The sequence below is a fragment of the Apteryx mantelli genome, chromosome 2 (genome assembly GCF_036417845.1).
Source record: "Apteryx mantelli isolate bAptMan1 chromosome 2, bAptMan1.hap1, whole genome shotgun sequence".
Classification (NCBI taxonomy): domain Eukaryota; kingdom Metazoa; phylum Chordata; class Aves; order Apterygiformes; family Apterygidae; genus Apteryx; species Apteryx mantelli.
Window position 1 is genome coordinate 138,548,206 of NC_089979.1, and position 122,741 is coordinate 138,670,946.

A 122,741-nucleotide genomic window follows, 5' to 3' on the forward strand; every position below is an offset into this window, starting at 1 on the left:
GCCAAGCTGTCCTTCCTGCCAGCAACAGCTGTACTCACAGCACCATCCTCTAAGTGAACACAACAGCTTTACAAATGCTGCAATACTGCTTTCTAATTGCTACCTGTGGTAAAATAGTTATGATTAATAGTGGATTAAACCCCACTTTCTGCAAAAATAGAAGCTCCAAATCCCTGACAATGTCTAATGTGACACTCTGATGTGACCCAGCTGAAACTTGCCTCCTCCACACTACAGCGTGCTGTGCTGCCACCTGAGCCTTCAGGCAAGGTTTGTGCAGCCATACTTTAGCACAATATGGTCACATGCTGCTATCTAATGTCCAAAACCTAATAAGATGTCTAACTATTAATATTAATAACAGATTTAAGTAAACAATTGGGATTCCCAGCAGAGCACAGTTACATGTTAAGAAGCAGGATAGTATGGACAAATGTCCAGGGGCTCACACATTAGGGATCCTTTCCTAATGCAATTAGTGTGTCAATAGCTTGAGTGCTTTATCAGGTCCTATCTGCATGCCCAGAAGTTGGGAGCAATTTCGTAGCTTTTCTGTAATCTGTCACTCTACTCCAGTGTGTCTGTGTGAGCGGTTACCCAACACAAGAAATTTCATCTGCCCCTGCCTTCAGTGTGCAGGTCATTTTTTTGCAGGCAAGCAGGATTATTTAGCTATTATGTGTGGTAAGATGATTGAAAGCCTAGGAGACCTACTTTTATCAGGTCAGCCCCAGTGTTGCAATGGGGGTACCCTAGGGATTCATATGCAAATAGCCTTAGAAATGACTGCTGGGGATGAAGAGGAGGGGGCAAGGCCCAAATATCCATGAGAATAAAGACAGCATAAGAATTGCACACGTTTAGACTTTGATATTATTCATACCCGTCACCTCTCACTCTTGTGAAAGCAAACCACAATCAGTGATTCAGCAACATTGGCCCTCCATGCACAGGCTCTCCTGCCCAATGCAAATGCAACCAACAATGAGTAATTTCAGTTCAGCTTTGTGCTTATTCTCCTTAGGAGAGAAACTGGCTGCTCCAGTTTAAATGGAGCGTAAATGAAATATTTTCTTCAGTTCAACACTTAGGAGTACAAAAAAAATTCTTAAATTATTCTCCTATCTCTACAGCTACTATTCAAGGCCACAGTGACACAGGGATGAGCGGGCAAAAGATACTATTCAGAAAAGACAGCCACTTAAATAACATTGTTTCAGTCAATTTTCTTTACTTACAACAGACATCCCTTGAAATCTATTGAGGTGTATTGCCAACAAATGTTAAAGCCTCATGATAAACCTTGGCCTCAGATATCTTGGGGGATTTCCTGGCCTTGTAGCTGATTTAATAAATACCTGTGGTGGAAAAAAAAACAAATTTGTTTGCTGCTGAATATCCATAAGGAACATAGGACACTGGAACGGGAAGGGCAACAAAAGCTGAACAGAAGGCAAGGACTGGGGGGCAAACCTAAACTAGGGATAATGTTTACCCTTTTCTGTAGTAGTATTTGATTATCTAACCCACCAAGGGAACACGATATATCAATCATTGGAAGTCTTTAGAAAGAGACATCTAGTGTTAACAAAAACTTTCCTGCCCTACCTCAGCCAGAACTGAGATGGCTGTAGGAAATACCAGCTGGCATTTTTCAGATGATCATAATGGTCTGTTCAATGTTTGCATCTCCAAGCCCTTACTGCATTCCATAAGGAAAGTCTAGTGGAGTTTTGTTTGTATAGCTTTATGTAGGAATCAAAAAGCTGCTAAGGAATTTAGTATCCCTTTAATGTTTGGCAGCCTTTCCCTTCCCCTTCCTGGTTGAACAGCTGTTAGTGCTAAATCAGCTCAAGTACACTGTAGTAAGATTTAGCTTTGGAAAGGATGAAGGAATACCAAGTGAGACGTATGCAATAGGGTTCTGGAAAAGTTAGGATGAAAGTAAATAGCATTTGGATATCTAGAATAGAAGCTGTGTATATGCCCAGAGTATAATTATAATATATCTCCAGTTCACAGCTCAGATCAAACTGCACCAGAACTCCATCTGATTTGTTAGACCCCATATTTATTATGACAGAATTTCATACAGGGAATGTAGAAGGGAACCACAGAAATGGTATACAGAAAAAAAACAAAAAACAAAAACAAAAAACCCCTGCCCACTCTCCCCCTAAAAACAGGTTTGATTAGAAAAAGATAATGACAAAGGCAGATATAATATCAGTCTCTAAACTAGATGACAGCAAATTATTTTTCATGGCCACTGAGAATAGGAAAAAAAGAAATTTGGTTTAATTTGCAATAACTAAGATTTAGCTTGACTACTCGGAAAATTCTGAAGGCACTGAGAGAGGGATGAACCGCTAAATTAGACTAGCTGGGAGACTGGAAAATCTTCCTTGGAGGTTTTTAAGAGCAAACACTAGATAAACATCTCTTAGGGGGAGCTGAGAATACTTGACCTCACCGCAGCACACAGGCATGGATTAGCTGATCTCTGGGTCTCCTCCCAGCCCACAGCTCAAGACATAAGGAGGCAGAGAACAGAAGTCTCATCTGAGGAACAACACAAATGTCTCCTCTTCCTTTGTCATAAAGGGTGCACAATATGCTTCTCTCTGCAATGGAAATATCTTGGCAGTCACCAAACTATGACTATTCCCAGCATCAGAGCTGAGGAAGGGAATGGCCAATTCTATTACCAGTGTCTCTACCAGACATTCCTAAGTAGTTAACCCAAGAAAGAGCTTCTTATTCTAAATTTCAATTCATTGTTCACAAAGGTTTCAGGGAAATTTCAGCAAGGCTTTGAGTAAATGGTCTTAAGTTTTTTATAAGCTCTGAAAAATCAGTGAATTTCAGTCTTTCTCCCCTGTGTGTTAGGGTCAACCCAAAAGAAAATGTTACATTAAGTGACAGAGGAAGTTTTCCTATCGAGTGTGACATTAGAAACAGCAGCATGGTGCAAACAAGGAAATATACCATGGTTATACCAAAAGACAGTCCAGCCACAAGCTTCTGACCATATGGCTCTGAGTTTAGTGTCATCTGGATTTAATTACTGCAACCTATGTTAGAGAATAAAGCAATATGCCCAGGAAGAATTTTAAGTAGGTTTAGCAATCGTGGACACTATGAAAGTGGGTGACAAAGAAATCACCACTGTTTTGCTACACTTCTACAATGGTTCTACAGTGTTTGGCTCCAAGCCTCCCATGAACGTGACCCACAGTACACGGTAATTCCCTGTGCCTGCTGTCACTGCAGCGGCTGGGGGACACCCAAGGAGCAAAAACGCTGGCCTGTGATGGGAGGTGTGTGAGCAAAGGATAAAAAACTTTGACAGCGGCTACCCTGAGACTGGAGCTTAGTCTCTGGGGACATAAAGATGACTCCTGAAAACCTAAATAGGGGATGGAGGGGTATAAATAAATAAATAAAATCACTTTATCTTAGCTTTTTCTCATGAAGTTCATCACATAGGTACAGTCTATAAAATAAATAAAACTCCTTCTACAAAGAAGTACAAAACTTCTCCTACAAATAGCAAGGGAGGAGAAACAGAAATAATTTATATTATTTTGACTGATTCTATAAGAAAGGAAGCGTTCAGGTCTGTTGCTATGCTGAACTAACAATGTTTATACAGAGATCCCTACTTGTGAGTAGAAAAGGTATTAAAGCAAGTCCCTTTCTCTCTCCCTTGCACACTTCATTTTAAAACACACTTCGGCCTATGTATAAAAGTATTCTGTCGACCTCAGTTAGTGTTTGCATAGCATTCACAATAGCTATTCCATTCTCAAAAAACATTTTATATCTCACCGAGACCAGACCATTTAAATTACTCCTCCAAACAGAAGGACTTAAGATCAAACGCGCAAGAAGCTATTCATCACACCTTTCCTTGCACATTTCTTGTTGTTTATGTCAGGATCACCAAGCGCACTCTTTGCCTTTTCTTTTCTTTTTTTTTTTTTTTAATGAGTGCAGTTCCCAGCACTCGACTGAACAATAACACTCCAATGTTGCCGGCTGGTTTCGTGCCTTTTCGCGCTATTCTCATTCTCCCCTGACCTCCTGCCCCGCCGCTCTCAGCTGATGTGCATTTCTTTTGTAATTTCAGCTCCAGGCCACCTCATTCATCCATTTTAGAAGTCAGCCCCTCTGAAAGGGTCTCCCACCTTTCGTGTCTTACTTCAGTTTCAGTTGAACCCTGTGCCCTCCCCACCACAAGCACAAAGTCTTCCTTCTTCCTCCCCCTCGCACTGAACATAGGGGGCATCCCTTGCTGCTCCTGTGTGGCTGCCAGCTTTGTCCTGCCTGTCCTCTCGCTGTTTGCACTGTGGTCGAACATTTTTCCGTCAGGTCTGGAAACACAGCACTGTACAAACGCATCGGAAGAGGCTCTCCTTACGCCAAGGAATGTATCTGCAGATTAATTAACTAGCCCACAGATGAGTGGGTGAAATACCACCAACTTCAGTGGAGTTCATGGCAAGGCTAGATTTATAAACTCATCCCCTTCTGACAGCACCCAGTGCATGGCTATGAGCAACAGGGTCGGAGGGGCTTTTGTCAAAACACCACCAGGGGTTCAGGATGATTGCCATCAACCACAAAAGACTTGTGTTCACAGGTACACAACATTGTCATCCGTAGCATTTCAAAACTGTATGAGTCCAAAAATCACAACAATGTGGTTATGCCTACATTTTCTGGGTGTACATTAAATATACAAACATTTATAGCTTCTTAAAACAAAACAAAACAAAACAAACACGTATTTCCTTGGTTTCTGGTCATCTAAGTACGAGGGTCATATTTTTTTAGGATTCCCTCCATAATGACAAAAATGAGAAACATTTTTTTTTAAAGCTAAGATTCTCAACTGCCAATCTTAGTATTCTAAGAAATATATTAACAGTAGAAATTTTCCACAGCCGAGACAAGTCAATCACCTAAACTTACTGTAATACTAAAATATTTGATTTGTAGCTTTACGTGGAATAACTGCCCCCGGGCCAGACAGCGACTGCCGTGCTGGCGTGCCAGCAACCCTCGAGGTCCATGATTTGTTTACAGGCGGGGAAGCACCAGGAGAGCTATTACGCTCTGACAGGAATGGCTTTACGTCTACGCTGGTCAAAAGGTCATTGGCTCTTCCAGCGTTAAAGTGGAGAGGTCAGTAATCTGGTGCAAAAAGCGTTAAAAACAAATGCCATGAATAATTAATTGATGACAAAATTTATGGCAGGGAATGAAGAATATTGAATATACACCCAAGCTATCCACAGTCTCCATACAAAGGAGGACATGAGTCTCTTAATCAAGACCCCCTTCCACAGAGGCAAGTTTTAGGATGAAGCATTCATAGACCGCATAAGCATCTGCGAAACATGGTAGCTCAAAATAGAGAGGAAAAGCTCTTAGAACCGCTCAGTGCCAGTGCAACTGCGAGGAGAGGGCCTGACTCAAACAGGGGGTTGCCAACATCTGTGTAAAAACTAAAAACGTACACAGATTTGGCAATTCTGGATGGCTTTGTTTACATCCCTACCTCTCGGGAAGCAAATAAAAGATTATCACTTCAGCAAGCAGGATGCCCGGCACCCTTGGAAGAGCCTCGTTATGCAGAGAAGCTCACAAGGCTCAACAGCACAAACAAAAGAAAGTCTCTGTATTACATCACTGCGCCAGCACTGATTAGGAATAAAGACAAAACCATTAAAAAAAAGTCAGGATAACAGTTGGATGGTCTTCTGAGCCTGAACTGCTGCCAGTTACTACATTTTGAATTAACAGTCAAAGTCTCACCCAGTCACCATGCAAACTACACCCGCTTTCACGCTTGGGTCTGATGCGAGACCTCAGCTGCGCAGCCCCTCACGCGCCACGCTTTGCTTTCAGCAGCAGCACGGATGACTGACACCAGCAACGTTGTTGGTAGGGAGAGCTAGCATGGCCAAAAGGCTGCTCCTCATCATTTAAAGCAAATGTTTTTAACGAGGGCAAGGTTTAAACCCCGTTTCAGAAGTAAAGGCCTGCTGCGTCCCTGGCACGGGGAATGGCAGCCAGTGCCTGGCTCCTGCTTTAGTCCCGGCCGCAGTCCTGCGAGAGGCTGCGCGCGAGGCCCCATCCCACCACGCACCCTGCACCCATCGAGGCACATACAGCGCTCCCCTTAAAGCCCCGGCTCCCACACACGGGAAACCCTACCTCAGGCTCAGAAACTGTATTTTAGGTTTAAAACCTAAACTGTATTTTAGGTTGCCCAGTTTTTGAGCTGGGGCGGTGCACTGAAACTGCACTTTCGGGGTTCTCGGTTTTCCAATAGGACAATTACCAAAAAAAAAAAAAAAAAAAAAAGCCAAGCTTTGTGCTAATTATATGTTCACATGACTCAAGAAGCCAAAGCTTGAAGAACAAAACGAAAACAGCCTGTGACTCAGTGCCTGTTCCTCCACACGTTGCGCCGTTTGCGCCGCATTGCAGGCCTGCTGTGGCGCCTAATGTGCGAGCTGACCTTCGTTATCGAGCTGCATGTTAAGCGTTCCTGTCTCTTCACGTTAAGTGCTGAAATATTCTGTTTAGGAACAGTCAGGGAAAAGCTTAGCCCAGTAAAAAGCAATATAAAATGAAAAGGAATAAAATTTGAATGAATTTGTTTGCTAAACAAATGGTGTTTGTGCAGTGCTAGGTTGTTCATTTCTTTAGGCTTCACATTACCTCATTCTTAAAACTAGGAAAACATTATTTTGGTTACCCAAGAACAGCATCTAGCAAGAATGATAACACCTCATGTAGGAGATTAGTAACTCTTTTGACAGGCCACTAACATGAAAACAAGTAATAAATTAGCTGCAAAATGGAGTCACTCTGGATGCAGTGCCTGAGCACAATTGCTTTGTAATTTGTTTTGCTAATATATATGAAATTACTCAGCCTCCCAAACTGAGATGTGAGGTTATTTGTTTGCAACTGACTTCTTATTACCCTGTCTTGATTTTTTTTTTCCTAAAACAGTTTAAGAGCCAAATCCTGAGGTCTTTATTCATTTAAACCTTACTCAAACAAATGTCTCACTGAAGTTATCTGGAAAGCCTGGGCAGGTACAAATGGAGTCCATGGATCATATCTGCATGCTTGTAATGGGAGAAAGTACTGAACAGCTCAGCTTGCACATTTTCATAAAGTCTGTAACTCAATTTCTTTGGACACAAGCAAAAGGAAATTGATTTCTTTGGTCACAGTTCCTGTATATTTTCCCTTGTATTCTTGAGCTGCACAGCAGATTAAAAATGATTATGCTCTGAGCTGCCCACAGCTCCTTAACACGAGGGAATAAACCAATATAAGGCAAACAAACTGAGCACAGCCAAATGAAGTCTACATAAACTTTTCAGTTGGAAACAACAAAGGGGTTTATTGTTTGCATTCATATTTTATTTATAAATTGCAGAGTAAGTATGCCAGTGGGGATTGTTCAGACTAAATTAAAAGCAAACATTGAAGATTATTCACGAGAAGCAAATTTTTATTTGGTAAACCTGAGGTGTGTGATATTCTTTTATTTATCTAATCCAAACCTGAAGTCACATACTACATTAACAGACCTGTTGGAGAAAGAGAGAAAAAGCAGCATTTTCCACTGGTGTTATCTAAGACTGAACACTTTTGACCAGCTGCCCACGTGATTTGTGTATCTGATACAATAGCCCATCTTTCAAATATCAGAGGCCTTTGGTTCATTCCTGGTGAAGCAGCAGCAGACAAGGGCCTTTTCTCAAAGGTCAGAAAAAATACCTTTGAGGACACACCATCTTTTAGTGGAAAGCTGTTCACGCAGGAATCGGAAAGAATGAACCCATGTGTTCAGGCGTGCAGCTGAGCACCCGCACAGCCAGACGCTGCTCAGACCTAATAAGGCCAGCGGGTGCCTGGCTGCGCTGCCAGTGCCAGCACCAGCACCAGCACCAGCACCAGCACCATTGTGGGGCAGGCAAGCTCTTGCGCAGAGAGGCGGAAACCCTGTGCTGCAGCACAGCCCCCTCACGCCCTCCAGCCACGATTTTCCCCTGTACGCTCCTCCCCTTTTTTCAGTACAAAGCAGGCAGGAAAAGGATCAAATATTGGGGCCATATCCCAAAGCCTGCACAGCCGCACTTCCCAGAAGGTGCCACCCGCAGAGGGCTTTGGTCAGGCAGTCAGACCAGCGCTCCTCAGCACCACTAATGAATTAGTAGGATGCTAGCCCAAAACACAGGGCACTTTCTGCAACTGACTTGCCTGAGTAGGACCACAGAGTTAAGGCGACAGTACTGAAAATTTGGTGATTATCAAGCTCTCTTCACGTACCCCCTCTCACAGCACCCACTGTCACTGCAGCAGAGTTTTTGCTGAAAGTAAAAATTCCAGTTTGCAGCTTTCTAAGAGAGAGGGGGAAAAAAAGTAGGATCTAGTTTACAACATTTTTTAAAAATAAACAGCTTCTTATCAGTATTAAATTGAAACCAAGTTTATATGGTGAGGGCTGTTCTGAAAAACTGAATTCTTTATCAAAGGAGAACATTTTTCAGGCGCACCCAAAGAAATTGTAGGCAAAAAAAAAATACCCTGAATACCTCTGCAAATATTGCAGGGACCCAAACTGAAAAACAAAAAACATAGCTCTATGAGGAGAAAGCTGTGAATTAGAAATACCCATAGCTTTTGTAAATTGTAACTAGGTAAGAATATTATTCATTCTCTTCAGGTTTCCAGATAGCAGAAAACTACTAAAACTATGCAAATCATTTTGGAGCTGCCCTTGGTATAAATTTATCCTTGTTGTAGGACTGCTGTGGTTCAGCTTCTAATTCCATTCAGGTCTATTAATAAATTCTCTTCAGAGGCATTGACTTCCTATAGCAAATTAACCAAAAGATACTATGTGTTCACATTTGGCAGCAATAACCAGGCATGCAGTGGGTATGTATATGTGAAATGCATTATACTGAGATCCTACAAAAAATATGAACAGATGAGTTTGGAAATACATAACAGGAACTGTACATTTCTGTGTTGTAGTCAGCTTGAGGCAAAGACACAGAACAATAGGATAAAAAAAGCCCACCTATCATACACTTTTACATACACACTGAATTGATATGTCTGTTCATTTTGCTCATGAAAGCATCCCCCAAATTTGATATTTCAGAAGCCACAATCACTGTCATTCACAAACACCAAGAGGAAAAGAAAAAAATCAACATTTAAGAAAAACCCAGACATATTAGGTAAAAGGTCTCCAGTATAAGAGAATGTGATATCACCAGGTCCAGCTATCTGATATTAATTAAGAAAGCTAGGTCTTAAGGATAATCTCTATATACCTTACCTCACCGACTCATTCTTTCTTTTTTCATGCAAGTGCCTCTCTCTCTGTCTTTACATATATATGTGTGTATGTGTGTCTGTGTATATATACACACATATTACACACATACCTACACACACACACAGAAGAAATTAACATTAAAATCATATTAATTGTGCAGAACTCAGTTGTTTGTAACTTCCCCTAATTTTAGTTTTGTAGTAAGGAGGGCTTTAAACTAGGAAAGATGGGGGAAGGGGAGAGTTATAGTGACAGGGTAGTTGGCAAAAGACTGCTCAAGTCAGGATGCCTCCAGCAGGTGAATGCAGCCAGGGAAGTGCGCATGGGATGTGGCTATGGAGGATCCTCTTGTATCCCTCCTGGGAAACCTGCATGCTCGATCACCTCCCTGAAATGCCTGTACACCAATGCACACAGCTTGGGGAACAAACAGGAAGAACTAGAGATATGTGTGCGGTCGCAGGGCCATGGTCTCATTGCCATTACAGAGACATGGTGGGATAGCTCGCATGACTGGAGTGCTGTCATGCATGGCTATGTGCTTTTTAGGAAAGACAGGCCAGGAAAGCGAGGTGGTGGAGTTGCTCTTTATGTGAGAGAGCAACTGGAATATATGGAGCTGTGCCTAGGGGTGGATGAAGAGCGAGTCGAGAGCTTATGGGTAAGGATCAAAGGGCAGGCTAGCATGGGTGACACTGTGGTGGGTGTTTACTACAGGCCACCTGATCAGGAAGAGGAAGTCGATGAGGCCTTCTACAGACAGCTGGAAGTAGCCTCACGATCCCAGGCCCTGGTTCTCATGGGGGACTTCAACCACCCCGATATCTGCTGGAAAGACAACACAGCTAGGCACAAACAGTCCTGGAGGTTCCTGCAGAGCATTGGTGACAACTTCTTGACACAGGTGGTGGAGGAGCCAACAAGGAGAGGTGTGCTGCTGGACCTCGTACTAACAAACAAAGAAGGACTGGTGGAAGATGTGAAGGTTGGGGGCTGCCTTGGCTGCAGTGACCATGAGATGGTGGAGTTCAGGATCCTGCGAGGAGGCAGCAGGGCACCAAGTAGGATCGCAACCCTGGACTTCAGGAGAGCAAACTTTGGCCTCTTCAGGGACCTACTTGGAGGAATCCCATGGGTGAGGGCCCTAGAAGGAAGGAGTGTTCAAGAGAGCTGGTTAATATTCAAACATCACTTCCTCCAGGCTCAAGAGCGGTGCATCCCTATGAGTAGGAAGTCAAGCAAAAGAGGTAGGAGACCTGCATGGATGAGCAAGGAGCTCCCTGCAAAACTCAACCAGAAGAAGGAAGTCTACAGAAAGTGGAAAGGGGGACAGGCCACTTGGGAGGAATATAGGAATGTTGTCAGAGTATGCAGGGATGCAACGAGGAAGGCTAAGGCCCGTCTGGAATTAAATCTGGCTAGAGATGTCAAGGACAGCAAGAAGGGCTTCTTCAAATACATCAGCAGTAAGAGGAAGACTAGGGAAAATGTGGGGCCTTTGCTGAATGGGGTGGGTGCCCTGGTGACGAAGGATGCAGAGAAGGCAGAGTTACTGAATGCCTTCTTTGCTTCAGTCTTTACTGCTCAGGCCAGCCCTCAGGAACCCCAGATCCTGGAGGCAAGAGAGAAAGTCTGGAGAGAGGAAGACTTTCCCTTGGTGGAGGAGGAGTGGGTTAGAGATCATTTAAGCAAACTTGACACCCACAAATCCATGGGCCCTGATGGGATGCACCCAGGAGTGCTGAGGGAGCTGGCGGATGTCATTGCTAAGCCACTCTCCATCATCTTTGAAAGGTCATGGAGAACAGGAGAGGTGCCCGAGGACTGGAAGAAAGCCAATGTCACCCCAGTCTTCAAAAAGGGCAAGAAGGAGGACCCAGGGAACTACAGGCCAGTCAGCCTCACCTGCATCCCTGGAAAGGTGATGGAGCAGCTCATCCTGGAAGCCATCTCCAAGCATGTGGAGGAAAAGAAGGTGATCAGGAGTAGTCAGCATGGCTTCACAAAGGGGAAATCATGCCTAACCAATCCGATAGCCTTCTATGATGGAATGACTGGCTGGGTAGATGAGGGGAGAGCAGTGGATGTTGTCTACCTTGACTTCAGCAAAGCTTTTGACACTGTCTCCCATAACATCCTCATAGACAAGCTCAGGAAGTGTGGTTTAGATGAGCGGACAGTGAGGTGGATTGAGAACTGGCTGAATGGCAGAGCTCAGAGGGTTGTGAGCAGCGCAGAGTCTAGTTGGAGACCTGTAGCTAGCGGTGTCCCCCAGGGGTCAGTACTGGGTCCAGTCTTGTTCAACTTCTTCATCAATGACCTGGATGAAGGGACAGAGTGCACCCTCAGCAAGTTTGCTGACGATACCAAACTGGGAGGAGTGGCAGATAGGCCAGAGGGCTGTGCTGCCATTCAGAGAGACCTGGACAGGCTGGAGAGGTGGGCGGAGAGGAACCTCATGAAGTTCAAGAGAGGCAAGTGCAGGGTCCTGCACCTAGGGAGGAACAACCCCATGCACCAGTACAGGTTGGGGGCTGACCTGCTGGAAAGCAGCTCTGCGGAGAAGGACCTGGGAGTGCTGGTGGACACCAAGTTAAGCATGAGGCAGCAATGTGCCCTTGTGGCCAAGAAGGCCAATGGTATGCTGGGGTGCATCAGGAAGAGTGTTGCCAGCAGGTCGAGGGAGGTGATTCTCCCCCTCTGCTCAGCCCTGCTGAGGCCACATCTGGAGTACTGCGTCCAGTTCTGGGCTCCCCAGTACAAGAGGGATGTGGCACTACTGGAGCAAGTCCAGCGAAGGGCCACAAAGATGATTAGGGGACTGGAGCATCTCTCTTATGAGGAAAGGCTGAGAGAGCTGGGCCTGTTTAGCCTGGAGAAGAGAAGGCTGAGAGGAGATCTTATCAACGTGTACAAGTATCTGAAGGGAGGGTGTCGAGAGGATGGGACCAGACTCTTTTCAGTGGTGCCGAGTGACAGGACGCGAGGCAACAGGCACAAACTGAAACACAGACACTTCCATCTGAACATGAGGAAACCTTTTTCACTGTGAGGGTGACAGAGCACTGGAACAGGTTGCCCCGAGAGGTGGTGGAGTCTCCTTCTCTGGAGATATTCAAAACGCGCCTGGATGCAATCCTGTGCAATGTGCTCTAGGTGACCCTGCTTGAGCAGGGGGGTTGGACTAGATGATCTCCAGAGGTCCCTTCCAACCTCAGCAATTCTGTGATTCTGTGATTCTATATTAAGGAGGCAGCCAGGTGACCAAAAAGAAAAAAACAAAACAAGAAAACCTTTTGACCTTAAAGCCATCTTTTGAATTGGACAGTGAAGAATGTATTCATTTAGTAAGCAGGTGGGGACTTTGGCTGATGTACGCTTACCCCAAATAGACCATCTCCTGTCATAAGGAACACCTACTCCACAGCTGCATCAAGTGGGAGGCAATGTCCTTAGGAAAGCAAATTGGGCAACAGGGAAAAGTGAAAAAGGGACCAATGAGCACAGCTTTGCATGCAAAACAATCATTTTGCCTCCAGAACTGGAGGGGGTATTACAATATTCCTACATTCTCGCTTAGTTATCTGCCATTAGCTACCATCCATCTTCAAAAACACCTAGGAGAAAGGCAAACAGACATATCCTAATAATAAGCCCTCACCCAAAACAGAAATGCACCTTGGGAGCAAGGGATCAAGTATAAGGAACAACAAATGGTGTGTGGGGTGGAGAGCCTGAGCATCACAGCTTTCCAAAGAGGTAACTTGAGGAGAAATGGGAGAGAGAAGAAAAAGAGAGAAGAAAAAAAAACCCAAAAAACTAATCATTGCATTATTGAACAGCACCAAACAGTTTCTGAAGGCATCAGGGATCATGAGCTCTTCCCAACAGAGATGAGTCCTACTCTGCACCAGTTGGACATTAGATCTCACCACACACTTGTGCACTGATGGAGATATTTGGAGTCTCCTCCCCATTAACAAGCAAGTAACAAAACAAAAGGGTTTAATGGCATCAGGCTGCCTCTGGAAATACGTTGCCTGATCATGTAATGTTACCCTCAACATGTGGCTTTGGGCCACACAGCACAGTCGCTGGGAGAAAAACATGCATCCTTTTCCTCATGCACACCTACTGGGCACTTTACCAAGGTGGCTTACCAGCTCCTTGGGCTCTATTTGTTGCTTCAACTCTTCATCCCAATGAAAGGGAGATAATTTTTATTATATACATAGTTCTACAGAGCACTTTTGTAATGCTGTAACCTCCCCTCTGGGCAGATTTTCCATCACCAGACACCTGTAGCCCATTGTCAGAGCAGAGTCCATTGTCAAGACTGACAGATTTAATATTTCTTTCTTATCCAGTTACTATTTCATTCTTTAAAGGGATCTTTCACAAAAAGATGGAAATCACATTTCTGTTGTACAGTGTACTGTTTACAGTGTACTACGCAACAAGCACTATATGCCTATGTTGGATGAATGACAGTATAATTGACCGTAGTTTCAAATTTGCGATGATAAGTAACAGAGCTGTAACATCATAACAAATATAGAAGAGCAGAGAATGATCTTTTTCAAACTAAATCCTGCTCACAAACAACTAACTGTAAACAGTTGTCCCTTGATGTTTGTTTTTGATCAAAAATTCACTCTACAGATTAGCACCTGTCAATCTCTACAACTTCACTTTTCAAAGATGCAAGATTTTGTCAGGGTCTAAGTTTGGCATCTTTCCTCCTCGCTCTCACCCTCCCCATCTCCACCAGTCAGAAATGGTTTGAACGTCTGCCTGCAGAGCTCCCCTGCTATTAATTGTCGGGAGGACTGGGTACAAGCAGAGTACATATGTAGCCAAATAGGGATTTTTGCTTCATTTTTCTTTGCCTAAGTCTTCCAAAGATGAATCTTGATACTGTGGCAAGCTGAATGAATCTTTTTTATTTAATGTTAATAGATGACAGATCTTTATTTGGTCATAATTGATGCAGTTCTGAAAATAACTTTGACTCTCCATGGGCACTGTCAAGCTAAAACAGTTAAAAATAAATAAATAAAACAATGATAAAGGTCTGGTCCAGCCGTTCTTAAAGTCAATGGAAAGTCCCTTGCTCACTTCAGTCATTTTAAAAATAGTTCCTATTGGGAAGACAGTAAGGAGATTAACCAGAATACAATGAGAGTTTAAGTGTGTGATCTAGGTTCAATTGACTTTGAACACAAGTTTAAACTAGTTTTCTCATAATACTTAACATCAACAAGTTGTCAAAGAACATCTGCCCAGATTTCCCCTTCCACAATGCTGGAGTCCTACCACGATCTTTACAGTAGTGTGAAATGGAAGAAAAAACACAATCCCCTTCTTCCAGCAATGCATTCTCAGACAGGCTTTCCATGCTGCTTACTGCTGTTACCTTGCACAATACATTTCTGGAAGGGAGCCAAGGCTGCAGTCTGATATTGATTTTTATTAAAACAAAAATCTCAAATGGGAAGTAAGTGAAACAAAAATAACATTTTTGTTACTGGTCAGAACTTACAAGAAAAACAATCAGATCAAACTAAGTTTTCTGTTTTTACTTTTTTTTTTAATCAGATCCTAGATAGTCAGAAATTTTCTATTGGAGATGCTGAAGAGCAAAGCAGATAATTAATGGGTATAAGTGTTTTATTTCTGGTATTAAACAAAAAACAAATAAAGCATTTTCCAACTTTGGATCCCTTTATACTATTCATGAACAGAAACTTTTAGCTTCTGAAGTAGATAAGTGTTTGCATTTTAGCAAGCTGAAAATGTAATTTTTAACCTTAAAATTTCCCCCAGAAAAATATTAATGTAGGAAGCTAGGCCTCAGAAGCTTTAGATTCTTGTTGAAAGTCCTTGGACTCAGCTCATTAGGGTGTCCAAGACATCTGCCTAAGGCTGCAAATTTCATCAGACCTTACAAGACACCTGGACCCTTCTAGCTATAGGCAAGGCAGGGATAACCTAGGTGGCTGGTGCTATCTGAATTATCCTATGTTAGGCAAATAAACTGAGGACTTTCTGGCAAAATTAGCTGAAAGAAGCAAAACCAAACAAACAGAAAAAAAATGCAAAAAAAAAAAAAAACCCACAATGCTTTTTCTGCAACAGAGCCTTGCAATTCCTTTCCCTAGTAGTTCCACTACTGGCTGTAGTATTTTCCTAAGTGGGCTGGCTCTTTTCCCTTATATACAGTTTTTGTTCTTTCACAGCTGCTTTAACACTGTTCAAGGATAGTAATTAGGATTTCTATGATTTTCAAGCTATAGCTCAAAAACTAACATGCATCAGATGCAGAGGGTACAGCAGCTACATATGGACTATGCATGGTGAATTATTGGCACCTAAAGATTTTACCTCTGTGACTTTGATAGCCCAGCCATTTTTCTAATACATCCTCTGCTGTTAGAGCTAGCCTGCAGTTTGAGATTGGTGAAAAAATAATGTACATCCTATGCTGAATGTGTGACAAATTAGCTACTAGCACAACTATTTATACAAGGTCATATATGTGCTAGTATACGTGCTAGCATTCAGACTATGAATATTCTAATCTAGCTCAGATTCAATTACTTGGTGACTTCGCAAATTGCTACAGTGCTTATCAGGCATTAATACCTATTCTTGCTTCAACACCTGCATCGTAGCTTATAAAATATCAAGCTGAGCCAGTGAAAGCGAGAGTCATGTAGGGTGGCAAAAGCCCTGCAGGACTATTTGTTAAGGCTTCAATCTCCGTCCCAAAGTCTGGTTTGCTCAACTTTCAGAGCTCCCTCAAACCTCTCTGAAATACCACAGGGGCTTTCCTAATTAACCCTTGGTTATATGATTACATATAATAAGCACCTGAAGGCTGCACTTCTGTTAGTACTGATACCTTCAGGGAGACCCAAATTCCATTCCTTTCTTCCTGAAGCTGCTGACAGATACCAGATAATGACTCCTCTCATCAAGCTCTTCAAGGGTCTGCCAAGGATGAATGGCTACTTTGCAATCCTAACTGGTCTCTCACAAGAGCAGGATGCATCCACAGGGCCAGAGGAGAAAGGAAAAGAGAGGAACTGGAAAGGGCTGTTCATGAGAATTATTTTAGAAAGAAGGCAAAATCCTTCCTTCCTTCCCAGCCCCAAGACCTTTGACTTTACAGTTGGTGGTAAAGTTCTCTCTCCATGAGAAAGAAATGCACAGGAAATAGAGGGTCCTGAAGCTATCTATGCTAATGACTAAAGTCAACTAATTAGACCTGATTGGCAGTTAAAGCTGGGGTACCAACCTTCAAAATGTACTGTCAAAGGGAGGGTGTGGGTGTAGAGGGTTGTTTATTGTGTTTGCAGCCCCTGACTTCCCTCAATAAGATTTTTTTGGCTAGAAGCTTACATGGCTCAGTAGAAAGGCTTTTTGAATGCAACTGAAGACAAGGAGAGAGATTACTAATGATATGTAGAGCAAGATGCCATCCCAAGCCTTAGCAAGTAGTAGTCTCAGTGACTAAAAGGGACCAGCTAGAGAGCCCAGACAATATTTCCAATTAAGTACAATTGAAGTTGATCATTAGGGTGGTAAAATATCAGCCATGCTGGGAACTCAGGGTTATCGTTACGTGAAGACTATTCAGGATTTGTTATTTCTCACTATAGTAGTGCTTTGTTTCTACTGAAGCCCAAGAGGAAAAAATGGATTGTATTCCAGCAGCATGAGCAGCTGGAAGAGGTGGGGAACATTCCTAACAGCAAGATTTTACACCAGTTAAGCACCTTTTATCCAAAGCATCTTACAAAGGTAAATAAAAGTTATCTTCATTTTACAGACAGAGATATGCACACTTGGTATAATTCACTTAGATGTCTCACAGGATATGTTTACACTGTATACTATGGTCATGTGCCAAGCAGATGAAAGTTTTTCAGTTCATGTGCCATGATGAAAAAAAAGCTAAGTGGACATGTTAGGACAGCATCAAGCCCAACTGAAGTGATGGTGAAAGGCTTTCTCTGTTATTTGCACCAAGCATGGCACTACCTCAGCTAACGTGATCACCTGGTTTTAAAGCAAATTGTAGAGGCAGATGTGTGCTCATACCTGTCAGAGGCTGGACAAGAAACTAAGATCTGCAAGCAGGACTCCACTGAAGTTAATGAGAGCTTGGTTATTACCTTGACTAAAGTCAGATTTTACCACAGGGCTCTGACTTTTATTGGTGTTAGTCAAAGCTGCTTTGATGGTACAACACGCAATAGGCAGTTTTCCAGGTGCACAGCCTAGACCACAGAGGGACCCAAGAGTAATTTAGGTGTCAGTGGTCTAGCTTACATATTGGAAGTGTCAAGGTTCACCTTAGGGTCCATCTTCATTTTGTCCAAGGCACCACAGATTCACGTCTGCACTGTCATAGTAGCAAAGCTATTTTAATTTAGACAGCCAGCTGGTGCCAAAATAGGAAAACCCACTCAGAATGCCAAGTGCAGAGCAAATTAATTGAGTAAACATAATGTACTCTAAGAGGAGAGTTTTCCGAGACAAACTCTTAGGTAATTATCAAGGGAGATAGATGTGCTGCTAGTCAGGAAGCCTAGCCCATTATAAAAAAATCCACTAAAAATAATAAAAGCCTATTGTTAAAAGACAGCATACAAAAATAAAGTGAAAACATCAGGTCATGGGGGTGGGAGGAGTGGCTACACCACCTGGTCCCTACTAGGAATGCTATTTCCTAAGCATACACAACTACCCATTCCAATTGAAAGAGACATTCTTTACTGTCCTTTATGTTGATGATTTTCCAATATAGTCTGACTGAAGAATGCAAATTCATTTCTTCCTTTACATCTCCCTTTCTTCATCTTCCCTTTTCCTTCTCCCTTTACATTTTCAGAGCATTTTTGTCGTTGAGTAGGACTGTATCACTAAAATATCCAGTAAAAACAAACAAAAAAAGCAAAAAAACAGTACCAAAACTATTTTTAAAACTGGTCAAAGAGTAGCTCTGCATAAAGTTTTGGGGAAAAGGAACCATCTTTTATGATCAGTGCTTGTCTGAGCCCCAGGGAAGGGCTCAAAGCTGCTAAAATACAATTTATAAATGAGAATATGCAGTGGTTGCAAAAAGAGGCTGGGCTTACAAAAACAGCGTTGGTGGAGAGAGAACTAAGGTGACAAAGCACAAAACTAACACCAGCAAAGCAAATTGACATTGTTGTTAATTGTAAGAACTTTTGGCTAAACTGCTACAGTGTGATAAATATGTCCCAACTCAGATCCACAGTAATTTTTAACCATATTTAGCTTGCCCCAATGAGCAAAAGGAATTTCTGTCTCAATAAAGGTGGGAATTAAGTCATTTGCCTGCAGAATTTTTCATACCTCAGATTGACTGCAGATTACAAAATAAGCCCGCAGTTTTAGAATGCAAAGACAATACACGCTACTACATCTCTGTATCCTTGCCAGCTGGAGTGTTTATGATTCAGAAGGCGACCAAAGCTTTGTGTTTGAGCACTGAATGAGTTTCGGAACATGTGGTATTCTGAGCAGCATGTTTCAGAACAGTTCAGAGATGCCATGGTCCATCATGTCACCCTGAGTCACCTTGACATTTCTGAGATTATGCATCATTGAGATGATAGCCCTGAGGCTATAAACCTTCTTTTTAACACATTATTAATGATAATAGGCTGTTACAGACTGACTGCATAGTCCTAACATATGCTTTTCCTCACAAAAAGTCAAACCAAGACTATTGTGTGCACTTAACACACCAATATCCTGTAGATTTGGACTAGATTTTTCAGGATCACAGAAAACTTGAGCCTTGAATGACTCAGAATTAGCTGGTGCCTGCACAGGAAATTGTAGGTTAGGTCCCAGATCCAGTCCTTTGCTCTATGAACCAGCAAAGGAGGTGGGAACTACAAAGGCTACAATAGCCTCATAAAACACTACATGACTTCATAGCTGTAAGTTTGTTGTTTCACTTAACCCCATGGTTAACCTAAGTTGCTGTTGACAGTTATTAGTGGGAAAAAAAAATCTAGACAATTTACCCATTCTACATCTAGAAGAAAACGTTTGCCTAGATCTCAAATTGTACCCAGAATGGAACAATAATATTAACAAACCAGAAAAGAGACTATCCTGAAGCTCTCATCAATAAGTTAGACACACTTCATCTAGGTAAAATCTGGAAGACTCTCTCCAGAGCTGTGGCTGGTTTCCAGGAGTGGAGATGGCATTTGGGTGTTGAATTTTACATTGTTCATACCAAGAGCAAGCTCTGAACATGTCACCCGATTTTCCCAGCTCCCTTCTATTAGTTTAAAAGATCTCTTTTTCAAGGACTATGTCCAGCCAAGAAGTGTGCGGTCATGTAGGTTACTCTAAAGATTTAGTGACCTGGCTCTATTGCTCCTTGGGGTTGTGCCCACAGCCCACCCCAATCCAAATGACAAAAAGCTTACAAATACCCTCTTCCCCAGCTATAATTAAAACAATAGTATCACTGTTTACTCTTTCAAGACTCTCTTAATCACAGTCACAGTTTTCTCAGCTTGTGTTTGCAAGAAAGAAACCCTTGCAGAACAGCACTATCTAAATTCTTGCTGCTTGCATTGGCTTTGCTTACTTGCAGGCAGTGATATAAGTCATCAAGTTTGATGTGGAGCCTCCTATTCTTTTACCTGCCTAATTACATAAAGGAGGACAGATTTTTTTTTTTTCTGGTTAAAACAGCTACCTGAAATAAAGGTCAGAAATTCCATAGACACCCCTTTTTCTAAAGTGGGCTAGCCCAGCCTACGTGTTGCGAGTAGTAGCGCCTGCCTGAAAGTCTTCCATTATCTCTTGAAAGTCAGCGTTATCTGAACATTAACAGCATTACATGGATATTCATCTAATGCTCTGATAACATTGTTATCTCTCAAGCTCTTGGCTGTAGAAACACACAGCGCTGTGCTCACGCTCAGCTTTGCACATCAAAGGAAAAACGACAATAGTGCAGCTTTGAAAAATGCCTCAAACTGGCCAAAGTACAAAATTCATAAGCAGACAAAGTGTTCTGTTTATCTGGCAGCCGGGTGTGGTCCAGGCATGCTGTAAAGCGCCAGCTGGGAAGGCAGCTCCCATCGGTCAGGAACACCTCTCCGCCACACTGACTCAGCGGAAAGCAGTGGGAAAGGAAATGCGTTCCTAGATAGCCAGAGCTCTCCAAGGCCGCGCTTGCTGTGCGCTGGCGTCCTGGCCAAAGAGGAAAGGGGCTCCACCAGTTGGGGGGGGGGGGTGAAGCATTTAGAAAAGATCAGGGAGGAGAAAAAAAAATAAGTCACTTGCAAGAAAAAACACTGCACAGCATCAATACACTTTGCTCTTTCTTTGAGCTTACACCGACACTCCATCTAGTATAATTCAGGAGCGAATGGAGCCGCACACCTTCCCGCCCCCAGCACTGGCAAGGGCAGGCGGCACCGCTGCAGTAACCCATCGCTGGGACTGCGAACGTGCTCAGCCTTGGTGCTCTGAACTGCCCTGGGACATGCGGCCTGAAGGAAAAAAAAAGTTCATACATATACACTCATACATATATCTGTGTGTGTTCATGTATATATGAAAATACATACATGTGTGTTTTTTTAGACACACACAAACACACACCCATTAGAAAATTGCTTCTGAAGAGCTTCAAGCCACCCCAATCACAGGAATATTACTGCAGTAAGGGTTTTAAAAAGCTGCCCAAGTTCTGGAATACAGGGTCAAAATATTTCCACTCTCTCCCATGTTATTCCAGAAAGTCTTATTTCACTTTCTGGCAAATTTTTAGTTGCTCTCAGGAAGGTGATGTTCAGCTATGCTTTCTTTACACTTAAATATAATATTCTTGATATGTTATATAAGCAGATGCAGAGGCATTGCAGGGGCTGGAAAAACAACATCATCAAATAAGAGAGCAATATAAGCACATTATTTCCTTTTGCCTGCACCTGTTCTGCTCATACAGTACCGCTTAGGTCCAGCTAATCAGCACTCATCAGTAAAACAAGATATCAGGGAGCACCCAGTACCCTAGGGGCATTTATTCTCTTCTCTGAACCAGGAAGCCTTTCAGTGGATATTTTGAAAGGACAAGAGGGCTGCTCACGAGTGTCTTGTAGATCACCAGAACGACTTTGGAGTAACTGTGGAAAAGCAGAAAGGACAAAAGAAATGCTACCTCTCTCAGGAGCTGCTAACCTTTCCATATCTGTCTCATCCTAGATGTTTATGATCTTTTTGTCCCATATCAAAACGAAAGGCTCTGCTAATAAGTATCTAGAGGATCTGGGGAGATTTTTGTAATGCTGTGAATAGCCATAGAGGTTCTCTGGCCAGCAAAAGCAGCACTGTGTTTATACCCTGAGAATGTAGACAGAGAAAATAATGGTTTGTTTTGTTTTTAAGGTGGAATGACTTTAATGAAGAACAGTTTTACTGCTGCTAATTTTTAATACAATTAAATACAACAGTGAGATTTTGCTCAATGGAATTATAACACACACGAAAATCTTTGAAATAGTGCTTGTATAGGGAAGCTCCAGCAAAAATACGTATTACAGATGGGGGTTACAAAGAGTGTAACAAGAGTTTTGTTGTGTTTTTTTGTGGGCTGAGGCACATTACAGTTTGGCAGTACTCTGAACCTTATATTCATACCCAAATCTTGTGGAGCAGGGTTCAGGCTGCATGTTGCACGTATTTGTACTACGGTAAAGCTACTGACTTCAGCTGTCTGCTTCTGCATAATGACCAGCTTCCTCTCCTTTAAACCCCTCTTTGTTATTTTGGTCCATTCACCCGTCCACAACTTCCTGGCACATTTTCAGTTCTCCTCCCCATTCTCTTTTTTGTATTCAGACTAGGCTCTTTCAAGTCCACTCCTAAACCTTCCTGTTCATTTTGTTTCACATTCATATTTGAGGTGGTTAAATTTAACAACAACAACCAGGAGTTATGGGTCAGTTGTTTCCAGGTAGGACTTATTTCATGAAATGAATGACAACAAATTACAGCTCAGCTGACAATACATTTCTCCAGGTGAACTCTGTCATCTTCCTAGAAGGAAGGGAGCATGAGGTACTTTTACTGTGACCCAGCACTTCTGAAGTCTCACATCTCACCATACTCTCAGCTTTGAAATTCACCCTGACTTGCTCTGCAGCTTGCAGCATATTTAAATGCCTATAAAGAATAGTTTCCATAATATTCCAGTACAATGCTCCAGAGGAGGCCTGAAAAACATGTAGTCTGTGGCCAGAAACAGCCCAGAGTGCAGTTTTTCAACCTGCCAGCGCTGAGAGACAGTGTCTGCTCTTCAGTCAAGTGTCTGCATGCCCCATGGGTGGCCAATCCCTCAGACTGTGCCAACCTCCCACCCCTAGCCCCACGCCAGGCACATGCCACATGGTCAGGAGGCACTTGTGATGAGCCACCTGTGTCCCTGCACTTCCACCAGCCAAGCAACACATGCTTATTTTCTATTCCAGCAGAGTACGCTATCATTTGAATAACAAAATAATGCTTCAGATATTCCCCAAATTAGTTAACATTTGGATTCAACTCCTTCAAGCGGTCTGACACCAGAACACATTATTCAGAGGTGTCCCACCAAGACATAGAAGAGATCTAAACAGAAGAGCAAAAGAAAGATATATGCACTTACTATTTTCCAAGATATTGTCCCTGTTAAAAAGAAAACCATAAGCTATACCTTGTTTTTCTTATGTGCATATTCATGGGTATGTACAGTTCTTGAAGGAGATATTGGGGAATTATATACCTGGATTTGCAGGAGCACCTCTAGTTAAGGAACTATGTCAGTCAATCTAATAGTGGTCAGCCTGATTAGCTTTGCTAAGAGACAGGACATATTAGTTGAGGAATAACACCAAACTAATGGAGCTGTGCTGCTTGTTAATTAAGCTAGTGGGGCTTGTACTGTGCCATGTGGACATATCAGCCACTTCAAAGCTAAATAAAAACTCTGAACTTCACTCCGGACTATGGATACACCCCTGCATTTCCACAGAATTCCTGTTTGCTGATTGACAAGGGCAAAGTACATTGAGGTGGAAAATCAAAGCCGTTAAACTCTCTAAAGAAAGGCTTTGGTAACCATTAGGCTTTCCCTCTAGGGTTATAAATTCTAGAGGGCATATTCACACACACACACATATATAGTAAATCACATGCCTGAAAAAATACATATTATATATACACATATATATCTCTAAACTCAGATAGGCACTTTACCTCAATTAATGTGCATTAAATTTTAATCTGCAATGGCTTAAGGGAGTGGGGGGATACAAGAATTTTATTCAAATACATTTCTCACCATTTGGCCAGAAATACAATCAGAGAAGGCCATGTTTGGATTTTGTTAAACTACCAAAGATGCCACTACGAAACTAATAACAAGACAGAACAAAGAAGAGGTAAAAAAGGTCTGTGGCGTCTTCCAAGGCAAAAATCTGATTCAGCTTTGCATAAAGTGAGCATGTTCTGGGAAATGAATTTTCTTTTTAAGTAATGTTTATTCAAGCAGTCCTTGCTTTTGACAGACCACAAGGTCAAACTTTTGCATTATTCCTTCTCTATTGCACTAACAGATAGTTATGCTCTTACATGAGGGCATCTAGTACCCTGCTAGGAATGACAGATACTAGGTCACTACCCTTGACTAAAAGCTACACAGAAGGTGCTAGCTACAATACAGTCTTGGCTGGAACATGCCATAAATTGAAGACAGATACAGCTGGAAACATGCCAGTATTTAATAAAGGTGTTGGTTCAACAGCAGAAAGTACAAAGCTAAACTAACAAGGCTTCCAAATGTCAAGCGAAGCCCTGCAAGTGCAAAGACTACCTAAAGCACTCCAGCTCATATGGCATGGGTAAAGTTCGCATGAACTTTTACAGTAGTCTCATCCATTCCAAGATGGAGTCATGTCATGAAAGCAGATTAATTATAGCAGGACGTGACAAGATAAAAAGGGACAGAAGACAACTGCGTGAGAGTAAAGCAGTTTAAGCCAAAGAACACCCACCTACACATTGGGAAGAGTCCTGTGTAGACAAGAACTCATGGAGCCACACCTCAGATAAAAATCGAGGAAATTATGCCAGTTTAGAACAAGTCTGACTCCATGCATTTATTTTAGGTCCAAACTAACAGTGGTCACTAAATTATGGGTGACCTGTTAGTTACTGCATACAATTTATAGTTTACCATTTTTCAGAGTTAATGTGAAATGGGAAGATTCTCCCGCAGGCCCAGTAGCCATCTGGTGCTATTGCTGTACTTCATGAAAAATTCATTGCCATTTCAGCATAGTAGGTTATTTCAGAGACTGTAGTGATTTATCTTTTATAAGCAGAATATTTTCCTCACTTTCGATGTTTGCAAATTTGCTTCAGCATCACAGTTCAACAGAGTATGTTCTTCCTGGCTTCAGCATGTGGATTCCTAGCAGTCTAGAAGGCAGCAGCAGCTGAAAATCATAATTTTAGTAATAGCTTTAGAAAATGAACATCATAAAGTAGTTTGTTTTCCCAAAGTAAATCAAAGTAAACCCCCCCCACACACACACACACACAAACAAACAAAAAAAATCAATGCCAGGGAAGTATGTCCAGGCAGTAAGAGCCACATTATGGCTCCAGACTCTCATTCAGCCATTCAACTCGGACATAGTTGGCTGTGAAGTAACATGCTGCTTAATTTGATGTTTATTCTAGGTCTGCAAAATTTGGTATTTCCATTGTGTTCTGTTTACAAGAGACTGCACATCCAGAGCATCAGTGTGGGGGAAAAAAAACTAAAACATGTATTTGTAAACTCAAATGAAACAGGGGGCTAAGGGGTTCACAGGCTAAAAATCTCTCTTCATGAGTGCTGATGGAAACATAGGCACTACAATAAGTGACTAGACTCCTAACTAGTCATCAGAAGTTTGGCTACAACACCTACCCTTGTGCAGTCCTGTACCACACTGTTATGAACTGTCTGTGCTGTGGCTTTTGGACTTGGAGCAGCACTTATTAAAGTTTACGTATTTTTTTCAGGCTAGTGTGAATAAGGCTGAAAGAATTCAAATAATATAGTCAGGCAATTCCTTTAATTAGAATGAGACTTCTTGTGAGGGTTGGCAATACTTGAAGAGTGGGAGTAGAATATGTATGTAACAATTCAATATGCAGCAGGCTGCAGTAGGAAGGAGTTGCTAAAACTGAGAAGGATATAGAGTGAATATTCGTAAGTTTTCTCATGAAAACTAAGATCACCTTCAGAGGTCCCTTTTCATACCTGTGAATACCTTAGCATCAGGCCACACAAGACTTTAGTCTCCAGCTCTGCAAATTACCTCATCAGGGATATTCTCATATGTTAGTCAGGGTATATTATTTTTTAACGTCTTAAAAAATGCCTTTATCTAAACAAAATCCAAAGACAGGTATTCTACCTTGTTAGTCAAGCACAGATTATAAAACAATCCTGAACATGATAGCTGATGAGATATCATGGAAGCACGCAGAAGGTGGAAGGAGGAAGGGAAAGAGAAACATTGCCTGGGTGCACAGGATTGGAACTAGGAAGACCAGAGCTCCTCTGGAGCTGAAATGGGCAAGAGGTGCAAGAGGCAACAAGGAGGGCTTCTACCAACATGTTGACAGCAGAGAGACTATTAAAGAAAACACGGATCTACTGCTGAATGGGTTGGGGGACTTAGGGGCAACAGAAGTGGAAAAGGCTGAGATACTTGGAGCCTTTTTCCTTGGCCTTTACTGGCAAAGTTTGCTCTCAGGCCTTTCAGGTTCCTCTGACTAGTAGCAGAGTCTAGGAGACTGAGACCCAGAGTAGAGCAAGACTGAATTAGGGACCATTTAAGCAAACTGAATACCTGTCTGGTCCCATGGACTTGGGTGATGAGTGAGTGTACTGAGAGAGCAGGCCAACATCACAGAGAGGCCACTCTCTGTCACCTTTGAAAGGTCATGGCAACGGGGAGCAAGCCACAAAAAGCTTTAAAAAGGAGGATGTTCTGGGGAAACTGCAGACTTAATCATAGTCCCTGAAAAGATTATAGAGTAAATCTTCAAAGCCATTTTCAAGTACATGAGGGCCAAGAAGGTCACTGCAAGCAGCCAGCACAGAGCTACCAAAAGGAAATAGCCCTTGACCAAACTGATATCCTTCTATAATGAGATGAGTGACTCTGAACAAAGGGAGAGCACTAGATGTCATTTACACTGAGTCTAGCAAAGCTTTCAATGTGGTCTCCTATAGTATCCAAGTTAGCCAAACTGTAGAGGTATGGACCCCATGGGTGGCCTCTAAGAGGGATAGAGAACTGACTGGACCATTAGGCTCAAAGAGTCAGTCATCCAAAGTCCATCTGGCAACCAGCTGCAAGTGGTGTTCCTCACAGGTCAAAATCCTGGGGCTGAGCCCACATTATGAGGAGAGGCTGAGAGAACTGGGTTTGTTCAGCCTGAAGATAAGACTGAGGGGGGAAGTAGTTCCTGTCGTCTGCTTTAATGGCTGGTTATAACGAAGACAGAGACAGATTTTTTTTTTTTTGTCAGAGGTGCACAACGAAAGGATGAGAGTTGAAGGACACAAGTTTCAGCAAGGTAAATTCTTATATCTAAGGAGGTGGGGGGGGGGGAAGGGGAAATCACAATAAGGAATGGTCAAAAGACTAGAACAGGCTGCCCATGGAGGCCATCAAATCTCCATCCTTAGAGATATTTAAAACTTGACTGAGCAAGACTCTGAGCAACCTGGCCATTTACAAAGGTGTCCCTGCTTTGAGCAGGGAGTTAGACCAGATGTCCTGGAAGAGTCATTACCAGTTGAAATCCAGCTATGATTCTTTAATCTTGAGCACCAAGATCCAGGCTATTCTGGTTTAGGGAACAACAACATATTCTCAGGTACAACCACACATGAAAATTCTTTTCCCTAAAGGAGGGAAGAAATAACTTGAAGCAGGATTTTCAGAGGCACTTAGTTCCCCCTACTTTCCATTTATTTTTAAGATGGAAAAGTCTTATCTCTTGGAGATTCTGAGTAGGTTCTACAAACAGGCATAAGAGATTATGAACTGCCAAGTTTAAAGTAAACTATGCAAACTACAGGACAGCTTGAACTTTTAGGTTTTCTGCCTTACAAAAATGTCTACATGGCAAGGCTTTTGTTGCTCTGTGGAGTCAGCTTTGCAGGAGATATCTATGCACATGAGCAAACAATAATAGCAGGAGAAGTAAGATCCCTTCTCCTCACCATTTCAATAAGATCACTTCAAGACAGTTTCAGCACCATTTAAGAGAAAGTCACACAGTCAAAGAAGTCCTCATCTTTTTAATAAGCAAACACACTTTTATTCCAGTTGACCTCTGCTTGGTTGTGGGTAGGAGAGCAGATGTCTCCATCTTCCCCTGCCTGCTTTCCAAGCAGTTCTTTCCTACTTAAGGCAGAAAGAGACCATGGCTCTCTTCACCTATCACAGTCTTCACACAATAACTTTATTACCAACTGCCAGTGGCATAAGGCAGGTGACGGTTTTAGTTAGTCATTGCTTTAAGCTTCTGATAAATCATTTCCCATGGGACAGAGTGGAGCCATTGCACCTGCATGAATTCTCACAGCCTAGTAAAACCTCGTTCCAACGTCAGCAGCATTCACGTACAGAAGCAGAATCATCCCCTACTTTCTTCCAGTACATCCTCTGGAACTGTCTTACTCATTCCAGTCTCCAAGGGACAAAAATTTTCTCAGCAAGAACTATGACTAAAGAGGCTTCAGCATGTTTTTCTAATGCATTTTAAAACTTTCACTATAGTGTGCAAAACAGTATGCCCATTGGAAGTATGTCCTGTTTAGACAGCAGCACTAAAGAGCCCAGAAAATATGGGTATGCCCACGTTTTATTTCATTACCTGTGAGCTACAGCTGTGCCCCAGTTCTGAAAGATACTGAACTTACACTAGGCCACATAGTACATGGACACCTGCTCAGCATTCTCTTAATTTTCTCCTGCTTTCCATCATCCTGTACTTCTCCTGATTCATCTCACTTAGGTTATAAGGCCGAGTAGGAACCTTTTGGTCTGTGCTTACATAGCCCTTTGCACAATGTGTACCAGTCCATAAGTAGGGTCCTAAGCACAGTGATCATACAAATTAAAGCAGTTAGCAGACTTCACAGCCACAGTGCACTGCTTCCAATACAAATTCCAACATACTTTCTTCAGTCATTCTAATTTATTATATAGTAAAACTAATCCAACTGCTCTCTCCCAATTCTAAGAATGAAGTCACCAGCAATTTAACATGAAGTTACAACAACAAAATTATTCCTACACTTTACAACTGACCTCTTCTTTCTGAAAGTTTAAATAAACAGCTGACTTGGAAAAATTAAGCAATTCAGTCAGTGGAGGAGAACAGATTCTAGAGTCAAAATTCTCTTCTAAGGAAAGCTAGTCTTTTAGTCCCTTCACTAACTTAAGAGTCCTTCAGCTCAACTATCTCCATCAGTGTCAGCCATGGCTGTTTGACAGAGGTATTCCCAGTGCTCAGCAGGACTGGTCAATAGCCTAAAGCTCCATCTGTGATAGGCAGCATTTACTTAGGAGACAGCGCACAAGCTTCAGTGTGATTACTTATTTTTCTCAGGTTGAAGTCATGCTGTAGCAGGTCTCAAACACTTTGTGCTGATGCAGAGAGAGGAGATAGGATCTGGTTCTCCTTAGCTTACATGAGCAAGTCTTTCTGTTAAGAGAGAATAAGAATCAGATCCAACACCTATTGAAATCAATGGAAAGTCTCCCATTCATTTCTACTCCCTCTTTTTCCTCTTACAGATTCAGGGCTTGATCCAAACATAAGCAGAATAAGTAAAAGACCATTTTTACTTTTGGTTGCATATGTTAAATTGGTTTAAACAAGTTTTGGATTCTTCAGTTTAACTGATTTTGCTTTCTTAACCAGAGTAAGACAACAATCCGTTTATTAGCTTTTATCGCTTGACTGTGTGTAGGTTTTTTGGACAACTAGCTCATTTTTAAAAAAATTCTTTAAACAGCTCTTCCTCCCACACACTATTTGTTCATAATATAGGGAAGAGTTTGTTGCAAGAAAGTATCTTCCAGTGCAAGAAATTAAAACTCTAGCTTTTAAAGGGACTTAGTTAAATTGAAATTGTTCAGGAAGAGTATATAAACACTCTCTTACTACATTCAATTACATTGTTATTGCAATAACAATAGTACATACTTTTACCTCATGACAGCTAAGAAAAATAAGAGACTGACTGCCAGGCAAGCGCTGAAGCAAAGTTCTCAGATCACATCCAGAAAGAAGTGGTTGCATTAACTGAGGTGGCAGACAGTGTGACTGATATTTCAGTTACTCATTTGGGTTTTCATTAAGCAAAGAATGCTGATTCATATAATCCAGCTGTCAGGTTTAGCCAGCCAAGCTGCTGCAGAATCATTTGCTCAACTGAAAAATGCCTGTCCACACAATGCTGGACATCATTAGCAGTTATTTGCCTCAGGCAGAGCGAGCAGGAGTCCAAGACAACAGTCAGGAGTCTGTTGCACTTGGAGAGGTTAAAAAAAAAAGAGAGAGAGAGAGAGAGAGAGAGAGAGAGAGAGAGACTCAGAACTCAATCCAAGTTAAGCAGCAAAGGAAGAATACAGTTTAATCCATTTATCTGGAGGAAACTGTGACCACAGTTAACTACTTGAACTGCACTATCTAAGGAATAATGTGAAGCCCACAGCCTTCTTAAAAGCCAGCTCCATTGCCTAGTTTCATTCAAACTTCTTACTAATCCCACTTGTCCTTGAAACTTGCACTCTTTGGCCTTTCTAGAGAGGCCTGGGCTATTACAGCTGCCTGAGCCAGTCCTGTGACATTGCTGAAAGGATTTAGTCTGCACAGTGCCCTGGCATGTGCCATAAAGTAGATGGTACATTGCAGGTAGGTGTGCCAAAGCCATCTGGAGAGCATTCCAGCAGGTAATTAATAGAGCTGGTCAACAAATCATGCCTGGACTCCTGCTTCACTGCAAACACAGACAGGGAGGCAAGTAGTCACCGTAGAGCAGTAACATCAAGACAAAGATAGCTCAAGACACCAAATCTTTGAAGGCATCATGGCACATGACAGGTTAAGGATGTTGGAAAAGAAGGAGTTAACTTCTTAGATAGCGGCAAGGAGTTCTCCATACAAGCGAGTGACTCTAACCATGCTAACAAATGCATTGATCCCATATGCCATCACGAGCTATAGAAGAAAGGAGAATCCCACATAAGCATAGTGTCAGTAGCAGAAATGACAATCTTTCCTTTGAAATTCATCTTTTATAACTGTTTATCACCCTTTGTTTCTATGACCAGATTCATATTAGGTGGGGTGAGAAAGACCCACTAAGTTCACAGACATACCCAAGACAGACTAGCCAAACTGGAAGATCTTTCCTTATCTGTAACTTCAAATTATGAGCAAAAAACATTTGTTATGATATAATACTTTAATATCGCTTACCTCACCAGCATAATTAAATTACCACAAACATTTATGTTGTTGTGATCAAGTTTACAGTAAGTCTACACGTAACAGTGTTGCAAAGAAGTCATCCTGTGTCAATGTTTTGCCAGATAAAGTTTCAGAGAGAGAAGCACTAAGCCTAGCACAAGGGAGAAGAAACAAGGATGTAGTTATATCTCTCTGTATCTATTGTTGCATCTGCCTTTTTAATATTTCCCCCACCCCCTCCTAAGGGATGATAGCTGCAGAAAATATTACATAAAAGACAGAGGTATAAAATACTAAGAGATGGAGTGCAACTATAAGACTGACAGCTGGGCACATCAAGAAGACAAGTCTCCCATGAGAAGGAATGAGGGAATTTTCCCAAAGGCAGTACTGATTCCTTACATTTGATCTTATCACCACATCAGAATCTACACCTTGTTTTTTGGCAAGATGACAGATGGAAGGAAACAAGTTAACATTGGTGGGATGGTTTGGCATGGTACAAGAGGCACATATCTTACAACTATAAAGTCAAGAAGCTTAGCAGAACCGCCCTGTTTACCTAATGACGTGACGTAAACCACACAACCATGCAAGTGTAGCCTTTGTTCTTTCCTCTAACTATGCCTGTTTTTCATCAGCGCCCTCCCACTAGTTTGAAGTCTAAAAAAGTAGTCTGTAAACCCTAAAACAGGTACTGCATCTTTTTTAAAGAGGGCTGGGCAGGCACCAAGAGAGCACATAATCATGATAAACCTGAATATAATTGTTGGCAATTAGAGTGTTCCTAGAAATTCTATTTAAATCAGTCTATATGCGTTGTATTACTATTAATACATTTTGCTTTAGGAAGTTGAGTGCTCTGAAGAAAATGGTCATGCTTTACAAAGTATATATGGCTATATCTTTATTATAATAGAGTTGCTAAACAATTAACAGATGGTGTTATACTGTTAAAAGTTTTGAATTCCTTATAATGAATGATGTACATAAAGATGGTGATGCCTTCTATTGATGCACTTAAGACATGCTACTCATACATGTAATATGATTATGGCATCCATTAATCAATTCTATTGAGGATAAATTCCTGATACATAAAGTGTGACAGAAAAAACAATTACATAAAATGATAGTAGACTAAGCAGAACATAGCTCCAGTGAACTGCAAGATATTTGCCTGTACATCACAAGACAGGTAATTAGGATAATAAAGAGAATCATACCAGCTTTTATTATCATACTTTTAGTCTCAGCAGGCTTGCTTTCAGTCATTTCAAGATCTTTTGTCATTTCATTACCCCAAAACAAAACAAAGAAACCAAAGCAACCACAACAAAATTGGTCAGATTTAAAGGCAAGTCACATCCTTCAGCTAAGACCGTTTTCACTTTAGATTATATAGTGCAGCAGAATGTCATGATCTATCTATTTTTGTCTAAAAGTAATAATAATAAACCCTAAACTGAATAAAAGGCTATGGAGAACCAAGTATAAATTATGGTTGTTTTCATTTATATATACTAGAAAATAAAACACACACACACTTGCTATTTTCCACATATAAACTCAGATTTGATCCCTGACGCAGACCAGGAGAAGGGAGGGATGAACTTTCCCCGCCTGCCATCATCCCAGGAGGTGGCAGGATGAGCCCCGAGCCAGGGCTGGGCCAGGGGCAGACGGATGCTGGGTGCTGCAGAGCTTCTCCCTGGCTTGGCACCGCTGGCATAGCTGACAGGGAGGTCAGGGAGCCTGTGGCATCCGACAGGGATGGCATGAGCTCCCAGAGCTGTAGCAACAAGGTGTTAATTTTGAAAGGGGGGGAAGAAGAGGCCAAAACTTCCTTAAGTACACACACGCCTCTTTAAACCCTAATAAATCCCCACACAGGAAGGGCGATGATGTGACGAAAGCAGGAACTTGGCTGCCTGAGTCCCAGGTCATGAAGCCACCAGAGCTGGAAGGTCTCAGCAGTGAGTCACCGGTTCCCAGGGCTAAAGGTGACTGGCAAAACACAAACAGCTGCTCTCATCCACATCACTTCCTTGCACTGCGGGGACAGCACCTGACCTGTACAAGGCACCTTGCAGAAAATGGCACCCTTAAAGCTGGCTATTTGGCCTCTCCAGAAGCCACGGTGCAATAACCTTTCCAAACACAAATACTCCCTTACCTGGCAAGCAGCAGGTGCTGCTTCACCAAAAGGAAGACCAAGGAAACAACAAGGGCGATGTGCCAGGGGAGATCAGTAGCATCCTCTTCCCTAGGGTTATTAGGAAATCTAATTGCTAATCTAAGAGTTAGACTGACAGTAGCCAATTCAGCCACTACTGAGTTAAAATTATATATCTCAAGAGAGGCTTCAGCTCCCCTCCTTCCAAAAGGCAAATAAGCTCTAGTTTTAAAGGACCATTTCAGTCAAGCAAATTATGGCTTGCTTCAAACATTGCATTCAAAATGTAATGCAACTGCAAGTAAAAGTGAAGTTTGTCTCATTATTATCATGGCAAGCTCTAAAACAAGTCCAGAGTTGTCTAGCTGAAAACCAAGTTGAGGAGGCTGAATTGAGAAGCTGTCACCTGCCAGCGGACAATGTCACCTGAAGAGACAAATGTTAAGTCTGAAGACAAAGAGTTTTGCGTCAGAATTGAAGAAGCCACATAGTTTAAACACTTAAGTCAGTGAATGAGTATATTGAACAACCCCACCCTATAATTGAGGAAACAAAGGTAAAAACAAGTCATCTAGCAATTACCTCAGCAAGCATGACATTCCTAAGGTAAAGCTTATTTTTTCTACAACATTATGGGGAGATTTTCCCTCCTGATGGGAAGGGCAAGAGGAGGGAGAGGAAGAAGCAAAGGTGCCATTAAACCGAAGGTCTGGCTTTTTTATAGACGGTATGAAGAAAGAGTCAAGCAGGTCAAGGTACTCTAATACCTTCCTTAGGACAGAAGATTTCTTGCCCTTGGCCACCGTGTCGTCTCCAGGCTTTATTTGCCAGCCTTCAAAGCTGGGCCAAAATTTCTCATTGTTCTTTCTTTGCAAGCAAGAAAAAGATATTTCTATTCTTCGAGTGTCATCACTTCTTGTATTTAATCTCACACTTTCTGATACCCTAGAAAGTATCAAATGTAATAAGGGTTTTCACCTTCTGATTTCATTCTCTTTGCTGTCCAGACAACTATCTGGCTTAAAACATTATAACCTGGAAAATTCCCAGTAGTTCTGCAGAAACAAGCTTGGTAGTTAGATCAATAAAATCAATCAGAGACCAAAACACCATTAAAAAAAAGATAACAATTACATACTGACAAAATTTAGAGGTTTTTTTTTTAAAAGAAGTTACACTCCTTGCTTTCAGATTGAAAAAAAAAAAATGTTGCCAGTACATTGTACAATGATGTAAAAAAGTGAGAGAGCATAAGACAATATCAAAACAGTAAATGCAAGAAACTCTTTTTGTAGTTTTAAAACAGACATTGTTAAGAGCTGCACCTCAGTTCTTACTTTGGTTTCTCCTACAGTAATTTCAGTTACGTATTTCGGTCATGGCAACCAGCAAGACCAACCAAGCCTATCTGGAAATCATTTCAAGTCTGTAATATTTTGTTACATTTCAAAACAAAAAAATTAAACATGTTGTTATTACTTAGCAAACATCAAGGCTTTCATGATCCAAAAGTCTTCGTCAGCAACTAGTTTAAGGTAGTTAAACTAGTGCTAGTTTAAGGTGTTGCCACCACTCTGCCCCATCTTTTGAATGCCTGCACGGCACCCTCCAGTTGTGCTGGCACACGAGTTTAGACAGCTGCACTGTGAACTGATAAGCTGGAAGATAACCCGGAAATTTTACTGAAGGCAGATCAGTCCACTGCAAGGTCCCCAGTACAGCTGCACAAACAATTGTGCTGGCACAACTGCAGGATGCACGGCAGCACTTCTACTGAATACTTTGCACCACAAAGCTACAGCTTAAGAATCTAACCGAGTTCAGAGCTTCTTAAAAAACCTTCTGCCTTATCTTATGAATATGTAAGAGTCCCAAATTTCACTTTAAAAAAAAGCCCAACTTTAACATTGGAGAAGAGCTTGAAAGAAAAAAAATAAACAGATGGGGCATAATCCAGAAAAGTTGAAGACTCCAATGTACTGTTAAAGATCATATAAATTATTGATAAGGAAGCGGTGAGACTGGAAACGATGTTCTTCAAAGCCAGTAAACTTTGGCTAAAGGAAAGTCTCGATATAGACAGCATTACCCAGGAGAAGCAGCACTCCATGTTGAGAAAACGCTCAGGGAAGAAGCAGTCAGGTTTGTGCTGCCCAGACCCCAGCGCTCTTTGGGCAGGCAGCAGGGTCTAGGCAGCCGCTGCAGAGCCGTGTCCCACTCCTGTCCCGAGGATCCCGCGGCGACACTGCACCAGCTGCGCCCGTAGGAAGGGGGCAGCACCTCGGGGATGGCGCACAGCCGCAGGCCCCTAGTGCGGCACAGGCTCGGGCCCCGTCCACCGCCGGTTCTCCCCAGAGGTCATGCTCTGCTCCCCACCAATTCCCAGCAAACACAGGGGCTGAGCCCTGCTCGATACCTCCATCCAAACACTTCCAAAAGCAAGAACTCCTCACTTGGCTTTACAAACGCATGCACAGAGCAAAACCTGCACAGAGCAGACCTCCCCAGCCGCGCTCACGGGCCAGGGTTAGCCCAGCCACACAGGACACCCCCTGTCCCAGCCGATTACAGCCCCTCGCTCGTATCAGCCCCACGACAGACCACGAAGGGCAGGCTGTGTCGGCTCCCCGCCACCGCTCATCTGTGAGGAACGACTGCTCTGCGGGAGCAGGGTACTTTAAACTGCATTTTCCTTCGCAAAAAAGAGCTGTATGGGACTGTGAGCAGTGAGGCTGTGCGCTGAGTACACTGGCATGGGCATGGTCAGGCAACCCGAACCCTCGCTGCGGGAAAAAGGAAACCAGAAGAGGCAGCTGATGGAGATGTCACAGGGATGCCCTAGCACAGAGCTGCCCATCCAACTCAACCCAACCCAGCTGGGGCTTCCTAATGGTCCCCTGCATCTGCTCTGTGCCTTTCCCCAGCTGAGGCCCTCTGTAACCCAGAGCCTCTCCAAATACCTAGCAGCCTGATATTCACCAGTGAAAATGTCTTGTGTGTCTCCTATTTAGATATCCACTGCCAAACTCATCATGAGATACGTTGTTTTGCAAGACTGGCACAAACTTCAGCACACAGGAAGTTAAGCACCAGCACCTCTCCCTACCAGGGATGACCCTCCCCTCCACTAGTCCTTCAGGAACACCAAAATATTGCACCAGCCAACTCTTACAGTTATGCAATGGCCTGTGTCAAAGTCACTTTAATCACTTTCCCGGGAGAGATTTTACAAGAAGCGCAGCCCGTTCCAGAGTCCTCAGAGGTCAGACCAAGCCGCTGGCAGCTCAGACAGAAAAGGACCATGCGGATGACATTTCTCTGCAGGCCCCAAGACAGCAGCACTGACAGCTCCCAGCTCCTGTAGGGTTTAGCTCGAGATGACCCTGATGACTGACCGATGAAACGCAGCAAATGGCTCTTCAGACGCAGTAACACAGTCATTAATCTCCCTGTCAAAATATTTCTTAAGATACCTTGTTTTCACATTCCCTACAAAAGAGGAGCGCTCTGCAGCGTTCTGTCCGAGTTCTTTTAAAGGTGAGAAAGAGAACATTCAGCAGCCAATTTGGGTTCAGAATTATTTAATTTGGGTCAGGATTTAAAGAAACCTTTCAGAATCATGGTACAGGACAAAGATGTAAACATGCTGGAGTCTGAGACCATAGCGAAAGGACAGGAATTGGGGGGAAATCCACAAACTAAACCCTTGTTAGGACTGAACTGCTGTTGGCACTTTGAGATCCTTTCATTGTGCAGAAACTCCGCTGGCTTTTGTGTACTGCCATCGAGCTGGGCAAGTCAGATTCCCCTGGACAAGGGCCAGAGCTAGAGCATGGCTAAAGGAGGGTGCTCAGCTGCCGGCAACACAAACCCTGGCTTTGTGACAAGAGTAACCTAACACCTAAACAGACGCCACGTGTTGAGTAAGAGCAGCTCTCCTCTGCTTGCTGCCTACTTCACCAGTCCCGTTCCAGAGGGCATTAGGAGCTTTAGTGCTGCAGGCCACTGAACTGAAGGGCTTGGTGGGAGAAGTACCACTGCAGTCCCCTTTGCAAGAAGAAGAAGAGAGAAATATATATAAAGTATTATTCACAGACAAAACCTGGAGTCACTTGTTTACTGAACTTTGTTTATCTGAGGGCAGTTATTAAACCCAAATAAACAGATCTAATATGAGGAGATTTTCTACAATTCAGTTTAACTTGCCACCTACCAACTAATGTTTACAACCACATTCAATAGCTTCCTTTTTTGATGAGAATAGCTTCTAATTTAAGAAACTTTGCATGAGAATGCCTTGGGGTTTTTTTAATCTTTGTTCTCACATTTCTACATCTTAATTCATAATAATATCACAGCATGCTCTGAACCAATGGCCCAATGAACAATGCCACTACTAGCATCAGAAGTGAGTCAGATACTTGCTGGGTTTCTGTCACAAGAGCATGAAAACCCCTAGTCTCCCTGCCTGGAACAGCCAACTGCTAAACATAGCCAACTTGCTCCTCTTGTTCTCTGCAGCAGCATACCCCTATTGCATCCTCCTCATCCTCAGGAGGACTGAAAACCAGCTGAACTCCAGGCAAATTCAGCACTAGTAAGCGGTTGTATTACTTTATACATTATTAATTCACTGCCACAGGCTTGAGGAGCAATAGGCAAACACTTTTTGCATGCACCCACAGTGGAAGAGAGAAAGCAAGCTATCAGGGACAATGTAGCTTTTCAGCCAGAATGCCTTAAGTGCCTTTGTGACTGTGGGTTAATCCATACAATACACAGTCAACAGGATGTTTAGGGAAGGAGATAATACATATACATATATTTTCTCACCAGAGATAACTGATAGTAAGTTGTTGCACCTGGTCTCACATCACAGAGAACAGCCCTTCATGAGGTACACCCTTACTTTGCTTTCATGTGGTGATATGGTGATTCAGGTCTCTCAGTATATCTGCACACCAGCTTCCTTCTTAAGCAAATAATCTCAACAACAAAAAGAATAAGTTAACACTTTTAAGGCTAGACTGAAGAAGTACACAACATGCCCAGCTATTTCATTCACTAGACACCAAGGCTTATAGCACCATATCCGAGATCTTTAGTTCCTAAGCCTCTTCCTTCCTGTACTACTCCTCCCAGCATTTTAGTTCAGTCTCCTAAGGAAATAAGTTATATGTAATTTCAGCACAGTGCATGTAATAGCTTTGGAACCATTAGCCAGCAAAAAGTTGCTGCTAGATAAATAAGAAACTGTTAAATTCTTACACTTTTCACAAACATAGGGATAAGGGAGACCCTTTTTCATACCCCCATCACGAGTTCAAAAGCTATCACTTACTCATACCTCATTAGAAAGAAGGGAAAGGAAAGCTGGAAAGAAGGGGTCAGTTTATAATTTCCCTACCTATGAAGCTGCTTGCTTACATCTTGTCTTCCCTCTCAGATTGCCCCAAAATACCAGCTCCCTAAGCTGACATAGCAGTTAGCTACTAAACTTGCTTTTGACTACTCTTTTTCATTCTCTAACAATTTCAGATTGATTACTCAGAGCCTTTCTGTAGTCACATGAGAGCGACTGCAACTCCTCACATGTGTGAAAGCAGGCACAGGTGTTGTTAGACTCGATGACAATATCAAGGAAGAGGTGGGGATTTACTTGGATTTTCAAAAAAGTAACAAAAACTTTATTATGTGAAAGATCTACAGGTGACAGTTTTGTTGCACAATCCTAGAGCCTCATCTCACTTCCACTGAATTCAATGAAAAAGCTACCTTTGCATATATCAGAAGTTTGACTGACTCATACACTGTGAGAGGAAGTAATTTGGTTTACTGATTTTTCTAGTGAAACTATCTGAACTGTTCAATGTGATGTTCACTGTAAATAAAAGCTTCCACTTCAGTTTTTGTTAATATATATTATCTAACATATCAGTCCTTATATTTTCTTTCTGTGAAAAGTATGATCATTTTATAGCACCCAGAAGCACTGTGGTCAATTTTCTAAGGGAAAAAAAAACCTGTAACCAGGTTCTCAGCTGTTATGGATTGATGAATATTTCAAATGGCAGACACCTGCATACCCCAGCAGAGTAGCTGGCATGGTTTGGGGCTATCATTTAGGATATAAATATAGACAGCTGGTGTAAAAGGCAGGTGTCTGTATTTGAGCTAATCAGCTTGTGCAGTCTGCATAGCTGATAGAAAAACAAGCCTCTTTGGAGGGGTATTTATCTGACCTACCTTAGACACCACTCCTGAACTAAGATGAATCATGCCCTAGACAAACACATTTCTCTCCACAGACTGTAAAAGGAGCTGGAGATGTCTAAATTAGACAAGAACACCTAATTTTTAGAAGGCTAATATTAGGTAAAATTAATCCTGATTGTTGTGCCCATGTTATACTATAAACCCACAGCACTAGTCCTGGGAAGGCATTATAGACATGGTAAACTTTCCTTAGGGACACAAATAACAAAAGGAAGTTAGACGGGTTGAAAAGGTACTCTAAATTTCACCCCAAGTAATCAAAGTGAGAGAGGATTTTCCAGCATAAAATACATAATTTTGGCCCTCCTAATGAAAGTGGGAGTAAACCATCTGAAAAGGAGGTCAAGGAAAAAACTATGTGGGGTTTATGCTCTATACAAAATGGGCTGGGCAAAGTAAGGGTGGAAGAGCACATCCAGTCTTTGAGCAGAAAGACATTTCCTGGTATGGATGTGTAAGAGCTGCTTTGTGCAGTCACGTAAGCACAGCTAAAATGAATACAAAGGGAGGATAAAACATTGCAGATTCAAACAGGAGGATGCTATGCCACCTGTGCAGGGGCTTAAGTGACTACGCAAGCAAAAAGACAGAAGTGATTTAGGTCAAACTAAAGCAATCTTTAATGCAGGGTTCCTTTGCTACTTCTACTTTAAGAAAAAATGTTCCTCTATGCAAGAGGAAAAGATACTATGCATATGCAAGCTGTATGTTTAGTGACCCCCAGTATAACCTCAGGGTTGTATAGACGGTGCTGAGCAAACATGAAGAGATTCAGCAATTATACTTGGGTTGCAGTCTTCCCCATATTTTTTTGTTTATAAAACAGCCTCGAACTTTTGTAAGCATTGGCTTTTCCACAAGACAGAGGAATTGCTGTATTTTGGTTTACTTTGCACATCATCACTGCTAAGAAAATGTACTTAGCTTCACAGGATTTGAAGATACATATTAAAGAGGCTAAGGAAAGAAATGGCTACATTTAAGCTCTCTCTATGTCCAGCCTACAGCTGTTACTCCATACGAATATCTCTACTGAAACTGATGTGAGAACTTCTGTGGGTGAGATCTGCATGTTTGTGTGATGTGCAGATGCCTGAACTGATAACACGAACAACTGCAACTTTTAAAGTTAGAAGAAATTTTCAAAGGTTTCCATTTGGAACCATGCGTTCATGCCTTTTCGTTTCAATAAATAAAATTAACGTTGAGATATGAAAGGCATCAAAGCTCAATAAGCTTTTTTTTGTTTATTTACATTCCCCTCAAATACATGTTTTTATTTAATGTGGTAAAAAGCAAAGTTAACACTCTGTGCCAAGTTTCAGGCAAGTGTGAAATTTCAAGGTTTATTAGGTTATTAAGCTTCTGAAATAAGAATTTATATTTGTAAGAGAAGTGCTGACACAACCTGAACTCTGAGCAGGGGTAATGCCACCAGAACTGCATGTTCATATGCAGTGTGAAAAGCCCAGATTAGTTTAGCCTAATAAAATGAAGGATTTAAAACAGAGCAAATTATTTCGAACAATCATATTTCTCCTGCTGTCATATTTGCAATCACATTTCGGTTTAAATGATGTGCAAACGTGAATCTATTTATATATTCTCAAGTTACACCCACAAAACAGGATCCTACAGAAATTCTTGCAAACAATGTTTGCAGGAATATTACAGAAGTAGAAGCGTGTGTAGGTGTACGTGAATAGATAGATTAGGCATATGCTTGACATATAATAGTCCATAATGCTGAAAATAATAAATTGTTGTGAATATGTAGCAGTGGAAAGTGCATTTTATATGGATTATCTGCCCTAGTTCCTGGTCTTATTTTTGGAAAGCAATCAGCTCTTCGTGAGAACTCAGAACCATGCTGAGCCACCCTGGGGCTTTTTGTGGCCCAGCCCTTCACTTTGCATTATCATCTGCTAGCAGCCACATCCTGTGCAGACTGATTCATTACAGCCAAGAAAGAGAGAACAGGAGACCCTCTGAATCCTAAGGTTTGAAACTACTCTAAGATACTTCTCTCATCGTACTATATAAAGCTCACTTTCAAAGAAATTACCAGCCATTTTTGTCAGTGACTGTTCTGAATAAAAACCTATTTTAAGATATGTTATTTTAATCCAGATCTTTGCAAATCACCATTACTTGAACACTTCCATATTCCTGGTCTGGAAGACCATATATTCATCCCAATTTAATGCAGTCACAAAACTGAATAATTTTGACTACTGTTGCTTAATAGCTATGGTCAAATGTGAACAAAAATCAGGTTTTAAGTGATCAACTTCATGAATATTTATTCACTGGCGATTATGAAATACATTATTATTATCAACTATAGTAATATTTGTTTTCTGTGAAGCTGCAGCTCATGGAGTCAGTAATACAGTATGCTGAACTTGTATTTTTAAACTCTCAAAGGTATTACTTTTAAAATGGTATGCTTTCCTGATGCCTGACTTTTGAACACAAACATAAGCCAATCCAAAATCAAAATTACTATTACACTGTTTCTATTGTTTTCTATTACACTGTATTTCTGTAATATCTTGGTATCTCACAGCACTTTTAAACATGAATTTAAATGTAAGAGCTGCTATGAGAGTCTAGCTCTACACACAGATAAAGTCTCTTCAGGGATGAAATGACCAGAGCTAGTCAGCGGCTGGGCTGGGAGGACCAGTTTTAAACCTTGGACTTCCGGCCTTCAGCATTAACTCCAGTACTTTAAAAGTAAATTATGTAGCTTGATGTATTTGTTTGTTTTACAGCTGCAGTTTACAGGCGAATCTTTGCAGAGAATCTTTTCATAAAGTCTCCTGTCTTGATTACAGCAATAGCAGGACATAAACTAACTTTGCGCACAAGCAAGTTATGTGACACAGTGGCAGAAATACAGTCGCTGAACTATACCGGTTCCTACCAATACTACCAAAGCAGGAGGTGAAGGAAGTGTATTCATGTGGTAATAGGAGACCTGTCAAAAAGAATCAGTGTGGGCACGATCTGACAGTCCCATTTATCTCCAGTGTAACATGGCTGATTACAGCTGAATTACAGTGACTTTAAATGTAAAAGTCAAATTCCTAAGCTAATTAAAATGAAGCGGGTAAGTATTTCTAAAGTTTTTACAACTCAGCTCCTATATGAAATACAGTATAATCAAGAAAATATTGAATGTATCTCTCTGACTCAAATGAAAATTCAAAAGGTGGAGTTTAATGGAAATTGTGCTACTAATAATTCATAGGTTGTCATTTTACTTTATCACTTATGATATAAGAGAAACCCAATAGGAATGAACTGTGTTTGCAGAGGCATTGTTATATCAACCTATGTTTCCTAAGGAATCCAAAGTTTCCCTGAGAACCCAGAATGACCCACAGATGCACTTCAGATGGACATCTAAAAAATGTGCATCACCAATATGTAAGTTCAATATTATCATTTGCAGCTGTGGAGACCTTACAAAGAGCATCTGCAAACCACTGAAGGCATTTTAGAGATCATCAAGAAACCAGTGTTTAAAAAAAAAAAAACAAAACAAAAAACAGCAGCAGCCCACATCTGTGATAGCATCCAATAATAAGACCAGCAGAGTTCAGCTAATTTTGGAAGCAGGATACTTTTATAAAATTTCCCTCCTATAAGTAGTTGTCTTCCATGTTAAGCCAGTTTTGCAAAAAGACTGTTTCTAGCTAAACAGGTCACTGTAGCAAGGGTTAAAACTCTTTCCCAACCTGATGAACTTTCCTTATTCTTACAACATCCATCTCAACAATATTCTAACATCAAAACCTGTTAAAGCTCTGGGGGCAAATGACATTGAAGCAGGAAAGGGATGAAAACATTATGCTCCAAAAGAAAATGTTATTATTTATCATGCATAAAATTATTACAGAAGGCAAGCATCCTGGTTACAGGGTGAGTGGCACCTTTAGACTGTGCATGGTGTCCAAAGTACGAGGCTTTGCCCCTTTACCTCGCCTGACCTACAATTCTGCGATTCTGCTATTTTTAGAAAAGCCCTTGAAATACAGCAGCTCGTGTGCTAGCCAGGAGGCTTCAGCATATTTAACAAGGCTCAACACCCCTCCTAACCTTCTCTTTGTCAAGGTAATCAGAGATTAATACAGTGATTAGATGGCTTTCTTAAATGAGGTATTGTTTTATTTCAGCAATAGGAAAACTACAGTGCATAAAAGAATGAAGATTTAAAGCCAATTAGAAAACCTAAAAGCATATCTATTTCCCTTAGGGCTCAATACGTCTCAAAAAGCTAGGAAAGTCCAGCAGTTTCAAATCCTCCCCCCTCCCCCCACAGCCCCAGCAACTGTCCTCTGCCTCCTTCTTTCTTTTTCCAGCCTGTAGTATCCTGTCATCCTCAGCTTGTAGGTTTGGTAGAACAGCTGCGTAAATATAGCTGGAACTAAGAAACTGTAATCCTCACAGTTAATGGCTCAGGATCATCATCTCTTACCTTCCTGATCTGTTCACAAGTAGGTGTTTTGTCTGGAAGCACTGTCTAGCCTTCCTCTAGCTGTTTTTTCTTCTTAGATTTTGATTTTGCCTTTGAATAAAGTCAATGTATGAAAATAGGGCAAACATGCTATGAACTAGGTCACATGCAGCACAGACAGATCGCAGGGCAGCTTTCCCTGATTGCTGCACAGGTGCCTCAGATCCTGCACAGCAAGAACCAATGAAACAGGAGGCTGACACCAAACTCAGGAGTCTTTAATTTGCTTCTTGGGATTTTTTTTGTTCCTTTTCTCAGCTAAGCCTTTGAAAATGCATTTTTGATTCTTTAAAGCTAGTTTAAGATGACTAACATTTTAAAGAAGTGCCAGTTAACAGCTGTATGTTTCCCCTTCAATTTGTTCTCTGATCACTGCATGAAACCATGCGACAACTCTCCACACTGCATTACCAGCAATTTTAGGCTATATATTTACCCTCAGTTTAAAAAGACACGCAAGAGTTTACCCACACAGTTCTGAGTATTGTACTGCTACTAAAAATAACCACAGCCTGCAAAGCATTGTGAAAGGGGCAGGCCTTCACCTACACATATCAGTCAGTAATCAAAAAAAACGGGGGGGGGGGGGCTTTCCTCATCTCCCAGACTAAACAAAATAGGAGGCTAGGCCCATACACAGCTCCCTAGACATCCCTTCCAGCAGCAACAGGGTTTGGTTGTTTTTTTTTTTTTGGGGGGGGGGGCCTCAGGGAGATAAGGCTATTGGGATGGCTGTAAACCGTGACCCTCCCAAAAGATGAGTCACAGGACAGTAAAGTGAAAATACCAATCCAAAAAGCACTGATTCATTCCTAGATTTCTCTCCCAAAATAACTTAGTTAAGTAACACAGCCTTCTGAGCACACGTTTACAAATCTTCTTTGACAGCAATCTGCCTGCAGCTGAAGTAGGATGGCATGTTAGGGTTGATGCAGGTTATCCAGATTGCCTACATTTTCCACGCTCTGCTTTACCAAGCCCTTCTTTGTAGCATCAGTGCAGTACCTAAATCCTTCTCAGAGGCCAAGACTTGCATTGTTTTTCAACAAAAATTTTCAGCTACACACTAGCTAACCTTCTGCTATCTGTAAACAAATTATCCAAGACCCTGATAAATCACTTTAGAAACCCAGAGCTGCCTTCACACAGGCCTGCTCACACCCACAGGACTCGGCTGCTCTCAGCTCCTCACCAGCGCTGCGATCCTGGCACCCAGTGCTGCAAGAGTTTATTATCTGGAAGCGCTGCGTAATGCGGTACAGTAAGTGCCTAGCTAGGTCAGGTCTGGGAGCAGCTGTGTTTTATCTGGGTTACTCCCAACTGCTTTATCCTGGGCAACAGAAAGCTGGCTGGCTGGAGGTACAGCTTTCCACACAGAAAGTATCAGCTGTGTCTCAAAAAAACATGAAAGCTTGAAGAGAGAAAGGTTTCACCTCTCACCTTGCTGAAATCTAATATTTAAAATTTTCAAATGTAAACACACATTCAGTGCAACATGTAACATAAAACTGATGTCAAGAACTCGAGCAAGTCTCACAGTTCTACAGTGCTGCTTGCTAGCTGAAGTGGTCATAAATTAAAACACAGCCATGCAGCTAGAGAAAACAGATCAGATCCTGAGGGCTAGCTAACTTTAAGTGATTGTATATAACAGAGGCAATGCCATACTTGCTTTCGTAAGATAACTCTAAGATGACAATGATAAGGCTACAAGAACTTGTGGTTTGTTCATTTTTCACACTGCTGCACTGTTTTAAAATGCAATTCTACACCTTCTTAAAGTAGGAGCAGTTTAAGACACTTAACTTATGAAATGGCTAGTATCTTGAAGATCAGAGTATCATTTGTAGTACATTTTAGTAAAATTTATTTTAAAACTTAAATTGTGCAACTCCAGCATTGTAACAAAACTACATCTGCTTATTCAGCTCCTCTAAAGATATTCTTACGCATACTAGCATTTATTTAGGCTAGATCTGTCAATTCAGCCTATGGAAAAGAGTGATCACAGGTTGACAGAACTATGCCAGCAGAAACTCAAACAGCTAAGATATGAAACACTATTGCAAGTACCATTTTGTTTGTACTTGGCCACTTTGTCATATTAATTAAAAACAAACAAACAAAGCAAAACAAAGAAAACCCCACAGATTTGCAGATGTGGCTACAGCCACAGCCACATCTGATTATTTTACTCAAAACAGTTACTGTAACATCTAATACTGACAAAGGTATAGGTTTGAATGCAGAATCACATCCCTGTCTGAAATTTTCTACTTCCAAGTCAATATTAAACATCACACAATAGCAACTGTGCCATTTTAGAAATACAGTTCTCCACCTTCTTCCACTTCTTCCTCCAAAGAGGAGTGCTGGACTACAGACCAGTCATGTCTTTGTATCAGGTAAATTTTTATGCATACAAGAGTTCTGGGAGACTGCCACCAGTTAAACACTAGCATGTTTAATATGCAGAACAGAATATGCTTGACCTTTCCAGGCAATATGCCTTTTCAACTATTTCTAACAGAAGCCTAATGAATACTTGAAATGAAGCAGATCTTACTTAGCATCCTATAGTTTGTTTACCAGGCAGAAAAGCCAGCCTGTCACATCAACTTCCTTAGCCTGGCAGTACTACGCATGCAACAGGAAGAAAAATGTTAGACATTATATCGATTATGTCCTAGATTCATAGGGCTAAGCATTACTAATATATATCCCTTTCACAAGGCTGCTAGTAGTCTACATTTTGATGTGCCATCAGTTACATGAACAGAACTAAGTATCAGGTTTTAGGTTTAAACCTCTCTATGTTGTTTAAATCTTCTTTAAACCTAACAGTTTTGATTTGTAGGTTTCTAAATGAGATTTGTTTTGCCTATGTTAAAGACCTAAAACTAATCAGAATCTTTGATCTGATCTCTTGCCACATTCTACTCCCTGCCATAAGAACCGACGAGGAAATTCACCCAAGGCTTATGTACATGTGAATCCCTCAGCCAGCTTAAGAAATGTGAGCCTACAGATGCTAAATTAAGTACCACCTGCATGTACACATGATAAATGCCCAACATTTTGTCTATTAAATGTTACACATAACTCAAAATACATTCAGCTGCATAAAAGATTTTTCAAATGGTGCAAAGATGGTAGTCTCTAAGTCAGAAGTTTCTAGTGCACAGCATCACTTCAGAAAGCAGTCACTGTTGTTAATCATTTCTTCTGTGAACATACACACATGCCATTCACTTAGTTTTTAATGAGATACCTGCAATTTATAACACTGTCACATTTAAGAGTTTTGTTTTCAATAAAAATAGTTTTACTGTTATTAGCATCAATATGCGCAGAGGCTGATGAGAACACACCACTGCACTACAAGGAGTCAGACACCTTCTCTCTGCAAGACTTGTTTTGAATTGTTTATTGAGGTTTAAGAAGTCATCCACATTTCTATAAATATAGACATTACTTGAGTAAGTGACTTACAATGTCACCAGTGCAGGTACATATATAACCAACATACAAAAGCTCCACTGGAAGCTACTTCAGTTTATTCAAAAAGGACCAAGATGTCATAAAAAGAAGAAAAAAAAAACCACAGCTGCTACTTTCAGTTATTGAAGACACTAAAGTGCATTTTTGGTTGCCTCCTGGAAAAACAGCTGCTGGTTAAAAAAATTTTTTTTTAAACATATCTAAGTTACATTGATTGACATTCAGGTTTGCAGCTGTCATCCTCATGATACATGGCAGCAGGTAAGAAAAATGTATTACTTTGCTGGCTGAGTAAGAGGAGGAAATAGGTTTTGCCTTTTTTTTTTTAATCTGGTATTTCCAACAAAAGTCTAAAGAGAATCTAACATTCTGATGAATTTTTACAGCACCACCAAAATTAGTCTTAAAAATCCGGGCTCTGTTTTAGCCCTTTTAATTGCTAGCCAGTATCTAAAGAGTCACTTGAAGCTCTGTACCAGTAAGAAAAAACTATTCTCCCTTTTCTGTCAAGCACTATCCTGCCCAGTTAACACTGTTTGCACACTCTGTAAACAAGAACAGCTTAAAGCATAATTAAAGCAGAACACAGGCCCACCTTTAAAATCTTCTTCCCCGCTTCCCACCCCCATAGTGTCAAAACTTTTGAGTGTATAAAGCATTAATACATTCTTAACCACAAAATACTTTAAAAGTCACAATTAAAAAAAAAAGCATACGTTGAAAGTGACAGAGCAATACCACTTTAATAAAATGGGTATTTGGGGAGATACAAAATGTGCTCTGCTAAGTTTAACTCCATCTTTACTTCATTATGATTTAGTTTTATTGCCAAAAATGTCACCAACAGAGCTTAAGATGCTGCACTGTTTACAACCACAACAGCCAAAGTTGTTCTTTATAACTCCCTTACTGCAATTAATTTACTCTGAAATTGATAGCATGAGGACGTAATACTCATCATTCAAAAATAAATTAAGAACTTTGAGTAAATTTCTTAGTGATATACAAGTAGTTTAAGCCTGACTAGCACTGTATAATGATGAATGGCTACTTCTAAAAGATAAAAACCTTACATACCAAAAACATGCTATATGTTGGGAAACCACTTTTCCATGCTCCAGCATGTTGTTTATATTTTACTTGTCAAACAAGTCTTTATCAGCTGAAGAATCCACAGCACTCAAGTTTCAAGTATTTGAACTGAACATGATTCTATTTCAAGTGCCAAATTAAAAAACTACACATGTAGCCAAGCTTTCATAGAAATCCCCAAATAAGATAAAAAACAGCCTCTTGAAATAATGGGTTACTAGCTCCATACATGTTTTTAAAGCTGTATAATGTTCACCTAAACACTCCACTTACGAGCATTAGAAGTTTAAAAACACAGAACACCTTCGATGCAAATTGCTTGCAGAGGGTACCCTCAAACATATGAATACAACACTAAGCAAAAAAACCCTCGTTTTATTTGGCTATTTAGACATCCATGTCACATTTACCCACCCATTCATTTCCTGATAGTATTACATTATCTATTAGGGCTTCTGAAATAATGCAGAGCCTTAAAACTCAGAAGAGACTATTAAAAGAAAAAAGTTCCATAACTGCACAGCCTCCCACAGGGCAAGGTTGTGCAACCGATTGTTTAACATAACTAAGCTTAATGGCATCCAAACAAGCAAGCCTGGGTTTGAAAGCTGTCTTATGTCAAATTTTGACCATGTAACTACTCTAAAAGAGAAAGATCAAAACAGAACTCATCTCTTCTTTTTCTGCTGTCTCAACATTTTCCTTCGCTTAATTATCATATCATGTAATTTTTCCAGTCCCTCTTTGAGTCCATCTCCAATGATTGCACAGGTAGGCTGCAAATGCCACGGAGTAGAAGAACTCAGCTCACTCATTGCTAACATTTTCTCGATTTCGGTGAGAGAGAGAGAGTTTCTCAAGTCCTGCTTGTTAGCCACTATAAGCACAGGCACTCCTTGATTTTCCGATATCCTAGTAATTTTATGAAGTTCTGTTTTGGCTTCCTCCATCCTCTCAACGTCGACAGAGTCCACCACAAACACGATGCCGTCCGTGCACCTCGTGTACGACTTCCAGAGGGGCCTCAGCTTCTCCTGGCCGCCCACATCCCAGAAATGGAAAGTGACCGTCTTAGAGTTACCCAGCGTCACCTTGATTTTCTCCGTATTAAATCCTTTAGTGGGGACAGTGTTGACAAACTCGTTGAACTGCAGCCTGTAGAGCACGGTTGTCTTCCCAGCCGAGTCAAGCCCCAAGATCACGATGTGGAAGCACTGGAAGGAAGGCAGGCTGGATAGGATTGGCGTCTGGTCCGAGAGTCCATTCCCCATTGCCAGACGGGAGGGTGACAGCAGGCTGCCACAAGCAGAGGCAGGATCCCCGCAGCGACAGCCGCGGCCACGCCACACTCAGCCCCTGCGGCGACAAAAGCAGCGTTAGCCCCCGGCTGACCCGGCCACACGGAGCCGCCGCCGCGACAGGGCCGAGCACGGAGGCCGCGGGCCGCCACCCGCCCTGCGCCCTCCCCCGCGGGCGCTGCCGCCACTGCGGCTCGCCGGGCAACTGCGCCGCGAGCCACCGCCCCACGAGCCGCCGCCGCCGCCTACCGCTTCGCTTCGCTGCGCCGCCGGCCCGTCCCTCAGCACGGGGCGGCGAGAGCAGCCCGCGCCCCCATGCCCGCGCGCCGCCGCCGCGACTCCCCCGCATCTGGCGGCGCTGTGCCGCCCGGCCCGCGCCTAGCCCCGCTCGCCCCGCCCCGCGCCCCGCCCCGCGCCCCGCCGCGGGCGGAGTCGCTGCCTTACACGGCCCCCCGCCGGGAGCGGCCTCGCCCTTGGTGCGCCCCAGCTGCTGGGCGGGCCACGTCGGGGGCAGCCTCACACCCTCGCGGGGTGGGCGGTGGCGCTCCCGCCGGCCCTAGCGCTCCGCCCCTTCGCCTGAGGCGCGCGCACTCATTGGATCCATCGGCTGCCGCTCAAATGAGCGTCCCGCCCCCGGCTGCTGGGGAAGGAGGGCAGTTGCGCCTCTCCCGCACGCAGCACCTGCACCGTTGGCGAGGGGGCGCTCCTCGGCCTCCTCGCTGACCCCCTCCGAGGGACCGCGGACGCCCTTCTCTACCCTTCCCCGCCCCAAGCCGCCCCGGGAACGCCTCCCCGAGCGGGCCGCGCCGCCGCGCCACAGCCCCACCGCCCCCCGGGCGGGCAGCGGGCGCCGCCTCAGCTTCTCCACTCGCCGAGCCGTTGCGTCATCGCCCCCCTCCCGCTTGCCTCTCCCATTGGCGGCGCGCGCCCTTCTGTCGCCTAGCAACGCGCTTCGAACGCAGCTCGCGGGCCCGCTTCCCCCGGCGGTGACCCTGCTGGCCTGCGCATGTGACCTGCCATGCCCTTCCCCACGCACCGGCTGCTCGAGTGCGCCGGCGGAGCTGCGGCCCCGCCCGGCCCCGTGGCGCGGGCGGGCCACGTGACGAGCCGCGCCCCCCGCCCCGCCCCGCCGTTGGGCGGGCGCGCGGCTGCGGAGCCGCCGAGAGGGGGGAGGCGCGGCCCTGGGGAGGCCCGGGGGGGGGGGAGGTTACGCTGCCTGGGTTCAGGACGGCTGCCAGCGCCTCCGTAAAATACCTTCCAGCTCCTGGCGTAGCACGGCAACTCACCTAGTCTGCGGGAATCCGTCCTGCCTCAGTGGCTTTGGAGAAGCCTGGTAGCAGCCTTATTCCCCCTTCTGGGATCTCTGCAGACACTCATCTGGGCCGTGAAGCTCAGTTATGTTAAACAGTCAGTTGCACAATTTAAAGGGGCAGGAAATCCTTTGAAAGGGATGAGCAGGCTTTCTTGCTGCCTTTGTGTAAATGAGAGTGAGTGGTGCTAGGCCCCCAGGCCCACAACATGTACTAATCCTGCTCTCCTTGCCTTTCGTGTGTCCCTGTAAAACGGGGAGCCAAAGGGACCAGGAAGAGGTAGGAATAGCTGAGTGGATGTAGATCATCCTCTTACATGCATATACTTAAAAGTATGAGTACTACCCAAGTCTGAATGCACACAAAAGTCACCTAGGCTAGTTACTAGACTGAGTTTTCACAGCAGAAGAATATGTTAAGTAATTCTGCATTTCAATCTGTAAGCCCGATTCGAGCAATGAAATCTTCCAAAGTCAGAACTAATTATTGGTTTCTAATAAGCCATTTTAGTACATTACTGTTTTTTTTATAGCATATGGAGCATTAGACAAGGCCCAGAGCTGTATTTTGTTTCAGATATTCTTGCTATTCTGTTTCTTTCCATCACTCTATTTGCTTAATGTTTTTGCCACTGTGGTCTTTACACAACTGTGACAATGTGGATGACTGCTTATGCCTATGTTGGATGTATGCAGGCTCAATGTAAAGTGTCTATAGCATAGAGAAGGATCAGATCCACTGGCCTAAGAGCAGGGCATGCCAGTAAAGTCTTCAGTATATGACCCTTAATTAGAGACAAATTTCAAGAAGTCATTGATAAAAGCATATGCTTAACTACTAACTAAAGCTATTGTGCTACTGAAATCTACTGTTCTAAGTGTGTGCTTTCCCTAATTTGTACCATAATTAGTGCAAAGAAGAGAATCCATAGATTCTCCTCACAGCTAAATCTTTGACCTTTGTGGTTCCAGCAGAAGTGGAACAGTTTCATTTTCAATATTAACCTTGCATTTTTTTCTAGAGCACTTTTAAACTTCTTGATGTGACTGCTGAAAAGCAATGTTTTTTTTAAAAAATCTGTCAATTATATTTTTATTTTTTTCCCTTTGGAAGCATTGTACTTTATATTTTAAGTCACAAAGAATTATATAATATAGAAGTAGTTTAATAGTAAAAAGGTATTGTATAGCAACAGAAATTCCATAGTATGTTGTAGGCAAGGTTTCATGTTATTAAAGCGTTAAGACACCTATTATGGTCCTGCTAAAAATAGCAAAATTCTCGTTTACTTAGATCTGAGATTAATATTTCACTGCTTTTATCTTTGTTGCTTATTTACATCCTGATCTTGCAGATGATTCTGTTTGGAAGAAGTGGTCTGTTTGTGTAGGAAGATGGTGTTACATCTATGGAAAAAATGGGGTAAATTACTGCCTCTAATGCTGGCTAGTAGGGTTTCTCATTTGGCACTCTTTTACATTATCTTCACATAGCTTAAGGAAAAGCAAAGCATTCAGTGCAATAGAGAAGTATTTGTAGTGACAGCTGGGCCTTAATTATTTCAGGGAAGGTCTTCAGTAATTTAAAATTGGTGGAAACCAGATAGAAATACCTTGTTAAGGAATGTTACTACAGATAATAAATTTATTCATAAAACTCAACAAGCTGAAATAAATCAAACTGACCTTTATCTCCACCTACCAAATTATGCTATTCCTTATATTTAAGGAAAAAAATAAGCCTATTAGATATTATAGTCTTCCAAATTTTTATGTCTGATTGTTACAAAGATCTCTTCACACTTTAATACAGCTTTATAATAACATCTATTTTAAAATTAATTCCACAAGGAGGATATGGGCCAGCTACTGTCTTATTGGAGGTATTTTAATTTTTAATCATAAAACACAGAAAGATTGCCTTTTGTCTATTGCTCTGGTGAAAAACAAGCAATACATAAGAACAAATTTTGATGCCCTTGAAAAGGGAGAGATACAGAGCTGCTGATTTTCTAGAGTATAGCATATCAGACACCCTGGGTGGAGAAGGAACATCTTGTAGATTATGTGTTTCTTTGGAAGAAGAGTTTTATGATATTGAGGGGATCATTAAAGAATTAAGACTAGAGAGAAATGAATATCTTCAGCAAAACGAGAATATCAGTTTCTATAAACGTATACATGAAAATGATCCACACTTTATCTAGAAAATAACTGGAGAAGTACATTGTTACATTTCTCTTTCTGTCCCTACACTTAATTTATCTCATCTACCTGCTGTAACTTGCTGTAACCTGAATTGTGAATTCTCTGGGGCAGGAACTGTTTTCCATTGCAAGTTTTCTTAGTATTTAGCACCTTGATCTTAATTAATGCCTGTAGGCATTACTGCAAAACAACTATTAAACGACAATCCAAGCTGATCAACTCCTCCCATATACTTCATGCATATACTTCAAGCTGAATGTGCAGACTGGGCAGGTGTTCCAGGTGTTATGAATGGACTAATACTATCTAAATTAGTGGGAGGGTAAGAAAGTTGACACATTCAACCCCTAATAATTGAAGGTAAGGGTGAAGCAAGGCTTAGATTATCCTTTAGAAGCCTTGAATGAAGGTGTATGGCTAAAAGTATACTTACTGCCTTTTCAAGTATGTAGCTAACTGGGAAAGGAGACTTATTTAGATGACAGGTGAATGTAATTGCAAAGTACAGCAGGTACATGTATGAGGAAACTGAATGGCAAGGGCTGTAGCCATGTGAAGACTTTGTAATGCAAAATAAGGAGATGTTTAATTTCTGTGTTGAGGTTATGTCGCGTACTGACACTTCTCTTACTTCCTATCTAACTTGTCTAAAGCTCTGAGTTCTTTCCTACTAAGCATTGCTTAACTCAGGAAAACGATTGCAACTTCATCTTCTCTGGGCTTAAAAACTTTTTCCTTCTATGATACCCATTTACCAAGGTTTGTGTACGCAGAAAATGTAGTCTGGGACAAACCTTTGTGTTTAAAGAAAAAGAAGCTGTGCCTGCATGACATGTTACTTTTTCATTGTGTTAAAAGTGGACTTTTATTTCTGTTTGGTCTGGGGATAATTTTGGATCAGGACAGGTTTAGGAGGTCTAGGCCTCCAAAGCTGCAGCCAGCCATTGTATGAAAGTTAAACAGTCCTTAGTATGCATCTGGAACGTGGAACTGATAGTGGGGAGAGAGAGCTTGAAAATGGTGCCAAGAAAGAATAAGTATAGAATGGAAAGAGAAGACTTGGAAATTTTAGTATTACCACCCAGCAGAGAGTTAGCTCATCTTCTGATACATATCCCATCACGTGCTTCAGGAGCCAGCTATCTCACAATGCCTAGATAACAACAAAAAATTCAAAGGGTCATCAAATGTCCACTTGCAAGGCTGCATGTGTACATCAGAAGAAATCTTTCATGTGGAATTAGTCATGGAAATTAAAAGCTAGCAGTTTATATGAGTTTAACTGTATAAAGACATTAAATCAGAACTTCCAGTTAATGCTGCTTATTTCGAGATAAATTCAGTTCAATGATATGACTTTGTTATACAAGCACATCTAGTGGTGCAGCAGATGATAAATTCTTTCCGAAGCAAAGATAGTGGGCTTGAAAGTCCTTGGTCAGATAAGCACAATATTCCTTTTGTTTTGGCTGAATACCAGTATTCTATAGAACAGGCTAATGACATTTATTATCCAGTTCAATAGCTAATAACCATAGCAGTTTAATACACCGTATGTTGTGAGTAACATGCAAATAGAATGAAAAATGGAACACAAGACAAACAGCCCAAATCCCATGTACCACAGATGCAGAGGGATACAGCCAGAATTACAGAATAGTAAAGGATGGAAGCAAATATTAGCAAATGCAGATGGAGGGAACGGAAGAAATCAGCTGCATCACAGAGCTGAATTAATTAAAAAAAGAAAAAAAGAATGAAGTCAGGAGGAGAATGAAATTGTAATAATGACAATGTACTGCCAGCTACCTGTGGCTGGCATGTAGTGATGGGATTCAGACACATTCTTGTTTGTGGAAGATGCACGGAAGTGATCTCACAGCACCAATTCTTACTGCTGCATGGGGTAACTGAGCAGATTACTCAATGTGCAGAGAAAAGAAAACTGATTGCATTTCAGTATAATGATATGGCAGACTTAGGCTAGGGTACAAGATAATATTTTAGAATTGCGGCTTTGTTGAATATATTCAAAGACTGGAATTATTTCTGATCCATTATACCCTAATCTAAGATTATAACTAAAAAGTATTGCTAGGAGATGAAGTCATTTGCTTTGAAAAGAAGATCACATTCTTATCTAAAAAACTATAGCACAGTTTTACCATGGATTTTGAGAAAAAATAGAAAATAAGCTGTAACGATGAAATTGCTGACAAATCGCAACACATGAAATTTTGCTCTTAAGACTGACTCTTAAATTGACATACAAAATGTTTTGCATAAAGAAGCCTTTTATCATCTTCGCTGTGTCTGCTGAATTCTTTTATGATAACTTACATGCTGCATGAATTATTTTCCTTTGATTATTAAAAAGTAGTTAGTGGTAGAAAATCTAATTTATTTCCTCACAATAAATAACAAAGGTTAGAGCAGCAGGAGATGGAATTGCTGTGTGTTACAGTTAAAGTTACTTCTCTGATGACACTAGTTAATTAAACCTGTTCTCATTTCATAGATATCTGCACATGAAGTCTAACATTTACATTTTATTGCTTCCATTTTCATGCAAAACACTTATGCTGACTAACAAACAAAATGCCTTGTTCTTTAGTAATGACAGTCACACAGAGTTGCATCTTGAACGTTGCTGAGGTCTGTTAGCTGAAAAAAAATTATGATACTAACTCGTAACTTTTCTTAGTCATAGTGAACAGGTGTGTTGTCTCAGGTGACTGAAATTGTGATATCCACCTTCCAAGTTCTGCAGACTTTAGTTGCTTTGTCTTTTAACAGGATGGCTGTAATGGCAGAGACTCCGGGTTTGCAGAGCATAGAGAACAATCTGAGCACTTACTGTATGTGTGGATATGTGTGTATAGTACACGTTCTTCCTGAGATCAGATGGAATACATCACAACAGCTAATTTCCCCTGGCAGCATTTATGTGTTAAGGGCTAGTATTGCAAAACTCTGTACCGTATTGATTTTTCACTTAATAGCAGCACACAAGCAATAAATGTTAAGCATAGATCCTGTGCTCACATAATACAATGATTAAAATTTCAAAATCCAAATTCAGAAATGTAATTGTATATGGGGCAGTTTTTAAGAGCGTAAGAAAGCATTAATTGTTGCAGGTTTTCCTGGTTTCCAATCTCCTTGCCCCTACTTCATTAAGCAGCTGGCTCTAAAAAACAATAAAGATATTTATTTAATAAATGAAAAATACCTCCCACCTTAATCCTTCAGTATGTGAAGTTAGACTTCCACAACAAGAAAAAATTCAAAAAGCTGTTCTATGTGTGATATTATATATGAGCTTTACAACTTTGGCTTGCGTATTTTCTTTGACAGTTTTCTACTGATAGAAGATAATCTGTGCTTATATTCACCACAACAATTTCCCCCCCTCTAAGTTTGTGCCACAATTCTTGTGTGTGGTTTTTTTTTTTGGGGGGGGGGGCAGTATTTTACTGTCTTGAGTCAAACGTGCTTTTGCTGGGAACCCTAGGCTACTCAGTGCTCCCATTCTAAAATCTTGTCAGTTATGGCACTGGATCCAAGAGCTTTATTTCTTCCCAGTATTTGTTTCCTCAGAAAAGCCATGAGCACTTTGAGGCTTGTCTGTGTGCCAGAGTTACTCTAAAGTACTTTAAAATTCTATCAAGTTGAGATTTCAGTATAAGCTACAATCTCTTTACAATGCTTCTTTTGAAGAAGGTTACACAATTTTTACATATAGCACTTTTCTTTAATACAGTAGAAGCAGTTTGCAGGCTGATTAAAAGTACTACAGTTTCAAATACAAGGGCAGTATCTGTTTTGTTCTGTAACCACACAGCTGAAAGTGTTTTTCCCAGTCCAAAATAATAATGGGAATATCAATAGTAAATCAGATACTGCTGTTTGCTTTGTGATATTACCAGCACAGAGTAATAATGAAGAAAACTAAATGGGAAAGTGCAATTAAATTTTGCTTTTCTAAAGAACTTTCTCAATAATCTGTAAGTATTTAACCTTTATAAAGGTGGTGAGATTTGCTGGAATTATAATAGGTGGGAGAAACAAATAGACTTGGGACATCAGAACTAAGGAGGTTTCTTTTCCTAGGACTTTATATCTCAGTTGATTGACCGTAGTGGGAAAAGAGATGCAGATGAGATGAGGCATTTTGAGACTGTAATACTAATAAGGGCTTTTGATCCTCTAGATTCTCTAGTGTCTAATATACAGTACAAGAACAGGGCACTTGTAGCTGCTCTTTCCTTGGCTCAACCATGAAGTTTCACAGAGAAACGTAGAAATTTGTCTTTAAGACCTCTAACCCTCTGCTAAGTTCAGTTTAGCCAACAGTTTTAAGAAATTATTATCTGGGGCCGGATATACAAACACACACATCCTATTTAGTATTCTATAATCTTATTTCTGTGGAAAGTCAAGCCAAAAAGAAACATAAAGTCTTATGCTATGGGTATGTTTCACTAACTGCTAGTTGGTGGGTGGATGAAACATTCATTTAAACCAGTTATTCCATAATAATCCATCCACTTACAAAAGTTATTCACTTAAAAGCTATGCTTTGCCTTTCAGGCACTGCATATATCCAAAAGGAAATCCAAAGATAGGAAGAAGTGTATAGCACTTGGTTCACAAAGTAAGACTTAGCATATAGGTGATGTAATGTTTACATAAAAAGTATAGTGCACTGAAACATGCTATGGGAGAATACATCACATCAAAGATCACCAAAAAACCCCACTCCATCTCTGTTAGTTTGCAATGACCCACCAGTGCCTGCAGCTGGTAGGGGCAGGAACATGCGTCTGTATCTTGTGTGCATAGCTAGCTCTTGAGTGAGTTCTAACCCTTTTGGCAACAGCTGAATGAAGATGCCCGTCCAATATACAGTGTCAACTATAAAAATGAGCAGGCTGTTAGTCTGTAATAACTTTGTGTAAATCAAGTTAAGTGCACACTTTGAAGAGGAAATTCAGTTGCTCATCTCTCCTTAAAAAAGGCATAGCAGCAATAGAAAAGGATTACATGTGCTTTAAAAAATCTCAAGTCTTTGCTTCGGTGTATGTAATGTTGTAGGTAATGTAGTGATAATGTCACAACTTCTTGAGCATGGTATTAAGAGACAACAGCTAATGTAAATCACTGCTGAGGCAGTGAAACAGAGCACAAATGATTTATTTTATGTTCTCCAACTACTGTTCTGTGATTTACCAGTGGTCCTAATAATACTTCCTGGACATCTGTAGAACAAATACACAGTATATGGAGTGTAGTTAAGCTCAAGCTCTCTGAGAGCATCTTTTTCTTAGGTGATGGTCCACAGTTTAAGACAGACAGACCTACTGGCACCCTGGATGATACACTATTTTTAGTTTGGTTTTTGTTTTATTTTAAGGAGGCAACAGTTTATTATGAACTTTAGTCAGATAACTGAACTCTAGCGTAGTTGTAATTTCTTTAATGAGGTGATTAATGGTTAACAGTGTTCCTGAAGATAATCAGCACAATATATGCATTAGCAGATTAATTAACTCAGTGTTTTGTGAACCATGGTTAAACTGATACAGTCAATTGAGTGTCTGTTTACAGTTCACTAGTCTCATCCTCCACAGTGCTTTCCTCACTTCCTACCAAGTTGTGAGGCGTAGGATTTTTCAAAAACTGCATCACCGGACAGATCTGCAACTGGACAGATCTGCATCTGTCTCTTAGTCAGTAGGCATCTGAAGCATGCAGGGGAAAATACTTCATCTGGTACAGTGAAATATCTCAAAACACAAATTTTTGGACAGAATGAGATATGGCCCAATTCATTGCTATTCCAAGCAAGGGTAAACTTCTTACTGACTTTTCAGTTGTGGGTTTACTGAGGACTAGGAGTTGTAAGCCAAGACTTCTTTGCCTTTTCCCTAACATAGCAGTAGCAATGCAGGTCTACAGTTTTTCCAGGTGTACAGCAGTTGCATCCAGCCTCTGAACAAGTCTGGATTTTGACCAGCATGATAAATTCTTTTTTGGACCAAAGGTGTTAAAAATCGGCTTTACAGGAGGGAGAGGAGAGAGCAAATACTCCCTTGCTTTGATTCCTGGTGTTAAAAGTGCACTTCAGTCAGCAGAAAATGAACCAGAGCTAAATGTTCTAGACTGGATTTCCCTCAAGTCTAAACAAAGTTGTTTGGCTGCAGGTGATAAGAACTACTGTACAAAGTTTCAGTGCAACCAAAGGAGTTTTGTTTTTTTTTCCCTAGGGTCATTGAGAGTTTCACCAACTAGCCTAAACTGCTGCAGGAAGGTTTCAGTCTCTTACATGGACACAAAGTGGGCATACAATACTTTTGTAAGTACTGGATATTTGTTGCAGTGTCTAGAACTTCAGGCATATATGTAATTATTCTTCTCAGTTGCAATACGTAGAGTTCATAAGATCTAGTGAGAAATCAGAGCCTATTATTCTGTGTGCTATGTAAACATAGCAAAAGGGAAAACAGCCCTTATCATAGGGAGTTCACAAGCTTTTACTTTGGTTAGTTAAAAAAGAAGGAAGAAACAAACAAAAGAAAAGAGGAGGATAAAAGGACAAGGTTTCAGGGAAGACCAACAGTGCATGGGTGGGGAGCTGTAATTTCAGCTCATTGCTCAGCTATACTCTAGAACTGTTAAGTCTTATCAGCCCACCATCTGTTCTTTTTAAGATAAGGGTAAATCTCAGGATTACTTCAATGAATGCAAGATTGAGCCTGCTGTTTGCTAAAGTTTACAAGCTGAATCGAAGATTGACTTGAAAGCTGATCATCAATGTGCTAGGCAGAAACCCTTCTGTTGCACTGCTAGGTTTCAATTCTTGGATAGAAACAACAGCAAACTCACTTTGAGGAATATAGCATAGCTGTCTGTGCAAAACCATTTTTTCTTTCATCTCACAGAGAATATGATTCAAACAAACCATATTATATACATTCCAGTTTCATAATACTGAAAAAGACTGTAAGTCTTTCAGAGAATCTGGCAACTAACAGCTGTTGCCACTGAAGTTGTAAACTCTAGTTATGTAAAAACCTGCCAAAAATTAATTTTTAAATACATACATTTTTATGCCTTATGTTGACATCTCAGCTTTTTTATCAGAATATGGGGTTCTCCTCTTTTGGCTCTGATGGGCACATGTAGTGATCCATATTATTAAGCACAACTTGTATTTCTAACAGAGTTTAAAAAAAGAAAGGCAAATATACAAATCTAGGCAGGAATATTCTGGTTGGCTGAAGTTTTAATCATGTCATTTAACTCCAGTGGATGTATATAATGCTGCAACAGCCAGTAATTCTGTATTCTGCAAGGGTGAGCTCCACAGTTGCCTTCTCATCTTTGAAGTTCTTCTACACTTCTGTCAGGATAGGACACACAAGAACGATTAAGGAAGATTCCAGGTAGAATTGTAGGAAGCAGAAGAGGCAGCAGGATGCTATAAAGATAAGGTGTTTTTTGTTTTTTGTTTTTTTCAATTTACTTATTCTTTTCAAGACCTCACTACTATGGAATTTGCTAGGATATAAAAGGAAAAAAAAGTCAGTAATACATCTCTATGTAAGGAGAAAAATAAGCATGGACATACTATAAGCAGAAACGGACTATTTAGGGAATTCTTCATATAAGGTCTTTGGATCTCAAATGGTGAGTAATACTATACATACACAGAACATGAGCTCATACAACCCCAATCTGGATCTTCAAAGGAAGCATCAGAGAGCTTCAAAGAGGACAGTGGTTGCATCCCACCCTCCTATTTCAATGATGGAAGGCCTCTGAAACCGTAGGTCGCTCTGCTAAAGCTTAGTGCTAAGTCTTAGAGAGCTTACCTGCTGAGTTTGACTTCAGAGCCTAGCCCTTCTGTTTAGGAATACTGACATCTGCACGGTCTTTCATTTCAGCACAAATCTACATAGAGGCTTTTAGGGGAGCAACACTGCTCTCCCTTCAAATCACTGATCTTTGAGTCTTTGCTGAGGACTGATTGAGGGCCCAGCAGACCAACACATAAAGTGTACAACTTTCTGAGTTCTATGTCTGATAAAACAGAGTTCAGATAAAACAATAACTATTTGCAATGACCCTGCATTCCCTAACTCCAGGCTTTTACTGTTATTAAACTATACCATTCTTCCTTTTATGTGAAACCAAAAGCAGTAGCCAGAAGACTTTTCAACAGTGGAGAAACCATTAAAATGCAAAACCCAAAGCTTCAAAATGAACAAGATATTCAGCAATTATCTTAAGACTTCCTTCTGTTGACAGCAGACAGCGTTCCTTGTGGTTCATGTATTTTGCAGTAGATCTCTGAATTGAAACCGTATCAGTGGATGTCTGTTACCCAGTATAATTCAATAGCAGCAGAACAAAGATCCAATAAACTATCCATAGTCACAGTCCTTGAGTAGCCCAGAAAACACCACACTCACTTGCCAGAAACAGAGTGAGCAGTAGTGCAGAGAGGCCTTTTGACTTTAACAACAGTATCAGGAAAATTTGAGGGCAGAGAAGATCAGAAAAGCTGACAAACTAAAAGCAACTATTCTCACTCTCTATGGTCAAAGCAAAGAGGAGCCTGAGGATTTCACTATTGGTTTGTAAACACAGCTGAACCTTGTCTTCCCCAACACTTGTTATCCCCAGAGCAGCTGCTCCTGAACTGGAGAAAAAATCATATGGATCTAGTACAGATGCAATTATGATTATTGAGTGATCTGACAAAGCAACCCTGAACTATGCTCTGCAGATTTTATTTTCGCTGGCACTGTGTTGGGTCATGAAATCTTTACTACTCTGCCAAGGTGGCTCCAGGCCTTTCTTTGCTGCCCCTGATGCTACCATCAGTGGAGCTGCACCAGTGTTTGAGTAGTGCAGATAAGTCTTCAGGGAGCTGCTAGCATCATAGCTGCCCTGTTACTAACCTTGCTCTGAGCAAGTCTACACAGCATGGCACTGATAACTGTGACAGCTGTCTGGATTATGATCAGTATGCATGGAACGGTAGCATCAAGAAGTCAGGCACTAGGTCAGGCATTGTACACACATACAGTAAATGACAGTGCAGCTTAAATAAGCAGAGAAAGGATGTAAAAAATCTTCACTTACTGGGTGGAGGATGGAAGCACAGAAGTTCAGCAATTTACCTCAGGTTACAGAAGGCTGCACAGACCACAAAAAATGCAGATTACCAGAATCCTTGTCTGCTGCTTTAAATGCAGGAAATTTTTCTATTATCTTTCCTCACACAATCTTAAAAAAGATCACCTGGGGCTTTGGATACATTAAAAGCTCATGATTGTGCCTTTCAAGTTCAACAACTGATTTAAAAAAAAGAAAGCATTAAAAGAGAATTGGCTGCACATATTTCAGCTTATAGAAAGATCCCTTTATCCTCAAGCAGTAAGGAGAACTGCACATTGTGCAGGACAGCACTTGGAGCAAGAAGGGAGTGTATAGGTAGGATATTTAGGTAGCAGATGCTGGAGTATGTCTGTGAATGCTAGGACAGGACAGAGTCTGGCATCAGAAGGTGTGTGAGATATCTATTGTTGACTGGGAATATCTAGGAAGAACATAGGGGATTGTTGGAATGGGCTTCTTACTTGTTGTCTTTGCTGATAAAACATTCATTGCTACTCTTATCTCCTTCTCCCTGATACAACAACTAACTTCTCCCTAAAGTCCAATAGGAGACCACCTAATTAGTGGAAGGAAGGACAGACAGTAATCTTTGGCACCAACAAAGAACTACAGCCTTACTCATACTTCATCTGATTAAATGCAGAATCAGCCATGCTGCTATGCTTGTTACAAGAAATTGAGGACATTCTGCACCACCTCTGTACAAATCTAAGCCCAGAGGGAAACGTGTATTAGGTTCCTCCTAGGAATCAGGATTGTTGCTATAACTGCTTCTAGTGTAGTAAGGACATCAGACAACATAAAGCATGGTTGATTGGTAGGTAAGTGATGTTAGAATCACCTGACCACATTCAGCCTTGATGTTAATATTTTAAGCACCTGTGAAATCCTTTAAAGAGTGACATGGAGAGTTACTTTCTTTTAGCATTGATCAAGATATTTTGTTCATTACTGTTAAAGCAAATGGCCCTGTCTCTGGGCTTTGCTGTTGGATGCTGTTCAGGTTCTTCCAGCCTCACTGCTTGGTTTCCCAATACATTTATTCCTAAAGGAACATTATGCACACCTTCACAGGCCCTGCTTACCCCAGTTAATTTTCTGAAGCATCTGCCTGTTTTATATAATTGAGAACATTGTTCAGTTATGAGCTCTCAGTGATCTTCTCAACATTAGTAATCAATGTGCCAGGAAAATATATTGTAACACCAAAATGTCCAGGCCAGGAGACCACAAAAACTTCTCTGTCCTTTGTAAGGGAACTAAAAACAGGCTTTCACAATGTTGCAGAGTATGCTGACACAACCCCATAAAGACCACAGCACTAACAGTGTTCTGGAACACAGTTAAAACATTTATGTACAAGGAAGGCAAATTTTGTTGTGATATGGTTAAGGAGCTAATGTAATTGTTATTTTTAAAAAATAAATAATTATGTATTCATATTTATATGTCAAAGAATACCATCAGATAATTACAGTTTTTTCAGTGACTCTGTGGAGCGCACTAGCTGAGTGATTGAAAAGTTCTTCATTCTGCTCCTTCCAGCAGGCAAAGGATATCTCTTCTAGTCTCACAAATAAAAGCAAGACTCATCCTTTAAAACAAACATATACCAATTTCCTGCTATTTTATAAAATAATCATTCCTATAGCCAATCATTTTTGTAAACAGAAAATTATAAAGCCAAAGAGTTTGACAACAATGTTAGTTTTTCTTAAAGATGAAATTATATGCTAACAAGCACCCAGTTCTTTGATATTCACACATATTTGTAACATTAAGTTGTTCAGAAGAGTTAAGTCTCTATTGGCTAAAATGGCACCACAGTAAAATATTAAGTGCATTGTCCATCTAAAAAGGAAGGCATCTGCTGTTTTTTTTAGCAGGTTTTGCTAGACATCAGTGGAAGCACTGACTAACAATATGCCAGAAATAGGTGGAGGTAGGAAGATAAGGTCTACATATAAAATACACTTTTGTAATTTTATTTTAAATGAAATGACATCCAAATACAGCAATTATATTAGCAGAGTTAAAAAAAAAATGTTTACAAATGCTAACAAACTTCCAGAATTAATCTATTAGAGTCTCAATTCTTTTTTTCAATGATTTTGATTATAAGCTCAGGCTAAATTCACCTTTTGCATTGCTCAGATTCAAAATCACAATTAATCAGTTTAACAAAATACAAAAATGTCTAAAATTTCATTTTCCAAATTAACTTAGAAGTACCAAAAAAAATTAAAATGCCTTAATTAAAAAGCCACATTAACATGATTGACAGCTGTACAAATTGTTTTCTAAAACAAGCATTATGGGATAAGTGTTCAAAGCAATGTTAAAGATTCAAAGCAGAATTTTTCCCACTGCCCTTAAGGAGACTTGTGTGGCTAAACTACAATAAAAAAATACTTTGAAAGTCTACTCTTAGATTCACCAGAATAAAAATAATCCAAAATAAATGTGTCTGAGAGAAAGAGAGGGCAATATTCTATGGTGCGTACTCAGATTCCAGATTCCCAGGATGTGGAATGCTACTGAAACAGAAAGGGGTTGAGGTTCTTGATATATGTCCAAGACCTGTATAGAAAATGAGTAGAAACACATCCTGTACCTGACAATGTGAGCAATTATACACTGGAAAAGAACTGAGCACTGCCGAGTAAGGCAACCAAGACAAAGTATAGCTTCATTGCAATCCAGGGAAGGCAGAGTAAGTATTTTAAGAGGTGTTACTTCTGCTACCCTTTAAAAGCAGTAGTGGATTAGTATATGTTTAAAAGCCGCGGTTAAGAGGCCTGGAACTGGAGGCTCGTTCACACTGAGAAATCTAAAGAATCTAAAGATCTAAAGAAAACCGTTACTGCAGTCCCTCGCAAAAGCCTTTGTTGACATCATATTCTTGCAATCATACAGTCCTAAGCTCAAAATGCATCTACTTACTAGACCAAGTATAGCAAACAAACATGACAAACATAGCTTTGTCAAAATACCCACCCCATATTTGCCCCCTGCAAGACAAAGCTCTCACTCTGGATCAAGCATCCTTTGAAATTTTATGTAAGTGAGCGTGAATATTTTGGCGTATTAAGTCCTGCCCTTGCAGCAAATGTAGAACTAGTACTTTATTGGGCCAAATTCTGTGCAAAAGTATGCTGACCTTAATCTGAAGTAATTTCTTTGGCATTGGTTCGGATTTTTAAATGAAGGCATGCTTTGTTCCAATTTAGCACATAAAAATTAAAATGAACTGATCTACAGTATTTGTTTGAAGAAGTCATAAATTAACCAAAGTATTGGTAGTGCTTTGCATATTTACTACACGAAAAGGCCCACCCACCCCATTTGACAGGTTTATCATTAGCATTTAGCCTTCCCAGTACGGAGAATTTCCAGGTTATTCATAGAAATATATCAAAGCTGGAGAAAGAGTAACAACAGATGCATCATAGTGTTGCATAAACTTATGCTTAAAAATACTAGAAACTAGCTGTGCTCTGATCATTCTTTGGCTTGAAGCTGAGGCATTCTTGGATAGATCAATTTTTCCATTTATTCGAATCCCAGGCCAGGAACCAGCCTGTGAACGTAGGGGGTTCATATCCTTGCTTCACAGTAACAATGGGGGTCCCCTTATCTCTTCCAGAAGGATCTGTTTCAATATAGCGCTTGGCTAAAGAGAAAGAGGAAATAAAACATGTAAAATATTAGTTCATTCCTTTGGTATAAAACATACATCAAAAGCCTAGTAAATGAACCCAGGGCTATTATAATAAAGTATTCAATTAAATTATTTCAGAGGCGATGAAATGACCAAGTAATTGCTGATTTCTCCCAGCTGCCAGTGAAAGAATTTTCACAAGATTAAAACAGAGTGATCATTACTCTAATCATTTCCTTCCCACAGACCAGTGCTTTGGCTCTGGAGCAGGAGAAGGCATTTGCTGGTGCTGTGCAAATGCACAAGCTTTGTTCCCATTTCTCCTATGTGAGACCCTCACAGCTGCATTCAGTATCGTTTCCCTCAACATCGCAATGTGATGTCAGCACATATCAGAAAAGGGACTGGGTAACCTTAGTTGTACTGGGGAAATGTCTGCAAGCGTTTTTAGCAGGAACTTTGTCATGACAATTCAGCTTTGTGCAATCACACCTGAGCTGACACATGATTTTTTCAAAGAGGTGCATTCCAAATAAGTTGTCTTGGTTTGTTCTGGGATAGAAATTTCTTCTTCCAAATTTAGCTAAGTAAAGGGTAGCAATGTAAGGACTTGAAGATTTGTCAGCATTCCTTTGACTATAAACATTAGTGTAGGGTACAACTCAGTAAATATCTCCATTTGAAATTCCTGCTCTTTTTCAGTGAAGGTTCTTTTCATGGAGCTCTCCTATATACTCTCTAAAAAGCCCTGCAGCCTAGTAATGCTATGTAGATTAATTTTACTCTTCATAAACTTGCAGATAAGAAACATAGAATGAGTTTTAAATCACATTTAAAGGAGAAAATAATATTCTGTAGGGTTAAATCCTAATAAGCTCAATAACCCCTTTAAACAGCACTGTAAACATAATTATTTTTTTCTATATCATCTTTTTCATTCATTTAAGTACTATTGATGCTACTTCACTCAGAATTATGTCAAATTGATTTTCTTACCAGATTTAACAGATTCCTGTCGCTCAGTTTCATTAGCATCTTTCCCAATCCAGACGAAAACCTACAAATAAATTGTCATAAGGATTTTATGTACAGCAGGTAAAATCCAAAATAGTTGATTCCATTAGGAGAAAGAACATGCACTATGAAAAGAGATACACAGCTGTCATATACCACCTTTATTTCTTTTCCCTTGCTCTAGTTCTATACTCAGAAATCTCACTCCTCTCTTGACACTGGAAGGCCTGACTTTAAGCATTCTGATGAAAGGAACTCTAGTTACCTTTTCCATGGATGTCTTTTACAAATTGGCAAGCAAATTACTCTTTAGGTGCAGGTAAAAATGCAGAAAAGGAGCTGTCCCTGGTTTGAATTCTGCGTAGACATTAACACTTGTGCACTGTGGCAGGTGCTACCCAGGGTAACTGCTACATTCCCCACTGAACAACCCAACATCCAGAGTCTAAATCAGCAATCCCCACATTTTTTTCTTTCAAGAATCCTTTTGGAAATCAGCAACGTTTCCGGGGCTCCTTTCATCCTGAGCCAGAATGTCCCAACCACTTCTGCACATCTCTTAATATGACCTTCCCCCTTCTCTCTTTCGCACATGGACTTGGACATTCCTTTTCATTTCCAGAAATCTCAGCCTTTTTTCCTTAGGCTAAAGAAGACAAGCAAAACATGGGAGCCATGGCCTTCTCCCCCTTTCACTCCAACAGGTGGAGAAATGGGAAAAGGATTATACTGTTAGGAACAGACATACTCTCCACACTCCCAGTAAGTCTCCTGTCATCTGAAAAGCTCTCAACATTTTCAATTTTCAGTGAACCTGGGAAAATGATGGAGACGATTTCTGTCATCCTCCACTCGGGTCTTCTGAAGAAATCACAGTAAGGGTCCAGTATTTGGCCCCTCCTCTGGTAAGTTTTTTTCCTAGATGCTGCTACATTGATTTTATGGCTTCTGAATAGCATTTGCAAAATAACTTTCTTTTTGAAAATTAATAAATTTTACTGATAAAGTCAGAACATTATTGTGAGCTTCTCAGAACACTGATGGGGCTTATACTCTTGCAGCCTTCTTTGGTTTTAACGGGAAGTGCCTGCTGTGATCTCACATTATGGTTGGAAATTCAATCGTGTATGTTCGCACTAGCACATCATATAGCACAAGAGAAAATATAGCTCCCTCTGATATAATTTAAAGAAAACAAGACCTCTTCCATTCTCACAAACATGACTTTTTCCTGCCGTCTTACATTTTAGGTGACTGTTAAGAATAAATTCTTCTTATTACCACAAAAAGCAATGGTAAAGTACAGAGCTTACCTGCTCCCAAGCATCCAGCAACATGACATCATCTTCAGCCAAATCATCCTGAGTGAATTCTCCTGGGACTTCCTCAATCTAAAAGGGATGTCACATTTTTTTTTTTATAATCTGTCAAGATATTCTGATTTTGGAAAGAGCAAAGATTTTTTTTAAAGGGTTAAGTCTAGAAAGTGCCATGCAATTCTTTTTGCTCCTATAGGGTCAAGCCCCAAATTGATTTGATGAATGTGTGAAGAATATTACACTGAGAGGAAACAAATCACCTAACTGCATGTCCTATAAAATCAGCTCTCAGTTTGTCAGAGTTGATGGGATATCCTCAGGAGAGGCATAGGTTTATATTGTAATTGTGACTGTTGTAAATTGGGACTAAGGGCTGCCCGAAGGGACAGGGAAATTTCCATAGAGTGACTTGCACCAAACTAAATCAATCTTAAAGCTGGTATATTCATGCAACTTAGATTCATTAATAAGGAAAAGAAACTGCTTATATTTGCAGTGGATGAGCTCAGGGGTGAAATACGTATCCAAGCAAACCTTCCATTGACTTGAAAATGGGACATTCTACTTGACTAAGCCATTGAGGATTGGTCCCCAAAGGAAAGGCAAATTGCTAACTTATTCCAGTCATTTACAGTTAAGTAGAAAAGCAGTTTAATCTTCTTCTGTATCAGCAAGAGAGATAATAATTTAGCTAGTGGTCAGCCTGCTACCTTTAAAGTGGATTCAAGGGTTGGGCTATGCTTGGTCATACGGGAGCGCTAAAGGGCCTGTAAGCAGATGGTACAAAAGATGTGTTCCTTTCCCCACTCCCCTGGCCTTGTTATGGTGGCCAGAAGCTCAGAGTGATCTGACCTGCCTATTCTTCAGCTGAGCCCTAACTGTGATGGTTCTGTTACTAGGGAGATCCTACAGGAGACAGGGGATTTCACAGAATTTGGAGGGAATTTGAAACAAAAACCAAACAGTCCATAACTCCCAGCAGACTATTACAGAGAAGCTGGTTCCTATTATTGTATTTTACGGGAGTGTTTTAGAAGCTTGCTAGAGGAATACACTTTTCTACTACTCTCATAAGATTTTAAAGTCCTTATTAAAGGATCCTGTTTGTTTTATCCTTCTCCAAATGAATAGGCTGTTCCTTAAGGAAACTGCAGAGATCGTAGCCAGCTATGTTCCTTACCTAAGGACTAGGGCATCCTTGCCAAACAGTGTCACAGTCCTGCCTTTCCAAGCGCAGTAAGCAATTAAGCCTGATTCACTCAGGCAGCTCTGAGTATTTCTGCTAAGGAAATAAGTCTTCCTACCTCCTTGATCACAGGCCAATACCTTGGAGGCATAATTACTGGCCTTAAATCTCTATGGAAAATTTCAGGCTGCTAGGGATTTCTGGCGAGGTCTCAGGAGACATTTCTTTTCCTCACTACCACTATCGAATATGTAGGGAGCAAGGCATTGACCTGCACTTTCTCAGGGAAATGATAGTCTGGCAATGCTCTGCAAGAATGCAATTGTTTTTGACTGGGAAAGGGCCTTGTCTTTTTGCATCTGCAAGCCTCTAGTCCCATGCTGGAACAGACTTTCCCTGCTAACATTTCCAGTATCTATTCTTCTGTCTGTTCTTTACACTTGGATTGCTTCAGAGTACCAAACCTTAACTATCTAGCTCTTGCCAAGCACTGCTAACTACACAAAGAAAAGCCAGATCCCCAAAATCATTTAATGTCTGTTGATTCCCAAGCTGAAATATACTGGAAACTGTATAATTAAACAGAAGGGAAAGTATCCATTATGTATACTTACAATAAATCTGCCAGTCTTATTAGAACAGCCATACAGACGAGGTGGATGATCTTCAGTCTTTGTCAAGAGTTGTGATGAAGTCTGATATGTTTTTTTACCTCCAAGTGTTTTCCAGAATTCCTCTGAAATACACAATACATAATTTATTCAGCAGTGGCTTTCACATTTTATGTTTTAGCTTGTTAGACACTATTCCAAGAATCCCGCAAACAAGGACTTCTTTGCTGTCTCAAAGATGAGTGCATTTTCTTACAGTTCTTCCTGCAGTTTGTCAATAACAATACAGATATTACATGTGGACCTAGAGCAATGCTTGCTCCCCTTCTAGTCTCTCAGCATTGAAAAAAAGACCACATTCCACTGCAGTTCCTGCTACAGCCCTACAGACTTCCAGGGGATTGCACTGTTTGTGCATCAGCCAGTTCTGGACAGATCTTCACAGTAAAATCTCAGGTTAGATTTTCAAAGGGAAAGAGTGAGCATATAGTTCTGCCTACAAAGTACAAGACTGTAAAAAAACATTTAAGCCTCATTTCCATAGAGCACTGTGTATTCTCAGCTGCCTGTTAGCAAGCACGTGGCCTCATACTAACCCGGTTCCTGGCCTTCAATAATCTTAGCAGCCTGGCATTTAAGAACACTGGCAATGTATTGAGCATCTTGTTCCTCTTCTTTGTTTGCTCCTTTTCCTACCCAGGTGTAGCCAGAGTTGTTTGGCAGTTTCAGAACAAAGACATCATTGGAGTTCAGTGACATTGCATCAACATCAACCTAGATCAAGAATGAGATTATTTTATTCTTCATATTTTCAGATAATGTGATCTATATTTTGCATGCTTATATAAAATATGTAGATAGATATTAATTGGCCGTGCTTTTTTTGCAGCTTGTCCCTAGATTTATACTGTTATGAAGTAGAAATTTAACCAGGGAACTGACTGGAAGGAAAAAACTTGGGACTATCTGGAAGTAGGAATGACTGTCCCATAAGGGTCGCTGATTTTTTGTCCATTCATTGTCAGCTGATTATCCACTAAGCATTTTCTAACAGTTTTCTCTGGAACATGTAGATTGGCTGTAGTCAGCTATGGCATATTCACTTTGACTTTATTAGATAGGCTAGTCATACAGAGCAGTTGATTTGACATGGAATTCTGTGTTCCTACCAGATGTTGACTACCTGAAAGGATTAATTGGAGGGGAAGAAGGTTTAGGGGCAGCTATACCATTATCCAAGGGAATATTTGTCCTTACCTCCACAATTCTGGTAGTGGATGTCAGGTTCCTGCGGATTTGGAAGAGTCGTGTTGGGGGAGCAGGTTTCTGACCTTCCTTCTTTGATGTCCCATCCTTGTAGATAATGAGTGGTTTATTTTTGAACAAGCTCAATAAATGTGCAGGCTCTTTGCCTTGGCTGACTCGGATCTGCATATGCGTGAAGAAATGCAATTCAAGAAACAAAAAGGACTGTGGAAATTATTTTTGGTCTTCACTGAATAGCATAGGGAGTGTTAGCCAATAATAGTAAGTATGTTAGCAAGAATTAGAAGTGGCAAAATGAGAAAATTTAAGAATACAGTTCCAGAGACATTAAAGTTATAGCATTTCTGAGATTTTTTGTCAATCATGCTAACACAAAGACATCATTCAGACTTGTAACATAATGTTTCGCTGATTAAAATGGCTGCTATCTGCTGTAATAAGAAAATTCTTCTTTTTCAAAAGAACTGTCATTTCATGGAGTTTTATAGAGTCACTTAATTCCCCTGAAAAACTAGTTTGGAAGTTCAGGAGCTCAGTATTTAAGCAGGAGAGAATGGTTATTCATCACATTCATTATTTTTGTGTGTATTTATCTGCAAGAGGATGAAAAAGATGAGCATAAATCTATCTTGCAGTGTATAACACGGATGACAAAAATGAACTTCCGTTACAGATACAAAAGACATTAATGCAATTTCAAAGAACATTGAACTATGAAGAATTGCTATTTTCAGGTTAATTTACTATAAAAGTTGTATATATCTATTTATTTTTCCCTTATAACAGTATCCTCTATTTTTTCATTCTGAAGAAAACAAAAAGGTGGCAGCTAAAGGCTAAATTGTATACAGTCTTTTTCTATTCAACTTCCACTTGCTATATACAAAGAAAAGTGACTTACATTGTGCATGAGATGAAGGAAAAACGAAGAAGGACAGAAGGGAAAAACTGAGGAAAAAAGGGAAAGGAAGGAAATGGGAAACTGCCTACCAGGAATGCCAGGGAAAGTACCCCTGCAGGAAGAAAGCATGTATTCCTTTGAGGTGTCCTACTCACTCTGCTTTACGTGCAAAACACGTAGGTTAGCTGGCAGCATCTGGCCACTAACAGGTCTGCTGAACTAAGCCAGAGACTGCAGAGCCTCTGGGTGTGAGTGTAATCTCCCACGTGTACCAAAGAGCTCTCGCTCCCACCCAGCTCCCCAGCAACTTGGATTCCTTTGGCCCCACTGCACCAGCCAAGACTGAGGGCTGAGACTCCTGGCCTTCTCTTAGCTCCTCCTAAGTGTTGCTCCCAGAAGGAAATGGAAAAAAGGGGAAAGAGGCATGTTGCTTATCCACTAAAAGAGGGCTTGATGATCCCGACCCCAGCCCAGTGTCACTACCCAGCAGCAGTTGAAAAGCCTCACACTACTCAGCAGTGCCTTCTGGCAGGATGAGAGCCAAGGCAAGGCCGCTCCAGCTCGGGAGCCTGACACATCGGCTCTCAGAGGTGCTGGCAAGAGTGCATGTGTTGCACTGGAAAGCTGTGCAGCTGAGGATGACTGGGAAATATGATGTTTGTGCTGGGCAGCAAAAGCTGCATATGCTGATAAAATCACCTGATAATCACCCTAGAACATGTACACTTGTACATGCCAAATTGAAGCAGGATTTTACAAATGCAAAAGAAAAAAAAATCTAATACAGGGAAGAAAATACTGAGAGGAACATCTTTCTGCAAAACAAATATTGAAACTTTTTTATAGTAATTTGTACTGTAGTGCCATCTAGTGATTAAATAAATTAGTATATTTTAAACCATTTAAAGAAGGGTAATCCAGATGTTAAGTACAGGTAATACATTCTAAGTATTCATGTATAGGCATATAAATTCACATAATATGCATATATACATATATATATACATATATATATATGTATTTGTTTAACTTCATTTCAGATTAAAAGAATATTTTTAAGTATGTCCATTGCAGTGAGATGGATCTCCTTCAGGTTTAATAAAACATTTTAAGTGTATTATTATTACAGCTGTTAGTAGTAATATTATTATTACTGTAGTGTTAGTATTGGCCTTAGGTATGAGGCAGGACCATATTGTGCTCAACTCTGTCCAAATATAGAAAATTTTTTAGGAATGGACATACACAAGTCCATAGGCCCTGGTAGGATGCACCCACAACTGCTGAGGCAGCTGGCTGATGGCATTGAGAGGCCACTCTCAATTATCTTTGAAAGGTTGCGGTGGTCAGGAGAGGTTCCTGAGGACTGGAAGAGAGAATATGTCACCCCTATCTTCAAGAAGAGCAAGAAGGAGGATCCAGGGAACTACAGGCTGGTCAGCCTCACCTCAATCCCTGGGAAGGTAATGGAGCAAGTAATCCTGGAAACCATTTCCAAACACATGGGGGATGAGAAAGTCATTGGCAGTAGTCAGCGTGGATTTATGGAGGTGAAATTGTGCTTAAGCAATCTGATAGCCTTATATGATAAGATGACTAGCTTAGGGGATGAGGGGAGAGATGTAGATGTTGTTTACCTTGGCTTTAGTAATGCTTTTGACACTGTCTCTCATAACAACCTCATAGACAAGCTGATGAAGTACAGGCTAGATAGTGATCAGTGAGATGGACAGAAAACTGGCTGAACTGCTGGGCTCAAAGGGAGGTGATCAGCAACACAAAGTCCAGCTGGACACCTGTCACTTGTGGTGTCCCCCAGGAGTTGATACTGGGTCCAGGACTGTTTAGCATCTTCATTAATACCTGGGTGATGGGACAGAATGCACCCTCAGCAAGTTTGAAAATGATACAAAACTGGGAGGAGTGGCAGATATACCAGATGGTTGCTGTACTGCTATTCAGAGAGACCTCAATAGGCTGGAGAAATGGGCAGAGAGGAACCTCATGAAGTTCATCAAAAGGAAGTTCAGAGTCCTGCACTTGGGGAGGAACAACCCCAAGCACCAGTAAAGGCCAACCAGCTGGAGAGCAGCTTTGCAGCAAAGGACCTGGGGGTCCTGGTGGACAAGTTGAACATGGGTCAGCCGTGCACCCCTGTGGCACAGAAGGCCAATGGTATCCTGGACTGCATTAGGAAGAATGTTGCTAGGAGGGCAAGGGAAGTGATACTTCCCATCTCCTCAGCACTGGTGAGGACACATCTGCAGTGGGTCCAGGTCTGGCCTCCCAGTACAAGAAAGACATGGATTGGCTGGAGCAAATCCAGCAAAGGTCCACAAAGATGATGAAGGGACTGGAGCATCTCTCATATGAGGAAAGGCTGAGAGAGCTGGGACTGTTCAGCCTGGAGAAGAGAAGGCTCAGGGGGAATCTTATCAATGGGAATAAATATCTGATGGGGGAGAATAAAGAAGACAGAGCCAGACTCTTCTCATTGGTGCCCAGTGACAGAATGAGAGGCAATGGGCACAAATTGAAACACAGGAAGTTCCATCTGAACATAAGAAAACACTTTCACTGAGAGAGTGGTTGAACACAGAAACAGGTTGCCCAGAGAGGTTGTGGAATCTCCATCTTTGGAAATATTCAAAACCCAACTGGACACGGTCCTGGGCAATGTGCTCTAGGTGACCCTGCTTGAGTAGGGGGGGTTGGACCAGATCTCCAGAGGTCCCTTCAAACCCCAACTATTCTGTGATTTGGTGAATATTTCACAAAATAATTATCTGGAAGTATTCTACTCCTTCCTTAATATAATTTCAATAATCAATAACTGATTAATAGTTACAAGATGGTCTGCCATCTAAATTAAGTGTATCTTGGTGGATGGGGAAAGCCATTACTTTGATAATTAAGGAATAAGAAGCAAAGAATTCTTTCCTACTGCCTATAAAATCTCCTCTCCCTAGTCATCTTCCAGCTCTAGCCCTTCTGTGAAAAGAAAAGACCTCCCACCTCTCCACCTACCCATCAATCCTTGTTAGTGATCAAAAGAGAGCACACATCATAGTCACACTAGGACTAGCTATGCCTTGGATCTCTTATCTAGTCACACATTTTAGATGCCAATGTCATGTCTTTCCTTGTGCACCATGTTTCTGAAAGTAAGGATATGTGTCCTGCTTTCTTGGAGGTGAACGGGCTATGGGATGGGAAAACACAAGGGACAGAACAGACCCTAAGGCACAATTCTGGTGGGTTCTCCTTTTCTGGCATGTCATGTGGCTTTCATTTCTCTCCATTTTGCTATCTAAAAGTCAGGCTTGCCGAGGCTAATCATTTCCGCTTCTTACATAATCAAAAGGGGTAGAGACAGAGGAGCTCATACAGGGCTATTCCCCCATCAGACACCTGGTTTAGAGTGAATTGCTCTCAGGAGGTTCTTATCCTTCAGTCTCCACTAATTATATGCAGCCTCTGTAAAGTTAGGAAGGACTAAAACCCCAATTTATAGACAGTAGAAAGAAAAGAAAGGCAGTTTTAGAACGTGAAATATCTGTGTTCTTTTAGACAGCTGCATTCAAATAGGATGATTCACGTGGGAAATCTCTGTTGACAAAAGAAGCCCATGGTGCTTAGCTTGATACACGCTTCTGTAGACATCTGGATTTGGCCAGTTACCCAAATAGTCTGCACACATGCAACATATGACCATGCTTCAGGGGTAAGGAAAAAGGAAAAATTCCTTGACTTTATAAAGGATTTTTTTTCTGACATAAAACAACCTCTACTGTGGCAAGTGGGAAGACTAAGAGGCATAGAAGACAAACCCTTTCACAAAGGGCTATGAACAAGTTTTTATTAATTTGATCAAAACTGGGACAAGTCTTCCAAAGAGAAAAGGCTAGCAAGTTAGGCAAATCCTAAAATGTACCTTGAAGTTAGTCTGCATTAATATGTGAGAAAAATAATGGTGAAGATTATTAATAATAATAGCTAAGGAAAATATAGAATTGCCTGGTTAAGGTTGTAGATATATACAGGGTGCTTTGGAAAGTAATTTTTGGTTTTCAAAGATTACTGCCTACAAGTAAGAAAGGCATTTTAAGGTAAATATGAGGAGAATACAGTACTAGCTGTATGAAGAAAAGACAATAGCTGCAGAAAATAAATTATTTTTTTTCCAAGTGAAGTCCAATAACAGGCAGTTTGGTTTTACCTCATAAATGGGTGGGAAGATTGTGCGAACACAAGTTTGTGTGCTTTTTCTTTTAACAAAGCAGATACATCCATTTTCTGCAATTAAGCTAAGTGGTGTGGCGTGCTTAAAGACTGGATACCATTTTCTAAGAAAATTTAATAGTATGGGCACCTGCACAAGGTGAGCTAGGAGGTAAATTTACAGTGCTCCATGTTAACTTCCATGCCATTAATCTGTGGTAATATGTGAGTAATTTCAGGTAGTTTGCTCACTGATGAAAGAAAGTTAAATGTCTTACTGCATGGCAAATGCATGCGCAGGAATTGCCATGAGCAGCTGATACTCCCAATATTCAAAAACTACCTCCTCCTTTCAATTCCCATTACTTTTGCATCTATATCATATCCTATATTTGTTGAACTTCATCCAAAAGATACTAACCTGCACGGCCTGACCATTCAATAACTGATCAAGCTGAACAGTCAGAAACGCAGATGCAGTCAGTTCATCTTTTGTAGTCTGAGCTCCTTGCCTGAGATTGACAAGGAAAAAAACAATGTTTAAAAACAGTTTCAGAATGATCCAGGGCTTATAGAGAAAAAAAAAACAACAAAAAGCCCACATAGTAAATCTAATCTTGCATTTACACATGATTCTGTTGTTTTCTATGGGACATAAAATCAGCATAGAATAATATCCACATGCTGGAGATCTGTGCAAAGGAGACCAAACATACCATGTGTAGATGATCTGCCCTTTAGGGTAAGTATAGAGGATAATGTAGCAGTCACCCCCATAGAACTGCCCATATGTCTCAGGCTCCACAGGAACTCTGCCGGCATCTTCCACACGCCAGATCTAGAAAAACAAAGAAATCACTAGAAAATGCTGAGACTCTTAAAGAAGCAATTTACTGTGTTGTCCCTTGAACAACATTTGGTTTTGTTCTGAAATGTTATGGAATAAAACCATACTTCATGAAGTAGGTGGATACACCCTACACCCTCTGACTGAATGTGATCATTAACAAGCCACTGCAGAACACTTTTCTTTGTCTTGATGTTTTCATGCCACATGACCATCTCATAATGCCACATTCAACTTCCTTTCTTAATATCTTAAGATGATATTATGACATGAATGGCACAACATTATGATTCATCATAGAACTTTCATATCATATGGGAAAGGTACACCACTGACAGATAACACACCAATCTGCAGATTTCTTCCTATCTGATGCAGTACAGCCCAGTTCAGTTACCATCTGCTCTCCAAAAACACACTGCTAAAATTATATAAAAAGAATGCTCCAGATCTCAGCTGCTGTGGTCAAGTCTAGGTACCAGCTGAAACATCAAGTTAGAGTCCCAGAGGGTATGCCAATGTATGTAGGTATTGGTCCCTCCTCTCACTTCTGCCCTCCCAACATGCAGACCGATCTGTCCTGAGCAGGCTGTGCTGGTGCAATGCCAGTCTGACCCGTGTAGTCCAAAGACATTGCTGCAATGGGATAGTGATAGATTTAGAACTGTGCAGTCATGGATGGAATCACATGCTACATGTGATGCTACACATCTTTTTCCCTCCAAATCCAGGCTAGCTGAGAGACCCACTAGAGACAGAGTTCCTCTAGAAAGCAGATATGATAGATACATGAGGGACAGAAAGATCCAAAATGAGTTTCTAGCTCCAGGGGCAAGTTTTACCATTCCAGATTTCAACCTGATGTGAGGTAGAAGCGTTCCTTTAAAGTATTTCTTTAAAATGTGTTACTTAAAAGGGGAATTATTTCTGATCTTTGATTTGTACTGATGACTTACACCATCATTCATGAGCATCAGAACATTTCACAAAATAACATGACCCAGCAGACAAAGAGATTCCCTTTCCTCTTAAAAGTAGCTTTTTTGATGGTAGGAGTAACAGCACACAACAGTTTAAATTGCAAAACAGAAGAAATTACAGGTGGATTACAATTTAATACAATACAAAAATTACCTCTACTTTCCCTGAACCATCATCTACCATATTATGTTTGGCAGCCATCTGCGGAGACTCATGTAACTTGGTAGCATCAAATTCAATCTGCTCAATTTTAGCCACTTTCTCTGTGACATAAACTTTTCCAAAGCCATCACTTTGATCTTTATCCTTCCAGTCTTTGAAAAACTGTTTGAAGATTGGTGTTTCACCTCCTTCTGGAAGCACTTGAATCTGAAATGAAAGAAGACACATGAAATAGAAGGAAAACAAAACTGACAGTTGCTTGAACTAAAATGTCAAAGAATGGAGTGTTCTGGATGGTTGATGGTTTATTTTGTAAGTTGTTTGTAATTCAGAGAGCCTGTCAAATGACATAATTTTTGCAGTCAGTTTACGTCACCTGTAGGTTAAAGCACGGCAGGCCTGTCTATCTGGAAATAGCCAAAGAGGCTGTACTTTGCGTGAAGCAAGTAACACATTGACTACTCAACAGAGAGAAATACATCATTTGGTATCTCTGTCTACTGGCCATTTTTCTGCTTCTAAGCTACTTAGAAATAAAGCCTTTAATTGGCTGGGCCTGGATTATTACAAAAACTTCCTGTTCTTGCAAGGAGCAATGAGACAGTACAACTATCTGGTCACAGAGACTTGCAGCTACGTAGCAGTATCCTGTCCAGGCACAGTCTAATCTGGGTCTGTCTCTTTCCAAAGCATAACACACAACCTACTTCTTCCAGAGAAGGTCTCTGAAAAGAAGATTAGTGATACCAGATACATCTTTGGCACAAGAGACCATGCTAGGAGAGAGCTATGATCTGCTTAGCTGGGGGATTCTATGTATGGGATGGTTCATGGATTTGGTAATATGAAAAGTGAAGTTTTTGAACTGATTTGGGAGCAAGAGACAGAGAGTCTTAATTTAAATGAATGAAAAATAATGTGTATGTTATTGATTTGTCCAACCATTTGATCTTTTCTACACTTTCCCAGTCTTTGAACTACCTGAACAAACCAAACTTTTCTGAATTATGTGTTAGTGAAACATTGCTTCTTATAAATTCTTAAAAATATTTTCACTGATTTAAAAACAAAGCCTTTAACAGAGCTTATTCTTTCCTGGTATCATCTCATAAATAGAACACACCTGTGTGTTGGTAGGATAATTCATCTGCTGTATGAATTCTTCAGCATTCTTCATGGCTGCCTTTCTCTCCTGTGGGTTAGCATCTTTGCCTGGTTAAAACAGAAGGATAACAATATGGTGGGAAAGGGGAGTAAGACCACTGATTCTGCAAAAGAAAGTGTAGAGGGAAAATCTCGGAATGCACAAGATATCCTTGAGCCACGTTCTCTTCCACATTGCTCTTGTCTCAATCTTGCACTAACACAAATGCTGGTCAGCATGAGTAATAAGATTCACACAAGGTCAAAACTTTGTGGCTGAAACACAGCATCTTACATTTAACACAGTTAAAAAGAAGAAAAAAGGATCATTTCTTTTTTGTTTAATGTGTGTGTTTCTATCAAAAAAACACTTCTTATGATATCTGCTTGGCTTAAGCTATGCATCCAGCAAGAACACCCAGGCAACCTTCTCTGAAACTTTCCTTGTTGGACTGCAATGTGTTAAATAAAGCTGCTCTCCACAACTGCCTTCCCTTCATCAGGCAGCACCACTGTTCCACAGTCTAAGATGAAACTCCTATATAATCCAGCCATGCTATACAATTCATCACCACCTTCCCCCGTTCATTGCTCCTTCTTCAGTCAAAGATATTAGACATCTCTGAAAGTCTCTGTGGCATGATTTTGTGTATCAGTTCTGTGTCCCAGCTGGCTGCCAATGACTATACTCCAGAGACCTCTTAGTCTAATAAGATTCTCTAATAAGCTATTCATCATAGTCAGTTTTGAATAAGACTATTAGCAAAGTAATTCACACTCCTCAGCTTAGTGGTCTGAAGATTTCCAGCAGAGATGGTAACTGCAGCTTCCCAGTGCAAGGTGAGACTCACAGGCTAATTCCACACTTTATTGTTATCAACAGCAGCAAAGCGAGGATACACAGAGGAGCATGTGTGGCCATATTCAGAGGGCCTGATTTGTATATAAATGCCTGGTCTTGTTGGCTTGATTCTTCTAGAAGCTATCAGGTGGGCACTGGAAAGCAGGAGGCAAGGCCTTAGGAAGAACTTAGGCCATCTGAGCACAGTGCCCAAAGAATGCTCTTTTTTAAAGGAGACTTCCCTAACTGCAAATGAAATATTCAGGCAAAATGCTTACAGTGCTTCCTGGATAGACTTCAAAAGCTTGGCAACTGCACTGATTAATTATTTGCTATAGCACATGGTAAAAAGAAATGCAAATGCCACAGAATAGTTAATAAACAGCCTCAGTCAGAGAAGAGGACATACTCTGCACTGGATGCAAAGGTAACCCTGTACCACACCATCTTCAAGGAGTCCAGACCTAATTCCTCAGTAGCAGTCTTCTCCTGGGAAATGTTCAGCCAAAGCAACTGCAAACACTCCCACAAGCACTGAGGATAGCACAGAGAAATGTTTGCAAGAAAAAAAGAAGCATCAAAGTATTTATAAGCTTACACTTTCAGTTAAAGCATGAGACACTGAGATTGTATTAACCACTCACCTTTAAATTTCACACCTCTCCCGAAGAGCAAATGGAAATATAATATCTACCCATTATCAAGCCTTCAATTTCTATATTTTTTTCCCAGAAGATAGAAATTTCATGGTGATATATAAAACTTGTAGGATTCTTTATGGTTGCTTCATAATTGTCACTCAGTTAAGCATTTAAGCACCCAAAATTACAGATGCCCCCAAAATACTCAGGATACTTAGACAGTACCCAGTCTTGAGGCTCTTACTCACAAGAGCAATCCCTGTCCACTGACTACATCAAGGAAGACTTGTTCAAGTAAGAAATTGTGTGCAGGCTACTGTGTCCAGCCAGTATTAAATTCTTGCTAGTGTTCAGTGGGCATGGTGTGGACTTTAGACCTGTGTTCCTCGTACATCTGCAACAGAAGTCATCTCTTACCTTTCCACACAAAGATCTTTCTTGCAGCGCCATGGTCCAAAATGAAGCACTCTTCAGACAAAAGCATAGACATGGAGAAGGGGTTTTCCTCTGCTATCACGGACACCTTCATGGATCCACTTGCATCTGACACCTAAAAAAGCAACAACTTCAGATTGAGATCAACTCTGCCTTTTACAAGCAAATTAATTTCCCCTCCCCAAATTACTACAGAAATCAGTAACTATTCCTATACAAATGACTGTATAAAATTTGTATGTTGCTGTAAAGTAATGACAGCTAATAACTTTTTTTTTTTCATTTTACATCCAGTAGAGGGAGATGTGGTGTTAATTTTAGTGATTTTCTTGGATCTCTGTCTCACAACTTTTTAAAATAAATAAGTCTTTTTTCAACTTTCAATTCAACTGCTTGTTCAGTGAACACCTCACAGTTAAAAATCCGTATTTTCCTAGATCCACCCTATATACTTTACTGAACTGGTGGAGCCCATAGGCATTATCTTCTACAAAGCAACCCTAACTGAAGCCAAAAGTATATTTACATGCAGAACAAGACCATTTAAAATCATGATAAAATTGTCCTACACTGACTTTTGCAACTGAAATATCTATATTTACAAGCTATAGTTCTGTAATAGGAAACTGTCATATGAGACCTATTGCACAATCTGCTTTCTGACCTCCACCACAACTCCCAGTTTGTTCTCACAGTTGTAAGTTCATGTAGACCTTTATAAACTTCACTTCAAACTTCAAAATTCACTCCTATATGGCTTCAGGGGCAAGCAAAAGAAGTTCTTTACTATTGTGGCTTTCACTTTTCTAGCAGTCTTCATTTCCTTTCATAATTAAATTTTCATATTAATTTTAAATGTGTCTTTTTATCTTATATTGTATATTATGGAAACACAAGATGGAAATTACGACTGCATATTGCAAATAAAAATAAACGCCTACTTTGAAGACTTGCTATAAGCCTCTCTCCTGACTTTGACACTCACTGTTATATTGCAGCACATAAAGAATTTTGTTAATAGAATTCTGTTAGCAGGATCTGTGAACTTAAAGGAATTTACTAGATATCCACAAAATTTTCTGAGATTTCTTGTGATCCAAAATTCACTGCAAGCACTTTACAATAGATTTCTAAATTATTGTCTTATTACAACTGCCCTGACCATACATGCAAAACTTCTTCTTTTCTTTCTTTCTTTCTTTTTTTTTCCTCAAAATAAGACAAACCCCCTGCTATAAAAGGTAAGAAATACGTGCCAGATTTTTTGGCAAGAATGGAATGATGAATGGGAACTACACACAGCACATAGACAACAGGGACTAAAAATGGCCTTGTAGCATGAACGGCCTCATATATGTCTCTTGTAAACCACAGCCACAGGCATGGGCAGGGTCAGGATCGCTGAACCAGGCAGCAGGGAAGGTGGCAGCACCCTGCAGCTGTCTGCAGGATGCAGAACCTGCACAGGAGGTGGTTCACCCTCTCTCACACTTCACGGCAGCCTCGACCTACTATATAGATGGCACCCGAAAGGTCCCAGGCAGAAGGATCCAGGAACGCTCAGTGCTGTCAGGGTGTTGCCACACTGACTAAACTCTTTTTCTCTGCATGTGATTATAGGAAATCGACAGTCAGTGAAAGATCCTTTTGTATCATGCAATGCAACCACTTTGCATGAGCAAAAGCACAAAATGCTGAAGATGAGGGTCCAAAACTCAATGCTGATGAGAGCCTTTAAAAAGTACTCTTCATGCAATCTTCAGAAGAAAATAATCCTTTTTTGGGGGGGAGCAAGGGAAAGGATTTTCTAGCTTTTCATTAAAATATTCCCCTTCTTCTAAATACATTTTTACTCCTTTTCTCAAGTGGGAGAATATGAAAGAAAGGGTGACTGCGACAGAAAAAGAAAACACAGAGACAGAAATAGTTTGTTGCTTCAGCTTTGTGGCTTCTTATTAAAAACATCAATGAAATGGAATGTCTATACATTTCAATTTAAAAACAGGTCTTTTTGTGAAAAAGGATCAACTACAAAAACCTGGGTCTGCCTTGGCACTGGTAATGAATAAAATGCTTTAGACTCATGGTTATCTGTTAAACTAAGTCACAGACTATTTGTTGAATAATGTATGTTGCATGAATATCACAATACTCAATAATTTATTTAAATTGTTATTGCTGTCATTTTTCCAGCTTAAAGAGATATGTAGATACTTTGACCATATTTGAAAAGAATAAGCTATTCTCACACCCTTTCTAATAGAATACCAATAATTTTTAACTACTTCCCTATCTCTATTACTTAAAGAAAGAGAAATAGTTGTATAGACTTACATATAATTAATGTAATGTATTATTAGCTAGAAGAATGAATTATGTGCCCCTTCTAAGCAAGAACAGTATCCCTAGCATGATATGAGGACAAATCATAATTTCACTGAATCTAATCATAAAACTCTTACTGATTTAAACGGAATAAAAATTGTATCCATTTTGTTAATAGGCAATTTTATTACATTGGCACTGTCCTACTTATTGTCGAGCCATTGCAGGTGAGGAAGGAGGAAAAGGCCACTGCAAAAGACAGGAGCATGCATTCAAATTCTTCTGGATTTTTGTTAGAAAAATATTACATAACCGTTCATCTCTCAAATTCTGCTAAGAATAACTAAATCACATATGACTACTAAAACCCTCATTTTTAAAACCAAGAAGACAGGAAATGTAGTTTCATGCTAGCATATTTAGCTTGTTTCCTGAGTAAATGGGACAGTAACCAGCCAGCTAGTCCAGTTGCTATTAAACAGAAGGATTTTTTTGTTTTACTTTAACTGAGCTGTCTTGATTGATGTCTTTGAGACTCTTGTCTACTGGCTGCAAATCAATTAACACAACCGGAGTTTTATAACTGAAGCCAGAACTCCATATGCAAGGACCCTATATGAATGATTACTGAGTGCACCTAACTCAGGGAAAAAAACCCAAACTACTTACCATATACAGTTTAGCACTTCTCCTGTTCATAATATCAGCTGTCTCATCATCATCATCACCACACTCAGGAAGCTCTGGCTTGTTTCCTAAAACCTGTAAAACAAGAGAATAATAAATTCAATGCAAAGAGAGTCTACGTTCTGTAGTATAAACTCCTAAATATTGTCATGCATCGTTACTCTTAAAATGCTTCAACATACTAAAATTAAAGCAGACAAAGTGAAACAAATGAGTTGAAATTATCTTTAAAAATACTTCAATTGACAATAAAAAATATCAGATTATTAGCTCAAAAATCAAAAAACTTACAGATTTTTAATCTCATTTTAAGGAGGAAAAAATAAGTAAGTTCTTTAAAAGAATTTACGAGGTGGGAAAAACATTTTCTTGCTCCACTACTATCAGTTGTAACACTGTGGTAGTTTTACATCATAGTTTTACACCATGGATAATCTTATAACAACTTTTATTAGAAGAAATTTACAGTAGTTCATCAAAAACATTTAATGGTCAGGTAGTGACTATTAGATCCTGGCTACTCACTATTAATGAAAAGATCTTTTCTTACTGATTCATATATGACCAGACCCAAATGTTACATACACGGTTTCATTGATTGTACTGGGACTATGTCCCAGAGGGGAGGTGGGAGTAATTGATATGTCTGAGTAACTAAATATTAGCCTCAAATACAAGGGAAGTAACAGCTTTCCTATTGACACAGTACGCTTGCATATAGCATGGGGCTGCATGCAAAAACGTTGTAAAGATTTGACAACAGGGAAGCCTAACAACGCATACAATTGCAAATAATTTGTAAGAAAAAATACAACGTAAGTATTTAACATAAATCAGCCATCTATGGAGTATCCTGACCTCGTAAGCCAGTAAAAATACACGGCCTTGGTGAATGTAATTGTTGCAGTTTAATCTGAAATATTTTACCTGTGATTTGTTGAAACCAAAAAAGTACTGCCCTGAATCTTTAAGAAAGATGTTACCAGTAGCTCTTCAATAGCCATCAGTCAGCATTTCATGGATTTACACTACATGGCTGCAGATTTACTAATGTATCGGCCAACCAGGGCTATATTTTCATAGCAGAGTGCCACAACACTGCTGAATGACTAACTAAAAGACCACGGGCATATGTGGCAAATAGTCGCAAGTTTTCTGAAATGCTTCCCCCACTAGGTTTTCACACTAAACAGTAGCCTACATGCAAGCTGCAAGAGCCTCCAAGAAATCGTGTCTGTTGCCTTTGTAACACATGGGTCTGAAAACTGCCAAGTCACAGGCAGTTTCTTTACCTGAACACATACTGAACAGACACTGAATACAGTTTTTATGGCATTGAAATATCAGTGAAGATCAAGAGGGTAAAAGACTCTTATTAATAAACTTCCAAAAGTCTGTAATTACTAATATTTTTTTTTGCTTTATTAGGTATTTTCAACAAAAGCAGAAATCCCCTTCAAACACACAAACTGTGATTCCTGACACAGAAAAAGTCAGAGTTTTACCTTGTCATGTATATAGAATACCTGTGGCTCCACAATTATTTTACAGTTTTGTTGCAAATGTAGCTTAAAGCGATATAAAAAAAACTGCTCTTAACATTTTCTGCTTGTATAGGGGTCTTTGAAAACTATGCTACGGTGAACATTTTTAAACAAGGCTAAATTGTGACTGATGGTGTTTATGAAAACCTATTGACAGAAGCAGCCTCTCTATTCACAGCATGGTCTAAGGGCTCCGCTTTGCTGGCAGTTACCCAAACAGGCTCTGCAATTTAAAATTTTGGTTTTAAAATTGGCGCCAGCACACTTTAGATTGCTGGCCCAGCCCACTGATATCTTAAAACTGTTTTCTGAACTAGATAGAGAATTAGTGTCAGACTTCCTAAGTTTTATCTACACACGGAAATGTCATAGTCCATGTGTGCTAGCACAGATAAAGGTGCCAAAGCCTCCCTTGTGCAAACACAGCTACAGCTGTGAAATGAACTGCCCTGGAAATCGCAGATTCTGGCTTCTGGGCGAGTCCCCCCCCCAGTTTCCTAACTAGCAGCTTGTACAGGGGCTTCTCTGGCCAAATCACTTCAGTGTAAGCAAGCATGGAAGGAGTGTTACTGGAAGGCTCATTTTTAATTCTTCCACAGTTCCTTAGAGGAGCACAAAAAGAAGTGGACAAGGGCCTTGAGGGTATCCCTTCTGCATTCAAAATCAGAGCTGCTTGTAGATCCTAGCATTTTGGTGACCTTTGTTAAGATGGGCCAAGATGTGCTTCTCCTCCTAATAGGTAAAGAAATCCAAGACTTCTGAGGAGGGCCAAACATCCAGCTCAGCTGTTAGAATAAGCCTCGAGCTGAATCGCTAACAGGTACACCTGTGTGTATCAAAAACTGAAGATGACACAAAATCAAAATAACCTAAGACAAGTGAAGACACCAGTCATGGTGTGAAGCAGTGCAGCATGAACTGTATATACTGTATATATGAAGTGACATGGTATGAAATACATACAGTCACTATGCTTTCATATTGCTAGGACCAAATTATGTCATTCCCCAAGTGCCAATTTCAGCCAAATAACATGTCATACAGACTGAAAAATAGGAAAGATCACAGAAATAAAAATTTTGTGCTTACACAGAAGGCAATTTATGCTGAGAAAAAATGTAAGTTCTTCCCTAAAGAAATTTCTTCCCGGAGAAGTCCTCTTTCTGCCTTCTAAGGCAAGCTCAGATGGTTTAGCTATTTCCACACATACCCTCACATATGTTCTGGATTTTATGACAACTAACAATTTTATCAATAAGATTACAAAGTGTATATTGAACTGTTAACTGCTGTGCTGGAACTGGGTTATATAATCGCATAAGCATATGGTTGGCTAAGCTGCGGCTCTACGGATTATATACAGTAGCTGATTCTCATGTGATGTATCAAAAAAAACTAGTCATGGCAGCTGAAGCTATAGTCAATGCTACCTAAGCCTGATTTTTCTGCAGGGTTATGCAATAAAATGACTTAAATCAATGGACAGTTTCAAGGACATTGCATGTCATGATCGTTATCTACATACACCCAGTTTCATAGAAAGCCTGTGGTAGCTAGGTACGTGGGACCTTGCTCTGCAGAGTTCTCCCTACTCAGGCAGCTAGCCAGCCTGCTCTCTTAGGTCTTCATGTCTTTGGGCCATGTGTACTGGCAGCCCTGGGCTGGGCTCTCCTGGGCTGCCTGGAGGGTGCAGGATGCTGAGAAGCAGCACCTTCCAAAAATTCAGACTCACAGATCCAACCTATGCAAAGCTGAGAATGGCTATGATCTCTCCCCAGTACACAAAATGGCTTAGACGCATTTCTTCCCAGACTTCCAACCATGCACGTGACTCCAGACCGTACTTCTTGCAAATATACAGGTGCACACCCGGGTTTTGCAACCCCCTTTTTTTTCTTTTTTCTTACTGCATTAGAAACACATATATCTAAAGTGAAGGTGTCCCTTCATCTTATATGTTATTCACTGGTTAGCTATCAAACCGCCCCTCACCCTCTACTGCTCGATCACAGAATTATGCTTGTCCTCTCCTGACCATTGCTTCCTCTGCGCAGGTTTATGAGAATCTCGAAGAAAAGCTTGAGCAGCTCTGGGCTCAGCTAAGGTCCAAATAAACATTCCTTCAGCTATTCTGCTGTAACCGCCTGTGTGCACAGTCTAGCCCCATGGTATATGTGAGGTTGCTGAACCCCAACCCCTCGAGGGTTAAGCTACTTCACAGTTATTTCAGAATAAAACATGCCCACAGATGGCTACTGCAGAGCTCAGCTTGCTTTATATGGCTATAGCCTAACAGTAGCTGACTGCTGAATGCCAGCATCTGACTGGCGAGTTAACGTGTTTTATCCAAAGCATTCATTAACTCCACGCCTTTTGTCTTGTCTGTGGGGGGTATACCCAAGGATGTTAATCTGTATTAATTTTAAAAGTTGTCTTAATAAGTTCTGTTAAAGCTTTGTGTTGACACTCAGCTTAGTGCAAGGATATCATAAATATAACCAAAAGAACATCAGTTCCTCTACAATAACTGCCTGCATTCACTCTTGCGGTAAATGTGAAGTAGCTTATCTCATCTGCAAAACCATAATCCATTTTCATCTTGCTGTGTGCACGAGCTCTTTTCTGTACATATCTGCACCCTTCCCAGAGAAATGCAAAATACAGAGCCAAAGCTTTTCCTGACAAGTTAAACTCAACTCCCTTTCCCTCAAAAAGAATAGAAGAAATCACAGACAAAAAGTTTCTAATCTGTAGGGATATGATAGTGTAAACAATCATAAATAAACATATCTCAAAAGAAGAAATTTAGCAAATTTCATCTTCATAACCGGAGAAGCCAGCACTGCATCATAAAGTAGTTGACGTTGATATTGATTTAATGGGAGCAAGAAGTTTGGTGAGGCTGGAAGACAGACTAGGAAAACGACACTTGAAGAACATGTCAGGTGAAGGTTAATTAAGGCAATCTGCCATGAGAAAACCAGTTTCATACAGTTTAACTTGTGTATACTAGCATTGTGTTTGCATTTCTTCTTACTATACACAACTTGGGTTAGGCTTCTGGGTCTGAAACTGAACTATTTGTTGTGGCTGTGATCCAAAGTGGTCAAATCTCAAAAAAATTAAAAGTCTTCTCTTTACATACTGAGAGCAAGAGAAAAAAAAAAAAGCAAGTGAGATATTTACACCTCATGTAAATCCCATTCCATATCTTGGGGGCCTCAAATATTTTATTACTTAATACTTTTGGAAAACAATCAGGATTAGTAGTTCAATATTTACCTTCTTGCACCCTCTGACATGAGCAAGTATATCCTGCTACTACCAACTCAGGGTACACATGTATGCTGTGACAGAGAATAAATCCTTAGTGCGGGATAATTAGGTCTGAACTGTAGGCACTGGCTGAACTCATCTGCAGAGAAAGACTTGGATATTTTTTAACATTCAAAGTAGAATAGAATATTACAAAGAATGTCTCCCTGAAATAAATATTGCCTCAAATCTCAATTCTCAAATCTCAAGCCAGTAAAAGGAAAAAATCCAATTAAGAAAGGAAGGGATAAACATGTGGCACTGGCTAGTAGCCACCTGGCCGATCCTGAGTACCGATGTAGACACATTGCCCAGAGCATTGCTGGGCAAAGGGGGCTCTAGGACTTTGCTGTGAAAATGGCTGACCACAGGTTTGTCTCTAATCATTTTTGCTTACTGGTTCTCATGCCCAAGCACAAACACTCCAGAGAATATTCTGGTCCAGGCAAAAACTACTTTTGATGTTGGTCAGATTATGAATAGCTGAATATGCTTATTTCAGTGGTTATTGTAACTTGAAGCTCTTTTCATCAGTCTGAGAAAATATTCATAATCTTAAGGAAAATTACACTTCTATCAGGAAAAAACCCTTTCACTAAACTGCTCCTAGGTAGACAGCAGGATGTCTGCCTGAAATTGCTTATCACAAGCAATTCCAGCAATAACAGATGCCATTACACACTCACCTTTAACAGATAACCTCCCACTGCCTTAACAGAGATTAAGAATAAGATGGAAAAGATCATAATGTATTGAGAATTGGACAAAAATATTTTTAAGTTAACAAACAGTCCTGGCATTTTGTCCGTTTGTTTGGTTTTATCCATGTAATTTATCAAATTAAGGTTTAAACCTGATCTGTATGCATTTGGGATGCTGTAAAATAGTGAAACGCATCAGTTGCTCATGGCACTTTTGATGCATAAATTATAGCCTACATTTTTATCCAGTTTCTGTTGTCTCAGAAATTTCAAATGCAAATCATAATTTTATTCAAAGCTCTGTGCTTAACTTCCTAAAAATAGGGCATTAAGCTTTGGCAGCTTTTCATAAAATATTTGCAGCTTTGCATGTCTGTCCAGGATAATTTGAATATAAAACCTTTACTGGTATGATAATGACACGCTAACATTAATTTTCCACTCTGTAAAACAGGTCTAAGATGTTCATGGGAAAAGCGTCTAGATCAGTCTTGAGAGTACAACTTCGACATTTTTCAGTAGTTTGCCTCACAAGGAATATTTAGCTGCTACAACTCCCAAACCTCCCAGCTCAGTTGTTTTGCAGCCGGGCATTCGCCATGCCACTACGCAGGCTGGCACCTGAGTTGTGGCAGGCCAGACCATGAAAATAGTAGAGGAAAAGAGTAATACAGCAAATCCCCTTTGGGGCATCAGGGAGCAGCAGACGACCGGCAGCCCACGTTCCCACCGGAAAACCTGCGTGTACCAGGGAAGCTGAGCAGCTGGCCAGCAGCAGCAGAGCAGGGGCGAGCAGCCGGGGCTGCAGCAAGGTGCTTCATCACTCAGCCCATGAGACAGGAAGGTGGGAAAGGCTGTTCAGGGCACTGAAATATTGTCCTAGTGTACAACCGTCTGAATTCACAAACTCGGCACTGCCAGTCCCATACAGCTCAATAGATAAGGTACGCCGGGGCATCCTCTCTGATGCGACACCCAGACTCTTGCATCCAAAATAGAGCCCGGATTTGGACCCTAGTATTCAGGAGAGCAAACCAGAGAGTATGTTAATAGGGTTTCTCTAATGACTCCTGCTGAAGCTTTACAAAATTAAATATTTATTAGGACAGAGAGAGCAAGAGAACAAACAAGAATGTTTCTTTCACCCTATTAAATATAAGGCAAGTCCTACTTAAATCTCTCCAAAAATCATTTCCTCCTGCTAATTTAGGTGCCCTCTATTATCTGTTTTCTATATTTTTTCCTGGGTCTCCCCAAACTTTGTGTATTGGAGCCTGGTAGGGAGGGCTATGGTTTACAACACTTAAAAATTAGGTGTTGCAGCACTGATTACCACAGTGTTCAAATCCCTCTTGTGAGTCTACCTATTTTTTCTCTATTCCTCTATTCTTCTATTTTTACAGGTAAAGCCAGGTAGTATCAAATTCAAAGGCAGTTATGTAAGCAAAGAACCTGGCCCTGATAACCTGCTTTGTAGTAAATACAATAATATTTACAAATTTCTGCAGTGTTACACATTCTGTGGTGCTGGAAATAATGAAACAATCCTAAAACCTAACCTAAACATGAGTGCTAGTGCAAAAAAATACAGAATCTCCTTTCAAGGATTATTCATCCCAGAGAGACGCTGGATTCAGAAACGCCGTATCTCCAAGCCTTTTACATTCACATTAGTATTCTAGTATGTAATTATAAGATTATAATTGACTAACATGGTAACCCTGCAAGCGCTACCGCTGCTGAAGAACACACAACAAAGATGAGTGGTTTTCTCACTTAGAAGAATGCAAACGAGACACGTTATAATTTAATTGCAAGTACTTCCAGAAATTCATGACTTCAGAAACCCACTTAAATACCTAGTACATAAGCACCTTTTCTAGCATAAGAAATTACAGGGTTATCAACCACCTATTTAGAATTGTTCATGAATGATTTAGTTCATGCCATGCAGTATGATATGCCTGAACATTTTCTGTAGTAAATTCCTAATGTAGGCACTAAAATTTGTATTTAGAGACTTGATTAAAAGCTTTGGCCTGATTTTCAGATGTTCTTGCCACCTGCAGCTCCTATTCAGTTCACTGTCATTTAGGTACCCAGCTTGAAACAGCCAAGATTGAAAACTGCAGCTTGAAGACCATTACAAGTAACCCACAGCATTACAAAAATGAGCCTCAGTCCTACTAACGAGCCTCTTCTATTCTCAGGCAAAACACCCCCTGATTTTCCATTTAGTCCTGGGGAAAACACTGGGCCAAGTGCTCAGCTGGTACAAATCAGCCAAGCTCTACTGAAATCAATTCAGTTGAGGATCCAAGCCATGTACATTTTGTCTGACTACAGGTTGCAGAATTGAGTCCTTTAAATGGAAATTTTCACCAAAAAGAGACTGCCTTTAATGAAGAAAATATGCTCAATAATTAGAAAGAAAACAGGCCGTGTGGTTCTGACAGCTTACAACTGGCTCCCTGCAGTGCAAGGGGATTTTCTGTGCTTCATATACACATTCATAACCCATCATAAATTTTAATTGAACAGTGTAATGATTAAACTTTCATTACTCAGAGCAGGTAGATGTTGCTGTGAAAGCTGCACAGGCACATGTAGTATTTTTCCCCAGAGTTCATACTTTGAGTTCATATCCTACAGACTCTTAGGCACCGTTCAGAATATGAAGACCCAACTTCTGCTCTTGTTGGCACCTGGATATATCCAAAACAGCGCCAGTGAAGTAAAAAGCGTACTTGTCTTCCTGAGAGGTAAATTTGTCCCACAGTTTCAAAGCAGCCCAAGAATGCTGTCTGTGGTGTTGAGTGGCATTAGTTTTATTTTCCCTGCCTGCTGACTTTCTCAAATTTGTACATTCTCATGAAAAATTAAGTTTACCTCTCACTCCTATATGTGTGTCTGACTTTGCCTAACTGAGTCTTTGCACAGGGCATTAGTACTATTTCCATCCATCACCACCACTCTCTCAAAACATTCATTTTCCTTTATATGTGATTGCTCACGCTGCTCTTGACTTGGACTGAAATTTATTTCTAGAATTTATTTCACAAAATTCCTGTGAGGCTTGCCCATTTTTACAACTGCCTCAGTTTAGATAATTGAAGATACTTTGGCTTACATATTCCTAAAGTCATACATAATTTGACATAGTATGACTTCATTAAGGTATTTGTATGTTGAGCATTTTCTTGCAAGTGAAGAAAGGTCAGGCTGGACTATAGCTCAGGTAATGCATACTGTATGGCCTTTGATTAAAAGCATATACAGGTTACTTGGTTAAGCAGTTTTTAATCCCTAAAAGAAGGGATTCCCTAACCAGCAGCTACCCCTCCTTCTTCTGACTCACCTTCACCCCAGCCCTTTTCCTCCTCTCCTCTGTATACAAAACAAGTAAACCTCTTTGTCACGACCAACTTCATAATAGCAAAGCAAGGGAACACAAAGAAATACTAATATTTTGAGAGCAGGAAGAGCAATTTTTGCTTTTACAGAGTTATAATGGTAGGTATTAGTTTTGCTGGCTTCTGGGAGAGGAACAGATACCAAACAAGTTTGTCATGCACAAGCAGGAATTGCTGAGGCACCTGCTGCTCTTTGAGCCCTTTGCAGTAATCCACGCGACAGCACTGGGGACTGCGGAAACCGGCTCGGCTCGTTCGGTGGAGAAGCATGCCTTTGCAGTGTCAAACTCATGGGTGCAAGTCACAAGCCACAAGTCACAGCAAGCCTTAGTTCCTCCAGCCACCTCGCTGTTCTCTGTGCTGTCCTCAGCAGATAGGTTTCTTTGCCTTGGAGCAAACAATTTTTAGGGGCTTGAATTTAACAATGAAGGAGGGGGTCATCCTCCTCTTCCTGCTCCACTGTCTGTATGCCCAGCCACCTATCTAGTTAAATTAAAGATTACTAGAGCCTTGCATTAAAATGGTATTTGCATTATTTGAGTCTCTAGAGGAATAGCCTTTGTAACAAGCATTCATGATGGGCAGTTTCGGTGCTCTTGAGACTTTTATCCACGTGAGTGACTTGGCACAGTATAGTGGTACCAGTCTCTTTCCAGCTACACAGGAGGAAAGGTGTGCCTGGCTGCAATATGATCAAGCTATTCCCATACCTCTGTGTAACATTTATTCACACCACAGGCAAAAACAATCACTGAACACAACAGCCTTGAGGAATTTTCAGAATAAAGCATTTATCAGGAGCGTTAAAGAAAAGTTTTTCTCCTCCCTCCTTTATCAGGAAGGAGGAAAAGGTTCCTTCTACTGCTCAATATTTAAAGAGAAAATAAACTAGTCAAATATTTATATAACTTTCATAAAGAGAGAGTTTGCACTACATTTGAACATTATTGCAAGGCCATAAGATTTCTAACAAAAACAGGCACACGCCAACTGCAAATGATAGGTCCTGCTTTTTTGTTTAAAGACAGAAGAGTGATTTCAAATATGTGTACTAACATGGTCCTTCATTTTCTTGTGGTTTTATAGTTCAGCAGTCACATTTCTCAGCTTTCAACCATGACGTTAAAAACCTTGTCCAAAAATGAAATAGAAGCCAAAAGCTTCAGCAGTAAAAACCTCAACAATCACATGCTACCAAGAGCTGGAGTTTTTAGGCAATCATTTGTAGAGAAACAGTAAAAGTGTCACCCAAAGAATCGGACAGTTTTGACTGGGAAAAAAAAAAAAAAAGTCATCCTGAAAAGTGTTAGCCAAACACTAGCTACATGATTAAATAGAAGTGACAGGTGCAGGCTTAATATTTAGTTTAGTTAAAACTCAGTTTATCTTACTTTTCATTGGCTCTTATACACTGCAGACACCTCCGCTCTATCACAACCCGAGTGTCACTGATGCCCAAGTTACTTAAAAGCTATCATAGGCAGATCAGTCTATGTAGTCAGAACAGTAATGACAATCTAAAAAACTTTAAGCAGGTCTAATATTTCAGATTGTCCAAATATAGTAAGACAGGCATGCCAAGACTTTCTTTTCCTCTGCTACTTCATCTCTAGAGGTATCATACCACACCAAGGTCTGGTATGCATCTTTTCCTTGGGTGGCTTAGAACTATATTCCTCTGTTTCATGCATTATTACAATCAGCTTCTGTTTGCTGACTGACCAGATACTTCATAAAAAATAGACATATTTGATTTTTTTTTCCCCCTCCAATTTGCCATTCTCATGATGCCAGTTGTACCTGCCCTACTTAGAAGAAAGAGGCACAGTTTGCACTTTCACTTGCCATAAGGTTGACAATAACTTCCCTGGAGGAAGAAAACAGGGTATCTCAGACAAGCACTCATCCCATTCACCATTTCTCAAAATGCTCCTGAGTAGTAAAATCATAGGAAGTTATTTTTTAAGTTCATCTTCCTAGCTTTTATCTTCTCTTCAGAATTAGAGCTGATATTCAAACCACAATTAGAAAATACAATACCCGTGTACCAGACAATGGCTAATAAGTTTAATGCTGGGCTGTTCACATTATCACTTTAAGTCAGTTCTAAGTACTGCTAGCTGTTACTGTACTTGCACTCTCAGACCTCAGGTTACATCAGCAATCTGTTGTGTATACAAATGCTACATTGTGAGATATCTGCTTACTACTGGAAGCAGTCAGAAGGACAAAAATCAGTATCAAAGCAGTATGTCCAAGGAAATAGCCAACAGGGCTAGAAGCTGACCCTAGAGGATTTCAATCCTACGTTGCTTTCTAAACCATTCAATCCTCTTGGTTAAAAGAAAAAAAGAGGAGTTAACTTTAGCCCTAACGTGGTCACTCCAGAGTCACAAAACTGACTCAAGCATTGCTAAGTCCTATTTTTGGATTGGTCTCATGAGGCTAAAAATTTCTCCATTACACAGTTGGAACATTCAGGCCCAAGATTCAGCAAGAATGAGTAACTGTTCAGCTGTTTACATGTGAAAATCAAAATAGAATTGGCATCTGATTAGGTTTATTACAGACGGCTGTGACCGTGGACAGTCACCACAGTTACTGAGCATGAACAGCTGCAATTTGTCCAAGGTAGTCAGTTTATTTTTTAAATTTCCAAGGCAGCAATCCTGTACGGCAGTGCTTATTTAAACCTACCAGTCAGCATCTCATGTAAAATGCAAACAGGGATGTGCAACCAGATAGATAAACACCTTCAATGTATTTGTAAGGAAAATTCCAGCCTCATCTTCACAGTGGAAGAGTTCTAGTTACTCCTGTAGCATCTCAGATGATGTTCTGCACACCTACTGCAGGCCTGAGTGTCCTGGAAACATCGGATTTCCTGAGTGTGAGCACAAGACGGTCACTGTGTGTTCCCAAGTGGCCCCTGGCCATGACAGCAGATGAGAAAAGGGTTGCCACTTGCACACTCTGGCCACTCTCCTTTCCTAGGGCAAGCAAGCCACATCTTGCTGACCTGCCACAGCAATTCACCCAGCCCACAGCATGCTCCAGCCAGCTCCCTTTCCCACGGACAAATTGGGAACAGGTTGCCACCACTTGAACAAGTCCCTGCCAAAAAAGTGGCAGCTGGGAACAGGCAACTGCCCTTGTCAAAATAGCTCATCTCACCCACTGCCAGCTCCCAGCGGGAAAGCCGGCTGTCAGGGAAAGGGAGCACTGCTTCTGCTGCCTCCTACCCCCTCCCATGGGATTAGCAAAAATCCAGCAGGATTTGTTAGAGTAGATAGTTAGTCTCCATGTTGTGCCTCAGTGGTGGGGTATTGGCACAATAGTCTTGCTTTACTAGTTGGGATATTAATGGAGTATGGATAAAAATCAGTATCAGCTTGTTACATTGGTATTTGTGGTATGTTTGTCAACCTCTGCCTGGTGAACACTCTTCTAGCAGTGTTGCACAAGAACTCAAACCACTAATGTGGAAGCAGATGGATTTCTAACTTGTGGGAGGGGGAATCTTTCCTGACATTTATCAGAGGAGATAACTTCAGGAAAGCCTCTTTCTGATTTCAGCTAGATGCCAGATGAGGGGAGAGAAGGGAAAAAGAAAAAAAAAAAAAAACTACTTGAAGTATGTGATTTCTTCTTTGTTAGAAAAAAGATGATTAGAAAAAAGAACTAACTTTTTTCCCCCTAGGAAAGATGGAGATGGCAAAAATCGATTTCTAGTCTGAGTAACCAATAAGTTCAAATGTATGTCAATCTTGGCCCATTTTACCCTTAGCCAAACTATTAGGTTACTAAATTAATCAACAGCACGTGCTTTCTGCTTGCCTTACTTTGACGGCTCTGGCACTGTTCAGCTTTTGTCAGAAACCACAGTGGTTTAAAATGTTTTTTTTTAAATGATATCTGAGGATCTCTCAGTCTCATGACTTCTGGAATGGAAGCCTCACTATCCTGGTTCTTGGGACAAGACCATGCCAAAACTGAAATCTGCTTGCTAGTTTCCTTGTGAGCTTGTGAGAGTCACTTCCCAGATCCATCCGTGCTCTCCACAGATCCTCCACCGCAGTTCCAAAAGATCTGTTTTCCTTTTGGGCATATTATGAGGTCAAGTCACTTGCTTTTGTAAACACTGGCTATAAGCTCTGCCTCACCTTTAGAATTAAGCTAGTTTCTTTTAATAGCGGTGAGAAAAGAAGCAGAATCAAACTGACAATGTTTGACATTTTTGTCAGTCAATGCTGGAAAGCATTGAACAAGAGGCAATAAGTAATGTCTGTGTATTTGATCATTCATCTATAGCATTCAGACGTCAGTAAACCGAAATCTTCCTCCTCACTACACAAACATTCTGTGAATAATTTGCCAGACCAGCTGTTTTTTTGTTGTGCAGATTCATAAGCTCATTTTTGTGGTGTGCCTTTCATGTTTAGTAGTAGTCATGAGCTAAGTCACATGAGCCAAGATGCACAAGGATAAACTAAGCAAAAACACAGCAAATAAAGGTTAAATATCAAATCTCAGTAGAAGCTGTGTACCTCTACAGGATTTAAGAGTTTCTGTGGCTCCAACTTCAGTGTTTTTCTTACTTCTAGGTAAAAGACTATTCAGTTTGTTTTCCTTTGGCATGACCTGTGAAGTTTGCTTTGGAAAAACTTAGTGTACTGTCATGCTTTTGGAGAGAAAGCAATATGGGACACCAGATCCCCAGGAAGGTCTGAGCACTTTTAGAATCATAGAAAACGAATTTCTGTGACAAGTGATGCCTGCACATCCAATAAAACAGTGTGGCTATGCCCAAGATAACTAGTTCCCACAGCTAAAAGAACAGTTCTTGGATTTCTCAAGTCCAGTTGGCAATGCAAAAACAAAATAACAATAATAGGCTGGCCTCTCAAGAGTAAATATGCCCTCAGATGTTTCACTGTGTCATGGGTCTCATGAGACTGCTACTGTTCCCTACCACTCATTTTATTCATGTATTCTTTAGGGAAAGGAATGGCAGCTCCCCTCCTCTTACCCACACTTTGCGATCCTGAGGGAATAAACAAGCATAGTATTTTCAGGGTAGTCAGCCTAGGCAAGCACTATAGGCAAGTTAGAGACGATTTCGTGGGAGCAAGGAGAAATCAAAATGAAGGCAAGGTACTGGATACACTTTAAGCAGGAATGTGGATTAATGGGCTTCATATGTTTGCTAGGCTATCCTCTTGGCTGTTTTGCAGCACATTTTGTCAGAGCTTGCAGTGACTGGGACAGCCCAGGCAGAGTTGCAGACTGTTGTGTGGGTGTCCCAGAGCAAGGGTGTCCAGCCAGAAAGCAGGCCCTGGCTGCTGACAAAGTCACTTGAGTCAAACTCATTGTATGGCTGGCAATAAATGCAGTGAAGCTACTTGCATTGAAATAACACTCATCTTCCCTCCCTATTCGTAGCCCAAAAGAACAAGCTGAAACTTTTCTTCATACACTGCTGGGCAAGTGGGAAAAAAAAGATTTATTCCCTGATATAGTAACAATGCACTACAGAATCAAAAAGCAACCTTGTCATTTCTCCTGCTCTTAATTGTGTGTCAAGGTTGCTACAAAACAACAGTGGTACACAGCTGAGCAGGAGTCTGGCAAATAGATAGACATGGTAGGCCATCATATCCCTGCCACTCATATCCTTTAAGGGGGAGGAGAAAGCCAACCTCCTCAAGGCCAGCTCTGCAGTGGGCCCATGTCCTTTTTGCTGCTGCACAGAAGTCTGAATTTGCATCTGCAACTGTAAGTCAGATAAGAGGTGCAAAGTGCAGCTATTCTGATCAACACGCCCAATTCACAGATGAGATAATCAGAAACCCCATCCAGAGCTTCAAATGTAAACTCCAAGGTGGGCTGGGCAATAGGACGCTGCTGCCTAGGGACTATGCTGGCACGGTGCTGTTGTGCCACTCAGCACTTGCCACCAAGCCACGGCCCGCATCCTGCAGCAGGCTGCAACTCTCTCAAATTTCAGGTAAGGAGCAGGAAGGCTGGGCTCAAAGTCTCAACCAACCATGTGTTCTTTTCATAAAAATTATTGATGTAAAGTATATCAGAGCCGATTTGAGAAGTCTATGAAAGGAGATCAAAAGCCAGGTATAGGTTTAGGGATTCCTTTCCTCCACAGAACTTAAGTGAGCTGAATGCCACCTCCCCTGCCTGGGTACACAGGCACCCACAGGCAAAATGTCTTTGCAAGCATATGGATAGATCATACAAAGCCATCATCATGGCTAGTATGCCCAAGGAGCTGGAGGCTCTGCACCTGGCATGCTTTGCTACTTAGGCAATTACTAGTTCATGTGACAAAACAGCATAAAATCATCATCAAAAAATAACAGCGTACTTGCCTATACCATTAGCATTGCTTCCTGAAGTTAATCTGAAGTACAAGATAATATTCTGTCTCAAATGTACATTTTCCATTTTACTGAAGGACTGCTTTATGACCCTGTTTCTTCCTTCCTCTTTAGAGGAGGAATGGAAAAAGCTAAATTTAGTACATAAATGCCAGTGATAATGCCTTTATTACTAAGTTAGTACGTGGACTGCAACAGCTCAGCAGTGCTGGTTAGTTTTCACAAGATCTGAAAATAACATAAATTTGGGGGGGTTTTTTGCACCCTACTTCGATCAGTTCTGAAATCCAAATGATATTTGTTTTTATTTTTTTTAAATAGTTAAACTTTCTAAACATAAGAGGAAGGGGCTCACTAGAAGCTATGTGCAGAGTTTGTAATAGGGGTGGTGATGCAAAGCAGCGTGCTTGATCCCATGCAATTTGCTACACTTTCTGGCATCCAAAACACAGTACTTCCAGCTGTTTGATATTGTTCCACCTTGATCCTGCTCTTTCGTCATATGAAGCAGATAGCATAGTTCAGGCATGAACTCTACTGTTAATTCAGTCACCTGTAGGCCAAAAAGGCAAATATTCTTAGTCCTCAGAAGAGGATTTTCAGCTGGTTAATTATCTCAGACTCTAATGCCCAGCATCTTTATCCTTTTTTTCCCTCCTAATCCAAGCAGTATTAACTGACCTACCACCAGCTCACTCTGAGGTCCTGGACTCATTGAAGAACACCAGGATTAAGCCCAACCCTGTTTAGCTCCTGAGCTGCAAAAGCATTTTAATCACAGCTGCATCAGCAATTGCATGAACTGCATGTACATTACCTGTATAAGTCGCTCCGGTTCACTTCCTTCTTCCACAGAAATTAACTGTGACCTTCCATTCCGCTCGTTGTCCCGAATACCAACAGCAACCTGAGTAGCCTTCAGACGTTCATATTTGTTGCATGCTGAGCCACACCACTGATAGATTTCCTATAATAATTAAAAGCACATGCATTAGCAACAACTCACTGAGCAAAATCATAAAATTAGCATTTTATTAATAGCCATCTGGTCTCACTGGATCTGAACCACAAGAACATAATTGAAATACATCAACTTTCACCAGATGTCTTCTGAAAAGTATTTCTAAGTCACCTATATATTGGTAATATGCAAGATATTCATGTAGTGTAATTCACTATAGCATCCACATTATAAGAGACTGTTCAGTCTCAATTACCAGTTTTGGTTTGATTGAGTTGTATCCCAAATAGGGATACATCTCAGCTATTTGAGGAATCTGAAAATCTTAAGAGTTTGCTACTGCAGATTTTTTTTATTTTGTATCTAGTAGTTTCTTATCTAAGCTACTTCAGCAGTGCTGGTTCTCATCTCTGGCAAGAAAAAAAAAGTCATTTCAAAAACCTTAAAGAAAATACTGATTGTATCTGCTACTCAGAAGTAAAATAAGATCTTTATAACTAATTTTTATCTTGGTGACTTTTTATTGTAGAAGGATACTTGTCACTCACTGTGCTGCATCGAACCATGAAACCAGCTCAAGCAAAAACAGACAGTGTAGGTGTCTTCACAACTGGAAGATTTTTCCTCAGGGTTCAGCTGCTCTGATACACATGAAAATTTATTGACCTCAGATTAATGTGAGCCCTTCCCAACTTCAGTTATCACAAATATCTTCATAAGTGACTTGTTTAAGAAAAGCCTACGTTCAGAAAATACAGCAGCTAAAAATAAGCTGCTGTCACAGGAGCAATTCACCCCATCATGGTTACCCCCTTTACTGGGAATGCCTCAGCCACGGCAGCAACAGCTCTTCAGGCTGAACAGCAAGCTTGCTCTGGTGGCAGCAGCCCAGTCCTAGGTACCATCTCCAGCCCTTCCTATCACACAGCTGAATAGATGTTGCATAGGTATGATCCTCACATGAGAAGGAAAGAGCAGTTCATCTGGAGCAGAGCTTATTCCCACAAGCTTTCAGGGAGGAGGGCCACTAGAACCAGCCTAAGATTGACTAATCCAGACAGACCACAAGCCAAGCACCCCAAGTTTGGTTAAACCTCATTATTCATCCTAAATACAGAAAGTTTCAGGACAAAGAATTTAGATTTCAGTCTTGAATGTTACTAAGAAAAGCCAGAACATAAGATGCAGAACCACTAGAGGCTGAACTGGAAGAAGTAGCCAAAGGAAGGGAATTAGCTTTTACTGGTTGCTTTTTTACCCACCTTTCCAACTTTTGGAGAGAAGTCACATGATTTTTTCCACAGAGTTCTAACAAGTAGCCCAAACAGTGTAGCAAGAACAAGAGGTAAACAGTCACTTTCATCTTTAGAAAAGGTTGAACTGGCTTGTGTCCATGTATGGTACAAATAATGGTAAGGAAAAATATTTAAGTGGAGTCCTCACCAAATAAGTTACTGAGGTCTAAAAGTTTTACTGGGTATATACAACTATTTGCAGCTTAGATTTTTGACTGTATACTTATGCTATTTCTGCTGACTATCATCATTTAATAGTACTTGAAGTGCTGGCTTGAGACAACTGAGTGATGAAGTACTGCTTCTCAGCACTAGCAGATGCAAGCCTTTAGAATCCAGCTAATATTAATGCCATCTGCATGCAAGACAGCCCACTAGTAATTTCTCTTATTTACTTTTCACCAGCTTAGACAAAAAATAAGACTCACTGATCTCACAGCCAAGTCCTCTCCCCTTCCTTTTGGGAGCTTCCTTCAAGGATGATATTCAAGGATATTTTAAGTTTATCTTGGGATTAGACAGATTCCCAGGGCTGGATCCCTTTCAACTTCTACGTGTTATGCAACAAAAGCCATGGGGATTTCAGCTTGCCTTTACAAACTTGACTGTAGATCTGAGACAGGAAAAATCTATTTTCCACATTTTGGTTCTAATCCAGAATCTGGAGACACATACTTGGCTTCCTATCTGAACCCTGTTTTAAATCTGATTAGATAGTTTTTCTTGTGGAAATGTTAAAAGTATCTGTGGATACTCAGGGAAACAGGATCATCTGAAGCATTAATGAATAAAGACTGCCTTGGGTGTATGTAGAAAGTCAGTTTGACCAGATTTTTCAATACAGTTACTATTGATAATGTGCTTCTCCAACTCTCCTCTCTTGAGTTTTGGGCAACTTTCCAAAACACATACTCCTTCTGTTTCACAAAATTTCAGAACTCAAGCTTATTCCTGGTCTATCTCCTACTAGTTGAGCTTATTTGAAGCAATGTGAAAAAACAGGGATCATTAGAGAGCCAACAGCAATAAATAGGAATTCCTTATTTCCCATGGGAAATAGAAGCAATAGGGAAGAGGAGGAAAACACATGCAGAAAAATAGCCAAGGAGGCTAGGGAGCTATTGTATTATCTCAGTGTATAGGCTGTAACTCATGAAGGTCACTGAGAAAAGTGAAAATTTCATTTTCAGTCGTATGTGTCAGTCTTCTCTTGGTCTTTTGGTAACTGGCTGTGCAACCTCAAACAGGTTAGATATCATTCATTTTGTAGATGAGAATGCTGGAAAGATTATTTATTGTACCGACCACACAGGAAACAGACTTAGTCATCATAAAGTACAAAGACCTTTATTTCTCAGGCAATAAATTCACATTTTCCTTTAACATCTCCTAGCAGTCCCACTGCAAGATCTGTCCTGGCTAGCCACCATTAACAGGATCTTCTCCCAGGTTTTTCTTCAGAGCTTTATTTTTTCACCAGTTTTGCCAATAAATAGTTCTATAACTAATGACAAAGCTGGGCTCTCATACAAGCCTACCAGCTGTATGCTTCAAAACAGCTTGAGGAAGAGGAAAGAGCTTTAAAGATCTACAGCAGTGGATTTCACATTTTTGACATGCAGACCTCATTTTCTTTATTGAATCCATATCTCTACAGGAAAATATACAATAAATTCAGTCCTACAACAGTTTAGTTACTTTCAGACCCTGTAATTTGCACACTACAGGTCCTAAACTACTGCAAGAAACTAGTCCCTCAAACAGTTTTCAGAATTCATTTTGCAAAAGATTGCTAAATTTCCCATGAAAAACACCATTGATACAATTTCATTTTGAATGTGTGGTTGTTTCAACTTATATGATGGAAAGAGGAAAAAAAATGAAGTTATTTAAGCTACATACACATTTTGTTAAAATGGGGAACAAGTACTTTTGGCCCAAACTAAGTAAAATTGCAATTTTATCAGCTGTAACCCTGAGAAGCCTCAGGCAATAAATGGAACCCAGGTTTTCTACTGCAGCAGCAGAAGCTTGGCTTGAACAAGCAGTCAATCTGAAAACATTCTTGATCTAGAGTACATACAGATGAGCAATATCATTCCTAAAGCCCCATCTTCCCTGATTTTAATACTGATTTAAAAAAGTTGGAGAAAGCAAGAATCTGAATGTTCTCAAGCCCTTGAAGATAAAGGCAGCATTCTTTATCAAAACCCTAGGAATTAAACCCTCAAGTACAAAATGTGTCATTTAATAGATGGGAGTGAACAGCCAAAAGCCATGAAAGTGTATAATACTTATTATATTTAAGCACAAGAGTGTTAAACAAAATACTGAGTTCTACAAGCTCCTGGGAGTTTAGATTTAGCTATTTCAGTTCTAAAGTAAAACAAAACTTGTCAATTATTTTCAGATAACTCATTCTGAGGTCTCAGGATAGAAGTTCAGATAGATATTTCAAGTTTGCCTTCCTGATACAACTGATTCATTTCAATCTCCAGGAATATTTTTATGCATTTAAATCCAGAGACAGGATTAAGAGTTAGAGCAGCTTCTTGACAATGCTGATATTTATATTTGCATTTATCAGACATACCTATCCAGAATCATCTAGCTATCTAACCATGTTCACTGAGCTTCCGGCTTGTATTTTATTCATGTACATGTTCCTAAAAGTGCATGCTGAACTAGGGCCATAATATGGCATTTAGCTCTAGTTCACTCAGTTCTTTCACAATCCTGAAACTGTACTGCACCTTCACTAAATTTAGCCTTGTTTTGGTAACCATATTTTGAATTGGCAGGCTGACAAAAAAAATGTTTCTGTTAAAATGAAACTAGACCTCAAGTGTTCACTCCCCTCAAAAAAAAAAAAGGAACTTCATTCATCAATAATTCCTTTGCCAAGCCCTGTTTATTTTCAGAAGTCTTACTAGCAGTAATTTTTAAAATCTGGTTAACAGTTTAAGAGAAATAGACTAGCTATGGAAGAGAACTGCTCTGATACCTGATATTCATGGCTCTTGATATCAGTATCAAGATTGGATCAGTGATACAATTAACAGAAAATGTTATGATGAATAATCAGTGACCACCTGTAAGTGTTTAGCAGGCAGACTAAGATATCAAAAAAGAAGTCTTGCCATGTATAGAAAAGAAAGGTGTATAATTGCTAGAATTACAAGGAGAGCAGAGTTTTAAGACTACAAATCCAAATTATAAGTTTAGCTCAAGTCCTGAAATTCATGACTGGTCTTCATATGCAGAAGTCCAGGTTTCTGTCTGGTTGTTGGATTCTTTGCTTTCCAGTTTGTTTGTTTTTGATTAAAGAGAAAGTGGGTCAGCTGTTCCACCTCTCGTTGCAACATCAGAGCCAATCTCATACATGGAAACAGATCACACCTCTCCACACATTTCTGAGATCTGGAGTTTTAGGGGAAAAGGGGCTCAACACCTGCACACATAAGCTACAAGGAACTTAACAGATTCCAGGTATCAGGAATCTCAGCTTTTACTCCCGATAGCTACAGGCTTGCAAAGCAACCTTGAGCCAGTCACCTGAGTTTACTACAGCGCATTAGAGAGTGATGCAACACTTACCTTCCACACAGAAGTGTACTGCAGGATAATTATGTGTGGCTTATGTATAACTGAGATTATAAAAATACCATGGCACTTTTCCCTGAACTTTCACAATCCCTCTCCAATATACCTCCTGCCTTCCTGTTCTAGCTCTAACTTGGATGTAGAGCAAGAGAAGGCAAAACAAACAGAAGCTGCTCATTTCAGGAGTGACATAAAAACAAGTTTTCCCTTCTGACACAAGCCACCTCTATTCAATGGGCAGCCTGCTCAGACTGGAGGCAAATAAAAAAAGTTATACTGTGTCCCTATGTCCTTTCTATGAATCTAAGCCAGGGCTAAGAAAACAAAAGTCAAGTAGCATGAAGGACCCAATTTAATACTAGTTACAAACATGCCCTGAACATACAAATGTTCAAATCCTATACCTTTGTTCAAGATCCTAGCAACTTCCAGGTGCATACTGCACTATGATTTGTTTAATCCTAATTGAGAAAGGCATTTAAAAGCTAAACAAGTTAAATAGGTTTCAAAACTCTACTTTGATGCAAGTTTTTGTGAAGTTTCAGTTGTTAGAAAATAACAGCAGAGTATTTTAAAAATATTAAAGCTTCCTTCATCTTAAAGGATCAAAAAAAAATAAAGCTTTCATTAAGGAAAGACATCAAGCCAGTATCACAAGACGATATTCCCTCTCCATTCTTCATTGGCAGGCCCTGACTGAGCCTAAACCCCTGCACCTTTGCCAGGAATGTAATGTCAGCTCACCTTAAAAAGCTAGCACTTCTAATTAAGCATCAGCATGACTTAGCTTGTGCTGACTTAATATGTCTGTCAGGAAGTTGTCTTTGGTTGACATACACCAGTGCTACGTATGCAGGCACAGTTACAAAGCAGAGAGGCTTAGTGAGAAGTTTCAGCTAAAGCTGCTTGCTCATATGAACTCCACAACTCACAAAAGGGATAGATGCCAGGAAAAAGAAAAGATTTGTAAGGTCATTATTGCCTTAACGCCTCTCTTCTCTTAGGCTTAGCTGTTTCTATTCTATCAGATAGAAGCAGATCAGAGCTTTGGCAAATAACCACACCACCGAAAGCCACTGTGGTATTTTCCTGGTGCACTGGTTTCTGTTGACCAGGCTTGCACAGAAAGGAGATGGGTCAAGACAAGAGGCACTGGAGTGCAGGAATACCCAGAGGAGTTGGCCAGATAACAGTCACAGAAAACAAAGATAAACCCACACACCCCAAAACGTACTCCTATTAAAAATGAGTGCTGCTATGACTCAATGAACCTAAAATCCCACTTGAGAGAAGTGGAAGGACCTAGCAAAGTTACAGGCAGATCGAACATGCATGAATATTTGCAAAGCTTTTGTCTCTCATGCTCCTGTTGTATCAAAACAATTGGCACACATCCGTATGGGATTCCTTCCATTGTCTTCGTGGTCATTAAACTTTTTGATAAGGCAACAGCTCATTTTAGTTAAAAACCTGTTCTTCATTGTTAAAGTCTAGTCTTTTAGGTTAAAGTCAATGGGTAGATTAAAAGGAATGATGTCAATACAAAATGTGAACTTGCAAGCAGACTTGAAAAGTGAGCTTTTATGAGAACTGCAAACAGAAGTGCTTCCAATGCTTTCAGTTTTCATTAAAGCTACTTTTAAAACAAGTGCATATTACACCCCAGTGGTTCTCAAATACTAGCTTCTGAAAGCTTTGAATGAAGACCCCTAAAGCAAGAGGGTATATAGCTTCATTTTCAGCCAGAAAAAAAAGTGCTAAACCAAGGAAAGAGTCCAAACGGTGGGGAAAAATAACTGAGCAATAAAGCTGAATATAAGTGACTCAAATATAGCAACTTTTTGTTAGTTCAATAACTAATTCAGTTTTGCAGAAACTGACATATATACTAGAAGACTGTTTGGGCTGAACAAGGTTAATGTAGGCTTCTGGAGCCATTTTTCTCAGTAAAAATTATTCAGTGTTTACTGCTGTCTCAGCTGTTGACTTCTTCACACAGAAAAAAAATCATTTCACATATTCATCAAATCTGCCTTTTACATTTGTTGAAACTAACACAGTGAGCCTTTGAAAGTTGCAGAGTTTTGATAATCCAGTCCAAACTCTGAATTAATTCAGCCAGAATGCTGTCTGAGAGCACCATGAATGGCCCTAGTATAATTACAATAGCATCTTGGTAATCAATTTAGGAGTCTCCCATTTGATTCAACTGGAACAAGTTGTCAAGATAAAAAAAGTCAGATGTGTCACAGTTAAACACTATATTCATTTTTTCCTCTTGCACCTAACTGTTTTGTTAGTGCATTCTGGGAATATTTGTTGCTATACCACAGTGCCCCAAAGGGTGAGTACCAGTAAGACAGCCATTCTAAGTAACAGCAGTTCAAGCAGCAATGCAATGAATTTGGATTTCCTACAGCACCAGGAAGAAAACTACACTGCCTAAATACTTATGCATACATGTATAGCCTATCCACCAGAAGGTTCAGCAAGCTCTCAGACATTGAGTATCCCAGTTTTTGTCCCTGTTTGCATGCAAAAAAGGAAAAACATCTTTCTTGTCCATATGGTATGAAGGAAAACTGCAAATCATGAAGTTTTAACTGAAAGGAAAAGAGGCTTAATAGTTATTGTTCATCATCTGATGACTTTGGGAACATGATATTATTTCCAGAATGCTGAAGCTTACACTACTGAAACTGTAACAGTAATTGGTTCACAGGAAAGTCAGATTACTAAGAACAGAGTAATACAAGATGCCCGTTTACTAAGATATACTGTGCATAGATATACCCATATTTCCCAGCTTTTAATAATCCACTAAGTTAAAGAACTAAAGGTATTTAGTTCTGCAAGCTCTGCTGCTTGTTTGGCAACTCTGTTACAGCATGACCAATATTCTAATTCTCAGGTGAGGGAGACTGGGGAAGAGGTTAGCTGTAGGAGAAACATGAATGAAAAACAGGAAAAAGTGGTTGGTTGGTAGTGTCAGAAAAACAGAACTAATGGTGATAGACTCCCACATGCAAGAATCTGTTCTTCCAGTCCTGTTCATTCCCAGGCAGTGACATTATAATAAAATGATTAATATGCTGATTGTGAACTGGTTTCTTGAAAGTGGTAGAAAGATCACCTAGGAAAGATAGTGCAAGCAAGGGAGATTACAGAAGCAAGCAAAGCTACAACTGTACTTAAGGCTGCAATGTGACATTGACTCATACCCATTTTATGGTTATGACTATTGGGTATCTGTCCTCTTGATCTTTACCGTTAAAAAGCAGAAATTGTTTAGAAGAAAGTTAAGTATTTTAGTCTATAGCAAGTTAACAATTTATAAGTGACAAAAAGCCAGTCTTCTTTCTGCTTGATGTATTTCTAGTGTCTTTGTGCGAGAGCCATCTCTTCCCCACTTGAAATTATGCTACATTATGTGAGAAGCTCAAGTAGGAGCACATCAGTGAATACATGGTCACAAAAGCTTTACTCAGTCCCATTCTTCTGTCTTCTGACATCATGATTTTCACCTGTGATTTATGGAACCTTTGAGAAGCCATGTATGTCGATTGCTGTATGGCATAGCAAACTGATTTTCTTAAACACACTTTGCATGCTCTTAAATCTCAATCCAGCAGCCTCTTAGCTGCTTACAGACCACAGTTTAGAAGCACCACCATTGAAACAAGAAGGACAGACCACTGAGTGCAGTTTGTCTTCAGTGTTTACTGAACTTTTGGTATAGCTACAACCTAGCCTTCTGCACTCCTGACAGCCACTTCCTTTGGGGACAGCAGTAAGATTTAACAGAACTATGCTTGTACTGACAAAACTTTTTGGCATAGGTCAGGCCCAAGTTCAGAGAACTGCTCAGCATTTATCACCCATTATGCTTTTTTTTTTTTTTTTGGGGGGGGGGGGGGAAGAACTGTCTCAATTTCCTTATAGTGGTCAAGTGATATGCAGCCCTCTTCCTGCCCTCTGCATTCTCTTGGTGAGTAGCACTGTTGCTGCCTCCCTTCAAGAAGAAAGTCAACCAGTCAGAATTAAACTTTATACTTCACAAATTTCTATCTGAACAACTGCCTAGAGAATATTTTTACAGGTCACCAAGGGTGTAACTTTAGATGGCCTTCCTACTGCAGACGGTTTCCTCAAATCAAGTTGAGGAACTTTCAAAGTCAGTTGATCACTTTTCAAGCAGTTTTATTATATTGCTACTCCCATTGCTCCTGCCACATATGTTTTGAAAGTTACCCTTTCTCTCACTGAGTCTTTCAGTCCTTCCCATATTATTAGTGTCCCTCAATACTCACATTTTGTACATTGCCAGTATAGACCAATGTATCCACAGAGTGAACCTCAATACTGAGGACTTTCCTCCCTTCTTTAAACCGATAAGTGACAAAAGATAAGTATCTAGCACATCACATCAAATATATATGCTGTATTAAAATATGCATTTGGCTAATACTAAGATAGCTTAGAAAAAAAAATATTATCCACTGAATGCCACAGTGATTTCCTTCCCTTCCTCAGTCATTCTCCATGCCCTCTCCCACTGCTTCACTTTCCAAAAATTTGTCTAGATGATGGAGGAGAAAGAGGGATGTGACTAAGGGAAGGTGGCTGGACACAGTTGCTTCTGCATCATGCATCCTCCAGAGGTAGAGGGAGACAGCACAGGACAGGGCCAGACAGTTTATGGCAGCCAAGAACTGCCAGACATGTCCTGGTGCCTCTCAGGTGGGAGGCAAGGAAGAGCTCAGCACCCTCCAGTGAATTTGCCTCCAGCCAAAAGGATGGGATGGGCAGCATGGCAGGCAACCATGGCTTCTGAGAGGGCTCAAGCACACCTATACCAGGACAGGATGTGCTAAGCAGCACCCAGCATTAGGCTCTTTACTCCAGGTCTTGTACAAAGCCTTCTCAGCAACTGCTTTGTACCTAGGTTGCCTGCTCAGTCCCAAAAATCTCCCTTACAAGGGGACTCCCAGATGCAAATGCAGAGGTGGAATGTAAATCTCTTGCAGGGGAGAGAGAAAAAAAGCCTGACATTGCAGAGATCCTCATGATCACTCATTGCACTGAAATGTTGAAATTGTAGTGCTCATGTCATGGGCTTACAGAAGATTGTTTGGATAGAGGTCTTTACACGTTTCCAACAGCAAGTGACTCAGATCAGTGCCCAAGAGCTAATGTGTTCTCTATTTGCAGCTATTTCCTACTCCAGTCTAGGAAGTTCGAAGTAGGCAAATGTTTTGATAAGATTTGAGCAGGATGCTTAAAATGCTGCAAGTTCGGCTTTGTAAACAACATAGTTAGCTATGAGGTAAACATCAGAACCCAAACTATCTGAAGCTAGCTGGAAATGCACACAGAAGCTTTCATACTTAGGTAATTGTCACCAGCAAGGGAAGTGTTAGTGGCCAATCATTGTTTTGTTCCTGATTAGCAGCTTTTTTAAGTTATCCCTTATCTGTTCAGACCACAGGTTTAAAGTACTGCAGTAATTGAGCTCAATGAGAAAAATAAATGATTTCTTATTATATTAGATGACTGGTCTGATAAAGTTAACAGGAAATGGGCTGCACAAGCAGTTTTATAGTGCTATGGAGACCATCTCTCTAAGAAGTACTTTTCCCAGTCCCTTAGCTAACCAGAAATTCATCTTACTTGACAACCTACAATAATTTGATATTAAAAGTACTGGCCATAATCTCATTATTTCATGCCATTACTGCCCATTATTCTCAGCTGATGGTTCAGTAGTGCCCTGTGATAAATCGCGAGGCTCAGAGCAACCCTACTCATTCATTTTATTTCAGTTATTAAAGACATCTCCTTGAGCTAAAAATCCCTAATTTTTAAGAACCACCCTAAATTTGATTAAGAGCTCCTTTGATGTCTTTACAATGGAACTCTAGTCATGGAAAATTTCAATCTAAAATATAGTTTTCAGAAAATAGTGCCACAGTGGAAGCCTTGAGCAAGTTCTAAACATCTATTTCTCCATAGACACTTCAGCTAGACTTACACATATTCATCTTTGTAAAAATAGAATTTCCTTTCTTGAGAGTTGAAAAGCAAATGTGTTGAAATATTTCGAAGTAAATGAAGATGAAATCACCAAAAATTTTTGGGTGCTGAAACAGTTCCCTGCCCCAAACATGTTTATGCATCCAAGAAAAATCTACCACTCAGAACACCAGTAAAGCAAGACCAAAAACTTATCAGTCATATGATTTGACCAACACTCCCCCATAGCATAACACATGGTAAAGAGATACAGATGTTGCTCCCATCTGATCTTTCTTCCTACCAAGAGAGGGTTACATCACTGCTTGATCTCTGTCTTGTCAAACAGGAAGTCAGAAGCCAGAGTCAGTTATACCAGAAAAGGCTCACAATGTACATTCAGTATTAGAAGTCAAGAAACTAATGTGTTATTACATTTCAATTGCTTAATGACAATGCTCTCCTCAAACAGCATTCACCAAGAGGAATGAACCCTAAGATATACATGTAATATCACCAGATAGCTATAGGGCATTTGAGAGTCATTGCCATGTCTGCAGCATGACTTTAGCAATTACTTTATGCAAACTGAGTGACCAGAGCTCAAAAAGGACCAGGGCAAGTGGAAGTCATGGCATACAGCTGACTCCAGAAGGTGTCCACAGGGAGGGAGGGGACACCACACACCATGCAAATACCCACAAACAGAAACACCCACACACAACCAAGTCCTGTGACAGTCCAAGTTCAAAAGCAGCATTTTCTACCAAAATGTAGCTCCAATATCCCCCTACTTCCTTTCACAAATCTCCCTTGGGAGATGATTGGATCTTCTATGCATCCTTAATAGACATCACATTTAGAGATAATGGTTTGGATATTGATCCCTTAGCTGTTTCAGATGATCAGAGCATACAGATCAGGAGGAGCTGAATGATACTAGGAGAACAGTGTTAACCAGTATTATTTTCTAATCTGAAGACTGCTGAGCATGATAAAAATCTGGCAAGCATAATCAATATAGCTGCCCAATACCAATATCTTCCCCTAAGTAGGGAAGGGAAGACACCATAAGAACGATAAACCAAAAACCACTTGCACACAGATTAGGAATTGACACTATTTTTCTAGAAGGCCTAGTCCCTCACAATCCAAGTGTCACACCAGGGAGTTTTTCCAGAGAAAGTCAATTTTATAACATGAGTTCAGAACAACTCCTTTTTCAATGTTTTAGGGAACTCTTCTTTGAAATCTTGAATTATTTAACCACTTCCTTTTGAAATGTAAAAGTTAAAACCAGCTGCTGTTGCTACCTTGCACATAAACTATTTTCACTTTTTCATGTTGAGCTTTTGAAAAAGTCCAATTTCCGTGTTCAGTTCTGAACCTTAGCAGTAATTTTGCCCATTCCATTTGTGGCTAGCACCAACGTCAGAAAGGACTTCATGTGAACAGCTTAAGGTTTAGAGGAATAAAATCCTTCTCACATCAGCATCAGTGAGAAAAAAAAAATCTTAATGCCTTGAGTGTGGAAGACAATTGTTTCCTAAAGCACAATGTGTGTACTTCATAAACCATTAAGGGCAGTTTTGAACCTGCAACATGTTGCAATACTAAAACTAGTTTCTGAAGCAGTCTTTCAGTTGGTTTGGGCAAGTGACAAGTCGGTTGTATATTTTAAGGCACAATTCAAGCCTTAGAAAAGATGCTGTAGCTCTTACTTTTCAGCACTTATTTCTCTGTGAAAGACTTACGGTTCCAAGGTCAATAATGAAACAATCTCCTTTGTTGAAGCTGGTCCAAGCAAGGGGAACTTCAGTGGCTCGTACTACTCTCCGGCCCTTGATATGCAGAAGCCTCTGGGCACTCAGATCATTAGTAATAACATGCTTAAATCCAGAGGCAACACCACCTGCCTGAATAAAAAACACAAAGCAGCAAGCTTTACTTCAGCCTTGTTTCTGCAAACTACCTTTTTGCTACAGCTGAGAAACTAGCTAGGAAAAAAAAAGTTATGCAGTGAGAGATGAACCAGAATCGCATACAGTTTTAACAACACTGACCACAGACCAGATAGACATGGTGAACACTTCTGCAGCTGAACTTCCTCATGTTGTGAGCCTTTATCAGACAGTCTGCTTTTAAGCTTTTTGTGAGCGAGAAAGGAGAATGGGATTTACTGCACTCTCCCCTGCACCATCCTAAGGTTAAGGTAATGTTGAACCTCACTGTTAGGACAAAACAGACTAGGTTACTGAATAGAGACTGATGGAAAACAAAATATGCAGTTCCTGGGTGGATTTTCCCAACTTCTTAAATCTCAGAAGTTTAGGTGGTTTTAATGTCTAGTTATGTCTAAAGGGAGAGGTAATTCCATAGCAGTTCTGAAATTTTCTGAAATATTTGCTACTTAGCAGGCAACCAAGCAAAGAACACCAAACCAGGTGAGGAAATAAAACATTGATTATAACAGTTATAAATTTAAGCCTAACTTATTCCTATAAACTGGCTGGGCTACAAGGTCCTGTGGGGCAGTATTCCCAACTCCTCCAGGATATGCAGACTCTGGGTTGGAGCAGCCAGCCACTCAAGGAAGAAAAAAGGAAAAGAGCAGGCAGGTCACTGTCAAGCCCTCTTACTCAAACTAAGGTTAAAAACTTCAGTTTGATTGTTTAGACTGACAGGTTAAAAACCTCCATAACAAATTTTAAAAAAAATAGTGACTGAGTGATGTCTCCCAGAGCATCTAGTAGGTCTAAGCAGCTTACACAGTCACAGAAGTTCACAGCCACAGAAAAATGCACAGTATATTTCTCAGAAGATACATTACTTTATTCCTTCAATAACATAGATGGCTCAGATGTTCCTTTCCAAAGTTACTGAAGTGGCATGGCAAGGAGGCAGCTGATATTAGAGCTGACTGAACATCAGCTTTCTAAAATATAAGAGGTTTTCATGAAAAGTATTTGGGGTTTTGTTTTTGTTAGCTACCTCAAAGATAAAGATAACTGCAATAGTACTGGAAAAGTTATTCCATACAGCATAAGTACATTTTTTTTGACCAAAACAAGGTGGTCTCAGCCTCTTCCACTGTGTTCATGTCTGTAACCACTTAAACATATTGGATTCTGGATTTGAACAAAGTAATCCAGTCCACTGCATAGAAATGGCTTCTTTGAGATTTATTACCTCCTAAATACAAGAAGTCCCAGCTGTGAGCTCCCTTAGTGACAAGTACAAAATCTCAGGGTAGCTTAATTTAGGGGAAACATTTGGGCCAGGTTTGCAGTTAACAGCAAAGGCTGGTGCACAGAGTACATCAGCTTAAGTACTGCACTCATAGTTTAGCACACGTAACAGATCTAATACCACTAAGTATTAAGAAAGCGTTTCTTAAACATTCAGTAGCATACAATGCTGTTTTTTTCAAGTCCATTAAAGATTTGTTTTTACTTTGGGGGACAGTGTTACATATGTAAGAGTACATTTTCTCAGCTAGCTCTTTACCTTGTACTTAATTCCTCCTTTGAAATATCCCACAAACTCAGTAGACTCATATCCTTGAATTTCTCTACTCTGTACAGGCTTTCCTCCTAAGTAGTCATCCATCTGAACAGCAAAGATAGCCGCAGCTGTGCTTTCATCTTGGGTACATTCCTTTCCTGAAACAAGATGAGATTATGTCTATTAAGCACCAATATGTACCTTTGAACTCTGTTGTAGAAATGGTTTCTGTGACAGCCAAACACCATCTTCTGCACCTTGTACAGTCTGTATGTGCTATGACAGAGCACTACATGATAACCTTGATCACTGTCAAAAGCACTGTCTTGACCATTTCTTAGCTACCTGCAAATAGACATCATAAGCTGAAAACAGGAGGCGAAAGCTGAATTTCTCTCTTCTCGACCCCTTTAAACAATAATATATCTCAGTGAAGCGAGTTTAGTGTAACAAATGTCTGTGGTAGCCCATTTTTGCACTCAAGTTGAAGTGTGAAGACCCCCAGGAAGGTAACATTATAAGACTGGTTAGACAGTAAACCATATTAAGAGTAAGAGCAACTCACCACCTTATTTTAACTTTATAGTCTAGGAAAGTGTTGACTGTTCCTATTGACATGATAGCACAAGCAAGGATATTTTGCATAGATATCTTTTATTAGATCACCTGATATAGTTAGGAGAAAGAAAAGCAGCTTTGGGGCTCCGCTACAAAGTATGCCCTGATGAAGTAAGTACCTTTTGTGATCAGTCTGTTCCCAAAGCTGTGGCAAAACAGTCTTCCTTACCTAGTGCATTGATGGCCTACTCACTCTGCAAAGCAGGCTGTATATAAGAATAAGATTGAAGCCTGGGCAATGGGGAGGAGAGGCTGATCACATGCCAGCCAGGGGCTGGGGCTACAGGAGGCCCATCAGCAGGATACAAGGAAAGGGCAAAGTGTGGCAGAGGGGGACAGGGTACCTAAGGGCAAGCACTGGAGTCTCTCCTTGTTCTCTGTAAGAGAGGAGCTAGCTCATCAGTGGCTCAGCAACACAAATCCCACACAACCCCCCTCCACCCACAAACCCCTTTCCCAAGCATCATAACACTACTCCACATCTGCCAGGAGCAGCAACACCACCACTGTGGCTTTTTTGTGGGGCACATGGGCACTGAAAACCTACAGTAAGAAAGCAGCAAGGATGAAGTAGATGCCAAAGGGACAAAGAATAATGGAGGCATAAGGAAGAGAAAGCAATGAGGGCTGCCCAAAAGAGGTAGAAAAATCACTGAAATCAGAATACAATCCAAGAACCTCTAAAAAAAATCCCCATCACTCAAGTGATTCATATCGCCACACTGCAAGTTCTTCTTTCTCAGACTTCAGTCTGTGTAAAGTTATTGCTAATGTTTTAATATGGTTATTCCTTTCCATTGGAACTAGATCCTTTAGATTTATTGCTTGTAATTATACAAACAGGGTTCAGGGTCCAAGAAAACTGGGTTTGGAGCATCATTAGATATCAGAACCATTACCATGGCTCAGTCTCACAGCTGTTGTGCAATAAAGTAGTCAGCGAAAACCTGCTAAAAAAACACAAGTGAGCATCAACCCTAAAGTGAGCAGTAATAGTGCTGTTCAAACCTTTCCACCAGCATTTTAATAAATTTAAAATTGTCAAACTTTGACTTGTCAGATCCCTGAAATCCTGTATCTAACAGAGCTAGTCTGCAAAAGTGGTTGTCACAAGACATACCTGATGGTCTGTTTGCAAAGCTAGCATAGTCTTTCCATTGAGCAGAAGAGTCAGTTAGTAGCTAGAGTCAGTTAACTAGAAAGACATCCCTCAATGCCTGTGCAGACATCCAAACAACAAGTGCTGAGCTAAGTTAAGAACAGATACCACTACCAAGATGCAGTGTGAGCCTGCTTTGATCACCTTGCTATGCTAACATCATTCCAGCAGCTGAGTTAGTTTGTCCAGAAATTATCCCACCTGGGCTGCACTTTGCTGTGATATTAGCCATATACTTGCTGTAGGCAAGATCTGCACAGGCCACTGTTTTGCCAAAGCAGCTTAAAGCCTTCACAACTATGGACTTCACTGTTGTAATGGGAACAAGGGCAAGCCCAGTAACCCAAACTAACTGAGGAGGATTAGCTTAGCTATCTAGAAAAGCACCATTGCCCATAGTCAGTTTTAGGGTACACAGGCATAAGTTTTACTAGGCAAAAAGCAGTGAAGGGAAGTGTTAGAAAAGTCAAGTTACATAACTTGACATTTCCTTATCTAGAACAAACTTTTATTGTAACATTGGGCACCCATGTCTAGAGTCCATTTGTTAAGAGATGGAGTACTTGAATGATTCAAGTAAAAACTTCCAAAGCGTTAGATGGGAGGAAAAAATTTAAAAAAGTAAATTAAATAAGGATTTGAGGACTCAGGACTCCAGTCTCAGGCAGTAGCCAAACACATTTGATGAAAAGACTCTTGATTTGTTTTCTTTGGAAATTAACACAATTACTATTTAATTCCAGATTCTCAAAAACTTTTTTGCAAAAAGCGCATCCAACAGTTGTAAGGAGAAACTACCATGCCAGCTTTAGTTCTGCAGCTGAGACAAACTAAACTTGCTTCAACAGAACTAGCTATACCTTTCTCATGGAGTAAAAAGTTTAGGTGCCTCTGTCCTGCACAGTCCTACAAAGCTCTGTCACTGTACACATTCAAGAGAAAAGTATAGCCAAGAATGCTATCCCCCATATAGCTAAGGAAGTGGGACACATTGTCTGCACAGGGGCAAGGAGCATTTTTCAGTTCCTAGCCTGAGCATATATTCCAGCTGTGTCATTCAGATTTACTTTTCCAAGCAAAGCACTGAAGTCAGTCCTGTGAATTTGGCCAAGAAGCCAAGTACTGTAGTTCTACCACTTTGCCCTGTTCTTAACAAGGGAATCATTTTTCTCTGAAGAAAAAGAAAAATTGGAGCGTCTCAACCTACAGGTTCATATTTTCAAACCAGCAGATCTCCTCTGGTTGACAAGTTTATCTTTACCTTTTTATTATGTTTGCCCCTGTTTTGTTTTCATATACCATTATAAGTAGGTGCGGAAAGCTATACAGTTTCAGTTCTTTAGCAATAACATTGTCATCATGACTAGTTACCAGAGAGTTACTTCAGAGAGAGCTCATCTGTAAACAGTTTTTCATTAAAGAAGAAACTTCTCCATTAAAGAAAGCTAGCTTAGCTTAAACCAGTCAAGTATAGCATATTTTAAGTTAGAGAATACATTTAGATAACTTTGATTGCACTGAGTTATAAAAAAAAAAGTTAGAATCTACACTAATCCAAGGACACTGCTAGAAAAGACCCTAACTTGCAATAAGTGAAAGGACAAAGAACTAGTGTGCACACTGAAAACTGCAACAAGTTATAACCAACAAATTCTGCATATTAGTGACATCTGTCACTATTAGTGACATAGTGACATCTGTCATGTTTTAATTTTCTAAAGAAATTTTTGGAAGCATGCCCACCCCAGTTTGAGATGCCAGAAGGAGAAAGTTTAGCTGTATGCAGCCTTCTTGGCCAAAGAGCAGGCCCTGGGCTGTTAAAAAAATACATGACAAAAAAACAGAAGAGAAAAAGCTATTCCGTGAGTGAAGGGGTGCCTTCAGGAACATATTTTCCTAAACTCCCAACTGATTGCACTGAATGAGCCCACGCATGAGACTAAGTTTTGGCCATTTTGCCCGAGGACAGCACAAGGTTGCACCAAGGTCACTGCCCACCCTCCCATGATCTAGACCTCTTTCCATTCCCTCAGGTGTGCTCAAGGTATTAGGAGGCAACTTGCTGCTGCATGATATGGAAACTCAATGTTTTATTTTTATGCTGGGCTGGGGGGGGGGGGGGCAATGTATATAAAGTCAGAATCCATCTAGATTCAAAGCCAGCATATGTGAGGCCCAAACAGATGAAGGGCAGGAGTGGCAAATGCATCACCAAATGGCAAGGCACTCAAGAATCAAGTATGCAAAAGTATCCAGGTTAGAAGGCAAATGTGTAGCAGGTGAAAAATCCATAGGGTTTCCACCAATCTAATTTCACAAGAATTCTTTCCATCCCAAAGTCTGACTGATAATTTGACTTTAGTTACTCCTAGGAAGCTTACAGGAAGTCTTCAGAAAGACTGAGGTCTTTTTTTTAAACCTGTGGGCCAGTGTTTGCTCATAAGGAAAAAGTCTGGCATCTCTAAGATTAGTGAGAATCAAAGTCAGAGGTAGCACAGTCATTCAAACTCCTGCCCAAATCCAACTGCCCTTTCCTGTATACCTTACATGGGGTTCAGGTATCCTGTTGCCATTAAACTTTGCAGGAGCATTTCAGCATTCCCTGCCCTCTACTGCAGGGTCTTGCAAGCAGGAAACAATTTCCAAGCTACTAAACGCACTGATGTCAAAAGTCTTTTTCATAAAAAATGAAGTACACCCAGGCTGCTTGCAGCTGTTTGCAATACCCAGATATCACATCAGCATGCAATGCACACCAGCATGTCCAGCTAGGAGATCTTTAGCTAACAACAAAAAGGTTCAAGTTAGTTCCAGTGTTGGTTACTATTTTGATTTCAGTTCCACAGAGGTAAGAATTCTCCACAACTTTCTGAGGAGAGTCTACTATATTTTAACTACTACATAAATGCTAAAAAGATAATAGGTATCCAGTACAGTACTGACAGGCACTAACATCATTAACAAAGGTCTAAATCACCAAACCCTGCTAATAACTACCATTGCTGCTGATATGAGAACGTTCGCCAGAAATTCATTTATGTTGCCATCTATGATTATACTCATCACGGACAGATGCTGTCCAGCATCCAGCTCTTTTAATTTCTCATTGACACAAGTGAAGCTAAACAAGCTTCAAACATTTGTGCAGAAACAATCCCAGCTTTATTGGCTATTGTTTTTCCACACATCCAAAAGCACATCGAGATCCATGGGAACTCAAACATTTCAAGCACATTAATATTAATACATATCAGCCTGTTGGTGTACATTCACAAGGTGACTGCATACAAACACAAGCCTCAGGGTGATGAGAAAAGACAACAGCAACAGATCTCCGGTTGCTACACAGTGAACAACTGAGCAGTATGAGCCAGATACCAGTGTTCCCTGTTTCTTGAGGTGGGGCTTTGCTAGGCTATCACATAATGTTAGAGAAAATGGGTTTTTACAGCTCTGGTGACTTCAGCTGCAGCCTCTCAAACACTATCATCAGAAAGCAAAGTTAGCCTAGCTGTCACTTCTCTGAAAAAGTCAACATCCAGACACCAGCCAGCATAACATCATTACAGGGAAGAAAGCTGAAAGAAAATTTTAGTCCTAAGGGAATCAAAGGAAAAAAAAAAAATCTTCTTCAGCTGAATATGGGCAGGGATTTACTCTTGAATCTTGGTTGGATGCTGCCAGCACTTGGCTTTAATCCTTCACCACTTTCCCAACCAATACCACAAAGCAAGCAAATACATTCCCTCCTTCCACACCCATTTCTTCATCCCAAGTCCCTTAGCACAGCAGCAGAGGCAATTAGGCTTGGCATCAGCCCGATCCCTGGCTGCAGCCCTACTTCTGTTACTGAAGTGCCTCAACTTAGAAGCATCACGCTTTCCGCGCTTAAAAGTTCATCTCTCGATGCCCCAGAGCCCAGCAAAACAGCAAGACGCTTCGGCAGGAGCAGGAGGCCGAGCCGCCGGGGGCAGCGGCGGGCCCCGCTCCACCGCCCCGGCGCAGCCCGCGCCCCGGCCGCGCCGTACCGAGCCAGTAGTGGAGGCGGTAGGCGACGGCGCTGCCGCGGCGGGCGGTGAGCAGCACCAGGTAGGCGTCGCCCACGAAGAAGTCGCCGTGGCAGCTGGGCGGCACCGGCACCAGGTCCAGCCGCTCGATGCGCCACACCTGGAGCCCGCTCTGCTGCCCGGCGCGGGCGAACTCCTTGTGGTACAGCGCGGGGGCCATGGCGAGCGGCAGCGACAGCAGAGCGGTGCCGGCCCCGCGCCCTTATAGCGCCGGCGGGGGCGGAGCCGCCCGCTCGCCCCGCCCCGCCCGGCGGCCGCGCACCTGGGCCGGGCCGGTCCGGGCCGGGCTGGGCTCGCTCCGCGGGAGCCGCCGGGGCGGTGGCCGCGGCCGCGGCGCGGGGCCGGCTCTGCAGCACACGGCTTCGCTAGTGCTGCCTGTTCGAGTGAGGAGCATTCCCCCCCCCCCCTTTTTTTTGAGACGCCTACTAATCTGAGTGCTCACACCTCTTCTGTCTGTGCCGCGAGGACATTGCAAAGCGCGTCATAAATAACCGGCCAGTTAGAGCCTCTATTGCTGCAAACGGACAACTTTATTCTAAAATTAAACGAGGGAGGGAAAAAAAAAAGTCACCGAGGTGCAGCACAACTGGCCTAACCCATTAACTGCGGATGTGATCTTGTCGTGCTGTTTGCTTGAATAATTATCCTATCTACCTTGTCTTTGTAAGCTGCTCTTATCCAAGTACAAAGAGTTTTTATAGCTTGCACTTTCTGGCAGGCTCTGTTTTTTTCCCAGCATGGAAAGGCAGTACCGCAGTTCTCTTGCCCCATCCTATAATTTTATTTTGCTTGTTCAGAATTGCCAGAAATCTTGTTTCAGGGGAGAAAATGGTTTTTTGAAGATTCCAGATGAAGAAGTCCAGAATTTATGCATCAGTTTCTCAGGAAACAGAAAGCATCACTCTGGTGTTTTTCCTCACCACACAGCAACAACTCAACAGGATAAAACTCATTTCCTCATTGTCTATCCCTATATATGGTTGGTTGACATCCTGCCAGGTCTTTATGGCATGAAAGTTATAACAAGTTAACTGCTTTCATCAGACACTGACAGGAGGTAGATCAATCTGGGCAGGATACAGATAGACAGAGTTCAAGCTATCAGCAGATGAAATGATACATTTCAGAAAGGGTTGTGTTTAGGTCCATTGTCTTACCCACCCAGCTAAATTTTCAGGCTCCTGGTTTCCCCGCTGGCTTCCTTTAGCAAGTTATTACAGGACGAGGTAACTACCTACCTGCCAGCGGATCAGGGCTGCCCCAATAAGGAGGGTGAGGCATTGCTAAATGCAGCAATGTACCTAGAGGAGATCTTCTCTGGCAACAAGTTAAAAGTAGCACCACATCTAAGACA

General features: G+C 40.8%; 2 protein-coding genes across 5 annotated transcripts; both read right to left on the minus strand.

The window, feature by feature from the left end:
- Positions 1-47,377: 47,377 nt before the first annotated feature.
- ARL4A (ADP ribosylation factor like GTPase 4A) lies at positions 47,378-50,932 on the minus strand. Of its 3 annotated transcripts, none has more exons than XM_067291634.1 (2): positions 50,893-50,932; positions 47,378-49,914 (listed from the first exon to the last, which is right to left on the minus strand). In XM_067291634.1, exon 2 carries the CDS (start codon positions 49,827-49,829, stop codon positions 49,227-49,229), a length of 603 nt encoding a protein of 200 aa, XP_067147735.1. In that variant the 5' UTR covers positions 49,830-49,914; positions 50,893-50,932; the 3' UTR covers positions 47,378-49,226. The 3 variants fall into 3 exon arrangements, with proteins under 3 accessions (XP_067147735.1, XP_067147736.1, XP_067147734.1); XM_067291635.1 differs by lacking the exon at positions 50,893-50,932 and adding an exon at positions 50,301-50,325; XM_067291633.1 differs by lacking the exon at positions 50,893-50,932 and adding an exon at positions 50,106-50,219.
- Positions 50,933-64,531: 13,599 nt separating this feature from the next.
- On the minus strand, positions 64,532-121,627 carry SCIN (scinderin). 2 transcript variants are annotated; one of them, XM_067291636.1, is made up of 16 exons: positions 121,349-121,627; positions 115,547-115,701; positions 113,794-113,955; positions 100,986-101,135; positions 84,786-84,878; positions 81,774-81,906; positions 79,855-79,943; positions 78,723-78,938; positions 77,458-77,579; positions 77,163-77,253; positions 71,611-71,781; positions 70,950-71,127; positions 70,357-70,478; positions 68,551-68,628; positions 67,220-67,280; positions 64,532-66,235 (listed from the first exon to the last, which is right to left on the minus strand). In XM_067291636.1, exons 1-16 carry the CDS (start codon positions 121,545-121,547, stop codon positions 66,102-66,104), a joined length of 2,154 nt encoding a protein of 717 aa, XP_067147737.1. In that variant the 5' UTR covers positions 121,548-121,627; the 3' UTR covers positions 64,532-66,101. The 2 variants fall into 2 exon arrangements, with proteins under 2 accessions (XP_067147737.1, XP_067147738.1); XM_067291637.1 differs by having other exon boundaries at positions 121,488-121,515.
- Between the last annotated feature and the right edge of the window lie 1,114 nt (positions 121,628-122,741).

Coding starts and splice junctions, on each gene's coding strand:
- ARL4A (XM_067291634.1), bottom strand. CDS start 49,829: ATGGGGAATGGACTCTCGGACCAGACGCCAATCCTATCCAGCCTGCCT.
- SCIN (XM_067291636.1), bottom strand. CDS start 121,547: ATGGCCCCCGCGCTGTACCACAAGGAGTTCGCCCGCGCCGGGCAGCAG. Junction 77,580..78,722: donor ATGGTTCAGGGAAAGTAGAG/GTAATTTTTGTA, acceptor TTGTTTTTCTAG/ATCTGGCGTGTGGAAGATGC. Junction 68,629..70,356: donor ATAAGACTGGCAGATTTATT/GTAAGTATACAT, acceptor CATCCCTTTTAG/ATTGAGGAAGTCCCAGGAGA.